Source organism: Mustela erminea, chromosome 6, assembly GCF_009829155.1.
Source record: "Mustela erminea isolate mMusErm1 chromosome 6, mMusErm1.Pri, whole genome shotgun sequence".
NCBI classification, from domain to species: Eukaryota; Metazoa; Chordata; class Mammalia; order Carnivora; family Mustelidae; genus Mustela; species Mustela erminea.
This window is the reverse complement of record NC_045619.1, coordinates 88971422-89109632: the sequence shown is the minus strand read 5'-3', so window position 1 is coordinate 89109632 and position 138211 is coordinate 88971422. Positions and strand designations below refer to the sequence as shown.

The 138211-nt window shown below is 52.1% G+C and overlaps 7 protein-coding genes and 1 long non-coding RNA gene across 15 annotated transcripts in view; 1 reads left to right on the top strand and 7 right to left on the bottom strand.

The window, feature by feature from the left end:
- The first annotated feature begins 32361 nt into the window (after positions 1–32361).
- LOC116593862 lies at positions 32362–36709 on the top strand. Its single transcript, XR_004286974.1, has 3 exons — positions 32362–33919; positions 34256–34463; positions 34728–36709. It is a non-coding gene; the product is annotated as an uncharacterized LOC116593862 (long non-coding RNA).
- A 20914-nt stretch (positions 36710–57623) lies between these two features.
- HOXC4 (homeobox C4) lies at positions 57624–118184 on the bottom strand. Of its 6 annotated transcripts, none has more exons than XM_032348432.1 (4): positions 118168–118184; positions 60683–60809; positions 59308–60513; positions 57624–58814 (listed from the first exon to the last, which is right to left on the bottom strand). In XM_032348432.1, the coding sequence occupies exons 3-4, from the start codon at positions 59744–59746 to the stop codon at positions 58459–58461; spliced, it is 795 nt and encodes a 264-aa protein (XP_032204323.1). In that variant the 5' UTR covers positions 59747–60513; positions 60683–60809; positions 118168–118184; the 3' UTR covers positions 57624–58458. The 6 variants fall into 6 exon arrangements, with proteins under 6 accessions (XP_032204323.1, XP_032204322.1, XP_032204321.1 ...); XM_032348431.1 differs by lacking the exon at positions 118168–118184 and adding an exon at positions 75239–75523; XM_032348430.1 differs by lacking the exon at positions 118168–118184 and adding an exon at positions 66095–68884.
- HOXC5 (homeobox C5) lies at positions 76136–81312 on the bottom strand. The gene is made up of 2 exons (XM_032348440.1): positions 79738–81312; positions 76136–79010 (listed from the first exon to the last, which is right to left on the bottom strand). Exons 1-2 carry the CDS (start codon positions 80189–80191, stop codon positions 78796–78798), a joined length of 669 nt encoding a protein of 222 aa, XP_032204331.1. The 5' UTR covers positions 80192–81312; the 3' UTR covers positions 76136–78795.
- On the bottom strand, positions 82514–95604 carry HOXC6 (homeobox C6). Of its 2 annotated transcripts, XM_032348439.1 has the most exons (3): positions 93664–95604; positions 84417–84762; positions 82514–83686 (listed from the first exon to the last, which is right to left on the bottom strand). In XM_032348439.1, exons 1-3 carry the CDS (start codon positions 93703–93705, stop codon positions 83379–83381), a joined length of 696 nt encoding a protein of 231 aa, XP_032204330.1. In that variant the 5' UTR covers positions 93706–95604; the 3' UTR covers positions 82514–83378. The 2 variants fall into 2 exon arrangements, with proteins under 2 accessions (XP_032204330.1, XP_032204329.1); XM_032348438.1 differs by lacking the exon at positions 93664–95604 and having other exon boundaries at positions 84417–88802.
- Positions 101589–103949, bottom strand: HOXC8 (homeobox C8). Its single transcript, XM_032348437.1, has 2 exons — positions 103364–103949; positions 101589–101986 (listed from the first exon to the last, which is right to left on the bottom strand). The coding sequence occupies exons 1-2, from the start codon at positions 103797–103799 to the stop codon at positions 101694–101696; spliced, it is 729 nt and encodes a 242-aa protein (XP_032204328.1). The 5' UTR covers positions 103800–103949; the 3' UTR covers positions 101589–101693.
- On the bottom strand, positions 110390–113231 carry HOXC9 (homeobox C9). The gene is made up of 2 exons (XM_032348435.1): positions 112464–113231; positions 110390–110727 (listed from the first exon to the last, which is right to left on the bottom strand). The coding sequence occupies exons 1-2, from the start codon at positions 112999–113001 to the stop codon at positions 110483–110485; spliced, it is 783 nt and encodes a 260-aa protein (XP_032204326.1). The 5' UTR covers positions 113002–113231; the 3' UTR covers positions 110390–110482.
- Positions 118185–122958: 4774 nt separating the features above from the next.
- HOXC10 (homeobox C10) lies at positions 122959–128207 on the bottom strand. Its single transcript, XM_032348428.1, has 2 exons — positions 127316–128207; positions 122959–124081 (listed from the first exon to the last, which is right to left on the bottom strand). Exons 1-2 carry the CDS (start codon positions 128064–128066, stop codon positions 123804–123806), a joined length of 1029 nt encoding a protein of 342 aa, XP_032204319.1. The 5' UTR covers positions 128067–128207; the 3' UTR covers positions 122959–123803.
- A 9686-nt stretch (positions 128208–137893) lies between these two features.
- HOXC11 (homeobox C11) overlaps positions 137894–138211 on the bottom strand; it is a 2364-nt gene continuing 2046 nt past the window's right edge. The window contains exon 2 of one of the 2 annotated variants that reach the window (XM_032345636.1): positions 137894–138211. This exon is cut by the window's right edge and continues 19 nt beyond it. In XM_032345636.1, the coding sequence (XP_032201527.1) occupies positions 137909–138211 (303 nt within the window). In that variant the 3' untranslated portion in view covers positions 137894–137908. The other variant, XM_032345638.1, reaches the window with a different exon arrangement.

The following is a 138211-nucleotide window of genomic DNA, read 5'->3' as shown; positions in this document are numbered from 1 at the left end:
GGTGGGCTTGGCGCGGTGACTACACTTGGGAACTCTAGTTTGTTTTTTCTGGTGAATCCCCTCCCCTTCCCCCCTGCTTCCCTCAGTCTTTATGGCCCATTGGAAAAAAGCAAGCCACAGCCGTGGCTCCCAGGGTGACGATCCTTCAGCTGTCTCCTTGGCACTGTCATTCTCGCCTCCCATCTCTTGCCAAAGGCTCCAGCCGGGAATCCCACAGACTGTTTGCCACGGATCAGGATTTCTCTGGAGAAAGAGCTCACAGGAAGGCTGCTGTATGAAATGAAGTAACTCGCCGTTTCCCTATTCCCTCATCAGGAGCAGCCAGGTGAAGTCACTGTGCATTTGGACAGGTGCTGTCAAAGCAGAGCTATCTGGGGGCTTCAGTGGCTGGTGACCGAATGGCGGCATTAAAAATCCGAGGTGCTGGGTGCTAGAAAGAAACCTTGCCGGAGTGTTGTGTGTTACTCGCTCACCAGTGTTCCCCGACGAGGGCCCAGTGTGGGCACGTGAGGGGTGAATTGGCTTGTTTGCTCATTTACTTATTATCTACTTATTTTTTCAACACATTCTCACTGCGCACCTAAGAGGGATTGAGCTAGGTATGGAGGATGGAGAAGACTAAATTCCCGCCCTACAGGGGCTCACTATCTAGAAGGGAGGGCAGGAACAAGATGACAGTGATTTATACTGAATCCTGAAACCATAGAGTCATTTCTCCTTGCCCCTTGACATCACCACCACCCCCTGCCTCACCCCCACCCCTGGCTGCCCTCCTTGTCTCTCCCTGCGCTCAGGGGCACTTCCCACCTGGCCCAGGCAGCCCACTGTCCATCTACCTTCTTTCTGCCTCCATTGTCACCTTTCTCCTGAGCTGGACCATTTCTGTCACACAAGGAGTCTTGAATTTCCTTCCCTGTCAGTTACTCTTTGGCCATAGGTGGGAACAGAGCTGGCCATAAAGTCGCTGTCATCAGGGGATCCCAGGTGAACAGGGTGGGTGATTTTGTTTGCCTCTGGTGTTAGCTTAGCTGCTCCAGGCCCCACGTAGCTGCCCTGCGCTGACAGCCTCTACTGGGCTCCCGACCTCTTGTTTTGGGCTGGGCTTGGCCCGCAGGGGTCCTGGCAGGGAAGGAGAGAGGAGCCAGCCTATTTCTTTCCCATCCCCTGCTGCCTGCCCTCTTGCCTGCCCACAGTCCTGGCCAAGGTTGTGGATCCCCTGGGATGACGGCTTTGCTGCCCACCGCCCCCCCACCCTGGGGCTTTGTCAGGCTTTGGGGGCACCACTTCTGTTTCCTGTCCCTTGGGACTTCCTGGTGCCTCTCATCAGCCATTACTGGTTCCCTCAATCCTATCTATACCTTGAAGACTCTCATGTCATTAAACTCTGTTCAGTGAAGCCCTTCCGAGCGCGTCATTTGTTTCCCGCAGAGGACAAGGCACAGGCAGTTTAGAGATCGAGGTTAGCTTTATTACCCTTCTTCTGCAGGGGCTCCCCAGAGGAAGAGACAGGGTTTGGAGCACTGAGTGAGGGACAGTGCTCTGCTAAGTGTTTTCATTGCAGGATCACTGACTGTGGATCCCAGGAAAGCAGAAGCAAGAGGCAGTGTGGGACGATTCTGCAGGAAGGCCATTGTCAGGCAAACTGGAAGGAAAAGGGCTGGTGCCGAGGGCCCACCTCTGCTGTCTGCTCTGCCCCCTGTCCCCTCTGGGCTCCTGAGCCCCGAATCCCTGCACATACCTTCCTGATGAGCAGTCTGTGGCTCAGAGAGGGAAGAGGGAGCATGCGGAAGCTTCCTTCTGTCTCCATCACTCTGGCAATCAAAGAGAAGCCCCACTGTGCGATCAAGGGGTTGGAGGGTGACAGACAAATCTTGGCTCGGTGGCAGCACAGCCCTGGGAATCCCACAGCCAGATCCCACAGATGTGAATTCTGGATCCACCTTTTACCAGCAGTGTGACATGGGACTTGACTGCTCTATGCCTCAGTTTCCCCATCTATAAAAACGGGGCTGATGATAACAGCAACTCCTACGTCATCAGGGTGTGGAGACAGTTAAGTGAGTCTGCGGCTGTGGGGTCCCTGAGAACAGCACTGGCACACAGTGAACACTCCGTGTAAGTGCTAAAAGGTAAAGCCTGTACCTCCACCTTCTTCTCTCCCCTCTGCCCTCTTCTTATTGTTTACCTCCCCCCTGCCTTCTTTCCAAGGTCCCCAAAAGAGATGAACAACCACCAGGGAGCCCCTTGACCCATCTACTGGTCACCAAAGTCTTGAGTAAGATTTGCCTCGCCCTGCCCTGAGGTACCTCCATTTTGCAGATAGCAAGGAGCACCAGAGCCATCCAGTGGGATGACTCACTCCAGGTCCCTATGCCCAATGGGCACAGCCTCCATGTGTGCAAAATGGCCTCTTTCCCCCAGCCCCCTCAACTTCCCAGAGCTGCGGGGGGCCTGGGAGCTCTTGGTAACAGCACATTAAGCCCCTGTTTGTGGGAACTTTAATTTAAACACAAATTAGAGACGGCAAATGACTCTGGCAGCCAGATAAGCCATCCCGGGAGAGCAAGAAATAAGCCAAGAGAATCAGCCAAGGTAAGGACCGAATTTAAACTACCATAGATTCCCAGAAGCCTGGAACAGGTGAGGGCCAGAGGTCTTCAAAGAAAAACCCCAGAAGCCCCACATCTCAGCCGCCCTGTCCAGGCTCCCTGCCAGTCTCCTTCTCCGACATTCTCTAGATTTCCTTTGTGCAAAATTCCATCCCTCCCTGCTCCCACCTTACTCTTTCAGAGAGCTCAATTCCTTTACTTTGTCTTAGCCTCTTCCATAATCTAGTTTTCTGAGAAAGTCCTACTTGTTGTCTAACCTCAATCTGCTCTATTACAGCTAGAGCATAATATATCCTGCTAAGTGGTGGCTCAGGGAGTCTCTGTTCAGGAAGCAAGTGTCGTATAGTAGACATAGCCTGAATGCCCAAAGACCTGGATCTCCTCCTCTGGGTCTGTTTCCTCATTGGTACAATGAGCATGTGGGAGACGATTTCTAAGCTCTTGCAAGCTCTGACTTTTCACAGGAGAATCTGAGGACAAGAACACTCCTGGAAATCTCTAGCACGTCTTACAACCCAGGAATTTTCCACTCTGCTAGATACATGTTGGTTATTTGGGAGTGGGGGAAGAAAGGAGAGCGGTCAAGCCTGTCTATTCCTTTGTGGGAAGGGTCTCCAGGCTTTGCTTCCACCCTTCCACACACAACCCAGGCCCAGGCCCAGGCCCAGAAGAGAGGCTGCCTTTCCAGTTCTGTCAAGGCCTGCTGGGCCCAGCTCTGTGGGGCTGTGGCGGCTGAGATGTTGTTACTGTCCTCTGGGGTGGAAGCGACATATGTTCCCTCTGTTACAGCACCTGTGAGGGTGGCTGAGGGATGCCAACCCCCAAGAGGGCGGAGTTCCACCCTCTGCAGCCGACCTTGAGAAATCTTCCCCTGTCTTTCTGGGAGGCTTAAAGTGAGGGCAGAGGGGACTTGTCAGCACAGTCCCAAAGCCCCCACCAAATGGGAAGCTGTGGTCCTTCAGAGAGTTAACGAGTAGGCCTTGGCTACGTCTTGGCAAGAGGGAAGAGGGTCAAACCACTGGCAGAACTTTCAGCTTGGCTGCTAGAACAGACTATGACTCCAAGAGGTCATCCAGAAGGAAAACCCCATGGCCTTTGGTCTCAGGATGTCTGTGAGGCTTGGATCACTGGAAAGGGTCAGGGCTGTGACCCCAAAGGCCAGTGACAGCCTGTGACTCAGAAGGTCTCTGTGACGGGCATAGAAGGACCTTGGCATTTTTTCTGGCCCAAGGCCCTTAGACAGAGGTGGACAGCTGCCATCGGGGCCCAGGGCCCAGCTGTGTCCCCACTTTGCCCGCCTCCCCCCTCTCGTGAGCCTGGCTGCCCCTGGAGCCACAGGCCTGCCCGCCATCTGGGCAACTCAGAGGAGCGCCCACTGCCAAGGGAGTGCCAGCATTGATTTATAGCCCACAACCTTGGCAGGCTCGGCTGCCTGCCCGGAACCTCCTTTGCTCAGGAAAGAGACGCGCCTCTTAAAGGGGCAGTGCAGAGGAATGCAGGAAAGCCCAGGATGTAAGCGGAGCCTCCCTGCTCAGGACTTGGGGTGACTGTCATGTCATAGGGAAACTTCTCCACTATCCCTCACACCCCTCATCAGGCACCTTTCCTTTGATGGCTTAGCCCAGCTCAAACAATTCAATTTGTTGAATGTCAGTCGCTCCTGATAGACTGAGCACTCCATGAGGGCAGGACCCAGAGCCATTGTGTTCATCCTTGTAAATGCAGTACCTGGCACAGTGCCCTGCATGGAAGAGGGGCTCAGTGAGAATCTGGCAGGCATGGGAAAGGAGAAATAAGCGAAGGACCTTGCCCATGATGTTCGAGGAGGACCATATGCCTTCCTGCCTCCTGCCATGGTTTCTAAGACCCTGCAGCACTGGCCCTGGCCCCATCACCTCTCCCTCCAGGCCCTTTCCCCTCCCCTGCTATGTCAGCTGGGACCTGAGGGCCAATCTGTTACCCAAAAGCACTTGTCTCCCTCTTTTCCTTTGGTCATGTCTCCAAAGTTCTTCACGCAATGTTGTTTTCCTCCCATTTTCCTTCCTCCAAGAAGCTTTCTCTTACTGCCTTTGGCCTCCCATCCTTATTCAGATGTTCTTTCCCCCATCACCTCTCAACACGAAAATGCCTCATTCATTCATTCATTCAGCAATATTTACTGAGTATATACTATATGCTAGTCACTGGGTGCTGAGAATTCATGAATGAACAGAGCCTGCCCGTAATCCCTGAACCCAGGGACCCTATATTTCAAAGGGGCGAGGCAGACCAAAACAAGTGGGCAAATAGGTAGGTGCAAATTGTGGTACTTGCTCTAAAGAGGGCTAAGGAAATCACAGACTGGGTGCAGTGGGGACCCATTAAATTGGGTGGTTGGTTGTTTCTCTGAGGAAGTGACATTTGGCTCAGATTTGAAGGACAAGAGAGAGCTGTGAGAAGAAAGGGGGAACAACATTCCAGAACTGGCTCAGTCGCCTGGGTGTGCATAGCAGAATCACCCAGAGGAGAGGGGTGTTCCAAACCACACACCCCCATCTCTTCCAAGTTCTGAAACTCCCAGCTCTTCAATACGTAGGAACACTGTTTAACATCCTTGGAGATACAGCAGGATGCCTGGGTGGCTCATTGGGTTAAGCATCTGCCTTTGGCTTAGGTCCTGATCCCGGGTCCTGGGATCAATCCCCATGTCAGGCTCCGTGCTCAGAAGGGGGTCTGCTTCTCCCTCTCCCACTCCCCCTGCTTGTGCTCTCTCTCACTCTTGTTCTCTGTCTCAAATAAATAAATAAAATATTAAAAGAAAAAATAAAATCCTTGGAGATTCAGCATGGGCTTCACTGGGGAGCTGATCAGAAAAACAACGCCAGGTTCCACTCCAGAACTACTGAGTCAGAATCCTCATTTTAATGAAATGCCTAGTCACTTGTTTGCACAGTGATGTTTGACTAGCATTGATCTAGATAACGCCTCAAAGGTGGAGCTGTGTGAGGACATCATTGAAGTGAGTGTGCTGGGAGGTAGTGGTAGTGGTGGCTGAACAGTTTGGATGTGAATCTGAGCTGGGATGTGAGAGTGTGCATGGGCTTGTGTGTGTGTGTGTGTGTGTGTGTGTGTGTGTGTGTGTGTGTGTCTCCAGCCCCGACGACTGTGAGCTCTCCGAGGCTTGACATCTCCTGGCCCTTTGCCACACCAGGGAAATACAGCCTCACCCCACTGCAACAATACCCCCACTTCTACCTGCAGCTGTAAGTCAAATAAAATCTGCCGGCCTCTGGGTGGTGGGGACACCTCAGGAGCAAGGCAAGGCGAGGAGATCCCTTGCTCCCGACCTCCGGCAATCCATTTATCTGACCTGAGTCTCATAAACGCGTCCTGATGAGCCCAATCGCTTGCTAATGGTTATGAGCTGAGACCTGGGGATTTATGGCTGAGGCCTCAGTGGCCGTGGACAGGAGCAGGGCTGTGTGCAGGAGAACAGGCTCTGCGTGGCTTCAGATCATGACAGCCCGTGCCCAGGACCGTAGCAGGGACACCCCCACTGCCTTCTTCTGGGGCAAAGAGCATTGTTCTTGGTAGGAAGAGGTGGGTTGAAGAGAGAAAAGACTTCTGACTGCAGATGTCCCAGGGATGAAAAGTGAATGTCCAGGAAGCTGGCCCAACCTGACTGTGTGTGTGTGTGTGTGTGTGTGTTGAGGGCAGGGAAATTCACAGTGAGCACTGGAATTGGAGCCAATCAAGCAGGGGTTCAAATCCTGGATCTGTTGTGCTCGCTTCGGCAGCACATATACAAATCCTGGATCTGTTGTTTACCAGTGTGGGACTTTGGACAAATCACTAATCTTCCTGAGCCTCGTTTTTCTCGTCTGTATATGGGAATTGTAAACCCACCCTAGATAATGTTTGTGAAAGGTGCTTCATATACTAATGTGTGTATTTAAGTAGGACAAGAGACTGGGAATCTAATTCTAACTCTGCCACTAACTGTCTGGGATGATCGCCTTGGCTCTGTCACCAACGGCCACATATACAAACATTTCCTGGACCTCAGTTGCCCCGTGGGTAGTAGGAGGGGGCTAGACCTCATGTTCTGTTGGCCTCTTCCAGCTCTCCTGTTTTATGATCCAAGGAGTCCTTAAGTTGGAGAGTTGGGAGGGCGTGGGCCTCATCCTGGCCCCACAGAGTGGGTCCCTGCAGCTGTGGCCAGGGGACCAACAAGAGGTGGGGGTAGAAGTTGAGCCAGACTAGCCCCTCCCTCAAGGGTGCTTTCTTGTGAGTTCCACTCCTGGCAGGCTATTGGGCGCTGTGTTTGGGAAGTCTGGGGCAAGAGGGGCGATCAGGAAGAGCCCTGCAGAGAGGTGGGGGGTCAGCTAGTTATCGATAGAAATGCCTGAACCACTCATGCTTTTTGCACAGGTAGGTCTTCAGATAACCTGTTCTGCTTCCCTCTTCTCCCCTTCTCCCCCCCAAAACAAATTATGGGCATCTATGTGGGTGTGTACATACACACCCACACACTCACACTCACACTCACAGCAAGAACTTTGAGGCTGACCTGACTGAGGGAGTAAGCCAAAGGGAATAAAGAACCACCCACCCTCGCCCCTGGAGAACCTAAGGATGCTTACACCACAGCACAGAATGGGGGGCTCAGCCATTCTCCCATCCCCTTGCTCCATTCTGGGAACATCCTGGAGCCGGTTACTGTGGGAAACAAACTTGACCCCCAACCCAGCCTCATAGTTCCTGCCCCTATTCCATCCTACCCTCCCCCCATTTGCTTGCATGGAAACCCTGGAGACCTCTAGGGACCCAGGCAGCATCCAATTCAATGACATTTACTGAGCATATGTTATGTTCCTGGCACCGAGCCAGGAGCAGGGGTTATGGAGGGAAATTAAACTTGATCCCTGTTCTCAAGATGTCATAGCCTTGTAGAGGGACAGACTTGAAACCGTAATGACAACCCAATGTGCCAAGGGAGAGTAATGCGCAGGAGGGACAACAGGTAGTTCATCTTTATGGGAGAGAGAGGCATAAAAGGAAGATATTTGAGCTGCTTTCTAATTTTTTTTTTTTTTTTTTTTTGGTGGAGAATTGAGAACATATGGGGTAAAGCCTGTGTCCTCGTCCCCAGGTGCACCAGTACTCTGGATGGTTTGGATGGAAGGACCGCAGTTCCCCTCGTGGACAAGCGCTGGAGGGACATTGCAAGCGGAGGGGAACGCAACGCCCAGAGGCACCAAGCAGCGCTGATGTTTCCAGTTTGAGCTGGACCGGTGGGGCCAGGTGCTGGTTCCATGGCGCGCACGTTGGCTCCAGAGCCATCTTTCGCCCATATGACTTGTCACTCTTTCGGGAACTGGAAGTCTTCCGCAGAGCCGAGGGAGCGAGAGCAGGTCCTTCAGAGAGCTGAGAGCAAGAAGGCCCGCGAAGGGCGCGGGGGACAGGCGCGTCCCGCACTGCTGGGCCTGGCGGGCGCAGCCGGGCCCTCCGCCCTGCGTCGGCGCGCGGCCTTAAATATTACCCCGGAGTTTTCAATTATCTCTTCTTAATGGATTTGCAGGGGCTCTTTCATCAAGCGCGGGGTGGCTGGGTGTGGGGGTGTGGGGAGCGCGCGGCGAGGGCTGGAGCTGGGAAAATGGCCCATATTTCAATATTAAAGCCCTTTACGATCGTCAGCAGCATGAAAGATGCTGCAAATAAAACGGAGCCGCCCGCGCCAGCCTCTCCATCTCGCAAGTTTTAATTAAGGCTGAGGGGGAGGCGGCTGCCGGGCGGGGTCGGAGCCGGGCCAGGGGCGGATGGCAGAGCCCGCAGGAGCCCGGCCCCGGGCGCGAGGCGCGGGGATGTCGCCGGGAGCCTGCGGACGCCGAGCGCGGAGGGCGGGTGCGGCTGCGGAACATGCTCGCCGAGGGGGCGAAGGCCAAGGGGAGGGAAGAGCTTGAAAGGTTTCTGAGCGCCGGACCGGGAAAAAAGCGTCGTGCGACTGCGGGCAAATGGCTCTGGTGACCGAGGAGGAGGGGCGTCAGACCGGAGGACTGAGCTCCTCACCCCAGCCCTCGTGGGGCGTCCTTCCTTCGGCCTTTTCTTCCAGCCAGCAGTCCCCCAACACCCCCACCCCGCCCAGCGCTGATTCCCCCCACTACCCACCCCCGGCTCCGCAGGACTCTCCACCCGCCCCCGTCTGCTGGCATCCTGTGGCCCTTGCTTCCCGTCACCCTGCGGCTGCGGGTCCCCGCCCCTCGCGGCTCCAGCTCCGGGCCGTCTGCTTTCTCCATCACTCCCGCGGCCTTCGCGGCGACTGCACTCTCCAGGCGCGGAGCAGCGCGCACAGAAGCGCCACTGTTCTGCCTTGGCAGCGGCCTGGCCCGACAGCTTGTGCTTGAGCAGCAGACCCATCCGTCAGGCGGGAAGGATGGAGCGACGTCCGGCGGCCCGCTCTGAGGACTCCCCTGGGAGCCACCTCTGGCCTTGGCCCAGACTCCTCTCTTCCCCTCTCAACTCCCCAAACTTGCCCCAACTGCCAGTTCAGTGTGTATGTCCGTCTCCACTCTCCCTTTCCCCACTTCCCCCACCTCCCTACACACACAGCCTGGAAACGGCTGCCTGAGAGAACCTGTTCTCTTCTCATGAGTCACACTTAAAGGTCCTTCCCCCACCTACATCCGCGTGGCAGGGCATGAACTCAATAGCTTGAAAGAATCTGGGGATCTCAGTCGACCACAATCCAAAGCTAAGTCGACCAATTAACACCCAGGGTTTAAGCCAAGCACTTGGGGCCAACCCCATGAAGTGGAAGAATAGAAAAAATAATACAAATAAAAGACACACATTCCTGTGTACTTACACATACTCCATGTGTCGTAAAGTGTTTTGCAGAAGTCAAATTCTTTCCTCATTGTGCTAATAAGGAGCTTGTAAGAACCAAGATGAAAATTCTACATTAAAGCAACAAAAGGAAAATCCTCCTCTGCTCTCTTTTTGGTGCTGTATTTTGTTCTTCTTGTCAATTTGTTATAATCACCTATCAATCCTGATTTTATTTTTTTATTTACCTACTTTTATTCCCTACTTTATTTTTATTTTATTTTTATTTTTTAGAGTGGGAGAGAAGGGTGAAGAGGAGAGGGGTAGAGAGAGGTGGGGAGAGAGAATCTTAAGTAGGCTCCATGCTTAGCCTGAGCTGGATCTCACAGCCCTGAGATCATGACCCTAATGGAAATCAAGAGTCAGTCACTTAGCTGACTGAGCCACCCAGGTGTCCCTCCATTCTGCTTTTAAAATAGTACATGCTTGGGGTGTTTAGAGCAGCTGACTCTCGATCTGAGGGTGATAGGTTCAAGCCCCATGTTGGAGGTAGAGTTTAGTTAAATAAAATAAATTAGTGCATACTTATACAGTATGGTTAGGAAGACAGAACTCACGTTTGAACAGTATAGGGAACAAGCATAAACTACAAATATTGTTCGGAAATAGAATAATGGGTGAAGGGGGTGAAAATTAAAACATGCTTAGCTCAGTCAAGGAAGACTTCCTGGAGGAGAACTGATTTGGAAGTAGAATGATGAAAAGAAAGTTCCAGAAGGGGAAACAGTGGTCCCAAAGTAGGACAGATCCTGTATTTTATTTGGGGTTGAGGAACAGGTACACCTGGCTAAAACACATCTTCTCTGAAAATAGGTCAGGATGAAACAAGACTTGTGTGGGAGCAGGAAGAATTTAGAGTAGACAATGGATCTTTGATAATGTTGGGACTGAAGTGAGTGGGGAAGGGCCCTGAAGCACCCTTTGCCCCCAAAGCAGTCCTCCTGTACTTGAGATAGGCTATGGGAGAGATGTCTGGACCCAGGGACTCAGCCATTACCTTCTGTTGTACCATTAGAAGGTTCCGATATATGGTCATTGGAGGGAGAAAGGGCTCCACAGCTTCATCCACCAGCCCTGACACAGTTGGGGGAGAAGGGAGAGAGAAGCAAAGATTCTCTGCCTTCACCCAGATTATAAGGGGAGAAACAGAGGTCTGGTCACACAAATTGACAAGTATTTATTGAGCACCAGATATGTGCCAAGCACTGTAGGAAGCCCTCAGGACCCAGAGGCAATCAGGACCTGGTCCTTGTCAACAAGGTGCTCACAGTCCTGTAGGGGAGACAATCCACTCATTCAGAGAAAGTGCCGAGCATTTATGAGGCCAGCAGAGCCGCAGGCACTCGAGATACAAGTGCAAAACAGCCTGACTCCATCCCTGGCCTCGGTGATCACGGTCTGGTGCAGAAGATAGAAACACAGCAGGCAGAGATCATTCAGAGTGAGGTATGCTCTGCTGGGCAGGGATGGTTGCCATATGCGGGTGGAGGGATGCATGGGAGAGCTGTCCACCCTATTCTGTGAAAGGGGAAGCAAGGAGGAGGCAGGAGAGGCAAAACCACCCCTACCTCAAAGGATGCAGAGACATCAGGGGCAGCATGGTCGGGGGAGCATGTTCGGGTTCAGAGTTTGTGTGCCTGGCCGGCATCCCAGCAGGAGCTGTGGGCACAGTAGGCCCAGGCCATGTTTCCTCTAGGCACAGGATGGCACTGGCCTGAGCTAATTCAGCTCTTCCAGCAGCTGCAGGGAGGGCCAGACGGTAATCCCCATAGAGCCAGACCAGGGAAGGAGGTTATCAGTTTTCCTAATTCTGCTGAGAATCTTCTGCCTTGGGGCCAGGCTGTTTGGGGAGCCTGGAGGGCAGGAGGGCTCTGTGGAGGGTCTTACTCTTTCCACATCCTCCTTACTGATAACAGTTTTGAAACAAACCAGATTTTAAACAGAAATAAACAGAAACAAGTGATCTGTCTCTCTGGCTGCAGCTGCATACAAACCAGGATGAGAAAGAATTGTGCTCTCCAGAACGATTCCACCTACCCAGTCCTAACCGGCTCCCTACACCAGCCCACCTCACCACCCCGCTGAGTGAGTCTGGAAGGATAGGGGCGAAGCAGCAGAGCAGGAAAGGGCATTCGGGAGAAGAGCCTAGGCAAAGACCTAGAGGCGAGAGAACCTGTGGTCTCTTTGGGGAACCCCAGGTCCTCTGGTGTAAAGAGAAGAGTTTGGTCCAAGATGGTGACGGGCCAATTTGTCAGGCTATGGGGGTTGGGGGGGGGACAGTGAGGGACCCCTGAGGTATTTTGACAAGTTTTTCTGTAATACAGAAAATAGAATAATGTCACAGTCTTGTACCCACTATCCAGACTGAAGGTTTTATTATACTATTATTAACCTTTTGTCAACTTCGCTCTAAAGTTTTAAAAATAAACAGGTCGTTACAGATAAAACTGGAGCTCCCTCTCCCCCCTTCCCAGTACCATTCTCCTTCCTCCCAGATGCACCAGCCTATGAATTTGGGGTTGTTCGTCCAGTCTATGTCTTCATATTTCACCACATACATATATCCATGAATAACATACCGCTTCAGTGCTTTTTAAAAAGCTGTTCAACTATTATAATATAACTTGCAACTTGATTTTTTTTCACTCCACATTTTTAAAAGATTTTATTTATTTGAGAGAGAGCATGTGCACGTGCATGAGAGAGAGAGAGAGGGAAAGAGAGAGAGAGGAGAGCATGGAGAGGGTGAGGGACAGAGGGAGAAGCAGGTTTCCCGCTGAGCAAGGAACCCAACTCAGAGCTTGATCCCAGGACCCTGAGACAGGATCCTGGCAGGCGCTTAATGGACTGAGCCACCCAGGTGGCCCTCATGCCACACTTTTAAAAAGTCTTCATTTAAGGTTTTTGCAAAGCACTAACAAAGGTAGATCTGCGTTTTTTAGGATCTCTCTGGCTACCGAACAGAAAATTCCAGATGACAGCGGAGGGCTGAGGATGGTCAGAGTGGAAGAGGGGACTACAGATGTTCAGGAGGTAGAATCCACACCAGAGGTCACTGATGGCAAGCCCGGGGTGGGGGTGGGGGGCAGGAGTTTGTGCTGTACACGCTGTTCTTCAGCACCATGAACAGGGCTTGACTTCTCAAACATGCTCCCTGGATACGTGTTGACTCAGCGAGGTGCATGGGGAGTGGGGGCGGAGGCATCCAGACTGACTCCCAGAGTCAGAGCCCAGTGAGACTGATGGGATGATGGTGCTAGTATCCAATATGAGGGTCCTAGTACAGAAGATGGATGGCAGGGAAAGATGAATCCAGAAGCTATCTTTCTGGGCCACAGAAAACGGGGCCGCATTACACAGGATGGGTAGATGGCAAGAAGACCAGACTTCCAGCTCTCAGGATTGAAGGCTATGAAGGATTTGGAGGGACGCAGAGATTGGAGGCAAAGGGAAAGGTTCAGTCCTGCTAGGGGCATGGCAATAGTTGAAACCCAAATTCAAACTCCAGTTTCCTCAGAACATCAGGAGGATAGCGCCCAGCTTCTGTATTACCCACAACGACTGCCTTGTTGCCCTTTGTGTGGTGGGTACCTGTAGCCCATTAGCGGAGGCAGAGGAGAAGGAAGAAGGTGTAATAAGTGATTCTAGAATCATAAAGACCTTGTCAGATGCCCACACTCCCAACTTTGCTCCCACTCCATATTCATCAATAAGATGGACGGGCAGGGTGCTCACAATTGCTTCCTAGGGACTTATTCTTGACCAAATCCAATCTCTCTATTCAGGGAAGGATGTGAAATATAGCCTGCTTTCCTGCTTTCAAAACCCAGAGTTCTGGTCACCACCTCGAAAGGCTGCCCTCTACAAAGCCACTACTTCCCCCTTCCCCCTTCACCCCATCACCCCCTGCCCAGGCCCAGTCACCACCCACCCTCCCCTGCCAATTCATCTTTAAACAGCCCCCCATTTGTCTTGTCCTTCTCTTCCTCTGACATACTTTCCTCCCCTAGACGACTTCCCAAGCCCACCCTTCCTTGTACCCCAGCACTGAATTCCTGTTCCATCTTCACCCATCTTTGTCCATCTGTCCAGCCCTCATCTGAGACTTCCATAGCTTGGCCTCAGAGTTCTTTGGGTCCCGAGTATAATTAATGGCATTTACCTACCTCATCCCTGGGTTCTGGGGCAGGAATGCTTTCCACATCCCCAATGTCACTCCTTTGGGGGTACCAGAACGTCACTTTAGTTTTGTTTGTTTAAATGCATTTCCTTCTCTCAGCAAAGGAGCTGTTGTAGATCCAAGTCACTAGACTCCCTTTCCTAGGAGTGCTTGAAACTTGGATTTGTTCTTCATTTAAGGAATTTTAAATATCATGAAGAAATGGAGTAGTTGGAGGGTAAAATCTTAGAAGAGCTGGCCAGAATCCAGTCAGCCCACTTCTCCATGAGCCTACCATTTTAAGGGGTGCTGGGATCCATTGGGAAGGCATTTCATCCTCTGGATCCAAATGCTAGAGTCATCAAAGGACCACCCTAATGATCCTCAAACCAAGCTGTGACCAGTTTCCTCCCACCTTGAACCCGGAAAGGCTTCTGACTTTTATCAGAGCAGTATGCCCTGCAGAATACCATCTCCTTCAACCCCCACACTGAGCAGAGCTCTAAACCTTCAGAGGGTCACACTGTGTGACTTAAACAAGTGGAGACTCAATATGGCTGCTCCAAGTCACGTGATTTGCCAAGCTAACCAAGTTTCTTCCTTGGCGGAGAAACTACTCGGATTTTTTCCCCTCCTTTTCACTGTCTGGATTGTTAAATTTCTCTACAATCAACATATATTAGTTGTGCCACTAAGAAAAAAGTAAAACTTTGCAGGGAGCTGGTGCCTAGGTGGCAAGGTTGGTTGAACACTTGACTCTTGGTTTCAGCTCATGTTTTGATCTCAGGGTTCTGAGATCGAGCCCCGTGTCAAGCTCTGGGCTCAGCGTGGAATCTGCTTAAGATTTTCTCTGCCTCTGCAACCCCACCCCTACCATCAAATAAATAAATCTTGAAAAAGAAAAGAAGAAGAAAGTAAAACTTTGGAAAGATCAGGAGTTAGGAAGTAGAGCCACAGAGGGCCATTGTGGTGCCTGCTGCTGAACTGGTCACATAGCCCCAGTTAGGTGTGTGTCCTGTGGATGTGCAGTGAGCGACAGGCCACTCCAGGGCCCTTCGAGAGCATGGCAGCCTTGAGCCCTGGGCAGCTCCAGTCTGGGCCAACAGAGGCACCTGCAGAAGGTGAAGGCACCTGCAGAAGACACCTCGCAGGTAAAGCAAGGAAGGGTCAGCAGGACCTAGATGGCTGAATTCCTTCCACAGCCATAAAACTTAAATGATCTAAGTGATAGGAAGCTTTGGGTCCAACCAATAATAAGTGTTATGCTTTGCAGCCTCCTATATGGTATGCAGTTCACAAGGTTGACAAGGTTCGGCTATAATTATAAAACGGGAGGGAATCAGGAATAAGTTGTAAATTTACACCGAATGCTTCATGCTCTGAATACTAAACTTGAAGGTTAAGCAGTGGGGAGGTGGGGACAGCAGTGTGGTTTGTATATTTTGCTTTTAAAGAGTGACAAAGTTAGAAATCTTGGCTCTTGTCCAGGTTCTGCCCCTAACATAAAGATTCTCCAACTTTTCTGCCGAAGTCCCTTTGATATCAGAGAGAAGGGAATGAATGGACCCCAGCAGCCTGGGAGCTCAGCTTGAAGGGGCCTGGCCAAGGGACAAATTCTCTTGAGGCCTTAAGTTTTAGCTTTAAAATTATGCAAACTTGGCATTTTATTAATAGCACATTTTGTGTGTGTTGATATAAATGATGTTTTAAACTATTTGCCACTGAAACGTTTGTGGGACTCAGAGAGGATTCTTATGTACCCCATGACACATCCACCAGGCAGCCACTGCCCTGTGGCCCTGGGGCACCTGCCCCCCAAATGAGCATCACATCAGTGTGTGACCTTCTACGTTTCTTCATTGGATTTTTTATTTCACCAAACTTCTCTGCCACTGTCAGAGTTAACATCTCTAATGACTACCAGTTAGCAAACACTTACTGTGTCCCAGGATCCCTGCCAGATGCCATATACACATTGTCCTTTCTTTTTATTTATTTACTAAAAATATTTTATTTATCTATTTGACAGACAGAGATCACAAGTAGGCAGAGAGGCAGGCAGAGAGAGAGGAGGGGAAGCAGGCTCTCTGCTGAGCAGATCCCAGCACCCTGGGATCATGACCTGAGCCAAAAGCAGAGGCTTTAACCCACTGAGCCACCCAGGTGCCCCCACATTGTCCCTTCAACTGTTACAGCCGGTTGAAACTCAGAGAGGTGAGATTGCTTGCCCAAGGTCCCATAGGGGTCAAGCGACACCGGGCTGATTGACTCCAAGCTAACTGCGGCCCCCTACTGCCTCAGGGGTCAAGGCTGGAGCCCCTGGCTAAGTGAGCAGTAGCATCCCTGCTAAGGAGGCTGTTGTGGTGCATCTAGAAAGAGCATGGGTATAATGCCGAGAGGAAGTGTCAGAAAAGCTAAGTTTAGGGCTGGCTGGGTCCCTCACTAACTCTAGGTTCTCAAGGGAGCTCCTTGGCCTCTGAGTTCTCATATATAAAAGAGGACAGAAGGTCTGTGAGAGGGACTGGAGTAAAAATGAACCTAAGAGCCAACATCTTACACATGTCTCCTGCTCTCCTGCCCTCCTCCTTACCCGCTGTGCCACCTTAAGTGGTTTGCCAAATCTCTAAGCCTCTGTTTCCTCCTTTCAATTTTTTATTTTTAAAATTTTTTTGATAGTTTCCCTGTCCAGCATGGAGCCCACTGCAGGGCTTGAACTCAGGACCCTGAGATCAAGACCTGAGCCAAGATCAAGAGTCAGATGCTTAACAGACTAAGCCACCCAGGCGTCCCTGTTTCCTCCCTTCTAGAATGTGAAAAATAATACCTCACTGGGCTGCTGTGGAGATTAAAAAGTAATATGTACAAACCATCTGGAACAGTCTGGCATGTAAGAGTTGCTCCAAAAATGCTTCCCGTTGGTAGTAACCCTTGTAATAGTAGTCTCAGCAGTGATACCCATAGTCAGAAATTGGAATTAGGAAAATGAGGGAAATGTATGAGAGCAAAACTATGAAGGATGGCCAGAGCTTAAAAATCCGAAACTGGAGAAGGGTTTACTTTAACGTACCCCAAAATAGTTCAGCTGGATGAAGACCTGGAGCTCCCTTTCACTGCGAAACCTCTAACACAAGTCAGAGCTAGAGAAGGAGCCATAGCTTAAGTTCCTTTTTATTTTTCATGTTCTTTTTCCTATCTCTCCTCCACAATCCCCTGATGAACACTCCCCCTAACCCATTCCCACCTGCACTAGTGCCCAGAATCCAGAACACGTCATCTGTGGGAAGTCCTTCCTGGAAGAGAGACACCAAGCATCTCCTGGAAAGGGATGGGGGAGGGGACGGCCAAGTGGCCTGGAAAGAACACCGGGGCAGGTGGAGACAGGGGCAGCAGTTCGGTGGACAGAGCCAGTCCCTCCTCGAAGAGAGACTCTCATGGTCCCAGCTTTAATGTTGGCTAGGTCCTACTCTGTGACAGGCCAAGCCCAAGTTCCTCAGTTCAGCCAGCATCCCGAAAGGCCACTGACCAGCATCTTGGCGAACTTGTGCGAATCTTGTGGGAATCACCTGCAGGCCCTTCCCCAAGTCTCAGTGATAGGACTTTCTCTGAAAGGACATCAGGCCATGACCAAAGACCACCTCTTCATTTTCCTGTTGGGCCTTGCAGCCCAGCCTGGAGGGAGTTTCCCAAGGCAACCAGGGCTTCCCTGGTGACCAAAACGCTGTGAGGGCATAAGCTGTCTTCCCCTGGGCCTTTCCCCCCTCAGCCGGCATCCCAGGCACCTCTCCCAGTTTGGAAAGCAGATTATTTATGGTTTATTTTTGACACCAGATCATCGCTGCCCAAGTTTCATCAATTTGTCACTGTTTTTATTGTCAGCAATTGCCCATAACTGGAGCACATTTAAAATGTCATTGATCTTGGTATTACAGTGTCATAATCTGACAGTAATAGGTGTAGCCAGCTCAGGAAGCCCAGGCCCTGAGATTGATGGTGTTCAGCACACCAATTATATTCTGTCCATCTAAGTGATAAAAGAGTACGTAGGAGGCATTCAATAGATAAATTAGATATCGCTCCCAATTATGTCCCTTTATTTTATGGAGTCATATGTTCCCCTTAGAACTTTTTTTCTTCATTTGGCTTGTAAAGGGAGCATGACTTGACCCCAAAGATGAGGGTTGATCCCCTGCCTGTCCCACCTTAGGCTTCACCCTGGTCCCTCTCTTCCTTCTAGAAGTCTCTCACAAGGGCTCTCCCTGAACTCACCCAGGAGGCACGTGGCAGGCAGCGAGCAGGCACAGGAAGGAGGTGGAGGGGCCCCAGTGTCTGGGGAAGGTTGGATTGGGCTTTTGGGAAGGACTTAAGAGGTTGGATAGCGCCCCTCGTGGATGTGACCCTGGCCAGTAAGAGATGGGGTGAGGAGCCGTTATGTGGGTTACCATCCTCCAGGCCCAGACGGGCAGAGCCTTCCACTTAGGACAACTAGTGAGTTGCTACAGCTGGGGGCGAGGACGATCAGATGGTCAGGGAGCTTTCAGTCCTCAGGAAGTGAATGCATTCATCCCTCTGTCTCCATGCTAACCCAAGTTGAGTCAATTAAAATCTTTCCTCAGCAGAAGCCCTAGAGCTGCCTACATCTCCGCTCCAGGCCAGACTCCTTCCTCAGCTTGACTCCAGGCACTATGCTGTGCAGGGGAGAGCAACCTGCCTGAGAACAAGCCCCACGAGTGGCTCCCTTCCGAGAGGAAGTTCCTGGCCAGAGAGGAGAGACAGGGAACACAGGGCCCTGACTTCTAAACCCTTTCAAGTCTGAGGACAGCTTTGACCCAATTGCCAGACCCCTGTTCCCCAAACTCCACATCCTCCCCCAAAGCCAAAATGACACACACCAGAGGCCAGGCATCAGGTGGTAAGCAGGGTTCCAGTTCCGTTTATTGAGCTTTGCAAGAGGACGCGTCCACGGGCTGGGCCGCTCTCGCAGCCTGTTGCCGTCGAAGCTGTTGTAAATAATCCTGGCACTAAGTGCCCTGTTACACTGAGGGGAAGTGGTTCTTATGGTGTGAAACCTGAGAATATGGGTCAGGGGAGGAGGGCTGATGGGGGGCAGGGAAGAGAGATGGGGAGCCATCACCCTGAGGCTCCTCAAGTACCCCCGCCCCCGAGCTGGTGATAGATGAATTTCTGGAGCAGCGGAGGGCATTTCAAGTGAAATGTTTATAGGAAACCAGTGTGATTTAAACAGCGTCTTGGCGGATAAACACCAGCCGGATGGGGAGAGAGGGCAAGGCGAGGGGTAGAGGAATCAAAGGCCTGGAGGCCCCCAGTGTTAAGTAGCTGTCTGAAGCGTTGTTCAAACACACACACCAGCTTTGGTCTTAACATGTTTTTAAGAGCTGGTTATGATTTCCTTGAGGGCAGCTCAGATGAAGACTAGAGCAGAGCCCCCCAGCTGAGCGCCTTCAATAACTGTCCATCACACCCTCTTTAAAGACAGCAGCCTCCTCCCGTTAGCTCTGGAAGCCAGTGAGGCGACCGGGGACTGCTGCTAGGCTGCCCTGCACTCAGCCTGCCCCTAGGCAGCCCTGGGCTGTCTGCCTCTCGAGGGGGGGCCCTACCCTGAGTGCTGGGGCAGGTCCTGGGACAGGACTGGAGCCCCACCCTCAGGAAGCCCTCAGTCTTTAAAAAAAAAGAAAACACACAACCTAGAAAAAAAGAGAATGTGAAGAGAGCAAAGGGACAGAAGCCAAGGAAGCTCTAGAGAAGGGTCACCGAATCCAGAATCCAGGTCCTTGTCCCCATGTCTGCGGCTACCTGGTCTGAGCCACTTGCCTCTCGGGGCACTTGTGCAATAACTTTTCCACAAGTGTCCCTGTGTTTTCCCTTGCCCCGTACAAACCATTCCCAATACAAAAGGCAGAAGGACCATTTGAAGCTTAAGTCCTGGCATGTCTTTCCTCCCTGCTTCACTCAGAGTGAATGGAGATCAGAGTCCTTAGGATATTGTATAAGGCCCTGCACCATCCAGCCCCTCATTGCCTGTGTCATCCTCTCCCACTCTCTTTGCTCACTCCACTCCAGTCATACTGGCCTCCAGGCTCCACACACTTGCCAGACATGCACCTGTCCCAAGGCTTTTGCACCAGCCATTCCTTGCACTTGGAATACTCTTCCCCAAAATATCCGTGGGGCTTGTTTACCCCTTCACCTCTAAGTCTTCCTTCAAATTCTGTACTCTCAATGGGACCTTGTGGACTGACATACTTAAAATTGCAGGCATCTCAGGGCGCCTGGGCGGCTCAATCGGTTAAGTGACTGGCTCTTGGTTTCAGCTCAGGTCATAATCTCTGGGTCTGGAAATTGACCTCACCCACCCACCGCAACAAGTTGGGCTCCACGCTCAGCGGGGGGTCTGCTTGCCTTCTCCTTCTCCCTCTGCCCCTTCCCTTAGCTCTCACACACACAATTTCTCTCTAAAATAAATAAACTTTTAATAAATAAATAAGGAAATAAATAAAATTGCAGACTTCTCCACCATTCCGAGCCCTCTTTCCCTGATCTGTTTTTTTCTATAAGCCTTATCACCTTCTAATATGCAATATAGTTTACTTATTCAATAAATATATTGTTTATTATCTGTCTCTCTCTGCTAAAATGCAAACTCCTCATAGACAGGGGTCTTTCTCTGTTTTGTTCACTGATGCATCCCAAGAACTTGGAATAGTGCTCAATAATAATTGCTTAATGAGTAAATGCAAGGAATGAGGTTAACCTTTGGAGTCTGGAGAGGAGGACAGGGGGAGGCCATCCCAGGCATGGAGTTAACTTGCGCCTGATTTCACTATAGGTCATATAGGTCACGGGTGAGGATCTGGGAGTCAAGGTGACGGGCCCAAGTGCAAGATTGGGTTAGAGCATCAGCAAAAGTTGGGAGATTCTGTTGCCCTAGGGACAGGCCTGGATTTACCCCTCTGAAGCTGGTAGAAGACTTGGCTTTCATCTCCATGGCCAAAGTGTACTTGAGGCTAATAACACCAAGGGAATGAGTCAGACAAGCATGAAGGGGTTGGAAATGAGGGCTGCACCAGGAATTCAGAGCCTTCAAGGTGGGGAGGGAGAGACTGATGGTGTTAGGTAGGGGAAGGGAGGGAACCAAGTCCACTACCTCAGAGGGCAGAACAAAAAATCCTGGGCTGTACCCAAAGTAGAAGGGATTGGAGATAGGCATCAAGAAAGACTTCCCAATGGTGCAACAGGTAGTAGAGGGAAGGTGTGGAGCCTTGGGAGCTGGAGATCCTCCAGCGGGGTGAAGGGTGGGGGCAGTGGTAGACACTGACAATATTTGGCACTCCAGAGCCCCACCGGTCCAGGTGTGTCCCTTTACCACTTCTCCCCAAAACCTCAGTGCTCAACTCAGCTTCGTGGTGCCTTCAGGGGACAAGCTGGGAGAAGGAGAAAATACATTTGAGTCAGATATGAGACTGTGGCTAGTGCGGTCCTTTTTTTTTTTTTTTTTTTAAAGATTTTATTTATTTATTTGACAGAGAGAGGGAGATCACAAGTAGGCAGAGAGGCAGGCAGAGAGAGAGGGGGAAGCAGGCTCCCTGCTGACCAGAGAGCCCATTGCGGGCCTCGATCCTAGGATCCTGGGATCATGACCTGAGCCGAAGGCAGAGGCTTTAACCCACTGAGCCACCCAGGTGCCCCGGTTAGTGCAACTCTAATGAAGAGAGGACCCAGGTGGCCTGGGAGTCCTGAGGACAGGAGGGAGACTTACTTGTCACCGTACAACTTTTGGTGCCTTTTGAGTTTTCAACCATGTACATGTATTTCCTATTCAAAAAACATAAAATAAATGAAATCAGACAAAACCGACAACAATAACAACAACAAAGAATAGGTCCAGGGAAGTGGGACCCCAAAGCCTGCATTTGCTACCCTGAGGACAATGACTCAGCCCTTCTGGCCCATGTGCAGCCTCCTTATCTGTATCTTCATTCTCTAGAGGTTCAGAGAAGGGTGTGGCTGCTCTGATGTCACACAGCATTTAGGGGCTAGCAAATATCTGGGGTGAGGTGTCCAGACTCTCGGAGTTGGCTGTCTCTCCTGGTCTTTCAGCAATCTGTTCTCCCCCTTGACCTGTCCATGTTATTTGCAGACCTGTGTATATGCTACAAATCACCCTTCAAAGAGGCATCGTAAAATGTGCACGGTCTTAAATGTCATCTTTCTCAGAGCGTCTCGTCTTTATGGAGTTCTCCTCTGTCCACCCCACCTGCCCCCATGTATATCTAATAGTTTATTCCCTCCCTTCCTGCCTTGCCACCTCCATCGACCACCAAAGAGGCTCTCCCCTGCAATTTGGTCCTGTCCCTGACAAGACATGTGACCTTGAGCAAGTCATTGAACCTTTCAGTGCCTCTGTTTCTTCATCTATAATCGAGGATCGTGACCTTCCTCCCACGGCTCTTCATTCATCCATTTGTACAACAAGCATGTATTCTGTGCCAACGCCGAACCCCGCACAAAGGATCACATGAGAAAATGTACGTGGAATTAGTACGGAGACACAGAGAGTTATTGCCAAGGCCTCCTTCCTTGGATGCTTTGCTGGGCTGGGCGCTCCACCCCCTCATCTACATGCCCTTGGAAGAATTTCTTGTCTACTCCCAACCTCTCAGCTCCCAGCCCTGCTCCTGACATCTTCCTCTGGATAAAGTGTCAGTGGCTGCGGAGAGAGCCAGGCTTTTCCATTAGACTAGATCCTGAGGGCATGGCATGGCCTGCATGAAGGAGTAATGCTGAAATTTGTCTGTGGGTCTTTGATCTGGAAATTCAGGAGTGTCTTGCCCTCTAGGGGCCCTATCCCTGAGAATCTGCTCATGTCCTGCTCTGCTCACGTCTTTCCCTTCTCCAGCCCCACACCACTCTGGGGACTGGCACAGAGGCTAAGATTCTGGGATTGGAAACTCCCATTTTCTTTCTTATAAATACAACCTGGGCTGTGTATGAAAGCTGGTCCCTTTTTTTTTTTTAATGTATTTATTTATTTGAGAGAGAGTGGGTGGGAGGGACAGAGAGAGAGGGAGAAAGAATCAAAAGCAGACTCCATGCTGAGCGTGGAGCCCAAGGTGGGACTCTCGTGACCCCGACAGCACACCCTGAGCCGAAACCAAGAGTTGGACACTTACCCAACTGCGTCTTCCAGGCACCCCTGCTCCCTTTGTCAAAACAACCACCACAACCTCAGAGTATATAGGAGTTTGTTTCAGATAGAGGAAAGAGAAGTTTCCAGAGCCCTTGGAGGAAGGTTGTCCCTACTCCCTGCCTGGCTACTGAGAACTGGGCGAGAATCACTGGGAGAGAGGGATGTTTGTGGAAAAGATGCATCGTTTCTGCTTTGGTCATGACAAAATCCCAAGTCAAGTCAAAGGGATGATGATGGACAAAGGGATGATGAATAGGTCCTTCCTTGGGGAAGGAGGGAACACGTTTGGATGTAAGGAGGCACTTTCTGTGTCAGGGAACAGGCTTAAGGAGAGAGCTTGTGGGAGATTAGAGGGAACCACTCAGTTCTCCCAGAGGTAGGAGGAAGGAGAAAGGAGATGGTCCAGGGTGGCAAAGGACGTGGGGACTCCATGATGCTGGCAGGGACTGGGGGAAGCCAGGGAGGTGTCAATTCATCTGTGTCTAGACCACAAACCCTCTGGGTGATGACAAAGTTCTCTGAAACTGCTCGCATGAGTGGCACAAAGCCTCTCATAGGGCACTAGAGAATCTGACAGAAGAGGACAAGTCCTTCCCTAGAAGATGGTGTCAGCTGCATTCTCCTGGTGTCCTCAGGAAGGACAGCTGCTTTAGAGTGGCAACAAAAGGATGACTCCAGGCTGTGGAACATGGAAGCGCTTCGTGTACAGACCTCCCTCCCGCCTACCAGCTTGCTTCGATCTCACTGTGGTGGTGCGGTGGTGCATGGGCTTGCCCATCCCCAGAAGACTAATGAGCTGGCGATAAAGGCCTGGCTTTCAGATCTAGCCTGTGGCCCATGGGAGGCAGAACAAGGTGGCCAAACTTCCAAGCACCTGTCTCAGCTCCGGGGGAGTACTGTGGAAAGTAAAGGAAGGGGTTCTTCTATGGAGCAGCCACATGGCAGGAAGGAAGCAGAACAGCAGAGAGCAAGGGGGGCTGAGTGGCCAGAAGAAGTGGGGCTCCCAGAACCCCTCCTGAACTCCTCTGGGTGCTCAGACCCTGCTCTCAGCCCAGGAAAGACTGCAGCTTCTAGAGGGCAGGAACAGGTCTCCCATCTATGTAGGCAGCCCCAATCCTAGCACAGAGCAGATATTCAATGCCCAAGCCTTGACTGAATGAGTGAGCCATTCAGCCCAGCCAGCCAGCAGCTGGAGTGGGTCTTAGATAAGGGCTTCCCCTGCCTGGGCCTCAGTTTCTTCCAGTGTTAAGTGAAGGGGCTGTAATAGCTTATCTCTAAGCTTCCCTCCAACCCGTTTGGTTGTTCTCCTTTGTTCCTTCCAAATTATCTCCTCCTGCACTGCTTCCTTTCTCCCCAGTCCTCCCCCAAGCCCCTCTCTCCCCAGCAGCCCCGTTCTCTGCACTCCCTGTTCAGCACCCCCTAACCTCACCCTGTGCCAGCCAGTTTGCTCCTGTTTCCCCCTTCGCAGGTGTTTCTCTTTCTGCTTCTGGCCGTTCCTCCCCGCACGCCCCCCCGCCCCCGCCTCACCCGGGCTCCCTCGCTGGAGCGTGTGGGTTTGGGTTTCCCACCCCGCCACTCACCGGACCTAGCGCGCGCCTCCACGTCCTTGGATGCCAGGGCGGGATCTGGGAGGAGGGGAGCGTTCCAGAGCAGCCCCAGGCCTGCCCAGGTCCCCCGCCCCACGGTGGTGCCGCAGCGCGCCCTCGCCCCTCGCTAATGCGATCTGGAGAGACCCCGGCGGGCGGCGGGCAGTCTGGGCCGAGCGTTCTGGGCGGCGCTGATGGATGGTCCCCTGACAGTAATCGCGGAATGAGGACGCGCTGGCGACGCTCTCGCCTGAGGCCCCCTGTTTGGCGAGCCCGGGAGTCCCTCCCTCCGTAGCGCTGCCCCCAGCCCAGCCGGCTCTGGGGAAGCCTGAGGCCTCGGGGTCAAGACTGAGGTGGGGGCTTTCCCTGCCCTATCTCCCTCGGAGACCTCGGCTTCTGTTCTGGAATCATCCTTGGATCCTACACTGCAACTGTGATTGCGAACAAGCTACTCGCTCATATCCTTGAACCTCAGTTTCCCCTTCTGCATAATGGTAAATAATGTTCTATCCGTGGATGTTAGCAGGGAAGGCGGAAATAACTGAGGGTTAATTACCCTCACGCTCACCTCGAGATTGATTTTATTTATAGTTCACAGTGCTCGGAATAATCCAGGCCAAGGTACCAAGCTGAATGACAGCTGGGTGGCTATCCAGATACATAATATATGTTTCCGCATGGATGCGTATCATAATGTTTTGGGGTGTCTAAGAAATATATCTGAATGTGAGAGATGGCAATGTCAGCCTTGCTTAGTCCTCTTTAAAGAGAGTCACCAGGGAGGTGACTGCCTCCAGCAGGACTCCTCCTCCATCCTACTGAGGCCCGCCCAGCCGCCTAAGCCTCATTCCCCATCTGGTCTTGGGATCCCCTTCAATCCCAGGCTAGGCTGACTCAGGGTTGTGAGGAGAGGATCCTTCTTGGGGAAATGTTCTTGAACAATTTCCCAACCCCCTCACGCTATGTGTCTCCTTCCAGGGGACACATAGTTCTAAGGCTCCTCCAGTCCTCTTCTGCCCCAAGGGAACCCCTTTGGGGGTTGGCCTTGCAAAGGGGCCAGGGGCAAGGATCCAGAACCAATTACCATTCTGAGAGCACACCCAGACGCCTCCTCACTCCCTTTTAACCTTTCTCTCTCGTCAGAGGCCAAATTGAGTTAGTCCTGAGTTTTGATTTAATTCCCCAAATGGAGTCATAATCTGTTTAGTGTCCTTTTTCCCAAGTCCTGGGTACCGAAGTGTGGGGGTGGGGGAAGGGGGAGTTAATGAGAGAGTTGCTCTGTGGCCTGTGGAGAACCCTCACACACACTTAGCCTCCCAACACCACCAAAGGCTGGGAGCCACCACCATGGCCCTGGGAGTCACTGGTGGTGTAATGGTGATGGTGATGATGATGGCAGGATGACGGGGATGCTGACTAATGTTTACTGGGCGCCTACCCTGTGCCAGTACTGAGCCGGGCCCTGTACGTGCATTTCTCACTGTAACCTTCCAGGTAAGTACCCTGAATATTCCAATTTACAGATGTAGAAACTGAGACTTCAGTTAATTGAAGTAGCTTATGCTGCATCTACAGCTAGATGGGAAATGGCAGAGCCCAACCAGAAGACTACATGGTGTGTGCTCTTCAGCACTTAGCCCGAGATCCCTGGGAAGATACTGAGAGGTTTCACAGGTCCCGGCCCCGCATGTGCATAACACAACAATAAATGGTGATAATAATACACTCCTTTCAGAGGGCTCTTCTGAATGAGATAGGCGTTTGTCATATTCACAGTAGCGTCCCATTATTTAGGTGCCCTAAACATGGGTGGAACAGGGCAAGGGAAGGGGTACAAGGCAATGGGGAGACTATTTATTACAAATTGTTCCCACTGATAATAATAGTTAGCGTGCACGGGAGAATGTGCTGGCACAGGCAACCCTACGAGGAAAAGATGGCCATGCCTATTTCACAGATGAGGAAACTGAGTTTCAGAAAATTAAATAAATTTGTCTTAAGCCAACCAGTTAATAAACGGCAGAACAGCACTTATATTCAAACAGTGGGCCCTTGGAGTCCAAAGTCTGCTGCTCCCAGTGGCCCTGGGGTCACCAGAGACTGGCCTCTCCTGGGGGAGGTCAGGACTGAGGCCAACAGGCCCACATCACACCCTCAACCACCTGGGACCCAATTTTCTCCAGGTGAGCAATGTTTCCTTAAAGGAACAGGAGGAAAGTAAATAAAGCAGCAGCTGAGACAGTTTCTCCCTCCCCAAAGCCTATGTGGGCCTCCCTTCCCTCCCTCTCCTCGCTCCCCTGTTTCTTCTGTGCTCAAGTTTGTGGCCATTAAATAGAAGAGGAGAAAGTTTGAACCAGGCATGAAATATTTATCAGTTAATTACAATATGCAGATTCTGTTTCTGGGGGTGATTTATCTTTTTGGAAATACAGGAAAAGATCCAGGAAACTTGTATCCTAATTGCTTGGCCTATTATTGTAGCAACCAGGTAGAAATTCCATTTACTATGTAACTACAAATTTCCCTACCAGCTGCCTTGGCCGCTGTCACTGGTGGTCTGGGACCATACGCTGTTCTGAAAAGAAAGGGGCCCCTGAGAGGTCTTGTCCAATTCCCTATTTCCTCTTGGGGTGGCCCCTTTCAAAATCCTAGCAATGGTAAGAAGTGGAAAAGATGAGTCTCTAAAATTCTGAGGGGTCCAGAGAAGCCCATCCTAAATGACACCCTCCCCCAGTGAAGCCAGGTAGGCAAGGGCTGAGGAAGTGCCCACAACACAAAGCAGTTCCAGGCCTTGCATCCTTCCCTTCCTGCTCTCTGCTGATGCACAAAGCAAGGGCGAAGTAGTGGCCTCTCACCTCCATATCACCTCCTCCGGCCCATACTTCAACTTCAGGCTCCCCTGAGTTTTTACAAGTCAGATGCTTGAGCACCACTCCGGACCAACCAAATTAGGACTTCTGGAGGTGGAATCCAGGCATCAGTGTGTTTTTTTCAAGCTCTTCAGAGGGTTCCAATGTGCAGCAAAAGATGAGACACCCCCCTCAAGAGCTAACAGAAGATGGCTGCCTGGGGAAGGGGCCCTGCTTATCTGCAAGGCTATGTAACTTTTATCCCTCCCTTTCAGGTGGTGGAGGCGCCAATTCTTTCACTTTTATTGGAAACTGAAGAGCATCCTTTATTCTCCTTACAAGAAGCCTCTAATATTAATAGCTACCATTTATCAAGCCCCTGCTGAATGCTCGGATCTATGCAAATAAAATTTAATCTGATCTACACAACAACTCTATAAGGTCAGTCGGTATGTCCATTTTATGGATGGCTCAGAGAGGTTAAGTAATCTGCTTAAGGTTGTACGGACTAGCAGGTGACAGATCCTGGGATTTGAATCCCAAGCCTGTGGTTTTAACCACTGGGCTACTCGGCCTCTCAGCTTCTCCAGGCTGGAAGGGAAGTGCTCGGATGGGAAGGGCCTAAGGAAGTTCTTGGGCAGGAAGGACAAGAGAAATAAGGAGAAGGATACATGTGGATGGAACAGGGAGGAAAGAGGATGGTGGGTGGGAGAGACGGCGGAGGGATGTGGGGATGCCATGAGCCACCGGGAGGAGGGTGTGGGGAGGGAATGGGCAGTGGCAGGGGCAAAAGCTGGGGAACGGGGTTCAAGAGTGGGAGCTGGCAGTCAGAAGGTTGGGGAAGGTGAGCAGTGCCCACCGAGGACTGGGTAGCTGGAGAGGGGGAGGGACCTTGCGTCGGAGGAGGGGTCTTTGTGAGGCACTCCACAGTGAGGAAAGCCCGCCATGAATACTAAGGGCAAGAAGAAGAGAAAGGGCCAGAGGGGGCTGGGTGATGTTTAGCTGCTGGGGTGATTAATGGGGGTGAACGGAGGGTGAAACTCAAACCCTTCGAACGGAGATGGTGGGGAATGGTTGTCCAAGAACAACAGCTCACTGTTTCATGGAGAAAGCCAATGTCCAGAGGAGGGGCGGGTGGGGAGGTCACCAGGCACAGTTGCTCCTTCCCTTTTTCCCAAGGTCTCTTTATTTGCCATCAAACAGTAAATTAAAATATGCTCGCCAACTCCAGGGGACTCTCTAGATGGGCTTCCTACCTGCCTTCTGGCTTGTGGGAGCACAAGGGTGCTGGAGTGACTGGAGGGGGGTGCGGAGGTTTGGGATGGCAGCTGAGAAGTCTCCATGGACTGCGCCACTGGGACAGGAAGTGGCCATGTGCTGGCGGGGCCAATGGTTCCCTCTGGACCAGACAGGCACTGAGAGAGGCATGGGAGTTGGGTCCCCAAATGTCCTATGAAAGATGGCGGTGTTCCTAGAGCAAAATTCTTAGAGTGGTCTTGGCCTCAGGGAGGGGGGAAGGGCTTTATTTCCATGAGGCAGAGTTGCGGGAAGTGGGGAGAGGGCCCTGGACTGGGGTGTTGATCTGGGTTTGAGGAATAGTAGGGGAAGTAAGAGGTTTGAACCCTGTCCCTCGGTTTTCTACTTCTGTCTCTCTAGATGCAGCTGTGGGAGCTGACCCTGGTCAGGTCCCCATCAGCATTTTCAGAGGGCAGGGAAGGAGGGAAGAGGGGATGAAGAGAGTGTCTCAGTGCAGAGGGAGGTGAGCTGCAGGCAGGGATTCAGATGGAAATTATCTCACAGGATACAATTTTCTCCCTCTCTACGCCCTTACAGATGTGAAACAACTGGCAGATCCCATTTCCCCGCCCCCAAATATCCCAGAGTGTGGTATATCTCGAAGGGGAGTGGGGTGGGGGGAAAGGGAGGTCAGCAAAAGGAGCCGGGTATGTACTGGGGTGGGGGATCTCCAGAGGGCTGAGGGAGACCAGCATCTCCTACGGCAGGGGAAGGCAGAGGGCCCACCCCTGATGCCACATCACTTGGGTTCTTGCCCCTGGGAGTCCTGCCAAGAGGCCTGAACTGCTGTCTCCTCCCAGACTTGGCCAAGCTGCTTCCCTGGCTGGAGTCTCATCAGCAGTCCTCACTCTACCTTTCTAGGAGCCAAGCCTGCAAAGCACTTTGAACTCTGGCATTAGTGGGAGGAGGTTTATTGAGTGCAGATATTCTGTGGGGGTACAGCATGACCTGACCAGTAGTGAGGCTACCCTTCCACATAGGGGCCGAGTTCAAGGGCTGCTTTCCAGGCCTCAGTTTGCTTTTTCTGAGGGCAGGGGCTAACAGAGGCTACCCTGTGCTTCACAGAGGAGAAGGAAATAAATGAGCCCACTAGAGAGCAATGGTCACAATCAACAGTCTTAATTATGAATTAATAATTCATAATTACCCCAGACTTGCAGATAAGCACAAGCCCGCTGAAATTATTTCCCAGGGAGGAATTCAGCTAGAAGGGGTGGGAAGGGGACTTCATTGCAGCTATTACTTCTAGAGGCCCTTAAGTTCATTCTTCTGCTTCCCAACCAGAACATGGAAGAGATTCATTAGTGTACTTGGCTGATTCCTTCGAACAGCTAACCCGCACACAGGGTTCTACACACAGGCCCACACTTCTCCTCTGTTCTTCCTGAGGCCAGAGGGTCATCCCTGCCAAAGAGACCTCAGGACCTGGACTCTGGGTTTCTGGGGTCTTTGTTCCCTTCTGCCCGTTCAGCAGGGGGCCCCGTGGGAAGAGCTGGCACTGGGTGTCAGGGAGAGATGGGTGTCCCATCTTTCTGGTTCTTCTCCTTCTCCTTCCTCCATTCTTACAGGGATTGTCTAGGAGCCCTCATAGTGGTGGAAGGCCTTCCAACTCTAGGGGGGAAGGGAAACAGGGAGCACCGCTTCTAGTGGGGATGCCATTGGCTCAAGAATCTGGATTTTAGGGGCTGACTCTACCTTCCTGAGAAGACCTGTACATGGCATCAGTCTTGGTGGTGGGGTCTAAAGAGGGCTGAGCAGGCATGCCCATCACCAGACCCAGCTCTTTGCTGCTCTCCTCCCCAATGCCCACAAGCCCAAATTTCCACCTCAGTGGGATTTTTAAATATCTTAAAGGAATCTCAAAGAGCCACTCAGAGCTTCACAGCTCCAGGAGATCTCCTTTCTCTCGCTCAGGGAGAGATTCTTTTTCTTCCAAATACTTAATGTTGTAGACCACAAAGGGGCCTTATCTTCTGGCCACCATCTCTGCTGTGGAACCACTTTCTTCAAAATACTAGAAGGAAGAAGGAGCAAGCGGCCAGTGGCCCAGGGGATCTAGCATTAGAAAGAGCTTCCAGTCCCAATTCTATGGCTTTCCCATCAGCCTTAGCAATTGCATCAAATCTGCATGTCAGGCGACAACTCAGGATGAAGGGCGTTGACAGTTGGGACTTAACCGCACTCTCTTCCAAACCTGTAGGTACCCGGGCGCACTTGAAAGCCTGCTACCAGGTTAGGGAGGGGGTCAGGGCAGCATTGCTGGTGGGCATCTACTCCCATGAACACATATCCACCCTTTCCTCCAAGCTCCTTCCCTGGCCCCACTTTTGCTCTCAAGAGGAGGACCAGTTAGCTGTGATCCAAATTATCCAGATAACTAACTGTGGAAGCACGGCTTGCGTTTTTCAGAATGCCACTCCTTTGACCTCCAGAGCTCATGAAATCCCTTCCCTAGCCTCTCCTATTCTCTACTTGCCTCCCCAACATACTCCCAAATCCTGGCTACGAAAAAATCCTAAATGTAGGGGGGACAAACTTTCCTGATCTACCATTTGCCTCCACCTGCAACTTCTGTCCCCTCCCCCCCCCCAAATTTTCTCTCTTCTGAGTCTCCGCTCTTAGCTTCTTAAAAAAAAAAAAAAAAAAAAATCCGAAGAAGAAGGAATTTTCAATAGTCCCACTTGTCAAGCGAAGACCATCTTTTAACCTTCAACAGCAGCGAAAGCCGTGTGAACTCTCGGTGAACCAAGATTGAAGTCATAAATCACGCGTACAAAGGCGGCTGCGGAGGCTGGCGCGGGCTGCTGCACCTTTAACGCTTTCTGGGGCTGACAGGCGGCGGCCCAGCTAAAGTTCACAGCGCCCGGGGAGGGCCCGCCCCCGCTTCCCCTCCCCCGGCCCCCTGGCCCCCGCCCCCGGCCCGCCCGGCCCTGGCCCGCGCTAGCCTCGCCCGGAGGCCCCGAGCTGCTCTCGCGCAGGCGGGGTTGGGGGGGGGGGGCGTGCTCTCTCCCGCCGCCCGCTCTCGGCTCTGCAGCTCCAGCCCCGCACCCCCTCCCCGCCCGGCTTGCTGTATTTAAATAGGCAACGGGATCCACATGGACACAATAATTTAGCTTGTCTCCGGCATTTTCTACAGGACCCCAAGAGATGGACCTTCCACTCTCCCTTTTCTCTTTAGAACTGGCATCTTTCATCTCTGTCTGTACGGGCCCAATTATACAGATCCTTAGGGTTCCAGTAGGATCTGAGTCGCTGGAACCCGGAACACCTGGCTGGAACATGCCATATAATTAGGATTTTCTTTTCCTTTTCCTTTTAACCTTTTCTTTCTTTTCCTTTTCTCCCCCTTTCTCTTAAAAAAAAAAAATCTTTTGTCTTAAATGTTATGTATTTGTGTATTTATCAGAGGGCTAGAATGAACCTCCTCGACCGGCGGGGTAGGGAGGGTGGAAAAAAGGCCCAGCTTTTAGCCCTCTGCAGAAGTCTCCAGGCTTTCCGCACCCATCGACCTCGCTTCCTTTCCTTGGCCTTCGGGATCCTCCTCCTCGGATCGTTTGTATTTTTTTTCCTCCCCCCGTCGTCTCCTCTTTGGCTTAATTAAAGTTTAGCGACTCCGCTTGCCTTTTCTCTCCTTTTTATTCGAAAGCGGAAACCAGACGGCCCAAGCGACCCCAGCACAGTCCCGTCCTGCCGCCAGCGAGGCCTTCCCCCTCGCCCGCCTCCCTCCGCCGCCAGCCTCCGGGACCCGTCTCCCGGCACCATCCCGCAGGTGTGCGGCCTCTGGCCTGGGGGGATCTGAAGGACCCCGGCGGAGGTAGAGGTGTCTCCTCTTCCCCCAAACCCATCCTCAGACTTGCTCCAGAAAGTTTGGAGGGTGGGTACACCCTGACTCAGGCAACCCGCTCCCCCAAACCCACGGCTGACTAATATGATATGACAAAAGCCGGTGATGGATTTGGTATATGTTAATTCACAATGCCCTTTCCTCCAGAATTTAACTATAAGTTAATACACACCGGAAACCACGCGCATACACGCTCGTTAATGGGCTTAGGTATTAGCGAGCCCTAACGATGCATACAAATGTGTTCTGCGCTCTGTAGGCCCTTCAAGATTTATGGGCCTTGAGCTCTCTGAAGCTGTAAACAAGGAGAAAAAAAAGAGAAAGGAGAGAGAGACTGGGGGAAAGAGACAGAGGCCTGACTCACCCCTCCAGATTGTGGGAGAGAAGGGATCTTTGCAAGTGGGTTCCTAAGTCTTTTGCTTTCCTTACAAGCTCGGTGTGTGTGGTTTGGGGCATTGGGCTGGGGCTGGGGTGGGGGTTGCGCCTGGACGCTGGTGTGCGTGGGCAGTGTGCCGTTTGCGAGCTGGGTAGGGCGAAAAGCTTCCTATGAACTGCTGTGCGGGGGCCGCATCTAGCAGGCACCCGTGGGCAAGTATCTGCGGGTGTGCACACTGTGCTAGGTGTGCGTGTGTGTGTGCGTGTGTGCGCGCGCGCGCCTGTGTGCCTGTGTGACAAGCAGGCCTCCCTCTGGGCCCGGTGGCTGTCCCCTGAACCCTGCGAACAAATCTCTAACAACAATCATAATAACAATAAATAATAAATAACAATAAAACGGTAGTTAACAGTCCCTCCCTAGCAGGATAACAATAAAATGCAAGAGGAGATATTTTGAGGAGGGGCCGGGGAAGGAGTCGGAATCACAGCATCCGAGGGGAAGACAAGGGAGGAAGGAAGGAAGTTAGCTTCTTCCTAAGCCCTTGGAGGGCTGGATTTAGGAACCCCCTCTCCAGACAAGGTCCTCCGGCCGAGGAGGAGAGGGAGAGCCCCCGGAGGCCGCTCTTTCCTGCTTCGTTTTCTCCGGCTTTTGCTTTGTGCGATCGGGGGAGGGATCCCACATATGGGGGTGAATTGTGGCTTTGGGGAGCCTCTGGAGCCCTTGTTTTAAAGAGGAGGGCAAGCAAAGAGGGTCACGGTGAGGGGGAGAATGGGGGGGGGCAGATGAGGCGATGGCCAGAGCCAGGGTCCTAAACACTCGGGCAACAGAAGTGCCCGGGGAGGACGTGCCGCCGGGTATGGACGGAAGCAGAAAAACATTTATGGCCGCCCGAGAGAGGGGAGAGCAGGGCCGGGGTTTCCGGTAGGCCCAGGGAAAGTTCCCTTTCTAGGGGCTTTTCAAACCACACAAACAACAACAACAACAACAACAAAAAGAAAAGAAGAAGGAGGAGGAGGAGGAAGGATTTGAGGCGCGCTGAATTTTCCTTCGCGGGCTTGGAGCGAGCGGATTGCCATAAAGAAGCGAAGACCACGATCCCGGATTCTTCCACGTCCACCTCATTTTCTCCAGGTACAATTTTCTGATAATCGTATTAATGTATTTATGGTGGCTGGGGGGAGGGAGAGGCAGATGCGTAGGGATAGGACACTCGCCAAAGAGAAAGCCTCCCCACAGTTTCGGGTCTAACGAAATACCCCCTTTTAAAAACAATTGTACTGAAAGAAAAAGAAAAAAGAAAGGAAAGAAAGAAAGAAATCCAAGAATAAATATAAAAACACAAATTAGCTAACTTTTTAAAAAGGAAAAGAAAAGAGGGGGGGGGAATGACCATAACCAACAAGCGTGAGAACTTTTAAAAGATTTAAGTCACGAACCTTTTCAGAGGTTTTGATTCTTTTTCAACAGCCGGTGACCCATCTGGTCTGAAAGGGACGGAGACCTACACTTTCCACTGAGTCACTTCTTTAAGACCGGAGCACACACAAAGATTCAAAAGGGAACCCGGGGCGGCCTTGCATTTGAACACCACACGAGGAGGGGGAACACTGTGATAACCAGTTGGACAAAATACTAATAAAATAAAACACACCCGGGTCGGAGCACTGAGCGCAGGGTGAGCGGACATAGCCCAGACCCTGGGTTCCAGGCGGCCGCCGGTGCGAGGCGGCTACCCTGGGCGATGAGGTGCCAGAGAGGCCGGGGCTAAATCTCGGCCTCCCCAGCCCGCCCACCCGCAGTCCCCTTCTCCCGGCCGGCCTCCGTGCCCCTCTTGCCCTTGCCACACTCAGATGCCTGGTCGGGCTTCCCCGGTGCAAGGATTGGGGGCCTAAGAAGGGGCAAAGTGACTCAAGCCAGACTCTCCATTTTTCTCCCTTAGGCCTCTCCACTTGCCGGATCTCTCAACCACCGGGAGACTGACACAATGGGGGCTCCTGGACTGCCCCCCAGCCACTCCTGGATGGTTTCCCAAAGCCTAGCTACCTCCAACCCTCCTTGTGTGTTGGGGTGGGGAATAGCTGTACCCAGACACCTCTGAACCCTGTCATATGTAAAGCGTGCTCACTTGAAGAATATCTTGAAGAAGAAGGAGAAGAAGGAGGAGGAGAAGGCAGGCCGGCTTAGAGCTGTGTTTACTTCTAGTTCTACTGATCCGTTCTCATCTGGAGACTTTATTTATAACCCCCACTATAACTCTCTCTGTTTGGAGGCACTGGTGGTTCTATTGACAGACTGATGTCTAGAAAATATTGCTCTATCTCTAACCATCCCTAAATGTGCTGTGCTTGTATTTACAGATTTATGCTGGAGGAAAATATAATTATTTCCATTGTATTTGTGCATATACAATAGTTACAGAAGCAGATTTATATATGAGGAGATATACGACTCTCTTATAGCCATCCAGTTTTATGGACATTTGATATCCTGACAGATTTATATCTCTGAGCAGCTATATAGATAAATGTATATGGTTGGAATTATGGATCAGGAGATATATACTTATTGATTGTGATATAGAGTAGTTAGAACATTCACTCAGAGCCATATATGGATATGGAGATAGTTCTATATTATTATCACTATATATAGGCATATCTATTTATAACTACATAGTTATAAAAATAGACATAAGTAATTACAGTCCTATATGTACATGCTGCTATCTCTCTGTAGAGTTATAGACACTTGGCGAATATAACTCCGAGGAGATATCTGTATGTATATAAGGGTGTAATTACCTCGTGATGTGTGTGTATTGAGGCTCAGACCAGTCTATCTCTGTACAGACATATTTATACGTAGGGGCTGAGAGAGACTTGTTCATGGAAATATTGCCGGAGAAGCAATGGAAAAGCAGGATCTGGCCATCTAGGAAATCAGCTAGCAGAGTTCTTTACTTGCAGAGGGATGGAGTTGACTGAAGGGTAAACAGAACATAGGCAGCCTCAAGGAGAAGAGGTGCAGGGAAGGTGATTGGGGCATGGCTGGAACAGACAGGCAGGAAAGGGGTAGACACACACAGACAGGGCAGCCACCTGAAGATGGGGGACTGGTTTTGTGAGGAGCAGGTGCAGATGGTCACTGGGTCTTATGGACGGGTAGGCAGTGAACAGTACTATGACCTAGAGATCCATTCCAGCTCTCCGCTGAGGGAGCAGACCCTCAGGTGGGCTTTGGGGCACTAAAGGGCAGCTACCACCTAGCCCCTCCAGCATTCTGGGCACATTGCTCTTGAATCCTAGTTTCGGGGTCTCAAAGAGTAGGTTTCAGAGGCGAGGAGGGGGGTGTACTTTCACTGCCGCTGCCTCTGGGAATAGGGCCAGGAAAGCCAGGTAGTGTAGTATGGCAAAATAAAGCTCGTTTTCACCTGGGCCTCCTGTACTCCTGGGGGGGCCTGTGTGGGGCCTGTGTGGCAGGAGTCTGGTGGATTGAGGGATAAATTTTCAAGGGTTGGGCTTCTTCTGATGGGAGCTTCAGGAAGCCTTCCTCACCCCCCTTCTCTGAGGCCCAGGCCCCTGGAACCTAGTTCTGTTCCACTGGACAGCTCCTTCTCTGTTGCTCCCCAACTTGGGGCTCCCTCTGCTCTGGGTACAGAAGGCTATACCCTCCAACTCTCTAACAGCACTGCCCTGGGCCTTTATGGGAGAATTTGACTTCAATAAGTGGGGAACGTGGATTGACACTTCTAGAGCTCATTCCCCGTCCCCCCCAGCTCACAGCTACCCGGCTTTCTCACCAGCCTCCTTCCAGGCACCACAGGCTCCAGGCTCTGCAATTCCTCCCTTGCCACCAGCCATCCCAGGAGAAAAGACATTTTTCTCCTGGTCCCAGTTCTTTTTTTTTTTTTTTTTTTTTTTTTTTTTTTTTTTTTTTAAAAACCAGGAGTCACAAACCTCTCTGCTCAATGGTTTGGTTTGCGGAGGTTTCCCTACACTCCACATCAGTGGCCGGCCACTAGATATCTAGGATGCTGGGAAGGGAATGAAGAGCCCTGGCCTGGGGTTAAATGCCAAGTGTCACCTTCCACACAGCTCTGCCCTTCGGATCAGGGCTTCTCCAGAACAGGGACTCTGCTGCCTGGCCCAGAGGGGTGGCCTGGTACCTGAGGTCAATTGAATGGCGATCAGAGCAGCTGCCTTTGGCAGAGGCCATCTCCCTTCTGTGGGCCACTGCTGCGGGCTAACCGGCACCTGGGTGCCCCGGCAGGAGCCCATGGACAGGGGTTAGTGCCCAGCGGAGAGCAGCCAGAGCTGAAATGGGGGAGTGAGAGGTGGAATGAGCACCAGAGCCAGGCTCTACCTTCCTGGAACACCTCAGACCCCCACCCAAGCCTCCTGGCTCCCCACACCCCCAAGTGTTTGGAAACTAAACCGGAGCTGGGCCCTGAGCTGGGAAAGTGTTGCCCGTCAGCCTGAGAGGCCCAAAGAGGAACCACCACTTGGTCCATTAAGAAATACATAAATAAAACAAAAATAAATCAGCATTAGACAAGAACCCTGGCAGAAGGAAAGGCCTTGTGCCTCAGCCAGGCTCCAGGGATATTACCGAAGGCATCAGAATGACTGAGGGTTTTAAGAAATTTTTTTAACTGGAAAAACTTACCAAATTTTCTGATTCAGTAATGTCTCCTAATTGGGTTATTTCGTATAGTTCTTTTTAAAATTGTCAACATTCCCTGAAGCTTTGGTCCCTGTGGAAGAGGTCCTAGAGTTTGGGGATGGGCAGGTCACGGGCAATGAGCTGGGTGGGATGGGCACTTTCTCTATCCAGTGAGGGTCTTGGCCTTCCCTCTCCCACCAGGCTTGGAGCAGGGAAGACTCTCCCAGATATGGTTCCTTTTTTCCATAAGAGTCTTTAGGGACATTCTGCCCGTGTCTGGAGCCTCATTTCTAGTCCCCCAAACTCTGACCGTTTCCTCCTGAGACACGCCCTCTTCCCTCCCCAGAATACCTAATGCCCACGGAGATGGTGGGTACTTTCCCTAAAGAAATGCTTAGAGGGAGAGGGGGGTGGGGGAGCAGGCAGCATTTACATATGTTTGCCCGAAGCAGGACTCCAGGCAGATGTCTGGGCTCTGGCCACATTGGCGTAGGTTGGGGGCAGCTGCTATAGACCTCAGAACCTACAGGTTCAGATGATGATTATCCTTGACCAAAAGACAGGAAATGGAGAAACCCTCACCGTACCTCGTTGATCCTAAAGGGTCCTGGGTCCCTTTGTCTGGGCTGTAATGGCTCTTAGCTGTTTCTGGGTCCCAAACCACCTTTGAGAAGCAGATAAAAACAACCTGCCCTCTCCCCAGCAAAATATACATACGCACAGAGTTGTTCACGGGGACTGGGATGATGCAAAGCCCAGGAAGCCTGAGACCTCTGGGTTGAGGATCCTCTAATTTGGATACTTCCCCCTTCTTTCTGTGACCCATTTCCAGTTGTCTACCTTTGCTTTGGCCCTCCCTGAGTGCCTTTTCTTAGGAGTCAGGCAGTTCTCTGCCCTTCTTCTTACCTTTACTAGAGCAGGCACCAGGACCAGGCCTTGCTTGGGCCAAACTGCTCTCCTGCAGAATCTAGGAGAGTGGCTGTTCATGGAAGCCTGGTCTACACTGCCCTGCTACTCCACCAGTCTCTGGGGGAGTGGTGGAGAATGGGGGCATATTGGCAGCGTGCAGGCCTGGCTGTAGGGGGACCAATTCCCATCTCTAGTGGAAACGTGGATGCAAGGAGCAAGTTGCAATTGTTATGATAATAGTCATAATAATAACAATAATAATTTATTTAGCATATCATTAGATGTGTATTTACTGTCTTCCCTCTGCTTTTTTACAAGTGTCTCCTAAGGAATTCTCACAACACCCGGGGGAAACAGTAATAAGCTAATTACCACCCTTCAGCTCCTCCTCCTCCCATCCACAAAGTCCCCCTCTCAGAGAGGAAACATTTACAGAGCCCCTCCCTGTGTTTACACCTGTTTAGCACAATCTCCGCTTTCCCACTTCTCCTCTCCTGTCTGCAGTTTTTTTCCATCCCTGTTAAGAAAGCTTCCCCATCATTTGGGGGAGGAAGGGTTGGGGAGGACAGTAGCTGAGCCCCAGAGGGTTCTGGGTATTAGTGCTGTTTCCCTGACATTATAGCAATGATGAGGATGATGTGGGAGGAACCAAACTCTTGCCTCTCTGACTGCTCTTTTGGGGGCAGAAATTACCAGCATAGGGTTTAGAGGCAGATGGGTTAGAGAGGGGGTCGTTGCCGCCATGATGCCAGAACATCGAAGTCACGTGTAGGATTATGTGGGTCCTGCAAAGGAAACATCCATACTGGGGGCTTTCATGTTGTTCAGGCCAGACCTTAGAGAGGCCGGGCCTCAGATATCCCACTGGCCTCTTTCAGCAATGAGAAAAGAATGGAAAAGAAGGAAGGAAGGTAGGAAGACAGGTGCTTGTGTGTATATATCTATATATATATAAATTTACAGATGCATACATATTCACAAACCTATTTTTTCCTGAGTGAATAATCATGATAATGGCTATACTTTTTAAAATATTCATTTCTTTTCACTTTTAAAGAAGAATCCATATCTTCTCAGAGATTATAATGAAAACACAAGCCAGACACGTTTTTGGATGACAGATTCTAACTGGTCTCTCAGACCACCTAAAAAGCCCCCTGGAGCCCCAGGGATCTGCAGAGCACACTCGTTGTTGCTCATTTCCTTTGCCCCAGACCAGGGCAGAGAACTACAGCCAATGACATGACAGGCTTAATCACAGACGGAGCCTCTTGGCCTGTCATTGAAATCCGGGGTGTTGCTGCTCAGACTACCCTGGCACTGAGCTCAGTTTTTCATCTCTCTGCCCAAGTACACATCACTCCTGGGAAGAAGCAAGTCAAGGCTGGAGAACACCAGAGCCAGGTAGAGTCAATATAAAGATAAGCTGACTATAAAGAGTCAATATAAAATGTTAGCATTGAATTTGCTTCTTAGCTCTCCAAACCACAGTTGGCATAGCTGACATTTTTGGTGGGTCCCATAACCCATTTGGTGTCTTTTCCTCTTTCTATAATCCTCATGCTTTTCTGTTGCTCATATTCTCCACTGTCTGCCTCTGGCCCTTTCATGTCCCCAGTCCTATCAAAACTTACTTGTCTGGAGTCCCACTCTAACCTCTACTGGGCAAAAACCAGATTGCCAGATTAAGAAGCCACCAGGGTGTCTGCATAAATATTCTCCTGGGAAACCATGCTTTTTGGTGTAGGTCTTCAGGAGCCACTGCTCAGATCGAGGGAAATAGCCATAACGGTGGAATTTCAGACCCGTGGCAGGTGGCATGACATAAATTTGTGTGAGGGTAGTTTATAATCTTTCTTAACCCTTTTCATGGAGGCAGCCATCCAATCTGTCTGTGGATAAAGCTATCCTTACCCCAAACCTAAGGTTTCCAGGCTGCTTAGAGGAGCCCAGAACATTTTGTGTACCATTTATTAGCAGATCTTGAGAGATAAAATAAAGTTGGAAAGAAACTAGACTCATCCAGGTAAAAAGAACATTATGCATGAGTTGTCAAGATGTGGGCTTCTGATTTGTTCTAAACACGGCAGTAATTCATTCCATGACTTAGTTCCAATTTATGGAGAGTGTCTTGAAGCCCCCTCAATAATTCATAACTTCAATCACTTCTGTTTCTAAAGATGACTATATGCCAGGTGCTTTATCCTAAATTTGAGGAGGAAATGTAATCTCAGAAAGGTTAAGTCACCTGCCCAAGGAAAGCCAGGTTCGAACCAGATTTCCCCATCTGCTGTGTTTTAACTCTTCCAAGTCATGCCCCTGGATTAGCTAAAAAGCAGATAATCATGGAAATGAAACTGGTGAGTGTGTGTGTGTGTTTTCCTGAAATAGTTTTACATCCTGTGGACAGGCAGAAGGGGGCTCACTTCTACACTGGGCTTCTACAGTGGCCAATCCAAGCGCATGTATGCTCTTGGCATTTTCGTCTCTCTGAATTCAGTTTTCCTGGCAGCCCCTGTGATCTCTCACATAAGGATTACCCTCACCACGTGGAGCCTACCCCTTTCCCAAGACTAGAAATATCCCCATAGTTCAGGCCTCTGGGACCTTCTAGAGGAGTCCTTGAGTTCACACTTCCCCAGGCAGAGTCTAGCTTTCTCGTGACATTCAGCTGAGAAGTATCTAGAGATTAATCTTCAGAACCCCTCACTCCTGGAGCATCCTCCACCAAGCACTGCCTTTCTGGTTCTATCCCTGCTTGATAAAGCACCCAGTGGTGCTTTTGTATGTGAAAGGATGTGATCAGCAGAGGACTACACTTAACACCATGTGCTCTAATGGTGGGACTCAAGGCATTTCAGTGGCAAGATAATTGGGGAGGGGGAAACAGAGTTTTCCCAGGGCCTTTAAACTGCTTCACTGCATAAGGCTAATCCTGCATCTCATTATCTGTTAACTTCAGATGAAAGCTATAAAATTGGATCCCTTTATTCTGATATTTGAAACTAAGCAGATAGGGGGCTCATTTCTCTGCCTTTACCTGACTGCTAGCATCAGGCATATACCCTCCCATCGTCCTGCCCCGTCTTGTCTTTGTCTTCCTCCCCTCAGGGGCAGGGTCCCTCAGGGAAACAGCTCCCCACGGTGCGCCTGCAGGGACCCTGTGGAAAAGGTTGAGTTGTCAAATGAGGAGACACCACAGCTAACACCCCCTCTCCCCCACCCCCCACCAACTCTGGAATGAAGATGGAGAGTTTTCTGTGCCTGGTTTGGTTCACGGAGACACATAGTCCATCATTTGATTTTCTACAAAGAGTATTCCTTCCCTGCCCCCCAGCATCCTCTAGTGTTTGCTCAGAGCTGGAAGGATCTTAGTGATGACCTAATCTAACCACTTCACTGTGAAGGAAGGGAAACTGAGGCTCAGACAGAGACCAGAACCCAGGTGTTTCGATCCCTAAGGCCATGCAGCATCTGCCTCTCTTTGCCCTTCAGCTAGATATTTTTTAACTTGCTCCCTCTAAATCCCAGGATCCAAGCTGGCTTTGCCTGGCATACAGCACAGGCGCCAACAGCCATCACAATGATGTAGGCTCTCCTGCCTGGTCGCAGTGCCTTTTGGGTACAGTCTACATCATACCCTTACCATGCTCCCTAATCCCACTAGAGCCCACCTGTGATTTCTGTGAAGTTAGACGACCTCTCTGTTCCCCTTATTTCTGCACCACTCCATAGAGCTGGCCGGGGCCTGGAGAGGGGCTGAAGGTCTCAGGCAGAGAGCAAAGGGGTAAGCACGACTGTTGGTGTTTTTTTTGTTTGTTTGTTTGTTTTTACCTCTGGTTTCCCCACCCTCCAGTCTCATATGAGGAAAGAGGCTATGTTGAATAGACATGTTTCCTTAATATGCTGTCAAAACTTCCTCAAGTTTCAAAGGAAAAAAAAAAATAAAGAAACCTGTCTTATTGTCTAATTCTGAGGACTAAAGGTCAAGGAAGGGATTTCAGCTTCTGAGGAATGCTGATTATCCATAAGGAAGAACTTGCCAGCCCTGAGAGTCTTCAGACATCTGTCAAGTCTGAATGAACCAGGTAAATTCTCATCCCCCTGATATGGTCAAGTTAACCTCACAGAGTTCCTTCCAAGCCAAAGATTCTTGTTACTTTTCCCAGTATTTGGTGGTGGTCGTCTGTCTTCTACCTCTAGGAAACAAGACTTAGACCTTGGTCTCTCCTATATACCAAATAGCTGATTGCTTACTTATGGATATATCTAACAGTCAGTAGTATAAACTATATATGTAGTTTATATTACTATATATATATATAGTAATATATATAGAGAGACTGTATACTTATCATATAAATATATACTATATTTATAATATAGTATAGAATCCTAGATTCGTCAGGCAGGGCTCACTCAGTTTCCCATTGGGCCTTGGCCCTGGGAAGCAATTTTAAATCTCCTGTTGGCCCTAAACTGCTCCCTCATCCCTAAGAAACAAAACAAAACGGAACCAATTCAGGAACAAAATCCACTAGCTCTCTTACTAGTCTGATATGGGCACAACAGCACTGGACTGGGAGTCTAGAGTCTTGGTGTCTGTTATGGGCTGAATTATGTTCCTCCCCAAATTCATATGTTGACATCCTAACACCCCAATACCACAAAGGTGACTGTATTTAGAGATAGGGATTTTGAAAAAGTAACTAAGCAAAGCGCAGTCATACATGTGGGCCTTGACCCAGTCTCACTGATCTGCTTATAAGAAGAGGAGGTTAGGCCACAGACATAGAGGAAAGACTACGCGAAGCCAAGACCATATGAAGCAGACCATCTATAAGATGAGGAGAGAGACCCTCAAAGAAACCAACTCTGCCTACCTGGGTGGCTCAGCCAGTTAAGTGGTTAACCGTCTGCCTTCAACTCAGGTCATGATCCCAGTATCCTGGGATTGAGTCCCACATCAGGCTGCCTGCTCAGCTGGGAGTCTGCTCCTCTCTTTCCCTCTGCCCCTCCCCTGGCTTGTGCATTCTCTCTCTGTCTCTCCCTGTCTCTCTCTCAGATAAATAAAATCTTAGAGAAAGAAAAAGAAAGAAACCAACCCTGCCAACACCTTGATTTTGGACTCATAAACCTCCTGAACTCTGAAAAAATACATTTCTATTGTTTAAGCCACCTGGTCTCTGGTACTTTGTTATTGCTTTCCTAGAGACACTTAGTACCTAAGTATATCTCAAATATCTGATAATTTGCTGGATGATCTTGGACATTTAAAACTGCCCATGCCTCAGTTTCCACATAAGCTCAGAAGTCCCTTCTATACCTAACATCCCATGATTCCACGTAAAGGGAAAGCACTGGTTATACTACACAATTTTGATTTTCTTGTCAGTGATGTTGGCTGTAAATGGGCACAATTCCAGATACCTGTCCTCATCCAATCATACACACAGCCCTGCACCACAGCTTTGTCCTTCCAAAAATGTACAGTCACTTACATAGCCCATTCCCTACCCTAAATGCCAGTGTTGATTCAGCTTTCAACACAAACATATTTGGGTTCCTTGACTCAGATACTGTGGCTGTGGCTACATCTCTCGAAAATTGGATGAAATGAGGACATTTTAGTCAGTTGACTGGTTCTGGTGAACATAGTGCCAAATAGCCCCACTGGTTATCTCTACTTAATTGATGGATTTTTTTTTTTTAATTGTCAGATTCTGGCCACCCTTTTTGATTTAGAATCACTCTGTGGCCATGCAAGGCCTAGCCAACCACAGTCTGATCCACTTAGCACCATCGCCTTTATTCTTTGAATGGATTGGTAAATTCATTAAAAGAGTCAAACCCATGGGGCGCCTGGGTGGCTCAGTGGGTTAAAGCCTCTGCCTTTAGCTCAGGTTATGATCCCAGGGTTCTGGGATTGAGCCCCGCATCGGGCTCTCTGCTCAGCAGGGAGCCTGCTTCCCTTCCTCTCTCTGCCTGCCTCTCTGCCTACTTGTGATCTCTCTCTCTGTCAAATAAATAAATAAAAATCTTATTAAAAAAAAAAGAGAGAGTCAAACCCAGATGACTGACACAGCCTCACTCAAGCCCAGAAAAAGAAGTCTCAGGCCATGTCTGTAAGATGCCAAAATACCCACTTGGGTTAACCAATTTAGTGAAGAATCAGTCCACCTCTACCTATAAGACAGTGTAGGCAAAGCAATGTTCCCCTGACAGTCTGAGCTGACTTAGAGTCTGTACATGGCCAGTATCCTTCCCCTTCTTTTTTTTTTTAATATTTTTATTTATTTATTTGACAGAGAGAGAGAGATCACAAGTAGGCAGAGCAACAGGCAGAGAGAGAGGGGCTAAGCAGGCTCCCTGCTGAGCAGAGGACCCAGGACCCTGAGATCATGACCTGAGCCGAAGGCAGAGGCTTAACCCATTGAGCCACCCAGGCGTTCCTTCTTTTTTTTTTTTTTTTAAGATTATATTTATTTATTTGACATAGATATAGAAAGAAAGGGAACACAAGCAGGGGGAATGGGAGAGGGAGAAGCAGGCTTCCCGCTGAGCAGGGAGCCCAATGCAGGGATCTACCCCAGGATCCTGGGATCATGACCTGAGCTGAAGGCAGACACTTAATGACTGAGCCACCCAGGTACCCCTTCCCTTCCCCTTCTTAATGAGCAGACTTCCTAGGACAAAGACATGAGTGTCCTTATGGTCTCACACACGCATACATACCATGCCACAGTACCCCTAGCCTTGTCTTTTGGGGAGAGAAGACTGGGTAGAGAGAGAATTTGTGCTGCCAGGGGCAGTGGAAGGACCTTGGGATGACTTGTCTCTGGTGCATATCTGAGTGAATGTGACACAGATTGTAGCTTTGGCTGATATTTGACCTGTTTGATGGGATGAGAGGGAAAGAGCCAGCTAGAATGGACTTGGTCCTGTTAAATGGTGATGAGTAAAAGTGGCCCAATAGATATCTGCATGCATCCAGACTTGTATTTGGATTTTTTTTTTTTAAGATTTTATTTATTTATCAGAGAGAAGGGAGAGAGTGAGCACAGGCAGACAGAATGGCAGGCAGAGGCAGAGAGAGAAGCAGGCTCCCCACCGAGCAAGGAGCCTGATGTGGGACTCAATCCCAGGACGCCAGGATCATGACCTGAGCCGAAGGCAGCTGCTTAACCAACTGAGCCACCCAGGCGTCCCATGTATTTGGATTTTTGTATTTTTGTTTCAGAACATCATTTGTATCCCCGCATATTCACATATGTCTGAATGTTTGGATTTGTGTCTCTGTGTTTTCCCAGGTGGCTAAGTTTGCTGATATGTACTTATATATTTGCATCTGTCTCTGAGTGTTCACATGTTTGCATTTGTACGTGGTCTGTGTACAGGCAAGTGGATTTGCCTGTGCCTCTGTGCATATCTTCTTTTGGGTTTCTGTAAGGGGATGTTATCACATGTACGTATCTGCATGTCTTTGGATATCAGTAACTCCAGTGAGACTTCAGACATTGTGAAGTTTGCCTGGCAAGCCAAGGATGAAATCTGATGCTGGAGAATGGTTGGGCAGGCTCTCTGCTCAGATTCCTTCTGGCTCAACAACTATTTTCTTCCAAAATGAGGTCTCCAGTGTCTTCCAAGGGCCTGCAGACCCTTGGCTGCTTCCACCAGCTCTAGACCTCCAGGGTCCCCTGTCAGCCCATTTCTAATGGACCTAATGAGTTGAGGGGAGTGTCTGGAGGTGAAGTGGGATTTCAAGATTGAAATAAAAAAAGGAAACTGCATCTTTTCCTCCCTATTCTACTCATTTTCCCTTATTGACATTCATCAACTCTGAGCATGAAGCACAAGGGAGTCAGCAGATCTGCATTGTTAAAGACATTTCTCCACTCTTTAAAAGCTAACAAATTTTACTAAAAAAATTTTTAGGTGGGTATGATAGTGATATTGTGGGTATGTTATACAAAAAATGTCTTTATTTTTTAGAGGTATTTATTGAACTGTTCATAGGAGAAATGACACAACATCTAAGATTTGTTTTAAAATATATGAGGTAGTGTTGGGTTCAATGTAGATAAAATTAGATAGGTCATGTGTTGATCATTGTTAAAGTGAGGTGATGGGTATATGCGTGCTTGATTATATTATTTTCTCTACTATTGTGTTTGGACTTTTTTAAAAAGATTTTTTATTTTTTTTTATTTAAAAAAAATTTTTTTAGGATTTTATTTATTTATTTGACAGAGAGAGATCACAAGTAGACAAAGAGGCAGGCAGAGAGAGAGGAGGAAGCAGGCTCCCTGCTGAGCAGAGAGCTCGATGCAGGGCTCGATCCCAGTACCTTGGGATCATGACCAGAGCTGAAGGCAGAGGCTTTAACCCACTGAACCACCCAGGCGCCCCATGATTTTTTATTTATTTATTTGACAGGGAGAAAGATCACAAGTAGGCAGAGGCAGGGGGAAGCAGGTGGAAGCAGGCTCCCCACTGAGCAGAGAGCCCGATGCGGGGCACGATCCCAGGACCCCGAGATCAGGACCTGAGCCAAAGGCAGAGGCTTAACCCTCTGCAACTCCCAGATGCCCTAAACTTTTTGGTAGTAAAAAAAAGGATCTTGGGGCGCCTGGGTGGCTCAGTGGGTTAAGCCTCTGCCTTCGGCTCAGGTCATGATCTCAGGGTCCTGGGATCAAGCCCTGCATCAGGGTCTCTGCTCAGCAGGGAGCCTGCTTCCCTTCCTCTCTCTCTCTCTCTCTCTCTCTGCCTGCCTCTCTGCCTACTTGTAATCTCTGTCAAATAAATAAATAAAATCTTTAAAAAAAAAAAAAGGATCTTGTTCACTCAGTCATCTCCTTCTATTTCCTCAGTACACTCCCCATCCAGAGTCGTAGCTGAGATGATAATTATTACCCCCCATTATGTGGCTGAGGAAGTGGAGGCTCTCACTGGATAAGGAAGTTGCTTATGGCAAGTGGGAGCAGAAAGCTCTGACTAGAATTCAGGCAGCCTGACTGACTTCCTACCGAAGGTTCTTCTCATTGGATCCTGCATAAACATGAGCCTCCACAGCCATAAAACATAGAATTTGTGCATAAATACTTATCAGATTAATGAAAGAACTGAGACTCTAGTTGCTCATACATTTGCATGGGGCTTACCCAGACAAGTATGTGGATACCCAAGGGCTCTACATTTGCATCTACACAGAGACACAGCCTGGTTCACACAGCTATGCTTCCCTTGGTTGGACACTTGTAGATTACTTATTTTGAAAAGATGTGTGAGACATGATGTTCAAGGGAAGATAAAGAAAGGTATATCAGATTGTGACACCCATTCTGTGTGCTCATGTGAAGATCTGGGCACTTAACACACCCACAGTGAGACCTTACACACCAACAGGAGATCTAGAAGGAAGAAATATTCCTGGCAATGGACAGATCAAGCCCAGGACCACAGACACATGGAGAGTTTGGTGAGGAGGGAAAAACACTGTCAGGCTAGTGCCTTGTACCTCTTAACAAAACTATATCTTTGCACGCAGGTACAAGAGAGTTTTCTCCTCTCACGCATAAATATATTCGGATAAATACAATCACCTCATATACTTCCAGGAAGAGTTTGTGCTTGACCCACATCCACCTTCCATACACATGTTACATAGCCATGTCTCTAGAGAGAATGCTTCTGAGTGGGTACGTACAGGTCTAGAAGTTAGAGGACAGGAGTGCGACTCTACTGTCCACCACTTGCTGAGCATGTCATCTTCAGCAAGTCACATCACCCTCTTTCGCTCAGTTTCCCCTCCAGAAACACAAGACTGACAATAAAAGCTAAGCTGCCATCTCAAACAATGCTAAACACAGGAAGTCCATTTTATTTATAAATTTGTATTTTACTCCACACTTTCATACTAAAAAACAATGAATATATACGGCATACATCACATTTACATATGTATATGTCTATCTTTCTGTCGGTTAATCTACGGTTATAGAAAAATTGAGTAAGTTGCCTAGTATGACACATTCCAAATACAGCATGGAATCAAGTGAAATGATGATAAGTTTTGGAGTTAGAAGCACCACTAATGAGCTAATACAGTATCCAGTATAAGTGTTAGGGAGTAGCTTCTGCTGGTTAGCTTCGACGGTTACATCAATGGGTCTTAAAATGTGGTTCAAAGATCCCTGGGGATTCTTGGAAACCCTTTCAGGAGCTCTGCGAGAGGTCCTGCCTCTCCCAGCTACTTAGTTGCATGAGTTTATGCACTTCATATACTTCAACCAAAACAATGTATTGCAACAAATTGAATGTGGAAACAGGTACGACAATCCATTCGTTCTCTATGAAGCTAGACATTAAAGAGATTTGCCTCCACGTGAAACGGTGACATTCTTCTCACTAAATTGTTTTGGGAAATATAGTTATTCTTCCTGAAAAGTTAGTTACGTTAACATGTAATGGATTCATTATTATGACTTTAAAAGATTCCTAGAAGGTTTCAGTTTTAATTTCTTTTTTTTCCTAATTTTAAAAATTTATTTATTTGACAGAGATCACAAGTAGGCAGAGAGGCAGGCAGAGAGAGAGGAGGAAGTAGGCTCCCTGCTGAGCAGAGAGCCCTATGCCGGGCTCGATCCCAGGACCCTGGGATCAGGACCCGAGCTGAAGGCAGAGGCTTCAACCCACGGAGCCACCCAGGCACGCCAGTTTTAATTTCTAATAACGTAAATATCAGTAGATATAACCCATATTTTAAAAAGTTCTTTGAGATTTTAATAATGGTTAAGAGCATAAAGGGATCCTGAGACCAGAATGTTTGAGAACCACTGGGTTACAGCTTGCTGTTGATGAGAACAAGAACCTGCTAAGCCAAGTAGCAAAACCCAGGTGACTGTAGGTCCTGCCTGCGCTCAGTCCCGCATCTCACCGGCGCTCCCTGCTAAACTCAGCCGATCCTCACAGCCAGTGCCCCGTCCGCCACAAGCAAAGAACTGAAGGAGTTCAGAGCACCCACTTTGGAGTCAGGCCAGTCTGACTGGAATCCTGGCTTTCCCAATGTGGTCTATAGCTAGCCTCCTGGGCCCCCCTCAGCTTCCCCTTGTGTAAAAAGTGGATCCACAACAACTTCCTTATAGCCATATTGTAAGGCTCAAATGAGATAGCAAATTTAGCACAGTGCCTGGTCCATAGTAACTGCTTAAGAAAATACCTATTATTATTAATAGAAATAGGAAGAAGGAGGAGGAGGAGGAGAAGGAGGGGAAGGAGAAAGAGGAGAAGGAGATGGAGAAGAGGAAGAAGAAGAGGAAGACGAGGAAGAGGAAGAAGGAGGAAGAGGAGGAGAAGGAAGTAAGAATGGCACTTACTGAAAGCTTCCTGTATGCTGAGCACTATGGACGTGCTTTTCCCAAGTTAGCGCACTGACTCCTCCAGTACCACTGTCAGGCAGTTACCAACCCCAGGAGAGAGTCATGCTGCTGTCCCTGCTGCTGGTGTGGTGGTGGCAGTGGTTTCCTTGGCCCTGCCTACTGGCAGAGTCATGCAGACTGGCGGGCTAGAGAAATGTTTGTGGTTTTGATTGAACTTTGAAGAAGTGAAAGTATTAAGTGAGGAATCTGATCTGCCAGAGGCCTCTGACTGCCCCCCCCACCTCCTTCTTTTAGAGCCACCCTGGGCCTAAGAAGCCAAGTTGCAGGATCAAGGGTGAGTCCTCAGGCCACATGATCCTCAATAAAGGGGCAAGCCTTGGGGAGCAAAGTGGGGGAAAGAGGGGGCAGCAGAAGCCTCTGTTACCAGGGACATTAGGAAGAAGTCAAAGAGCCTACTTCACAGGAGCTCTAGCTGGGATGTTCTTTTCTGTCACACATTACCTCTACTCACATGCACATGCCCGCATGCACAAGTGCGAGTGCGCAAGCACACATAAAGTCACGTACCCATGCAGATATGAACAGAAGAAACGAATGTGATGAGGTCCTAGCATAAATCTGTCATGTGAGTTTTGAGGGTGTTTTCTTGGGTAAACATATGTGCAGAGAGAAAGGACTGTGTGAAATTATAGGCCAGAGAGGGACTCTCTCTCCAGTACTTCCCTCTTCCATCCTGATTAATTAGCAAAGATGCCCTAACAAAATACAGACTCCTGTCTCCTGTATCTTTCTTCCATCAGGTTCCCCCAGAGAACGTCCTGGCTGATACAGGTCTATCCAACCAGTTGAAGGGTAGGGGGAATAGTTCAGTTGCCTCTCATTGCCATGGAAACTGAGTGGCAGAGCCACAGGGAGCATGAATCTGGGGCTCTTGGCCAACCACCAGTCTTCAAGGACAGAAGAGGGAGCAGGATGCCAGGCAGGGCGAAATCTCAGGATGGAGCTAGAGGAAAGGGAGGGAAGAGAGGACTTCATTCATTTCTACCAGTTTTCAACTGTGAGCGCTAGAGCGAGGACCTCGGATTCATTCCAGCCTGGTACTCTGGGGTAGAAAGTGGGCTCCTGCTGAAGCCAGGTCTACCAGGCAGTGTTCAAGAGTCTGAATTATCTTGGCCTGAATTATCTAGACTCAGACTGAACTGGATTGACTACGAGAAGAAAAGACATTCTATTATTTACCCAGACTGGGTTTACCACCCTCTCCTTAAGCTTTGGAGACCATATATTGCTGCTTATGTTTCTTTTTTATTTTTTGGAGGAGAGCGAAAAGAGGCCCTCTAAGATGCACAGTGCAGACACTGTCTTGGTCTCCTCAGTTAGGGTTATGGAATTCTGGGAGGGGTTGGGGGGTGTTCTAATGGCTCAGAAAACAACTTTGCCATCAAGGGAAGGGGCAGGCTGTCTTGCCAAGGCCCTCTCCCCTCTATGGTCAGGATATGTAGGTATGTTCAAACTCTGGACCCCAAAACAGCCCCCAAAGAACTGGGGTAATTACCTAAGTAATTCTTCACCAAACCCTTCAACCTCAGATTCCTCGCTTTCCCCTGAATTCAGTGGTAACTGTCCCAGTCAGAGAAAAGACTGGTTCCTGGGGACCAAGACTCAAACTGCAATTCCAGGGCCCTCTCCAGCTGGGAGAATGAAATGCAAGTGACTGGAGGCTGGGGAGGGTTCTCCAGGGTTGGCCTTACCGGTGTCTGGGCCCTGGGGTAACAAAGCAGACGCCAGAGGCCCTCCATTTGGGGGCTTCTTTGACTCCCAGAAGTGGAGGGAGGAGGAAAAGGAGGAAAGGAGGGTGTGGGGGGAGGGGCAGGCTGGAACAGATGCTTCCAGATCTAAAGAAATAATTTGAAGGGGAAAGGCAGGATCAAACGGAGGAAGAGGAGGGGGAGGTGGGAGGAAAGGAAAGAGAACAAAGGTATGGTGGGGATTGGAGGCTCTTTGGTGGGGGAGATAAAGGGGAATCCGGGTGACTTGGCTAAGCCGACATCTGCCCAGGCTGTAAAACCTTGTTCTGTATGCTGCTGGCTCTGGAGCGGTTGGTCCTATCGGCCTGAAGTAGCCTGGACTGGAGGCTCAGATGGGAACCTTTGAACCTCAGCTGTCCCTCCCAGATTCTGCCCCCACCTTTTGGTTCTTCTTCTCTGCTTTCTCAGTTGGAGGGGAGTCCCAGGAGGAACACTGGGGCTGAGGATCATCCCAGAGGATCACTGCAGGACGAGAAGGGCAGAGGAGCAAGGATGTGAGGAAACACCACCTAGCACAGAGAGCGATAGAGATGCCAGGCAGAGACCTGGAGATGGCCAAGCAAAGACAGGCAGGGGTACAGGCAGTCACAATCCAAAATGGGTCGAAATGGTCAGACAGAGTCCAAGGAGAAAGGTTCCCAAGCTGGTGTGCATGTTGGGGGCAGGGGAGCATCTCTCCATCTCACCTTTGAGCTTGGCAAAGATAGAGCTGAGGTGGGGAGCTGGGGAAAGGCAGGGAGCAAATGTCGTTGGGGAATATTCCATACCTCCCCCATTTTCTTCTCTCCCCAAACTGCCTGCCATTTTTGCCTAGAGCTAGAACCAACCATATCCTACAACCTTATTTTCCAAGATCTATTCTAGCTGAGTGGAAAGACTCCACATGCACAAAGTTACAAACACTGTGCTACCGCCCAAAGGGACAGAGTCACAAATAAGGGTGGGGCAATCACTGGGATGGGGAGAGATCGAGGAACAAGAACAAACTGGTTGGGGTACACCTCCCAAGTTACTTGCCCCCCACCAGCGGATAACGGAGTCCTGTCTCTGCCCATCAGATTTGAGAGCAAGGTCTCCCCTTTTGTTAAGAGCCCTGATCCTAATCTGCTGCCCAGAGACAAAGGCCAGGGGCAGGGGGAAGAAATGCTTCCTATGATTTGGGGGTGGAGGTGCAGGGAGGCCCCATTCTGGGCCTGGAATTCCTGTGATGGAGAGGACCATTTGTTGGTTTGATAGCCTGGGATTCTTCTCTCTCTGCGTGCCCACAAAAACCTTGAGAGGGTCCCATTTCCCGCTCTTGTAACTCCGGAGCAAACTATGCTTTCATTTCTAAAGAAAATGGAATCCGATTTGGTGGTGGTAACGGTGGGGTATTTCTCGGTCGAGGAGCGATGGAGAGTGTGCTCAATATTCTACGGGGGGAAAAAAATTGAAGGCGGAATAGGGCAAAGAAAAGGGAGCTTGGGCTCTTAAAGGGCGAGACCTGGAGGTGGAGCAGAGTTCACCGCTCAGTGAACCCGCTGGGCCGGTCGCGCAGCCCGCGGCCCCCTCCCAGAGCCCTATTGTCCGCGGGCGGAGCCCGGGGTCGTGACCCAGCTGAAGGCGACACGGCGCCCGGAGCGGCCGTGGCGTGGAACCCGGAGGGGGCGCCGGGCCGCCGCCGGCCTCTCGCACCTCACCTTTGCCCGGGCTGGCCCTATTTCGCCATCCTCAAGACCCTGGTCGCTCTAGAAGGGAGCCGGGACCCCCGGAGGCGGCGGCCGCTCTGTGCCCAATTCTCTGGCAACGGCTGCTTGGGAAGCCAGGGGCCGGCGGCGGGAACCTAGGGTCGCACAGTCTGGCAGTGCCTCCTCCACACTCCGTCTTAAGGCTGGTCCCCCGGAAGTTCAAATATATCTCCCTTTCCCAATCTCGGAGACTGGGCAGAGAGGGTCAGAAAGAAGGAGTGGGTAAAGGTGACACCTCTTTGGGCTTGACCCTTACCCCATCCCCACTGGTAGAAGAGACCCTAGAGGACCCTACATCTTAGGAAATCTGGCAATTGCTGACGGGAACTGGAAATTTAAAATAGTCCTTTCCATGTATTAGACTGCATCACCCTGTTCACCCTCAAATGTGGGACATCCTCCCTATCCTTCTGCCTGTCTTCCCTGCCTCCTAATCTATCAGCTAGGCGGATCTGCAGAGACTGGGAAGCATGGAGGTGATGCTGCAGAGGCCTTCGCCCCTGTGTGCATGGATGTATGCTCCGCTTCAGGATGGACCCAGCCACGGGGCTGGCCCCAGAGAGAAGAGAAGATAAACCCTGAGGACTGGAGACAAGAGCCAGGTCTTCCAAGGGGCTCCTGGCTGCTACCAAATCCAAAAAAGAAGCCCACATCTGGAGCTACAGGGATTTTAGGGTGGCTGCGGGGAGCCTTTCGGGTCTCTGGCTCGAACAGTGTGCTCAGCCATTTTTCATTCTCAAGAGGCAACTAAAACTCTGATACCCCAAACAGCCACAGGCTGCAGAGAAAAAATTTAAATGGAGTTATCTATATGGCGGGGGTGGGTAGAAAAAGCAGGCCAAGTTGGTGGCGTGAGGGGGGCGATCAGTTCAGTCAGAAAGGTTGGTCAGAGGCAAAGATTTTTTTCCTACCAAATCCCCCAAATATTTGTTTTGGGCTCCTGCCCACCCAGATAAATCAAGCTAACAGATTAGGAAGTGCATAAAATTGTATTCTTAGATAATGATATCCAGAGAGGTAATAAATATTCCCTCTGCTCTGGTGGCCACTGGAGTTGGGGGAATCCTCCGTCTCTTTTTCCAAGCCTGTGAAGGGTCTCTTAGAATTAGCTCTCCGAAAGTGGGGAACCAGATAGAAACTGTGGAAAACTATGAGAAGTAGCTTTGTGAGGGCAATGGCACGCTCCCCCAGCACTGGGCAAAAATTGGAGGAAAAGATGGTGGAATTGCCCCTGCACGCTGCTCCTCCCCGTCATGGCACCCTCAATCTCGAGGGCCCCCTTCAGAGTCTGTCTTCTCTTATCTTGGACAAGCAGAGAAATGGTGCTTAGCAGAGGGTACCCTCGTCCCAAGCTCTGGAGAACCCCTTGTTTTATCTTCCGTTCCACTCCCCCAAACACACACATACACATCCATCTAACAGCGGGAAGGCAGCTCTGAACTGCAATCCGCTAAGTCCACGCATATGAAAAAAAAAAAAAAAAGCTAATGCACAGATTGCAGAGCAAACTTTGTAGGAAACTTCATACAAGCAGCAGCAAGATGCCCTCAGAGAAATAAAGTTCCCCAGTCCTTCCCCCGCTCCCCAGGCTCACTTTCGCTCCCCACCTTCTTTCTGAGCCAAATTTCTTCACTCCCCAGGTACATAACTCAGCACAGAAACTCCATTTTCCCCAAGCAGAAGCCCTCTGTTGGTGATTGGATTTCCCGCCTTCCCTCCCCAAGATTGGGAGTTGAGCTAAAAATGGAATGGCAAACAGAGACAGAGTTGTAACTGCTATGCTCCCCGGCCTGAGCAGATAGAGTGCTAACTACTTACATGGCAAGGGGATTTGTGACCTGTGGGGATCTCCTGGTGCTTGGAGAGAAGGACCTTGGAAGATTGCCGCTTTCACCCGGTCTTCTTTTAACTTAGCCATTGGAGAGAGAGATACAATGCGCTAGCAGGCATTCATGCGCCTTGCCTCTCCCATTACTCTGGGCAAGAAATCCCCAGCCCTTCAAAAGCAGTGGCATCGTATCTGGAGACCAGGGGCTGAGCAAAGCCTGGCTTGGGAGGGTCGGAGATGGGGGTGGGGGAGAGGTCAGAGGCGCTGCCGAATATAAAGGCGATGGGAGAGAAAATGCTGTGTCCTCCCCGTGAACCTGGGCTGCGTCCTCCCCCACCCCCCAGCCTTTCCCCTCTGCTCAACCCAACTCAACTTCGATAAAAGCTCTAACCCTCCGCTTCCCAATGAGGCTGTGGCAGCTTCGCATGGAGCAGCAGCCCCAGCGGGATACCCAGACTGCTGGAACAAGGAGCCTGGCTCAGGTCGGCCCTCCACGCCCGCACTCCACCCCACCCCGTCCCTCTCCCGCACCCTGATCCCATTCTGGGGTGGTCAGGCCCAAGGAAAGGAGCGCCCCCGGGAAAGAGGAGAGAATGGAGCCCACTGGAGGGAAGGCCAGAGGCCAAAATCTTCAAAAACTCAAACGAATGAGGGTTTAGTTTTGTTTCATTTGTCAAGAATTAGGGATTTCTGATGTTTCCCCTTGTCACACCAAGAGGCACTGAGAACAGCTAAGTGTGTATGCGTTAGACGGGAGGGAGTAACTGAACTCCCTAAAGAAGGCAAATAAAAGAACCATCCCAATCCTCGCCTGCTGCTTTTCTGGGCGAGAGTGTCCTTTCGGCAAGTTCAGGGAGAAGCTTGAGAAAGAAAAGATAGTCATTTTCCTCCTCGCTTTCATCTCTTCCACTTTAGGGAAGAGAAGAGAATAAATTCCTCTAAAACCAAAGGAGAAAAGTTAGAAAAGACTATAGATCCTAAGTTCCTTTTCTTTTTTTTTTTTTTTCCCTCTTCCTCCATATAAACTTCCTTACTGGGTTGCAAAAGACACCTAAGTCCAACCCTCAGTCCTTCCTTCCCTTCTCCCAACCACTGTTAGACCCCCTTTTCCTGCCCCAAAGTCAATTGCCTCAAGATGCTAGGAGCTACAGTCAGATTTGGCCCCTAATTCACTTGATTACATGAAATAACTCCAGATAATTGTTGGCCCTGCTCGCTTACACTGCAGGCAGCATGTTTTGCTATCTCCAGGGCACCACTGAGGGAGAAGAAAGTAGACCTACAGGACCAAATGATATCACACACACACGCACCCCACTCCAGCCAGCACCTTTCCTGTTGAGAGGAAATAAATCCAAAGCACACCGAACAACAGATTTTTACAACTGGTCCCATTGTTACCTTTCCCTCCAGAATTTGGGGAGAGGGGATAGGGGTATCCCCAGCTACAAATCCTGGATCTCTTTGCCCTCCCTCTTCAACTTCTGGTGCCTTCTATTCTGAAATTTAGATAAATTGTCTGAGAAGCCCACCGAGCCCCCACTCCCACTTCTTCCAACAAGCAAGCAAAAATTTGAGCAGGCCCCGCTTAGGGCCTGGTCTTGAGGATCAGGATGATTTGGGAGCCTTTGGCTTAAATTAATTATTCAGGTAATCCGGGCCAGTTTTTGTTGCTACTGTTTCTCTCTCTCTCTCTCTTTTTTTAATCCCCAAGGAAACAAATTAAATTTTTTTTTCTTTAAACAGTCAGACAGCCTGATTCCAGCTATTTCCAAGCCCTGCCAAGACCTGGGAGCTTATAGGAAGAGGGGTAGTCCCTGTGTCTTTTCTCAACACCTGGCAGATCCATGATAAAAGTTAGGGGAAAAAATAAAAGTTCTTCATTATCTCCAGGCATCAGGCTTTGAGGCCTACCCAAGCAAGGGGGCCTCCCACGCCTCTGGCCTCCACTTCACCCTTCTTTCCAAGTCTAAACAAACAGAGAAGCCACCCTGACGGGTCACTTTGCTGCTCCAGAGTCACCAACTCAAAATCTTCCTTCTTTCAAGAAGCACAGGCAGGTTGAGGGGGCATCTTCCTTAATCCTTCATTCCAAAAGAGTCCTAAAAGATGAAAAAAACTCTTCTCTTCCTCCCACTCCCTAAACTTGCCTTCTTGTCTGCAAATAAGGCAGGCCTACTCAGCAGAGAGAAAAGAGAAGAAGGGAGAGGGAAATCAACAAAAAGAAGACACTGTGCCTAACTATAGAAAAGTGAGACCCTCCCAGCTCCACTCTAAAGACCCCCAGGAGAGTCTGGCCTCTTGGCAGACTCAGGGAAGGGACGGGGGAAATCACCACTAATCTTCCCCATCCCCTTTTTTGAGGATCCCCTGTCCCAATCCCCTTGCTGGTGCACCTAAGGAGGTTGGAGAAGGAGTTGAGAGTTAAGATTTGTGTGTTTGCTTAGAGTAAACTTAGGCAACTATAGAGAAGGTGGGATGTTACCAGGCCAGAAGGAGGAGGGGGATAAAAAGAAACCATCAGACATTGACGTAAAACTAATTCACATCCACTGGTTTATTATTGATCACGGGGCATTTCACATCGACACTAAAATTCTTTATTGCAAGTTTTACAATAATCAAGTAAATTCAGTCCAAAAACACAATGACCACGATGGTGGGGTGGGGTGGGGGTTCTACCTATAGACTGCCTCTCTGAACTGAAAGTTCATTTTTATTTTCTTTTGGCTCCTCAAACTGCACAGCTCTGAGAGGCTCTTCAATGCATTTAGCTTTGTCTGCTGTCGTCCCCCTCTCCTCCCAGGCCCCCCCCCCAACAATAATACAAAAGAACTTCATAGCTTTGTTCTCCTTAAAATGACTTCCCCCTCACTAACCTCCCCTGGTGCATTTTCAATGCAAAAGGCCTAAGGAAAGAGGGGGGAAGGAGGAGGAGGAGAAGGATGAGAATTGGCTTAAAAATCTCTCTTTCCTTTTTTTTTCCTCATTTCCCCTGAAATTCACCCAAACCAGACCATCGCACCTTGCAATATATAATTTTTGCAGCTTTTTCCTTAAAAAATAAATAACCCCCCCAAAATGGCCTTAAAAAAACAAACAAACAAACAAACAAACCCCAGCAGGTACCATGCTAAGACAACATCACATGCTTAAAAGGGTCCTTAACAGTGGAAGGGAGAGAAGGGCAGAGGGCTTGTTTATCTGTTTTGTCAGTTTGGAATTGACAAGGTATAAGGTGGAAAGAAGAGAGAAAAGAACCAAAATATATATATATATTAAATTCTATAAATAAGAGTCAATTTGTGTGTGAGGGGAGGATGGGGGCATGGGGTGGGGGCAGGGTGTGAGTTATGTTTTATAACCTGGTAATGTCCTCTGCCCGTTGCTGCTCCGGCGGCGTGGCGCTCTGGGAGTGGTCTTCAGAAGTGCCCGGGGTGGCTGCCGAGAGGGTGCTGGGCGCAGCGCCGGCCGGGGGCGCTGACCTGACTTTGGTGTTGGGGAGTCGGTGGTCCTTCTTCCATTTCATGCGACGGTTTTGGAACCAGATTTTGATCTGCCTCTCAGAGAGGCACAGCGAGTGGGCGATCTCGATCCTTCTCCTTCGGGTCAGGTAGCGATTGTAATGAAACTCTTTCTCTAATTCCAGGACTTGCTGCCGGGTGTAGGCTGTCCTCGAGCGCTTGGGTTCCCCTCCGTTATAATTGGGGTTCACTGGGGGGGACGAGGAGGGGAAAAGCAAATAGTGGGGTTCAGAGGCAGCAGGCTCCCGCCCCCCCACCCTCACCCCATCCTCAGCTCTGTGGAACAGGAGGAGGGGGTGGTGGAAATAAAGTCATCAAGCTAAATGGGTTATAAAGAAGTTGAAGGAAGCTGGAGACTTTGTAGTGTAATAAGAGGGGAATCCTCATTGTAACGACACTGAATTATTTATGCGCCCTTAGAAAGCGAGCATAGTTTTCACACATACATAACAGATCGTAGCACATGGCTCGGACTGCCCAGAGTAGCTAAGCCATAAAATTTATGGGGGATGTAATTACCCATTCTCGCTCGTAAATCCAGTTCAATTGTGCTAACCCAGAGTCGCTCCTGGAGAGAGAGGGGGAAGGAGAGAAAGGAGGACGGGGCCGGAGGGGGCCGGGGAGGGTGGGGAGCGCTGGGGAAGTGGGGAGGGAGGGGGAGAGCAAAAAGCAAAGTTGCCTACCCGTGCTAACGTGGATTTTTTTCATCCATGGGTAGACTATGGGTTGCTTGCTGGCGGCGCTGGAGGGATGGTCAGGGGCTGGCTGGCTGCAGGCTGGCGGGGCTGGGGACGGGGAGGCGGAGGCGCCTGAGAGAGGCGCCGGCTCGCAGAGCGGCTGTGATTTCTCGGGGTGGTGGTGGCCCGCCTGGGCCGGCCCGTGGCCTCGCGAATTGCCCGGCCCCTGGAGACTGGTGCAGCTATACTGGCGCTCGGGGTAGCTAGGGCGCGGAGGCGGTGGTGGGTACAGCTCCTGGTGGTGATGCTGGAATCCCGATTCCCTGGTCCGGCCGTAATATTCCGGACTGTGTTCAGGGATGTAGCTATTTTGCGAATATTCTTCGCATGGAGGAAATTTCGGATCGATGTAGTTAGAGTCCATCAAATACGAGCTCATGATCATTAATTTCTGGAGTGGAAAATAATTTTTCTCGCTTTGTCGTTTTTCTGCTCCATAAAGCCCTCCTACTAGCTAGCGACCCTGTAAAGTTACTTTCACCATGTGACTCCGCCGGCCAATCACACGGAGCAACCCAGTCCCCGGATAAGGAACCGAATCGCTTTATTCAAAATGTATCCAATTTTTTTTGTGTGTGGTGGTGGTGGTGGTGGTGCTGGGGGTGGTGGGGGTGGTGATGGGGGGCTAGCAGGCGGGGACCAAGGTACCCCCACTGCGCACCCCGCCGACTGACAGCCCTCCCCTGCAAAAGGAGATGGGAAGCCCCCAGCTCCCTTCCAAAGCCTGGGCTTTGGGGGGCTTTCGGGAGGCTGTGGTTCAGCCCCCTCCCAGAGTCTCCCCGTGGGCCTCCGGTGGGCCCGATGGGCCTCGTCTCCTGAGTTTTTCCAGAGGTCTCCATTCATGGCGATCCTGTGTCGGTCTGTGTAGGTCACTGGGCAGCGCCCCTCTTTTGCAGGAAGAGGAAGTTGAATGAGGAGGACTGGAGTGGAGGTTGGATGGGGAGGGGCCCAGGCTGAGCCCAGGAGGCTGAAGAGCCTGGGATGCCCCCCATCCAAGGATACCAGAGTCCATCCCCCTTCCCCATACACACTCACCCAACCCTATGGCCACGGGGTCGGCGAGGCAGGGTCCCAGCTGGACCGGGCAGGTAGAGGCAGCGGGATGCAAATGATTCTGACGTCATTTCTGGAGGTCTGGGGGTTGAGCCCCCGCTGAAGAGAGACAGGAAGTGGTTGGCAAAAGCAGAGTTCAGAAGCCTTGTCCTCCTCCCCTGGTACCCACTGACCCTCCCTGCCCCAGCCGCAGAGCAGAGGAACTCTTCTACTGCTGGCTGCTGTTTCTACTCTCAATCCAACGGGCCTGTGGCTTTCTGACAACTACCTCTAAGGCTGGCTCCTTAAGGACGTGGGGCAAGGAGGAGAGAGATCTTCCAGAAGTCAGTGCCCGGAGATGGTGCCCAGCCAAGGCCCTGGAAGCTCTTCTTTCTTCATCTCCACAGAAGGCCGACCTAGTTAAGAGGGAGGCCTGTGCGGGTAGAGCCTGCTTCCGGCCAGGGATCGTATCCATGTAACACATATGTTTACATGTAAACACACATTCCCAGGGGCCAGCTCCAGGCTGCTTTCCAAAACCTGAGGGGTGAGCTCACCAAGGTGGGGGAGGCTGGGCAGGCCGTGGGGGTCTCCGGTCCATTCCTACCAGCTCCCCCTCTCTGCCACCCACCCACAGGGAATACCCTGATGGTGGGTGTCGGGGTCACGGAGAAGGGAGGGGGCAAGAAAGGGCTGCTTTTTCTGACACCCCCCCCCCAGCCAGGGGTGGCCACGTCATGCCACCAATTCCAATTAGCTGATCCCATAACTCAGAGTTGGGGGGAGGTAGCAGAAGGGAGAACCCAGGGAGGGAGCTGGGTCCCCTTGTTGTACTTGATAACAATTATAGTTTAAAATCATAGCTTGCCGGGGCTCGGCTATATTTTACTTGATAACAATAAAAGTGACACATAAAGTTAACTGTTTATGTTTTATTTATTAGACTAAATCTGCCAGCGGTGGTAGGAGCGCTTGCCTCGTCGCTACAGCTTTTATAGGGCTGTAAAACGTCATAAATCAGTCTCGCGGAATCGCCCGCACTCTTTGTGTCGGCGGCGGCGGCGCAGGGCTGGCGGCCGCTGGCTGCCTGCTCCCTCCTTTCCACGAAAAGTCGTAATGTGATTTTTTTCCCTCTGATTTTATTATTATGATCGCCGCCGTGATTAGTCAATCTACCTTTAATTCGCCGCCCTACGCTGCCTCCTCCCAGCCCAGCCTGGTTGACACTTGAATAAGTACCTTTTAAAACGGCATAACAACTATTTGAGGGTTTAATTAGAACATCTGCAATTAAGGGAATGAGGAGGGGAAAAGGAAAAAAAAAAAAAAAGCCCTCGTGAGAGGGAGACTGAAGGCGGGAGATTCCCCACCTGTCTTTCACCACCTTAGGGATGCGGGAGAGGGGGTCCCCACGTCAAAATTTAGGGCTCACCCTGAGGGCAGGAATGAGAACCGCCTGGGCCCCCTGGCCACTCTCTGTCCTCCAATGCTGAGTCTCTGCTCACCCCCGGCTCACCAGGAGCCAGTGCTTGGGGGCCCCTGGATACTCTGTCCCCAGGAGGACAATGCCCTGTGCCCCTACCACCAGGCGGTGGAGGGAACAGGAATTCTCTGGGGGTGCACCGTCTCTCAGAGAAGTGTCCCAAATTTCCCAGTGGGTCCCTGCCCATTCCCGTCTGGGACCGTCAGCCTGTGAGGACTGGCCAGTTTGGTTGAAAGAGGAATGTGAAACTGTGGGGAGGAGAGGCTGGGGTTCAGTTGATAGTGGTTTGGAGCCTAGGAGGGTGGCTTATTTGTTGTAATTGTTGGGGGTAGGGGTGGGTTAATTATAAGTTAGTGGGAAGAGGGCAAAGGGAAACCAATGCTGAATGCTGCTCTACACAGAGTCTGAACTGCAGCCCCAGACTGGCCCCAGGGAAAGCCAAAGCTCCCGAAGGCAGGTAGGGTTGGGGGGAGGGTTCTGAAGAAGATAGCCTTCCAGCCCCACCCCCAACCTCCCTTGAGGCCCGCACCTGGATCAGGCTGCCCCACCCAATCCTCACCCAGAATACTCTTTCTTTCCCAGGAAAGGTGAGGTCTCGGCCTGGCTTCTCTGCTCCCAGCCCTCACACTCATCTTCTACCTGCCCTGCCCCCCGCCCTTCCCCCAACCCTCTTTTCTTCCATCTCTTCACCTTCTTGGGCTTTTTAGGGAATTCCTCCCAAGGCGTCGCCCCTCCTCTGCCACCACTCCCCAGGATTCTAAGTTCCTGCAGGTGGGTCAAGGGAGCCAGAGCAGGAAACCCACTTTGGGCCAATACATATTAAGTAGATACAGAGAGTTCAGTGGCCTCTAGCTGAATGTCAAGTCTGTCTTTGGTTATTACACATAACAAATACATATGCATACATACTGTTAATACTTATTAATACATTAAATGCCTCCTTGTGCAGCCATAAATATGTGGGGTTCTCATCCCAGGTTTGCACATCTAACTTAACATGCACCTCCAGGAAGTGAAATCTGAGAGATTCCTCCAAATGGGCCCACATTCATCTACATCATTTGTCCAAAAGCCCTTTTGGGGTGCCTATACCTTAATAGCAAGGAAGTCGCCTATCACAAGGGAAAAATAGCAAGCCAGCTGGGCTCTACCACACACATACATGCAAACAATTTCACCTGGATATTATTACAAGCACAGAAATAAAATCCCTCTGGAGAGCTCGTGCACTTAGCATTGGCTTAATGGGGGGGGGGGCACTCAAGCAGCTCTTGCCTGTGATGAGTCCTAGTTTCTGGTCCTCTCTCCTTTTGTGCTTTGCCCTGCTGCTCTTGTCTTGCCAGCCCAAGGATCTCCATCCCCGCTTGCCCTCCACCTCTCTCTACCCCAATTTTATTTTATTTTTTATTTTTTCTGACCACCCTTTGCCAGCTTCCAAACGCTCTCTGAATGCCACCCTCCCCATCTCCTTTCTAAATCTCGATCTGGTTTCTCTTTCGGAAACACGTTTCAGTACAAAGCGCTTCCCTTCTGACACCGCTGAAGAAAAATATGTGTCCATTGTGTGCGAGGCCTTATTGTGCCCAGATTACCATACTGACCGTTGGATAACCCATATTCCTCCCCTCCCCAGTAACAAGCTGCCGGCTGGGGGACCTCGGCGGCTCCACACATTCTGTGCTGTATTAAAATCTCACCCCTCAGACTCCCTGGATTTTCCTAGGGAGAAAAATAAATGGGAGAACCAACTCAGGATTTGGAGGGCAAAGAGAAGGAAAATGAGGGTCATTCCTTTTCCCACTCTCGGAAGTGCAGGATTTTGTGTGGGTGTATGATGTGGTTTTGTTATTGTGCTAGAGATTAAAAAATCGCAACACCTCGCTTTCCTCTTCCTCAAATAAATGGACTATTAGATGGTACGCAATCAAGTAATTCCCTCCATTTTTATTTTTTCTCCAAGCATCCTGAAAACCCCAAAGTAAAGCAAGACTCTTATCTCATTTTTTTGCGGCGTATGTATGTCTATATGTGTGTTTTTGTCCCTTTCTAACGCCAGCAGGCAGAGGTAATGTATGCAAAAGGATATGCAAATGCTTAATTGATTTTTTCTTAAATCTCTTGTCAGTAAAAGTAATGAATTGGTCTAAAATGATTTTAATAACCTGGACGTGTCACCAGAAAATACTAAACCTTTTTTTTCCTCCTGGAATCGCTTATAGTCTCAAAAAAAAAAAAAAAAGCAATCATGGAATGTTAATTTGCCCCCCTTTAAAATATTAAAGATGAATTTCTCTTGTTTGTTCGGAGACCATAGGCAAGGTCCTCTCGTGGATTTCCCCCTCCTTGCCTTGCCTTCCTTGGAATTCAATTTTCCTCAAATCTCGTTTAAAGTGGCTTTTTAAAAAGTGGCCGCATTTTAATATTGGTTAGACAGAGTGACCTGCATTTCACCTCGGGTGTTTGACTTGTTCCAATAGGTCACTGCCATGGGGTTATTGATGGGGAAACTCCATTGAAATTTGTCTCTTCGCAAATGGCCTTTAGATCTTCCAGCGAGTTCAATAACTAGTTATAATGTGGAAGGGGAAAAATGAAGGCCCTGGGCTAACGAATTTGATGTTTCATTTTTATGCTGGAAAATTGTTAGTTAGGGATTGGGTTCCTCACCCCCTTTCTTGGTCATCCTGGCCTCACTCACCCCCACTCTCATCCAAGGCTGCTGGATTATATCCCCTTTAAAACTTGAGCTAGGGTGTCCCTTTCTGCTCTTGATGCAAGCTTTAATTCTTTTTATTATTAATCTTGTTGTTGTTACTGCTAAAAATTCTGACTTAAGGCTGGAGGAAGCTTGCACTGCTGGAGATTTGTAACCTTAACTTTCCTGTTAAGGGGGGAAAGGACTTTTACTTTTAAAGGAGGTGAAATGTAGTTTTGAAAGTTCTAGGAATTAGGCTGGCTCTGGAGTAGCTTATGGTGGGCTCCCTGGCCTGTGCTTCCAGAATTAATGAAATGATAGGAGGCTGGGAACCCTCTGGGGGCTTGACGAGGGCATCTCAAAATGGCCCAATCTCTTCTTGGCCTCTGAGCTGCCACGGAACCATGGGATCAGGCATCAAGAACCAAGAAAGGCAGAAACTGGGAAAGACTAAGGAAAGAGGGAGAATTCTATGGAGTAGGCAAGAAAATCTTGGGTGTCTCTCCTCCAGGGTCAGAGAACAGAATTCCTGGGGACTTGGAACTGCTTTCTTCATGAGAAGGGCACTCCAGGAAAGCCCACCACCCAGAGACAGTGCATTTTAGTGAGCTGGAAAGAACAGAGGAAAATAATGGGGGTGGGGGAGTGATGGAGATTTTTTATAAGATTCCCTTGTTTTCTGGAGTCCTCAAGGAGTCAGAGAGGAAAGGGCAGGGGAAGGGAAGGAAGGTCTTTATTTTATTCTCCCCAACCACAACCAAGTTGGGGCCCCCTTGACTATCCAGAAAAACCTCTGTGAGAAAGGACTGTGGAGAGCTTGGTCTCTCTGGACTGACCCAGCCATACAAGATCATTACCATTATTAACCTCTATAATAACAAGAGCATCATTCCCTCACTAAACAGAGCTCCCAATGTGCTTCATTTTCCTCTCCCAGGAACTGTCCCTTCTCCTTCCCTGCCCAAAGGGGCCCAGTTTGTTTAGCCCCGAGTTTCTCCTTTAATAAAGCCCACTTGCCCCCTACTTTCCCAGCCTTGGCCCACAGATGGGAGTCATTCCAAAGGTTGCCTTGACTTCTGAGTTGGGGCAATCAAGGCCCAGGTCACTTATGCAAGCGCCTGAAACTGGGGTCCAACCCCTTCCATCCCCTCAAACCCAGAGGCAGCATCTTGGTTCCCCCTGGGCTCCCAGACAAACTTCCCTAGACACATCCCTGACACCACTGGACAATGGGGAGCAACCTTTAACCCCGCACCACAGCTCCATAAAAATGGGGGGCCCCGGAAAGGGGCCATCGGTAGCTTCTGGATCTGGCTTGGGAGAAGACACGCAGCCTGTTCTTCCCAGCCACGCGGGAATCCATTGCGATCCGCTCTAAACTTGCCCGCAGCCCCTCCGCGCTCCGGCCCGGCGGGCGGGCCCCCATCCCCGGGCCGCTCGCCCGCCTCGGCGCGCACCTTGGCCGCCTCCTCCGAACCCTGGACCCCCAGCCTCGGGCCTCGCCCTCGCCCCGGTTTAATTACGTGATTGATTTTCGCTTTGGTCGCGTCGGGACGCCTCTGCCTCCGACTGTTTAAATCTTTCGGCTCTCTTTTTGTGTTTCCGAGTCCTCCTGACGGGCCGTGATTTAGAGACTGCCCCTCGGGTGGCCTGGGTCCGGTCCGGGCTGCTGCCTCGCCCTACACTCCAACGAAATGGTCCTCCCACGGTTCTCGGCGCGCAGCCCGGGCTGCAGCCGCCCCACGCCGCCGGGCTCTGCCACTCGGGCCCTGCCCATTCGCCTTCCTGAATTATTTTGTGCTCCATTATCCTCTGATAGAAAAATGTTCCGTGTTTGAGTTATCACTCCACGCCTGGGCCCGGAGCTGCGCTGCTCCGCGTTTTTGTGTTTTCTCTTCACCCGAATATGGCGTGTATTAGAAGGTCTGGATGGGGACCCGAGGCAGAACCACGCCGGGCTCCAGGTTCGGCGAGGAGCTCCAGCCGCTTTCCCCAAAGAGCCGCCCCACGCCGGAGGGCCACAAGCGCCAGGACCAACAAAATCGTCCACAACTTTCAGCCCCTGAGCGCCAGCGGGACCGCAGGGCGGGCGGCCCCCCAGCCCGCAGCCGGCCGCGGACTCTGCCTTTGCCTCCCGGCCCCAGACAGAGGCCCTTCGGCCTGGCAGCCCCAGCGCTCTGGGCTGCGGGCACCTGCGTCCGACAACACGCGGGTCAGCGGCCCCTGCGCCGGAGGTACTGAAGGTGAGGTGAAGGACGGGGAAGAGGGAAGGAACTTTCATTTAGAAGAAGTGTGGATTTGGGGAGGGGAGGGGATGGGTGAGCCATGGAATAAAGAAAAGGAGCCCCTGAGCCCGCCGTGGCTGACCTCTTTCCCGTCTCTCTCCCTCCGGAAGAAAACACTCTCTTTCCTCCCCAAGCCGCTGGTTTTCCGCTCTCTCATCTATTTACAACTAATAAACATTCCTCTGATTATTCTCCCACGTCCTGTTTATTCTTTGATCCCTTCCAACGAGGCAAGCAAAAGTTACTATTAGCAGTATTTTCTGATATTTTCCCCCTCGGGGAGAGGAGGGACTTGGGATGTCTTCCTCATTGGGGAAGAAGTTCAGTGAAACTTGAGTTGGTCACAACCTTCTCCCTGTCCTCGGACCTACAGCACCCTAACCCCTGCTCCCCCAACCCCCTTCCCCCCCCACCCCCACGCAGCAATGTTGCCGGGTAAATAAGAGTCCGCCTGCCTGGCTATTAGGATTCTGGAGACGTTGGCATCTGTAGCAATCATTAGTCAAAGCCGCGGAAGCCAAAGGAGCCGAGGAGTTGGACAGAAAAAATCTTGGAAATGATATACAGGAGCGGCGGAGGCATCAATCCCGGCCGATAAGAGCGTGGCTGCAGGGAGCGCTGCGGCCGCTTAATTGGGCCCTGGGTACCAAGAACAACCGGGGAGGGGACACCTAGGGGTCGGGCGGTGACCCTGGCACCATTTGGGCACCCTCCAAAAAAAACGGTCGAGGACTTAATCACCCCTTTCCCCCAAATCCAAAGGTCCAGTTGGGGTTGGGGAGGACTCTCACGCCCCGGTCAGTCTCTTTACCCTGAGAGCCAAGAGGAGCCAAGAGGAGCCGGGTTGAAGGGTTCTCCCCTTCTTCTCTTCCCTTCTCCTTAGTGGCTGTCTTGAGAGGTAGTGCAGGATGGGGAGACTGGCGGGGAATTTAGGGCACAGGGACAGCCTGGAGAGAGAGGCTATGGTCCCTACAGTGGCTTTTCCAGGGGGCAGAGGACTCAGTTGCACTAGATTTGGAGATAGCATTAGAGATAGCAACAGAATCACTCACTTTAATAAGCAAAACATCCAAAAGGTATTTGTTCTCCATGCCCATTTGCCTGATGTCTCTATTGATCACAGAGATAGACAGAGAGATGCAGTGGTTTAAATCCTTTCAGAGGGAGATCTATGCCCCTACATATAGATATACGTATCATGGAACCATCTCTAAACATATGCTTAAATGTTTAAGTTTGCAGCAAAACTGCAAAGACCATAAAGATCTCCAAATATGTAGCTTCAATATGTAGCTATTTTACGCATTGAGGCCCTTGCATAAATCTAGATAAAATTTTCAAAATAGAGATTGAGCAACACACACATAGTTCTTTCCAATAGGGGGGAAAAAACCCAAATATTCATCTAGATGTTTAGCAAGAGCTGTACCAATACATCCCAGCGTATACATCCAACCACTACTGAAAGATTGGTAATGCACACACAGGAATTCGGCAGAGGACTGGTATGTTCACTGTGGATCTATAAATCTAAAGATCTATACACCTGCATTTAAATGTGGAGTAGAGAGTGAAATAAAACATACATCCTGTTATATAGACATAGATAGACCTATAAATACATTTTCACAAGGGTAGCTATTGGACTGCTCATGGACTGCTCAGCTCTCTATAACGATAGGTATATATGCATTGAGTCCTAGGAATGAAGGAGATTTTCTAATGCTTGTGGGCTTGGGGTGTTCCAGTCCAGACTTTTCTGGGGAACAAATGAGGGTAAACTAGAGCCTGCATAAGGTCTAAGAGGCCCACGAACACATATAATCTGTGGCCTCATTTCCAGCATATGGGGGCATTTCTCCAGCGATAGATAAGAGCCCTGATCCCTAGGCCTGAAAGCGTCCCTAATAGAGATGAAGGTAGAGAGCTCTTTACTTCCATTCCCTTCATCTCCTTAGCCCACGGCTGGGGATGGAGGGACCGGTGAGAGGTTGGGGTGTCTTTGGGGAAAGGCTCATTAACATTACAAAATGGAGCTATTCAGGTAAAATAGGCTGTGGGCTTTCGGGCACACACACACACACACACACACACACACACACACACACACCCCTGCACCCATCTTTAATTACATAAAACCCGGTCACTGTAGAGAGCTTCCTCCATTCATTCAGTTCTAGATAGGTTCTTCTATATGCCTCACTCCCAATATCTCTTCTCAAGAGTTTTCTATATACCTGAAGTCCCACCTTCCAAAGAAAGGGTTTGGGGCTCAGGAAAGGGGTCACAGGAGAATAGCAGACCCAGAAGTTATGGTAGAGTCCCCAGGAGTCACAGTACTATCATCAGGCTCAGAAGCTGATTGCCTCTATGTTAGTTCTTTTTAAATTGAGGGGTTGGGGGGAACCAAGGTCTGTGTGGACAAAAAGAAAAACGAAAGGTTGCATGGTTTTTAAACTTTGAGGGGGAAGAAATCACCAAGGAGCCCTTTTCTTATTGGAGGCATCGGATTTAGAAAGCTCTGGACTTCTTTATTTTTCTCCTTTGGTTTACTGGGGAAAGGGAGGTAAGGAGGGGCCCCAGGTGGGCTTGGGGAAGTGCAATCCAATTTAGCTGGCCAGCTTGGGGGAGAGTGATTTTCAAAGCAAAACCTCAGATGCTACTTCCTGAGAAGTCACCAGATCAAAACAGCCTCCTCTAGGCTTTTATGACCCCATCTCTACTCCCAACAGGAAAAGCACCCTCAATAAAACCTCAGCCCACGCCCCCATCCTCCACCCAGAGGACAGGGAGAGACACAATCTAAAATGAGGGACCTGACCCTTACTCCCTTCATTCACACCACACACCACACACACCACACACACACACACACACACACACACACACACACACACACACACTGGATTTTCCAAAAAGTTGACTTTTTAAAGAAATATTTACTAGATGAAAATTTTCCCCACTGAACAAAGAAGCAGCCCTGAGTTTGAGTTTGAGTCTACAATAGCAAGTAAAGGGAGGATTTGATCAGATAAGGGGTCTGGTCTTGTAGTCCCACATTGTCTCCCAACCCCCCCCCCCCACCCAACAGACCAACAGGACACTAAAGGTCATCAAGAGCCTGGGTGCCACCATCTGTGGGGCTGCTCCAGGGTCTTGGTTTTCCAGGGAGGCAGAAGAGAGGAAATTTAACAGTTCCCCCGGGGATTGAGGGGGCAGGGGTGGGCTGGGGAAGAGAAATGGTCTCCAGTTTGAACCCATGGGAAAAATGGGGCAGGACAATGAATGGGAAGTTAGCTCAAGTCAGCTGGTTTACCGTATCCTGCCAGGGATTCTCTTTCATACCATACTTGAACACATATATATACTTCTGTGTGTTCCGGTGTGGTGTTCTAGTTCAGGGGGCTGGGAGATATAGGGAACTTTCAAGGGCAGAACCCGGCCTGCCCTACCTCTCTGAGAACTGTATGACACCTGCAGTCCTGAAGGAATACCAAGTAGCTGAGCCCACATAGTCCACCCAGGCCATGTGGGGCTGCAGATCATGGTGGAACTTTCTCTGTATGTGTGTCAGGTGTAGAGAAAAAGCTGCCTTCCTGCATAAGTCTCCTATTCAACTTCTCATTGTAGATCTTAAGGCCTGGTCATCAGAGGCTGAACAAGTCCTGGATTGCCTTGCTCAACTATCTCAAGTCCCGAATTGCATCCCACCCACCCACCCCCATTACACACACACATACACACACACACAGAGTGAATCCTCCTGGGTATTCCTGTTTTCCTTTTGCCCCTCCGTGACCCTTAGGAATGGCAGAAGAAGATGGATCCCAGGGTTCTGTAGAACTCAAGGACAAAGAGATCTCAATCACCCCAATGCCTCAGTCTAGACAACTTGAGCTTCTAGAGCCCCATCAAAGCAGCCAAGGGATTATGCAGACACACTCTTCTGGGTTACAAGGGTCCAATAAAAGGGAATGTGATTTTCTTGGCCCTCCAGCAGTTTAGGAAGTTCCTTCCTTAAATTGAACTAATCCAGAAAGCCTTAGCTTGGGGATCTTAAATCTGGATTGTCTCTTTTCTCCATCTCAAAGAGCTCCAGGGTCTCCATTCCCATGAGCAGGAGGTTCAGAGTAATTCATGCACCCCCAGCAAAAGAAAACAGAGAACTGAAGTCTAGGATCCTGATGTTTCAGTTCAAGAACTCAGCCCAAAGACTTGGTACACAGAAAGGGAGAGTCAAAGAGACAGATAAAATCCACATGGATATTAGAGGGAATTGAGGCAATACCATCTCTCTTCCCAGTGCCTGTTTGGACAGCAACAAGCCTCCATCTTTCTTTTTCTACCCTTCATGAGATCTAGAAACTCCAATGTGAGAAACTCACACTGGAGGTGAAGGTTGATCTCAAAGACTACCTCACCACCTACCAGAGAAAAATAAATGCGTGTGCTTTAATTCTAACAGATGAAAGAGGTGAGTGGTGCAGTATGGTTGAAGTTGACTTAGAAAGTGGGGGCTCTCTGGTTTCTGAGAGGAGCTGCCCTTCCTCTGACTTCTCATTCCAAACCTTCCATCTGTCCTATGCATTGTCCCAAAATCAGGCCCACCCAGAAGACCAATGAGCATGCTGTCAAAGCCCAGTTCATATTGGCTTATTCTTTCCACCCCTGCACCCTTGATGCCCCTAAAGAGACTTTAGAGGTCTGGGTGGTACAGTCCATCAGAGCTCTTGCCCTTCAGTCAGCTCAAGAAGGTAGAAGAGCAAGAGGAGAAGGGGAGGGAAGGGGAACTCAACCTTAAAATCAACCATGGAACAAAGCCCTGGAGACCAGAGGGTACTGGAGGGAGCAATGTCTGGGTCTGGACCCATGCACAAGTGGATTGGCTCAGGGCCCAGCCCAGGTGTTCAGGAAACACAGCACTTCTGTCCTACGTGCACAGCTTCTGTGCCATCAGGTGCTCTTGCTCAGAAATAGTTTCCCACCCGCTGCTTGTTCTGACTTGACCCATGTAAACACAAACACAGGAAGCCACACCTTTGGTGGTTGTGTCCTTTAATAGCTACTGGCCAGAACACAGGATCATCACTTAGTTGTTTATTATTATTATTTAGAATGCAAAGGAAAGGGACTTAAATTCATCAACTCTTTATAATATATCAGGGGAGGGTCCTGATTTTCTGTGCTCACTCTTTTTTCCAAATCCCTTTTTAAGAAAAGATTTTATTTATTTATGTGTCAGAGAGAGAGAGAGAGAGAGCACAAACAGGTGGAGTGGCAGGCAGAAGGAGAAGCAGGATCCCTGCTGAGAAAGGGGCCCAATGCAGGACTCGATCCCAGGACCCTGGGATCATGACCTGATCCTGGGATCACTACCTGAGCCAAGGCAGACTCTTAACTGACAGAGCCACCCAGGCATCCCTCCAAAACACTTTTTCAACTGTCTCAAAGTTATTCAACAAGCTAGAGGTACCAAACACAACTTTCAATCCACTTCTGCTCCCTTCCCCCACATCAGAGGTCATTTGACAAAGCAAATGGTTCTGGGGCACTTCCAGAGAGATAAATTTTAAAAAAAGTTCTACTCGCCCCCACCTGTCCCCAGGAGGGTCAGAAGAGAATGGAAACTGGTACAAGGTAAGTGTTTAGGGGATAATCGCCATCAGAATTTGAATTCAGAACTGGATTTCATATCCACACCTACTGTACACCCTGATCGAGAGTCCACGTCTATAAAGCCCAGTGAATTGGATAGGATCTCACCGGAGAAAATGGGAATGATCCAGAGGACACTCCCACAACTTCAGATCCCTGTACAACTGAGACTGACCTCGAGGCCAAGGCACATGGTTAGAACTACAGGATGCAAGCCAAAGAGTCCCTAGAACTAGTTCAGGGACAAAGGGAGGGGCTAGAATATTCTCACCATCGCTGTTTCCATTCCTACCTGAGATAGGGCAGATCCAGGAGCTAAAGAGGACGATTAGGGAGGGATGGAGGAAGAGGAATGGAGGGGAAGGGCGAGACAGAGACCCAAGTACTTTTTGGCTGATTGGTTGGTGGGGGCCATGTGACCCTGCTTAGCGCATTTCTGATTGGTTGTTTGACCTTTTCCAGGGTTAAAGACCTAGGAACAAAATTAAAAGCTTCCCGGGTTGACTGGGGCACCTTGGCACTTGATGGATCACCCACCTCCCGCTCCAGGAAGACCCCAAAATCAAGTACGGGGTGGGGGCAGGGTGGAAAAAGCAAGAATCTCAGGCCCAATTTATATTTGTCTTTCTTCTATCTATATTTGTCTTTATGTATTTGTTCTACAAAATAGCAAAAAACTGGCCCAGACAGATTGAGAGGAAGGAAGATCTAGTATTGCTGGGGCAGGAAGAGGGAGTGATATTTAAATGGAACTTTTGAGCCTAAGGAACAGAAAAAGAGATGAGGAACCCCCAAGAGACGCTGTGTAAATCTATAAAACAGAAACACACACCCTTCTCCACGGAGAGGAACGGAATGGGACTGCGCTTCACCCAGGGGTATGGGAAGGCTGAGTTTGCCTGGGTGTGGAACTTTGGCCCTGGCTAAATTCTTGGATGAAGACCATTAGATTCGCTCCCTAAAGCCCTGGGGAGCCGGCTGGAGGGGAAGAGTCAAGTTAGAAAGCAAGGAAAACTCCCATCTCCCTGAGGCTTGAATGGAAATTTTCCAGAACCACTCCCCGCAAATCACAGACTAGTGAGGAGGGGAGAGTGGAGAGGGCTAATTATGAGAAAGGAAGAATATGGGAGTTAATTTTTTGAATGGGCTCCTGGGGAAATCCTCTGGGATCCTCATGCTTCCCTGGGAAATAAAGGAGTAGGGAGGACTATGGTACCGAGGGAGGCCCAATCATGGTTTGGGACAGGGGTCCCCAGAGGGATGGCTTCAGGGAGTCCCCCAAGTCCCGCCTCAGTGCTGCTTATGCAAGCGAGAGCCCGAGAGCCCGCTAGAGCTGGGCTTGGAGATCGCCTGGCTCAGGGGTGTCTTTGGGTCTCTTTTCCCCTTCACTCTCTCAGAGCGGGCCTGGTCTCTCTGTCTCTGCTTGAGTCCTGCTTCTTCCTTAGTCCCCTTGGGTGGCAGGGGCACACTAACTACATCCTCTTCCCGTCCTCAACCGCGCTTCTCCACAAAAGCGTGTGCCCTGGATCCCCACAGCAATCCTCCCTTTTGGGAAGGCGCAGACCTGCCTCTCCCCGCCACTCTTCTCCTTTTTCTTTGGCCTGAACCAGTTGCCCTCCATGGGCCCACCTTCCGCCCTGATTCCTGATTCCGAATCCGCCAGATTCAGTAGGATTCTGTCGGCCCCTTCAAGAAGACTGAGTTTCTATGTCATTGCTGTCCTGGCTTAGCTCCGGGTGCCGCATGGGGAGGGGGCTGCGCTCCCAGGTGTGGAGGACACGTGCCTCCCGTGCTGGAAGCCTCCTTCCTAGACACCGTTAGGGAGCCTGAGCCTGAGACTGGCAGAAGAACTCCATGTCCATATCGGGCCCTGATGGCTCCTCCACCACCCGGAGGTCACTCTCTCCCCAGAGCTGGGGGGCTTTTCCTGGTCAGTCTAGGAAAAACATTGCCTCCACTCTCCAACCCATTTATACTCCTAAAAGTAGTCCCTCCTGGGCCTACTTTTGCCTCAGGCAAGGGCTTGGGAATGCCAGGAAAGATCCCAACAGCTAGAGGGAGGCATGAAACTACCCTGGCTCCAGGCCGACCAAGACCCCAGACTACAGATGCTGGGACAGCTGTCCACCAGGCCTGGTGGTGAGGAAAGAGAAAATGCTCTGGGGCTCTCTGGGCTCAGCCAGCTTCCTTTAAGATGCTTCTGCAATTTCAGGTCGCACCCTGGAGACTCAGAAGTCCCAAAGCCTGCCTTCCTGGCCTCCCTCTCCAGCTGCCTGACCTGCCTGGACTGTGAGCCACTGGCCCAAGGGCTGAACTGGCACCCTCCCTGGTCTGGGGGGGAGCCCAGAGGCCCTTTGCGCTTGCGCCTAGAGTTGGCACACTCCTACAAACACCAAATACCCATGTGTCTGCCGCAGTCTTTATTCCCAACTGAGGAGGGAGAGAGGGTCAGGGAGAACTGGCAGAGCTCTAAAGAACCCAGGCCTCTCTTTACCACAGTTGACTCGCAGCTGGAGTAAATAAAGGGCAGGGAGGGGAGACTGGTCAGAGGAGACAAGCTCCCCCATCCTCCTACCTCCCAGCGGCTTCTACTCTTCCACCCTAGCCTGGGAATGCCTGGGGAGGCCTTCGTCCCCTCCCCTTAATGAGTGGGAACTGCCTTCTATCGTGGGGAGGGGGGATTAGGTAAACGGGAGAAAGGGTCAGAGAGAGAGAAAATTAACTTACAGCGTTCGCCTGGGATTCATTTGCGAAGATGTAACCTCTCACCATCATCCCCAGCGCCGTAATCCCCTCTAACTGCCAGGCCCTCTGTCCTAGCATTAAACCTCACCAGCAGCTGCGTGGCTGGACAGTTAAGATTATATATGATGTAAATATATTGTGGGTTTGTCAGCTCTCCCTACACCATAAAACTTGGTTTAATGACATCACGTGGTCCCCCAAGAGCCACTCACGGGCTTGCCTTCGGGCCATTCACATAAATAACCTCCAAAAGTTTCAAACTCCTAAATTCACATAGAAGCCTTGCGTATTTCTCTAATGCTCAGTTACACTAAAAAGCCCTTGGGCTGCTCCTTTGCCCCACCCCCACACCCCCCTTGCAGGGTGGGGAGGGGGGAGAGGGTGGATCCTTATTTATTTATTTACTTACTTACTTATTTCCATAAGGACCTGTCACCTTCGAGGTTGTGTTGATATTTTTTTCCTCCTTTTTTTTTTTCCTCCTCTCTCCTCTAATTGCTCAGAGTGGGTCATGTCCCCCTCTTCCCACTCCCCCGGGAAGGTAAGTCACGGCTTCTTTACCCCCCTTTTTTTTCCTGGCTGCCAGAGGGGGTGGGCTTCTGGGCAAAGTGGGGAGTCAGGCTCCATGGTCTCTGCTTGGGACTTGGAAGCTCCTCCACTAACTTTCTCAGGGCAAGGCTAAATCCTGATGCTTGCAGATTATTCCAGGAGGCTGGCTGGTGGGAGAACCACCCCAGGCTTCAAAGCAGACGACTCCGCTCAGGGAGAAAGCGAGGGTCTGGGCCGTACCTAGTCCCAGCGTAGGGGAGTACGTCGGAGCCCTCTGCTAAAGTTGTGGCCGGGGCCTGGGGCAGGCCTGCACCCTGACAGAAGGGGCGGGGGCAGGCCGGCTTGGCTGCCTCCACCCAAGTCTGGCAAACTTGAGTCAACCCTCCAGCTCCTCCAGGGAAAGAGGCCTTAACACTGCAGGAAGGAGGCATTCTGGGCCAAGAGGGGCTGGTGGGCCCTGCAGGGCGGGTCTGACAACTTGGGCCCTGGCTCTGGCCCAGCCCTTGGTTCTACCCCTGGGGCGGTGCATCCCCTGGGGAGGGAGCTCAGGGCCTCTGCAGCCCGGGATGCTGGAGGGTGTGATGGCGGGCGCCGCGGCCTCTATTTTAGTTAACCGTTACCCATTGGAGACGTCAGTGCTTCTCCACGCTTCACCGCTCACCCAATAGTTTTACTCAGCATGGAGAAAAAATTAAAATAACTCCCTGAAGAAAATTACACATTTTATTTGAGAGAGAGAGAGAGAGAGAGAGGGAGATTGAGAGCGGAGCCGAGGTGGTGCTAGGCTGGGCAGACTCTTGTGTGCTAGTCAGGGAGAGACCGAACGGGTGCCCTATCTTGGCCTGAGTGCAAATGGAAGGGCACAGCAATGGGCACAGATCAATAAACATTTGTTGAGACCTCCTACGTGCTAGGCACGGGGTGAGGAAAGAAAGACTCCTGGGTTAAAAAAAAAAAAAATGACAGATGGATAGCTTAGGCAGTGGGATGCAGAGAAGTCAGTCCTTATAATAAATTCAAGGAGCATCAGCATTAATAATCATAAATATTCCCCTTGCCCCTCCCCAGAGTCTCTCTGCTCCCTTTCCCTCTTGGCTGTAAGAGCAGCCTTCTAGCCCAGCTCCTGAACCGCACCCTCCCCCAGTGTGGGGGGCCTAGGCTTGGCTCCAGGAAATCACCCCCATTGTGGGAGGCAGGAGAGGAAATGCAGTAAAGTTTTATGGACCCTTCCCACATTTGTTTCTCCTATAAAGTACTCCCTCCCCCATCCCATTCCAGGGGCCCGGAGCAGAGCAGAGTATGGGCCACAGCCGGCCTCAGCACCACCTGAATTATCTGCCTTTTCCCCTTCCCTTTAGTCCACTCCCCCTCCACACAAAATCCCAGAGACTGAGACAAATGATGGCAAACAGACGGGACTCAGGCACCAGTCTACACAGCTCCTTTCCCAGCTAATTGTCCTGCATAGCCTTAGGCCCTAGAAGTGGGAGAAACTGGTTTGCACGTTGCCAGCCAGGCAGGTTCACTGTAGGCTGCCCTCCTCGTTCCCATCTCCCCCGGTACCTTAAAAAGCTAACACACAGTTCTTTTAACTCGCCTCAGACCCCTTCGCCAAGCAGTACCAACTCTTTCTGAGAATCCTTCTTGGGACCAAATGGGTCACCTAGGCCTGGGAGAGATCTTCAGAGGCCCAAAAGGACCCCAGAGTCTGAGCACCATGGAGCCTCCGGGCCCTGCAGATTATTTCTGGGAGGCAGTGGTCTACTTGCTTGTCTAAAGGCCTCAGATTCACCCAGCCAAAGTGGGAGTGGGGTACAGAGGCCTGAAAGCCTTGGACAAGCCACAGCGTGGGAAACGCCAGTACACACCACCTAAGTGCCCCCCCCTTTCCCCAAAGGCCCTTCTGGGAACCAGGGATCTAGGAAGGAGCTCAGTTTCACCACCCTCTTCTCAATCCCTCTCGAAGCTCCTAAAAATTCTTTTTTCAAAAGAGGCAGAGAAGCTGTGGGCCTCCTCTGTACCCTATAGCCCATTTAGATACTTTTACCCAATACATGCCCCAAACAGAGAGGCATTGCTGCATCTTTAGTCCTGTTCTCTCTTTGTCTTTATTTGATATGACAAAATATAGTTTCAGGAAAGACCTGGAGTCAATAAATAGTTGGACAACAGCGATGGGGCAGGAGGGCACAGAGAGTTGTGGCAGGGACTCGTGGGCAGCCAAGAAACCTAGGACTGCTTGCTGGGGTCCAGTGGCAGGGAACCCCCATAGTTGAGCTAGCTAGTGGTCTGAGGCGGAGGGACCTGAGAGGGCATGCGGGTGGGGGCGGGGGCGCAGGCTGGAGAGGTTACCGGGCTTAGGGATGGGTGAGAAGGTTTGGAGAGCGTAGGGCCACTGAGGGGGCCCTAGGCGGACCTCCAGTCATCTCCCCCTTTCATATGCAAATCATTTAAAAGCCAAACATGGAGCTTAGTCGCTACAACGAAGCACCCCGAGTCTGGGGCCAGACTCCGCCAAGCACAACCACTCTCGCCAGCCCTCAGCCGCCTGGCCAGCCTAATACGGGAACAAAGGACAGGGGAGGCCGGAGGGTCGGGCCGCGGGTCCTGGAACACTTGCTGGGTCCACCTTAAACCGGAGGGCCGCGTTGGGGCTGAAAGCCCAAGAGGAGGCCCAGGCCCGGGTTCGTTCAGCACCAGCTCGGCTCCCGCAGCCCTGTGGGGAACCCCCGCGGAGCTTGCCCTGCCCGCCACCCTCCCCCGGTGCTGAGCAGGACTGGAGGGAGTCTGGGCAGCGCGGATAGCCCCTCGGGAAACTGGGGTCGGTGGGGATGCGGAATGCCAAGGAAAAGAGCTTTTGTCTGTGAGGCCCCGGAGCCGGTGCTGCCGCCCCCGTCCTTGCTCCCAAAATATAGAGAGGAAAACCGAAAAGGAAAGGCGCGGGGACCAAAGCGGGCTCGGGGTCCTATCTGCGGGCCTCCCCGCTGCCTCTAAAGAGCCTCTTTGCTTTTCATTTTGGAATCCTTCTTCCACTTCATCCTGCGGTTCTGGAACCAGATCTTGATCTGTCTCTCGTTGAGACACAAGTTGTTGGCGATCTCTATGCGCCTGCGGCGAGTGAGGTAGCGGTTAAAGTGGAATTCTTTTTCCAGTTCCAGAGTCTGGTAGCGCGTGTAACTGGTTCGGGACCGCTTGCCGTCCGTCTCTGGAAATATAAGCGCCCCCCCCCAAGCCAGGAAGGGGTGAATAGCGTGCAGCGCCCCAGCGCCCCGACCGCGGCCCAGGCCCCCACCCGCCGCCGGAGGGAGAGGAGGCGAGCAGGGCAGGGCAGGGCAGGGCAGGCCCAGCGGGCCGCAGGCGGGCCCGGCCCAGCCCAGCCAAGCCCAGTCTAGCCCCCGGAGAGGCGCCTCTGCCCAGGCAGAAAACTTTCCGCCGCAGCTTTCACTCAGCAGCCGGAGGGACTGAGGGGGTTGGGGGGAGAGGGAGACCCAGGCTCGGACCGAACAATAAGCACCCTCGAGATCCGAGCACCGGGGACCCCCCTCCCGCCCCTCCCGAGTCGCTGGAATCCTCCGGAGCGGCCAGCGCCGGCTGAGCCGGCTCCACAGGGGAGGGCGGGAGGGAGCCGCGGGGGGATCCCCGCTCTGGAGCCCCGCGCTCCTCACCCTTCAGATCCCTCTATTTTTTTAACTCCCTCCCTCTCCCCCAAAAATTGAATATTGCCTTTTATACACGTTTTGTTCCTATGATCCAATTATGTCGTCGTAAATTTGGGCGCACACAGCCTCTAAGCCTTTTAGTGGACAGTTTTACGAGCCATTGATGCCTGGATCGTAAAATTTATGGCCGCAGGTTTTTTTTCTTTATTTGCCCCGCATGGCCTATAAAACCCAGGCGGACCCGAGCGCGCAAAATGAAGTCCTAAAGTTTACCGTGGCTCATGTGCAGTTTGGTCATCCACGGGTAAATCTGTGGCGGGGCCGGTGGCTGGCTCAGTCCGGCGGGCTGCCCTGTCTGCGCCTGCTCCTCTTTGATCTCCCCACTGCTCTTAGCTCGCTCCTCCAGCGCTGGGCGAGCCGCCTTCTGACTGTACATCCCGGGGTTCAGAGGAGCCGCTTCATCTCTGCCCAGAGCGTGTCCCGGAGCGGCCGCGGCGCTGCAGGCGGGGCGGTCGGGGTGAGCCCGGGGGTTGGCAGCCATGTCTACCCCGTGGAGAGAGTTGGAAGGCGCAGGCGGTGGGAAAGTGATGCTTAAGTCCAATCCACCGTAGCAGTACCTGGATGCCTGCACCTCTGAGGCCGATCCATAGTTCCCACAAGTTTGCATGTTATAGGCAGGGATATTGGGGCTCTGCTTATAGAATGAATTGGCTACGTAGGAGCTCATGGCGGGGAGGGCCCAAAAAAAATTTCTGCACCCTTTTTGATTAAGGGTGATTTGTGACTCTTTGAAGTTGAGGGGTTTTTTGTTCTCCAAAGTGCACAATTTATAGGTGGAGATATCTCTTTCTTTATCCTATGCGCTCTTCCCAAATAAGGGAGCCTTAAATAGAGTCACGTGACTGGAGCGGCCACTCATAAATTTGGCTTGATGACCTCCGGGAGGTTAGTGATGGAAGCCGGCGAAACGCATCTTGATATGTTGGCAAAGCCCAACCAAGGGGAAGAGGGAGTGAGAGAGAAAGAGAGAGAGAGGGGGAGAAAAAAAAATGGTTCTTGGAATTGGGGGGTAGCCGGGACAACGAGCCCACAGCGACACCTGGTGCCTACTTTGAGGAATTGCAGTCTGGCTTGTCGCCTTCAGACCGCTGGATTTTCTACCCTGTAGAGACGCTGGTTGCGGCTGCAACAAACCCTTGAAACGGCCTTTTAAACTGTATTTAATTTTAAGGAAAGATGAGGTCTTGCTTAGGATACAAAAACTAACGGATAGCCCTGTCTCTCCACCCCCAGAACCTTTCAATCTTCAAAAATGGCTGAGGAAAGGAGATTTGGGTAGGGAGGCCCCTGGCCAAGTTGGAGATCCCAAAGGATTTACCTCAGGTTCTCTACACCAAGCATCGAGGTCGCTCTCCTTAGAGGCCCCAAGGCCCTGCTACTGCTGAGGAGGTGACTGTTAGCATGGGGAAGTGAACCCAGACCCTGGAGAGGTGGACAGGATGCTATGAGGAAGGGGGTCCTGGGTGGACAGAACTAGATAGGGGGGAGGGTCAGGAAGCTGAAAGTGCTGGGAACTCTGGGATGAGCCTGGAGGTGAGGATCCTGGGGGAGTTGAGTAAACCTCACCATACTGGGACCCCAGAGTGGCAACTAGGCAATTTTCTGTGTGTGTGTGTGTGTGTGTGTGTAGAACCAGACACAATGGGCTTGGAGGACTGCTCTGCATCCCTGTGTATGACCCTGATGGCGTATTCTATGCCAGATATTTGGGATAGAAAATAGATGTTAATTGAGGGCATGGAGAAGCAAGATTGAAGCCTCCACAAATATTATATGAGCAAGACAGAGGAAAAGGCCTAATTTGTGCCCTTTTTGGAAAAGGCCTCTGGAACAGGTTTTCAGGGACCTAGATACAGAAGGTCCATAGGAGAGCAATTCCTCAGCTATCTGGAGGCGTGGAAAGGATTGGCTGGGGGTGGGGGATGGAGGAGGTGGGCAGGGCAGACGCCTGGGCAACCTTCACAGCCTGTGGCCAGGGGCTCCGCAGCCATTCGGCCCCTTTCCGAACCCCCTCCCCTAGCCCCAGGTCTTATTCTTCCCTGCCTGCCTCTCCCCAGGAAATCCCCGCCCCTGCCAGGAGAAACCCCCCTCCTGTGCCCCCCCCCCCCCGCCGGCGGAGGCGCTGGAGGGGGCGCTGGCGGGGATCTGGAAGGTCTGGAAAACTCTGGCGGATTTTTTTCCCTCCGGGAGACCCCCTCACTACCTCACTCCCTAGGTCCACTCAGGTTTCTCTGGCTGGGCTTCAGGAGAGAAGGCCTGAGCAGGGGCAGGGTTAGGGTCTGGCTGCGCTCCTCACCCGCCGAGTTTTAGAGGCCAAGGAGTAAGGAACCAGACTGCGACTGGGGCTGTGAGGAAGAAGGAATTTTGTCCCAGCCCCGTCAGGAGTCCCAGAGCAGGCTCAGTTTCCAGGCTTTCTTTTTCGAGATGTCCTTGAATCGCTCAGTCCCTGCGGAAAGGCTCAAATCCCGCGGTCTTCTCTTTCCCTTCGGCTCTCCGCCTCCGCCACGTTTCGCAACATTCGGCCTGGGCCTGGCGCTGGCTGGGGGCTGCTCCCGCGGCGCCCCCCTCCTTACTCCGGGTAGTGGACGGGGGAGACCCTGGTGCCTGGCCAAGGCTTCTTTTCTGGCCCTCGGGGGCTCGGGGTTCAGAAGCCGAGGACCCCAGGCTACCACAGGCAAGAAGAAAGGCCTCTGTGGGTTTGGAGACCAATTCGAGCGACCTCAGGCTTCCCCTCCCACACCCCCAACGAGATCCTATGCGGCCTTTTTTTGCGGGGTGAGTGTGTTGCTCCGCTGGGAAGCCCAGAGAGCCCTCCCAGGCCCCTTAGCGCGTTCACTAGGAGGACAGGGAGGCCCCGGCTCTGCGCCCGGCTCCCGGGAAAGGCGAGCGCAGGGGTCTTGCAGGCGGCGGGAAGACGCGAGAGCGCTCGGAGCCGGCTCCAACTTTTATCCCAGGCCGGCGCACGAGCGAATTAACAGAAATCCCGATATAAACTTTTAAAAATAATATCAGTTTTATTAAATATTCGAGAACGGATCCAGAGGTCGGATTTATACAGGAGGGTAACACAAGGGGGGGATTTTTTAATTTATTTTTTTTCTCCTACCGGCTAAACAAACGTCATTCACTTTTTTTTCTCTCTTTTTGTAATTTTCCCTCTTTTTTTTCCCCTTTTAAGATGGGAGTGGAACACGGACGGTGCTAAACATAAATATAAATACAGAGACCACAAATACAGCTAAAAATATTCACACAGAAACGGTCACAGTTTGTAATATGCCATAATGACCCCCAGGATTCTTTAAATACAATTTGCCTGGGCTGGGCATTTGCTGGGGCAGAGGGGCCGGGTGTGGGGCTGCGGGGAGGCCCTGGGGGTTGCTGTGGGGCCACAACGCGCCCTCCTTGGGCCTCCCGCCCTCCGCGGCTGCCAGGCCGGGCCCTGAGGCCCCGGAGCGGAGGCCCCGGCCCGGGAGCCGGGTCTCTGCGCAGGGGCGGGGGTGGAGGCGCCGAGGGGGTGGGAGGCCAAGTCCTCATTTGGAGGGAAATCTGTGGAGTCTGAAGCGAGGTTCAGGGACGGAGCCCCCAAGGCCTGGGCAGGGGAAAGGGCCTGCAGACGAGCCGAGAACGAGCTAGCGAGGGAGAAAGGAGGAGGCGCGTGGTGAAAGAGAGTTTGTGCGGTGAGGGAGGGGGTCCAGAGTTGACTTTCAGGTCCATATTTGACTCCCTAATTTAGTTTTAGGGAGTCAAAACATATCAATTGTGCCAGTGATAAATATAGAGTGTGTGATTAGGAGGGAATTGGGGGAGTAGCAAGGGAGAAAGAGAGAGAGGGGTGGCAGGGACAGTCCTGGTCACTCTTTCTGCTTCTCCTCTTCTGTCTCTTCCCGCTTTTCCTCTTTTCCGGCCAGGCTGTCGGCCGCGGCCCCTCCGCCGCCCCCTGAGAGCGTGGACGTGAGATTAGATTCTTTTTTCCACTTCATCCGGCGGTTCTGGAACCAGATTTTGATCTGTCGCTCGGTCAGGCAGAGCGCGTTGGCGATCTCGATGCGCCGGCGCCGCGTTAGGTAGCGGTTGAAGTGGAATTCCTTCTCCAGTTCCAGGGTCTGGTACCGCGAGTAGATCTGGCGACCGCGCCTCCGGTCCGCTCCATAGCCGACCCCTAGAGATCCGGGCACAAAACACACTAAAAACAATCAGCGAGGCATCCTCCACAGACGATTTAGCCTAGCAAAGTCCTGACCCTCCCAACTTGGCCAGCAGCTCACGGGCCCCCTCGGACTCCAGCCTTCTCCCTTTTGCCCTGCCCCACCCCCACTGGGGGTACAGCCAGGATCCCAACTTCATTCAGTCCCCCACCATGTGCTGGTAGGTGAGTGTCCCAAAGAATGGTGGGGGGGGGGGACCAAGAACCAAGCAGAAAGCTGTAAGTGTAAAAACTGGTTTTTGAAAAATCCCAAACACTGGGGATGAGGGCCCTATTTCTCAACAACTGGGCTCCCCCACCTCCCCCAAGCACCCTAGCTCCTTGAAAACTTCTCCCCACTTCTCTGCCCGCTACTCTCCCCCCTCCCTTCTCCTCAGCCTGACTCGACTTTGGGGGGTTCCCCCACCTCCTACCCCCTCCCCTCATACCCTGCCCTGTTCCTGCCCCCTCAGCTTGCCTTGGAGCCCTCCAACCCGTCAGGGGCCGAGGGGGCCAGGCCCCTGCGAGCAAGCGGGAGGCAAGCAGAGGGGGCAGAAGAGGGGGCCCTGTCTCGGCGTCGGCGAGGAGACGAGCGTGATTGTTTTTATGGGGCCATAAAAAACTCTCTCCGCCCGTTCTTCTAGGGAAGCCGGTCATAAAGCCAGTTCAGTTTATTTAATTTATATCTCGGAGCTGTAAAACTCACCACTGTGCGAATTCATTCGCTGCATCCAGGGGTAAATCTGGATACTGGCTTTCTGGTCCTGGGGCGCAGTCCTGCCCTGCTCAGAACTAAAATCCTGAGCGATTGAGGTCTGTGTGTTATGTCCTAAGGTGTTTTGTCTGCAGTTTGAGAGCATGTCTTTCTCCTGGTAAAAGGAATTAGATCCATAGTCATACGGCCCCCGGCTGGAACTGAACACGACATTCTCCTGTGGCGAATAAAAGGGAGTCGAGTAGATCCGGTTCTGGGCAACGGCTGCTCCATAGGTCGAGAAATGCCTCACTGGATCATAGGCGGTGGAATTGAGGGCGACGTTGGGGAGGACGTCCTGGCCCCCGGCGAGGTGGCAGGATAAGGAAGGGTTAGTGAAGTAGGAATTCATCCCTTTGCCTTTACCTGGTCGGGCTATGATTTCTTTAATATTTATTTCTGTCTCCAGTTTGTACTCGGAACTAGATGGTTATAGGGACGGCTCCAATCCAGGACAGACAAAATGACAAAGTCAGCTGACCCTCTTCCAGCCAATCGCAAGCCAGATGTCAAGAAGGGGGAAAAAAATCGCTTCTGCTTCTGTTGATTCCCTAGTTGAGACTAAGTGTGTGCTTTGAAAGTAAGACTTGGATTTCTTTTAAAAATATATATGTTAGGGAACTGATTTGGAGGTGAAGAAGGGTGAATTGGCATTAGCAGGGCCTTGAGGCCCAGGGAAGAAGAGCTGCCCTGCTAGGAAATCTCTCAGCCCCAGCTAACTTTGTTGTGCTGTGCAGAGCCAGGTCTGGAGAAATCCCTCTATTTTCAATCTGATTTCATCTTTTATATCTCCCCCCTTCTAAAATTACATCCTGATTTCTTTATGGGATGAGCTTCCCCACCCCCACCGCCCAGCTCAGGGGGGAATCCCCAGAAAACCTACAGGAAATCCTAGTTTGACCCTCCATGGACTGAGTCCTCATCACTAAACCAATATTTTTTTCCCCGATAATTAAAAAAAAAATCAAAAGTAGTTAGAAACTGCATAAAACATAATGCTCAGAGGAAGGAAAGTGTGGCTGAGAGTCTTAGGTGGAAGGGGATATAGGGAGCAAGGAGGTCTAAAGGGGTAAGGATGAGACTTCAGGACACGGTGGCAGAGCTGAAGTGAGCAACGGGGCCATGCATGGGCTTCCTCTTCCTCTCAGCCCCCTTCTGCCTCTCAGAACACCCTTTTTGGGGGAAAATCCTGCAGCATTTTTCCCTAAAAGGGAAAATATAAAAATACAACAGAAAAAAGAGAGAAGGAAGTAAAAGGTGGGAGAGAGAGAGAAAAAAGAAGAAAGAAAGGAAGAAGAAAGAACTCTGAGAGTCTTTCTAGACACATCAACTCCTGTTTATGTTGGTGAGAATTTATGATTTGGAGCCAGCGAGGGCCAGTGGGGTAATTCACATAGGTTCCAGGCAGAAAGAGAAGGCTGGTGGAGCTCTGAAGGACAGTTAGCGTCTGGCAGGCTCAAGCCCCTGCACAAGTCAGAAGCCCTGCCCTGCCAAAGGAGGCATCCCTGGACCTGAGCTCTGAGGCTTGGGAGATTCCAGCAAAGGTCTTCTGGGGAGCTCTCACTCAAGGACAAGCCACACCTGGCTGAGCGGGGCCTCCCAGCAACCCCTACCCCCATTTTCTCTCCACCTTGAGGCTGAGAAAAAGGAAGAGAAGATTAGGAAAAGGCAGCTGAGTTCCAGGCTTCTGAGGGAGCTGCAGTGGGTGAAGTGAAACAGCGGAAGGTGTGCAGATGGGGTTTTTCTCCTGATTAATCCAAACTTAATTTGATATCGTGATATAGGCTGAAAATGCTTTGAGCTGACAAAGAGGGGGCAGTGGGGCTAGCGAAGGGAGCAGTGGAAGCTCATATTTTTTCTTCACCAATTTTGGGGGGGGCTAGCTATAACAAGAACCCGGATGTCGCCGGATTTTATGATCTTTTCCTTCTGTGTAACAAAGCGGAGTAATCAATGGGTAGCAATAAAGCCATAAACGGGACTACGCTGGGAAAAAACTCGTTTATTCATCTTCTGTAACGTTAAGGTTTCCCTGGAGTGTCGCTAGGGGGGAAAAATAAAGTTTCGAACCCAAAAGCAGACAGTGTGTAGGAGCTGGTGGAGACAACATGTTAGCTAATACATGAGCTTCTTTGGGGGATTGAAGAGTCTTCCTGCCGGGCAATTTGTGTTGGTTTTTTAAAATACAGCCCCACTCCTTCAGAAAGGAGGGAAATTTGTTGGTATTTAAAAGGGTGGGAGAAAGACCCCTATCACTATAAAGGTTCCCCCTCTTGGACCATACTTTCTTCTGCTCAAGGAGATAAAAGTGAAAGGGTAGAGGAGGGTTCCAAATTAAGAAAGAAATCTGGGGATGAGCTGTCTGGTTTGGGGTAACATGGCAGGTACCTAAACACAGACACCAGCGTGACTTGCTTTTTGCTCTAGAATCCAGCTGTCCTCCAATTCATGGCATGCCTGGACAGAGGTTTTCAACAGCTGGCTGGGGCTCCAGGCCCCCTGGAGGGCAAGAGGTAGATCGAGAAAGAACTGGGGGTTGGGGGGAGACCCAGGGGGCTGAGCTAAGAAACAAGTCAGCGCACCCCTGGACACAAGCAGCCGCTCTCAGAGTTCCCAGCCTCATTTCTGCCCTAAGGGTAGCAGTGTAACACATAGAACAGGCCGGAAGAGAGAGTAAATTCCCTCCACACCCCCCCCATTTCAGAGAGATTGCTAGAGGGATAAATCATGTCAGTGATATTTCCTTCAAGATATTAAATTGTTGCAATGTACAACAAATTGAATGATGGAAGATAGGATGTCTTAATGAGGTTTCACTTTCAATGAGTGTTGATTTTCTATGTATTTTTAAATCTCTTTTATGGGAGGTGGGGGAAGGAAGGACCTTGGGAGAAAGAAGGGGCTTCTGGGGAAGCGTGTGCTGCAGCCCCCCAGCAAGGATGCCTGGGTTTCCTTGAGCCCCTCCTAAACAAAGTCTGGAGGGGAAAGGGGCCCCAAAGTTGGGGATAGTCTCCTTTGGGGCCTGAAAGTAGTGGGCGCGGGGGTGGGCGACCTGAGGAGCAGAATGTAAGTCTCAGCCCCGGAAAGTTAAGTGTTTTATTACGTCCCTAAACAGAGGGCAGAGACTGAAAGGTCTCGCCGATTTATAATGAACAGAAACCAGCTGCTGGGGGAAAAAGGCAGAAATGCTGGAAGGGGGAGAAAAGGGGAAGCAGAAATACAAATAAATTCCCCCACTGCTTAAAGATTTTTGGCAAAATTAATTTCCAACATACTCTCCCCCATCACCTTCTATTCCTGAAAAAAGAAGCCACCTTCTTTCAGTCAGATCTTTAATTATGCAGCTGAAATTGCTGGAAGGATTCGCTCCAAGGGGGGAGAGCAGGTCAGATGAGCCCGATCTTCCCTCCACTGGATTATATTTTCCTCTTCTCATTTTATGTTAATTTTATTTTTTGGGTGAAACAACGAATGTCAATGGGGGGATAGCTGGGACTTGGGTTTTTCTAAATATATTTATATTTTCCTGTTAAATTTGTCTGAAAACAATTATGGAAACTCATCAGCAGAAGCAAGAACAGATGTTTTATTAAAACTGCAGTTGAGCTCTGTAAATATGCACAAGTCCTGGGAAGGGGGGGACTTGTTCTTTGTTTCTATAAAACAAGCCTAGAGCAGTCAGAGAACACCCCCATCAGGCCCGCAGGTCTCCGAGTCGCTCTGCCCCTTGGGCCTCCGGAATCAGGCATTCCGAGGGGGTTTGGCGGCAAGAGCAGATTTTCGCTTTCGGAGCTGTAATTAGGGGATTCGAAAAGAGAATTCAAAAAAACACAGAAAAGGAATAAAGGGGGAAAGTTGTTTCTTGCTGCTCCAGTCCCCCTATGTCCCCAGTCCAAAACACATGCTTCTCATGAGCGCTAATTATAGGAGAGGAACTTAACTGCATACGCCATGGGCCTGCATGGGGGGCAGTCCCTGGCCAGGAGTCCCCAAGGCTAAGGGGTGCTTTGGAGGCTGGGCACTTGAAGGTTTCTCAGAATGAGTCAAGCGCGCTTGCCCCAGCCTTAACCTGCTCCAGGCCAGGGGCTGGGAGCCTGTGCAGCTCTCATTTGGGGAGAGGGTGGGTGTGACTGGACTCTGGCTGGGAAGGGGTTCCTGGGCAGGCCTCCTCTTGCCTTTGCTTTCCACTTTGCTCTAGGAAATATATTAATTGCTTGGGAAAGGGTATCTGAAGTGAGAGGGCTGAGATCTGGAATATTTATTGGGGGACAATCTTTTCTAGGAGTCCTAGCTAGTTTGTGTTCTGCCAATCTTCTTTCTTTTCCTAGATTCCCCCAACTCTGTGCAGACATCTGTGACCCACCCAGCCTTGCACACAGATACACACTCCATTTCTGGCTGCCGGCGCCACCAACCACAGCTCGGCGCCTCCGGAGGCTGCTCAAGGACCTGGACACGGGAGCCGCAGGACTCAGCGCTCGGCCTGGGCGCTTGGCTGCCCGGCAGCCACTGCAGCTGCCCCACTCACCCCTGCCAATTCTTGATTTCAAGAGCAGGGGGAGAGCTGTGGCCCCACCAGCCCCTTTTGTGCCACTGGGCAAAGGCTGAAATCCCTCTTGCAGTTTCAATAATTGTTCAGCTCACCTTACAATCCCACTGTTTGGTTAAGGTTTTGCTGTTCTAGGGCGACTGCTCAGTTGGCCCAACTGGCTTCTGATTAGAATTTTTTAACTTAAAAATTAAAAAATAAATCCTACTCCAAATGCCCAGTGTTTTGTGTAGGAGTTCCTTTGATCTCCACAGAATCCAGAGTCAAAGGATTGCAAAGAGAGTCTCCAAGTCCGCCAGAGAACCTGAATGCGGGGAACTGGGTCTGCCTGGGAACACCAAAGCATGGCTCACCCAAGGAGCCTCCAGTTTCTTATAGATACGGTGGGGGAAGTTGTCTGAGCACATACCTCCCCATACACATTGCATTCCAAAACAGAATGTTCCTCCTCCTTTCAAAGTTCAGGCATGGAGACACTTGGAGAAAGGTGAAATTTGACACATCCAACCCGGAAATGGATCCCATTTGGGGGTGCTTATATTCTGGGGATAGGGCCCAGGCTGGCCAGCTGAATGGGGTTGGGGCTCAGCAGGGAGGGGGGGAAGGAGGACGAGGCCAGATGAGGCATGTCAAGCGCCTGAGAACTGCCCCCAAATACCCAAACACCTCCGAGGCCTGGGCTGTCGAATTCTCTCTTTAGCTAAGAGGTTGAGAGGCTACCCAAACTGTTTTTGCTTTATTTGCAATTAAACAGAGAAGAAAGGTGCATGGTGAGGCTCTGCTCACTCCCCTCATATCTTCTCTCCTCCCTCTCTCTTTCCAGACTTCTGCCTGACCTTTCTACAGTTGATGCTATTACCACCAGCAGACACAAACTCCCACAATGGCATTTGATTAGCTTCTCAATTCACTTCACTAACTGAAGGTTAAAAAGTAAAATAGATCCCAAGCATTTCTGTTCCACCATCCCACTCAGCCCTGAGATCCTTTGGGCTCATCTCTGGAAGAAATCATTTCTGGCTTTTGGAGACCTGGCCCCTAAGCATTCCACCTCTGTCCCAAACAGCTGAATATCAGCTGAGGAGAGGCCATGCAAGAGAGCCTTTGGACAGAGTATCTCATCCCCACTGGAAATGGGGAGGGAAACTCAGATGCCGAGTGACATTTCAGGGAGGAAAAGCAAGTGGCCCTGGTTGGCCCAGGAGGAAAAAACTGAAAATCTAAAATATTTAGAATATTTTTGGCCCCCCAAAATGGGGCCAAAGGAACCCCAGCTTCCTGGCTTTTCATTTACCCCTCCACACTAAGCACTGCTTGGCCCTACTTTGGAGGTTTAAGAGAATTTTAAAATTCAAGAGCAGGGCATTTATGACGTCACAGCGAGTTGTCATGAGGGAATTGTAAATGTCATATTAAGTCATATACAGTAGGAGTTTGGGGTGGGGGTGCCCTGCCTCTCCTCACACTTTTTCCTTTCCCCATTTCTTCCCCTAGCCTAAGTTCTCCCCCTTGAAAATAAAATGTTATTATGTTCTGGAATAATAAGCCAACAATGAAACACCATCTTCATTTCCCTATAAATAATTTCATCCTTTATTGTTTGCGGATCTGAGAGAACCATTTAATCTGCACTGGCGAAAAGAGAGAGAGACGGGGAGGGGGGAATTAATTTCAGAAACAAGAATATTACTTACTTAGATGATACTCTTTTAGATTTGATAGCCAGGAGCAAAATTAGAGGCGAACAGCGGCCTCTTCGATTCTACACCTGGCGGGATTGGAGATTTATAGGATCTTTAGCGAAGGGGCAATTTAATTTTGTAGGATTTGCTTAAATTCACTGCTATTTTGGGGGGCTGAGGAGAAGGGAGGGCGAGGGGAGAACGACATGCTTTATCTAGTTTTATGAATCTGCCAACATTACTCTGATTTAAAACCCAACAACCTGTGTCTCAGGGAAAACTCCTGCAGAAAGGAATGGAGGAGTAGGGTGAGGGGGACTCAGCTTTCTCAATGACTGTGGCCCCCTTAAGCAAGCAGTTGCCAGGGGGGAAGGAAGAAAAGACCAAGGCAAGGGGAGGGCAGCTCTAAGTCTCTCTACCACCCGGACACCCGGAGGTTTATGGTGTCCCCATAATTCCCCCAACCCCATAAACAGCTGCCCTATTTTAGGACAATTTCTGCTTCCTCCCCTGGGAAAAGGAGAGTGAAGGAGGAGGTAATGGCGGGAGCAGGGTGCCGGAAAGGGGAGGGAGCACAGGAGAGCGCCGCACTTTGTTCTCCTGGGTGAGTTTGCTGGTTTGGCGGGTTTCTGACGCAGGGTGGCAGCAGACAAAACAAGTAAACAACTCACAGACACAATAAACAGGGGCGGCCGCAGCCGCCGTGGCAGAGGCCGTGGGCTGGGTGAGGAGCACAATTTGGGGGTAATGTCACCCCAGCACCCGGGCGTGGCCCAGGTCCAAAAGCCCGAGGCTGCCCCCAGTGCCCGAGGGAAAAGCTGGAAGAAAGCTGCACGTCCCGGCACCCGCAGCGTGTCTGGACAGGAAAGTCTTGGGAGGAACCTGATTGCCTAAGGAGTTGAGGAAAACCCCAGTAGCCCCTTTCCTGTCCTTACTTTCTTTCAGGAGCGGTTCAAGGACATGTACACTCTCCCCTGCTCTGGCTTTCCGTGGCCCCGGCTGGGAGAAAGACTAGGAAGGGAGGCTGGGAATTCCCAGCCCCGGCTCACATTCAGGGTTCTAGGCCCACACGCAGCTAGACCCAGACTCTTCTCCGGTCCTGCCTGTCAGCTTTCTCCCCAGCTTCTTCGGTAGCAGAGAGAATTAAAACAAAGTCATACCAGTAACCAGATCTGGGTGGTTGGCGAGCCTAGAGAGGCCCTAATCGGCCCCACAGAGGACGACGCAGGCAAAGCTGGGCTTCGTGGTGAGCAGGGCCCGGAGTCGGGGATAGATATTCACTGCACCCCTACCCATTTTGTCTCGCCTTCTCCACCAGCCTCTTCAAACAGCTGCCTCAGACCACGGCCCAGAGGCCACCTTATTAACCACTCAGATCTCCTTCACTGTCCCAGCAAGGCGGCAAGCACCAGGCCTCGCCAACTGCTCAGAACTGCCCAAAGGTCCACCTTACCCACAAAAAGAGTCTCCCACAAAACTCACTTTCAACACCACAGTGTTCCCCTGGTAAACAGCCTCGGAGCTGGGGAAGTCTAGGGGGGAGGTGTGGAGAGAAAGCAGAAGGGATTCAATATTTCCCCAGCCCAGCTGGCTGAACAGCAAAGGCAATAAGATCTTGAGAAAGACTGTGGCATCAGTCGGTTCCTGGAACCCGCGTAGTCCGATTTCAGCGCGCACACGTTTGCAGGAGAGCATGCACAGAGGGCCTTCTTGGTGCACCGAGTGCCTCCTTGAGCCCAATTCCATCTAACAAAATTTTGCATGCACATAAAACGGTGTTTGAGCGAGTACAAGCATGGTAATATACACTTAACCACCGAGGAAATCCGAGTCTGTATATATTCATGCATAGGTCGGAGTCTGTACATTTGAGCCCGTATATAATAAGTGTATAAAGCTACCAAGCCTGGTTTTGGAACACAACAGCCAACCCAACAAGGCCGCCTTCTCCAAACAAGGGCGCATTCTTCGTAGGGATCACAACTGTCAGACCAGGGAGAGAAAGGGCTTGCTCTGCCCATTTTCTCCTTAGCTAGGAACTGGCGCGCGGAATACAGTCCGTGGCAGGACTGACAAAGCCTGTAAGGGGCAGGGCCGAGGTGCCCAAAGAGTGGACTCAGAGGGGAACCCTGGGGGCCCTGCGCTCCAGGGAGAGTTGCCAGAACCCCACGGACACATTTGGTGCATCTGCCCAGATTTAGCCCTGGGCGTGCAGAGTCCCAAGGCCAGATTCTATTCTCAGCTGCCCTGGCTATTATTAGATACACACGCCAGGGCTATCCTGCACTGAGGACCACGTTTACAGAGACACTGGCCTACAAGGAGGCTGAGGGTTGCCCCTGGTGGCCCCTCTTGTGCTTCTAATTGAGCACCAGAGTGGGAGAGGAAGAAGGGAGTGAAAATCGAAAGTAAGGAAGGAAGGAAAGGGCTGGCGTTTGGGGCTGGGTGTATCCCCTGGCCAGGCTAGAAAACTGGAAAACCAGGATCAGTCACTCCTGCTGTACTTTCTCTGCATCCCTCTGTCTCATGAGGAGGATCTAAGGGGTGAAGGACGTGGGGGCCTGCAGGACCCTCGCCAGGAAGGGACAGAAAATCAATTGATAAAAATATTATATAAGAACACCTCAGGATGGTGCCGTTATCCGGTCACTCATGAAGAGAGCACCCTGAAATCTCGCCGGCAGCGTATCTGTTTAGATCCCTGGAGGCCGAGATAAATACTGGAGCTTTCCCCAGGCCCACCCCTCCGAAGGGAGGGGGCCCCCTCTAATATTCCAGGTGAATACCCACTGTCCTGAGTGGCCTTCTCTGGAAACTCTTCCGGGGGAGGACGAACAAAGGAGACTTGTCCCCCCACCCCCAACCAAGTCAGTGCGGCCATCTGCAGGGCTGGCGGCAGAGGGGGGGCGGTGGCAGACAAAGGGGGGGCGCAGACAAAATACAGGCGAAAGAGAAATACAGACCTCACCGGTCGGCGGTTCCCACAAAACGCCAGGAGAAAGGCTCCCATTTTCAGGCCTCCGGGGGCCCCTCCACTGGCCCACTGCACTCCCCTTGCCTTGCTCAGGTCGTACAGACTCGAGGTCTTGGCGGCAGCCGCGTGGCTACCCACCCGGGGCGTCAGACCCTGGGCCGCGCTGGAGCTGCGGGAGAGCGCGCGGCAGCCTGAGCAGGCGGCGGGCTGGGCCCATTTGGGGAGAGCCAAGCGCTTTTCTCGATCGTAAACAAGGAACGCGAAATTAGCCCCTCGGCAGACGCCTCTGCCGACACACAAGTCCTATGGGGGGGGGGAGTGGAAGAGGGAGAGAAAATGCCATTTCTTCCCCCGGGAGAATACCTCAGAGGCCTTTATGTCGGATATGAAACGGGAATTTTGGGGGGGCAGGAGAGGAAGGGAAGGGGATTGTGGGGGAGGGGAGAGAAGATTCACCATCAACTCGGACCCAATGGGGTTTGATTTGAACGCAGTCGAATTACGTTTTTGAGAATTTGATAAAAACAGGTTCTCCCTCCCAACCCTCCAACCCCGACCCCCAGGCGACGGGTCAGGGTTTAAACAGGAAATCGAGGAGCGTTCCCCTCCCCCACTCGGGCTTGGCGGAGAAGCCTAGTCGCGCCTCCAGAGAAGTCTGGAGGTGGGGGGCAGCTCTTTGCTCGGATTGAAGGTGAGTCTGGTCCCCAGACTCTCAGACCTCTCCAGGAATATGCTCTCCCCTCCCCCAGCTCTGGGGTGTGTCTGCCTGGGTGTGTAAGCGCTTGTGTGTGCATCGCCCTTTACAAACAGAAGCTCACACATATAGGGGCCGCCTCGGACCCAGGCCAGGGAGCAGGGCGGGGTCATATATCAAACTGCAACACATTCAGGGCCACGTACATTTGGAAGAAATTAAGCCACTGTGTTATGAAACCATATGTGTCGGGTTAAGACCATACAACACGCCATTAGCACCAATTATTAGGAAGATCCCGAGCGCCCAGGACCCTCCGGGCCGCCTGATTCTGACGTCCCTACCCTAGGAGCCAGCCGCGCCTTGAGTCCTCACTGCCTCCACTCACCCAAGAGGCCCCGCCAGCGAGGCCTGGGCCTCTCCCCAGCCAGCCTGGGGCCTCCCCAATTCCCACCTCCGCCTCAGACAAGGCAGATCCTAGCTCAGAGCGGCCAGGCGAGGCGGGTGAAGCAGCCCAATGGGTATCCCGGGTACAGTGGCCGCGGCTGGGGGTGAGGGACTCTGGGCCGGTGAGAGAAGGCAGATTTGCCCCTTTTCTCCAAGCACAAGATGGCTTTTGAGTACCTCGTCCCCCACCCCCACTCATCCACCCGCAGTGCTGGGCACCTCCCATCTTTCCGTCCGCTCGAGTGGGGGCGGGAGCTGGGGGTGGGCAAACGCACTCTCCTCTGCTGACGCGCACCAGCCAACAGCCTCCCCCCTAATTGCCAATTAACAGGCCCCACCGCCCTCGTAGCTGCGCTCTCTTCCTGCTCCGCCGCCCGGCTCTGGGCCCGCACTGCGCATGTGTGAGCTCTCGCGGTGGCGCTCTCTGGGAGGGAGGGGGCTGCGGGCAAGGAGGGGGCTCTGGAAAGTTTGTTTGGGGGTTGGGGGGCTGACTTTGCTCAGGGGGCAATAGTTACAGTCTACAGTTTTGTCTCCTGCCCTGGAGTTTGAGCTTCCCGGCCCCCTCCGTCCCAGTCCCATTAGCCAAGAGGCCACAGATCTCTTAATAGGTAAGGACAGGATGGGCATCAGGCAGCGCGTCAGCGCACTAGACCCCGGCCTTGAGCCCCACAGGCGCAGTCCTTTTGCCCCCCGACCCCCAACTTCGGCGCACAGTGACATCAGGACAACACTCTTCCCACACTACCGTATTACAGCTTGACCCAATCCTCCCCCCCGCCCACTTTTTCTCCCCCTAATTGCCCGCACGCCCACCCTCTCGCCAGCCCCCCTCTCCTCTCTAACCAAGACAAGCCGCTGCTGTCCTTATCTTGAAACCGCCACCCAGCTACGGACCATTAGTTACATATTTGAACCAATAAGGAAACACTTACCGGGCGCTGCTGTCACTCTCCCTCTCCCTCTCTCTCTCTGCCTCTCTCTCTCTCCCACTCTCTCTTTCTCGTCTTCCCTTATTCTGTGCCGCTGCCGAGCCTGTCTCAGCTTCACACACACATATACACTTTATATAAATTTAAAAATAAAAAAGAATAATCCCAATGATCAAAAAGCCAAATAAAATTAAGGAGAGTTGCAAGAAAGGGGCAGGAGGGAGAGGCTGGGAGAGGGGAGGGGCGGAGGCATCTGCAGCTCCCTATCTCAACTCCTGCTCCCGCATTCCTCCTGCCCCTTGGGGGGCTAGAGGATCGGGAAGGGAGAGAGGGGTGCCCTCAACTCCTGCCCCTTCCCCCACAACCCCCCTCCCCAGGTGCCCCCAGCTTCCGGCAACTCCACCTGGGAGGAAAAAAATTAAATGGGGGGAGAAAATAATTATTAATCAGATTAATAAAAAAAAATACTGGTAATGAAGGGAGCGCCCAGCGCAGGTTTCCCTGGCAATGGTTAGGCTCTTACAGGGAGGACTGTTCTGCGGAGCGCTCCGAACGGACAAACCACAATAAAAAGTTCACGTTCATGGATGGAATCCACATGACTTCTTGTGGCCAATCCAACTTGTGAGTCGATCGTAAACTTTTATTACTCAGCTGTAAATTTTCTGCAAACAACCGGGAATGCGATGCATTTGTGTAGCGTGTGCAAATGGGCGCCGCGGTCGCCATGTTTACCCAATTCTCTCGGAGAGGGAGCATCCCCCGACCCCCACCCCACCCTCACCCACCGCCCACTCCCAACGGGCCAGGCTTCTCCAAGCTAGCTCAGAAAGGGCAAAGGGGGGACGCAAGAGGAGGAAAGGAAGGATTTTGGCCCCGAGTCGGCCCCCTCCCTCTGCCATACCGAATTTTAAATATTTTTCTTAATAAATGGGGTATTAAGATTGAACCTGGGGGAAGCGAGGCTTTGCAAGGTTTGTGGCACTGGTTGGTGCAGTGACGGCTGGAGGGGTGAAGGGACTGAAAAAGGATGCTCTCCCTACTCCCACCTTTTTTTCTAGGAAAAGAACTACATCTTTCCCAGTGGGGAGCCCTGGCAGCCCCCCACTCAGCCCTAGACAGGAACAGGAGGGACACGCTGCTGGAAGCCTCATAACCAAGCCAGACCTGGCCGCGGTCTGAAGAACTGAAAACGCTTAGACCCCTACTGAGTAACCCTGCGGAGGCAGCAGGAGCGGAGTTGGGGGCAGCCTCCAGAACCCCCAAAGTACCCATTATCCTCAGGCTCCTTTCTCAGAGAAAATTACATTTATCCTTCTCCAAGACCATCCCTAGTGTCAAGTCTCCTCAGTTCCTAGGTTTAGATGGCAGATAACTCCCAATTTTTTTTCGAATTAAAAATAAAATGAAGGCCCAAGATCTTGGTTCCTACTCCCCCCACCCCTTTGGATGCGAGGCAGTTTGAAGCCTTTTCTATCTTGTCAGGTGACCCACACCCACCTGTCTTTTTCAGAAAAATTCTGGCCTCCCGGGCAGCTGGGATACACCTTGGAGACCCTCCCCACAAAAAGAAATTTACCATACCTTCCCCAAATTCCACCTTCTATAGCAAACTCTGAGCACCTGAGGTGTCCCCCACCTTTCTCTAGACCCCTAACTTTGGCGATGAATGCAATGTGGGGGAGCCCAGAATAACTTCCCCCATAGAGACTATTTGCCAACCAGTCACAGCCCAGCCGAGTCACAGCCCAACACTCCCCATTAGCTGAAGATTTGAAAGCCCAAAGCACTCCCCTTGATCCCGCACGGAGCTGGCCTGCGTGGGGACATCCTGGCTGGGTGCCCCACCCCAAGCCATAGGGGGTCCCTCATTCCCTCCCCAAACTTCCTCCTTCAGTAAGCGAAGCAGTTCCCTCAGCCGGATGCAGAGACCTAGTTTCTTTTACAAACCCACCCATAAATTTTATAACAGGTAGTTAAAAATTACGACAAGGAAGCTCTGGCCCAGCTTTTCACAATGGGCTGCTGGGAGAATGGGACGGCACTGCGGGCTGCTCACCGGAAATTTTACTTCTCGTCTGTGGCACAACCTGTCCCGAGTTCGGTGTAATTGGGATGAGGTAACTTTCTGGAGCCGGCAGGCAGCCGGTGGGAGATCTCACTTGAGGAAGATGAGGCTGGGGGGAAGCCAATCTACTCTCCCATCTTAGGGTCCCCCCCAAAGCCCTTTAGACGACTCACTACCTCCCTCACCCACAGGTCCCCTGCAGGCCCGCACCTCCCTTGGCCTCTGTGGGGAGGGAGATAGAAATGCCGAAATTAAAAAAAAAAAAAAACACAAAGAAACGAATTTGCCCCCCAACTTAATAGCTACATTATCCCATCTCTACGGTTGAGATTAGAATAATAAATTCAAGGCGAAATGAGCGAGATGCTTCAACTCAGCATTTTGAAAGATACTATTTTTCACAAATCACAAATAGCTTTCGGAAGCCACTTTGATTGGCTAATAAAAAAGTAAAGAATGGGAGAAAGTCCTATCTGCTGCCGCCGAATGGTCCCCATTCCGGTAATGGGACGACGGGAGCATTTGGGAGGACGCGTTTCTAAAGAGAGCGCATCCCGTTCGCAATTAAGTTCCCCCATAAAACGGGTTTTACCTCCTTTTCTCTCCAAACGAGAAAAAAGAGTCGGTGGGCAGAGGGGTGGGGGAGCGGGTGCTGCAAGAAGGGGCGGCTGGAGCTGTCTTGGTCTGGCCCACCCGAGGCTTCGCATCTCAAGCGATGCCGGGCGCCAGACGCACCCCGCCCTCCGACGCCCGGCTTGGGGCCACGGGCATTGCTGAGCAGGACCAGGGATGAATGGGGCATTGGGTGTGAGGGAAATTCAGCGAGGTCCTTCGGAGCCACGTAGTGTAGGGTTCAAGCAACTTGGCTAGAGGTCGGCGATGTTTATTAATAGCAATCATAATTCCACGTTAAAAAATGAAACGACCCGCGGCCGGCCCTCGGAGTCTGGAAGGGATGCCCGTGGGAAGGCCTGAGGTCGGAGCGAAATGCTCTCTTTTCGGGCCTCCCCAGCGGCGGGTAGCAAGTGCCTCCCGCAGCAAACAGAGTTACCTGGCTGGCTCAGCGGCTCACAACAGGGACCCCAGTTATCTAAAGATTTCCCCCAGAGCTGTTCAAAGCTGTTCCCGGTTGCCTGCAGCCTGTGCTTCCAATAGCCAGCCTCTCTCTCAGGCCGCAGGAGTCCCTTATCAAGGATGCCTGACCCAATCTTGTATTCACCACCACTTTGCGTGGGAGCCAGGGACCCAGATGCGGGTAAAATTACACAAAATAAGAGTCAGCCTGGGCCTAAGATTGTGAAAATCATTGACCAGGGGGAGAGAGAGAGAGAGAGAGAGAGAGAGAGAACTGGCCTCAAAAATATTTCAGTCTTTGGGGGATCTGGTTTTAAGGACCTTCAGAAGATCCCATCTCCTTCCCTTTCCCCTTCTCCTGACTGAGTCAGATGACTTGTATCTCTGGAATTTGGTATTATTTGACCAGAATTTTACAGGCATGAACAGATTGCTCTGCCTAGGATGTCCAGGGAGGAGTAAGACACCCCTTTGCCCCCTGAGTCCCTGAGCCTTCAATCCCTTATTTTGGGGAATGAGGAGTCCAGTGAAGATTCTCTTTACCCTGCTGTGGCTGGGATGGAGGACTGTCCACTCAGCAGGCCCATGTCCTCACCCCCAGGCCAATGGCCCACACCATGAGGGCAGGCGGGCTGCCCAATTGCCAAGGTGAAGCCAGGCCCGCTTGTAACCACCAGAACAGAGGCTAGGTTTGATGCTAGCGGCCTGGGTGACAGGGATGGCCCTGTGCTGATGGCATCTGAATTTCAGAACATGGACCCAGGCTGCTTGGTGTGCAACTCACTCACCTTCCCCTTCTCCTTTCCTTTCCCCCAGGCTGAAGCTTCCTTAACCCCCACTCCTAGCCATCTTCCCCCCAGCCAAGTCCTCCAGGCTGCACGGGGGGCCTCACATTCTCCCCACTCTGTGCTGGGTGCTGGGTGCCCAGGGTTGACCATGAGGGGCATGTGGAGACCAGAAAGCCCCCCATGGTCTCATCCTCAGTCCCTGGAGGAAAAAGGCCTGGTTGTGGGAGAGGTACGGGGGCAGATTCTTTTCTGGGCCCAGCCCGAGGCTGAAGAGGAGGAAGGTAAATAAGTGGGGAGACTCTTCCTTCCCATTGGGATCCTGGTATTTAGAAACCCATTTAGTTTGGAGCCAAGGTTCTTCCGAGAGCATGCTTAGAGCACACTGCTCTTCTTGCCCCACCTCTGCACCTCCCCCACCTTTCACCTGCCTTCCCTGCCCAGACTGCCCTCTCAATTCCTGGTGAGTTCCCCCACCTCAAACTCAGATCAGTGACGGAGACCTTTTCCACGGGGCTGGGAAAGAAGGATAAGGAGGGAAGGAAGAGTAGAGAATGGAGAGGGGGAGGGGGGCGTTGGAGAAAAAGCAAGTCATTCCAGCTTCAAATATTTTTTCTCCTTTTTTTTTTTTTATTATGACTCACGTATACAATACAAAGTACTTGGACCAGGAACAGGGCTGCTGGGACACAAAATCTACATTCATAGCTGGACATAAAGACAAATGACCCAAAATTATTATTATAGATATATTTTAACGTTTTTTTTTTCTTTCGAGCACATTGCATAAACAGAGAATTCAAGACAGAGTTAACTATACATTCAGTGCAATTTAGTTCTACTCTACTGGGGTTAGAAGCACAATAAAAGCGCACAGGACCGGCGGGCTAGGCAGTCTCAGTTGTTGGGTTTTTCTTAGTGAAATAAGCAGCAACAAACGACAACAAAACCGCATTACGAATACTCTCAAAGCAGGATTTCTTTCTATAGGTAGTGATAAAATACGTTGGAGGTTTCTTTCTTTTTTTTTTTTTTTAATTTTCATCTTTTTCTCTTTTTTTTCTTGCATATTAGGATTTTTTAAAATTTCTTTTTATTTTTTCAAGATTATTGCAGGTTCCCTTTAGGTAGTATGTTAAAGATTTATTATCAGTATTATTATTATTATTATTATTATCATTCTTATTATTTTCATGATTATGGTGATCTCTGAGCGCTAATACTAGTGCAGCTCAGAGGAAGCTGGGCCCAACAACAGAAATCAGACAGCGAAGGGGAGGAAGGCATGGGCCCGAGTGACCATGGGATGGCTAGGTAGGATTTTAGCCCGGGATTGCAGGCTCCTATCTACCCCATGGGGTGGGGGAGGGGAGAGACCCGCATCTCCTTCAGGTTTCCATCAGGTTTCTACAGAAAGTCAAGGGGGTCTTTCTAAGTAGGGGAGCCCCAGAGAGGGAGAAGGGATAGTCCTTGCTATCATTTTAAAAATTTCTTTAAACATCTTCCTTCCCTTCCTTCCTTCCTTCCTTCACTTTTCTTTCCTTTCTTTTGAAAGGAAGTAAATCTAATACACTAATCCTCGCATAAAAGCAAAGCCAGAAATCTTCTTCCGCATTTTGAGAGGGCTCCCCTCTAAAATAAATACCGGAGAAGCAGGGAGGTGGGAGTGTGACAAGAAGGGGTGAGAGAGGGGCGAAGAGGCCAGGTCTCAGACCTTAAAATCCAGGCAGGACTCCAAAGGGTGGGGGTAGGGACAAGTGTGTGTGTTGGGGCAAGGACTGAGACAGAGTCCGAACTTTTCGCTGTGTCTCGGTCTCCCCCCCTCCAGCCCCCAAACAAATAAAGATCGGGGGAAGTCCAAAGGTAATAAAACCAGAGCTGCAAGTATCTGACAGGTAGTTAGAGTTGTGAGTGTCATTCTATTCTCTATAAAAGCAAATGACAGTCGTAAACTTCTCAATTTATCCGCTACCATAAAACGAAACTTCAAGGGAGTTGCTAAGGGAGGGGGGGGCTTTCTTTTTTGCTTAGTCCTTGTTTTCTTCCTTTTCCTCCTCTTCTTTCTCCTCTTCCTCGTTTCCTTCTTCCTCCACCTTCTCTTCATCTCGGGCTCCGGGCAGTTTATCCTTGTTGTTCTCCTTTTTCCACTTCATCCTTCGGTTCTGGAACCAGATCTTCACTTGTCTCTCAGTCAGTCCCAGGGCGTGAGAGACTTCAATCCGGCGCTTTCGTGTCAAATAAGGATTAAAGAGAAACTCCTTTTCTAGTTCCAAGGTCTGATACCGGCTGTAAGTTTGCCTTCCGCTGCGCCGCCCCGGAGCTGGACAGAATAGAACCCCAGTCTGGTTATGTTTGGGTGGGGGCTCGGCTTTCCCCTCGCCATTCTTCCTCCCCTAAAGTTCCCCCTGTGATCTCCCCAGTTCCCCTCCCTCCTGAAGACCAGGCAGGAGCAGGGAGCTGACAAGGGCAGGAAAGTTTGGGGGCTTGCTTTGGTTTGGCTTCACCTTGGGAGGTGGGATGGGGGTGGGGGCAGGGACTGGGGTCTATCGAGAAACTGGGGGATGGCAGGGGCCAGGGGGAGCACTGCAGAGTCCCCCCCCCCCCCAGGCCTTCAGTCTCAGGAAACTGGCCCTTGCAGCTTTGTTTACAAGTGCAGAGTGGCATTTGGTGAGCAGAGCTGGGGATAGAGCCTGTTTCCCAAAAGAAAGGAGAAAGATCTGGGGGTAAAGAAGGGGGCTCTGCTCAGTGGCCCCTCCTTGAATCTCTCTGCCTAATGCCTTGCCAGGAAGAAAAATAATTGATCTCCTGGAATGTATCACTGCTTGGCCTGATTGCTAACTGGAGACCAGCAAATAAATCACGGGCCATCCCCGCTGGAACTTGTCGCTTTCTCGCTTCCCCTTTTACTTCGAAATTGGGCCATGAGGGGCCACCCTTGGAGGGGCTCATGGCCTGAGCCACTCTGAAGGTCTCAGGGAAAGCCCACAAACCTTTGACTGGGGGTAGCTCGGGCTTGGGTCCTCTGGACCCCAGAGCCCTCTAATCTGCATGGCCCCTCTCCTTTCGTGCACTCTTTTCTCTTCTCTCTGACTCCCTCTCTTTTCTCCAGTTGAGGGAACTAAAGCAAAGTTGGGGTAGTAGCCTTAAGGCTAGTTCTCTGAGAGGAGGCAGTGGGTACCCCAGAGAGTCAGGACACTTGTCCTTGGGGTCTTGTCACCCTTCTGGTCCAGGTAGGGGAGGGAAACAGGGGTCTCACTTCACCCCAAGACAGCCTGGCTACTGTTCTGGACTGAGGCTTTCTGCCTTTTGGAAAGACTGGTTTGCTCTAAAGGCTGATAACCTCAGGGTCCTTGGGGCCCCTGCCCAGCCACCTCCCCAACTTTGACTTTAGGGATGGCAAGAAGAGAGAGACAGAGAGAGAGAGAGAGGCAGACAGACAGTGGTAGAGAAAACGATTTTTAACCCTTTGCTCCCAGACACCACCTTCACCCCAGTTCCCCAAATATCCCAGGCGATCCCCGTGCCCCACCCCCAGCTGAACCTCCCAACCTCCAGAAACCCACTCAGGCACGGGGGGTGGGGCCGCAGAGACCCCAAAGCCAGGAGGGAAAGCGAGGGCAGACAAAAAGGAGGCAAGGGAGGGGGGGAAGACCCCGGAGCGCGGGAGACCAAGGGGGAAAGAGAAAAGGCTTCTCACCGTGGGGTCTCATCCATGGAAACATGAGGCTGGGAGACGAGTTTTGATTTAAGTGGCCTTGTCCTTCGCTACTGTTAGTGTTGGCGGAGGATTTACAGTCGGGATATTGCACCACGCTCGCCTCTTGCTGAGCCCCATAAAGGGACTGTCTGGGGAGCGCCTCGTAGCCATAGAATTTGGAGGCGTCTCCGTGGCAGCTCAGCGAGCACGGGTTCTGCTGGTAGCCCGAGTTGGAGATGCCCGAGGTGCCGTGGTGGAAGAAGTCTTGGACGTGGTGCGAGGCGTGCTGGAAGCCGGGCGCCGAGCCGCCGGGCCCGTACACCAGCGCATGGCTCCGGCCCACGCTCTGGGGGAACCGGCAGTCATAATAGGCCGGTTCCAGGGACTCGCCGCCTTTGTATTTGGAGAACAGGGGGTTGACGAAGTAGGAGCTCATGCTGGGCACATGAAAACCCGCCGCCCCCTCCCCTCTGGCTCGCGACTCCCCCGCCCGGTACCCCCGAAAGTCCCCTCCCCCGGGAGCGAACCCCGGGCCGGCCGGCTCCCCGGGGCTGGGCTGGGCAGGTGGGGGGGCGCCTGGGTGCCGGGCCCGGCCGGCTCGGCGCGGCTCCCGGGGCTGGGCGCGGGCGGGCGGCGGCGGCGGGCGCGGGCGGCGGCGGCGGCGGCGGCGGCTCTCTTCACTGTCGGTAGGTAGAGCTCGCGCTCTCGCACTTAGCTCTTTCCTTTAACAGCCCAGGCGAATTCCTCAGACTCCCGGCGGTGGCGGCGCTTACACGCGATTCGCGTTCATCAATCCACGACATGAAGACAGGCGAGAGAGAGAGAGAGAGAGAGAGAGAGAGGGAGAGAGAGAGAGAGAGAGAGAGAGAGAAGGAGGGATGGCGGGGGGTTGAGGGGTTCAGGGCTGGGGGGACCTGGAGGAAGGGGAGGAGAGGAAGGGGGAGGGAGGGGGGTGTGGTATATGTGTGTGTGGTGGGGGGTGAGCCAGCCCCAGCTAATGGCTGGGGCCAGCTTCTCCAAGGTGCGCATTCCGATTTGAAGGTGCCTCTCCCCCCCTTCCCCTTTCCTTCCTCTCAGACAGAGATACCTGAGCCAGCAGGTCAACCCAGGTTACCTCAACAGGTATAAGACCCTCCCCCTCAGGGGTGTTGAATGCCAGCGTGAGAGAGCAGGTCTTCTAACCCAAAAGATGGGTTCCCCAGGGGGTCTGTAAGCCTGGGACTCAGAAGGGGCAAGCACATCAGTACAGCATATCCCCCAGTACTTCAGGAACCCCAACCCTCCATGTGCCCCTCCTCAGGGTGGGAAGCCGCCCCATCTTCCCCTATCCCTAAGATCCTTTTGCCTGGCTGCTGTGGGTAGAGGAGAGGGATGGAGGTAGGGCACACTGCATAGACCCAGGCAGGGCTGCACTGGCCCCTTCAGACACCAGCTCCTGCCTGAAGCTTGGCTGGGGGCTCTGAGAGCAAAGCAGTTTATGGGGACAGAGGACAGGGCAGCTGGCGGGTCTCTGACTTCTGGATGGGCTGATCCAAGATGTTTCTTCTCAGGAGACTATTTGTATCTGGGTCGGATGGGACCGGAGCAGGCCTCTTACTTGTACCCACACACTCTAGCCCTATAGGACATGCCAGCTCGACCTGGAGGGGCCTCCTGGCCTCACTACACCCCTTACTTCCCCAGGCAGGCTGCCCAGGCCAGGATGTGGATGGGAACTGTCAACAGACACTCTTTAAATATTTACCCATAGTTTCTCTAGAGGGTTCCTCCCCCATCCCCAAGACTAGGTAAATTCAAGGTAATTCAATGGATAAAAGAACCTTAGTCCATCAGCACCCTTCTCACACCATAAGCGTGTACAGCTATGTGGGGCTTAACACAGACAGAGAGAAAAGAGAGAAAGTGAGAGAGCTGTGAATACGTGTGCTGTGTGCATACGAATTAGGAAGAGGAATTAGAAGGATTTTTCCAGCCCTCCCCTTCCACAGTGTGTGAGGTTGGTGCACACAGGGCAACAGTGGAGCACACTCAGGATACACACACACACTGGATATGTCATCTCCCACCCCAAAATGCATCGAACGCACGCTCCCTCAACTATCATGCCTGGAAGCACCCCTGTCACCTCACAGACACTGTTCGCCCAGGCACACAGGGAACCAAAGCCTGACAAATACACGTGCATCTCTAGCTGTTTGCATCAGGAAAAAATTTGCTCCCTATTTTCTTTCCACATCCTGGGGTCTCAGGATTGGATGAGGAAGGAGGCTGTTGGAAAACCAGATCTTTTTCTTCCCCAGCCAGAGCCCAGCTCTGGAGATGGATGAAGGAACGGCAGTGCAGGAAAGGATGGAGTAGAATAACACCAGCCCCCAAGTCCCTCTAATATCTAAATAATTGCTGGGAAAAAATGGCCACTTTCAGCCAAATTCCCAAAGAAGAGTCACTGGTGCCCCAGCCAAAGACACTTTCAGGATCCCTTGAATATGGAGGGACCCACCTCCACCTGAATTAATTACTGCCCAGACTCTGCAGCTTTCAGAACTCTGGCCCTGGAGCAGCAGGAGGGGAGGATCAGAGGAGGGCTGTGCCAGCACCGCAGGTCTCCCTAGGGTCCAGGACAGTTGGGGACATGACAGGGGTCTCCTCCACTGCTAGAGCAAGCTCTAGCCTTGGTTTCAGCCCTGCCTTCTCTGAGCCTCCTCTGCTCAGAGTGCCAAGCTGAAGGAGATGGGCTCTGGGTTCCCAGCATCTGGGTCACGGGGGACTGTCATAAATATTTTCCCTTTCCTGCCTGGAAAGAGGAGGCTCGGCAGGCCAGATCCGCTCTGGGGCCTGCGCCTTATCTTTTAGAGGGTGGGGGGATATCTCGACATTTTATGGTCCAGCGAAAACCCTGCCACAGAGCTATTCTTCCAGGCCTTTGTGTCTTGGAATGCGACTGTCCCGAGTGTGCCGCCACCACCGTCTGCTCTGAGAGCCCACCAGTCCCAAAAACCCTGGCTGGACTCGATTTCCCCTTTTGGGGGTCCCTCACCTTTTCTTTCTTTCTTTTTTTTTCTTTTCTCCCCCTCCCCCCCACTGGATTGTCTTTTTTTCTTTTACACGTATCTGGTTGATTTCGCCCCCGGAGCTTGGAAATAAAGGAACCACAAGCAGCCATCCTCGCTGGGGCGTCTCTGCCCCTCGCCCCGAGGCCTACACCGCCCTCCTAGGTACCACGGATTTATGTTCGTTTGTCCGGGTCATTCTGCCTTTTTGTGTTAATTACGCGCTGCCTGCTTGGTGCTTATCTCCTTCGCAAAGCGATTATTTTCGACGCCCGCCCTCCTGAGCCTCCCGAGCCTGCCACCAGAGCGAGGGCCCATCTCTCGCCGCCACTCGCGATTTATTTACACCTCGCAGGTGAGAGGATTGATTTGCTCAGAGCCAGCGGGGCCGGTCTGGGCCGGGGCGCGGGGCCTTCTCCCCGCCGCTCCTCCGGGCCGTGCCTCAAATGTCAGTGCGGCCAGGCCAGCCAGGGGCACCGCCGCCGCCTCTAACATTGAGCAACAGCGCCACCTCGCGTCCACTTGCTCCAATGCAGTCCTGCCGGGAAAATGCCAACAGAGCCAGCAGGTCCCAGCCTTGGCCCAAAGGTGGGAAGTGAGAGGAAGGAGTTTACAAATGGGTGCGAGAGCGAGGGGTCCCTGGAAGGGAGTTCCCCCGGGACCGCTGTTCTTTTGTTTTCCAAACTCTCCAAATAACCTTCTCAAAGGTTTCGCACTATTTTCTTCTTTCACCCTCCCTTGCCGCATTAAGAGACCCTGCGCAAAGGACCTGCCGCGATCTCCCCCCTATTCAGGCGCATTTCTGGGCTCGGAACACCTCAGCTCACGCAGATGCACGCTCCGAGGCTCCAGAGACCTCCTGCCCGCGGCGCGCGCCCCAAACTGCTCGATCCTCTTACCCTGCCGCTGGTTCCGCACCGCCTACTCCGCTGCCGCCCGCAGGACTTTGGGGTGGGACGCTGACTTCTCCCTTCTCCCGACTGTTTGCCCCCTGGTTTGTAGCCCAACCCGCCCCCCCCCCTTACGCGCGCTCTCTCCCCACCTCTCCCTCCCAGCCAGTGAGGTCCTGTTCTCCGTGGGCCATAGACAAAACATTCCTATAATCCGATTTCAAAGGAAAGAGTGTCCACCTTATTTAAACCATAAAACAATTAAGCCCAGACGTCTAGCCAGCTCCGCGCTGCTGTTTTGTTCAGCCCCATTCAGAATCCAGCGCAGGGAGACAAACAGCGCCATAAAAGTGGCATTTCGGGGCTGCGGAAATGTACCTATCCGCTGCCTTCCCAAGTGGAACAACCTTTAGGGTTTTGTGATTCTGACAAAGGAGCAGAGGAGAGGTGGGAGGGGAAGATTAGGGCAGGAGGGCGTTTGCTAGCCCCTCTTCCCGCCCCCCCCCAAGCTTTCGTTTCTTTCCCTAGATGTATCTTGTGTTGTGGTTTTAATTCACAAATTGTAATAAATTAAAAAAAAATTGAATCCAATCCTAACCTGCAGGCTGAAGATTGAGCTGGAACTCAACAGTGGGCTGGGCCGGGTGGGCCTGCTCTGGATCCCACGCTCTCGCCAGGGCCCTCGGAGCCCTGAGCCCTGCGGCCCTCCTTCCTGTCCGGAGTAAGGCCGGATCCAGCGGGCTGCAGGAAGCAGGCCGCGCTGACGGACGAGGGGAGGCGACAGGGCCTTGGAGCAGGGGCGGGGTGGAGGCCCGGAAAGGCCGCGGAGCCTGGGCTGAGAAAAGCCCGAGTCTCCGCAGTCAGGACCGGCAGTCAGGACCCAGGGACACGGGTGCCCTGGCCTCCGCCCAGTGCAAAACTGAGGCCAGGGTCCCAGAACAGTGAAATATTTGGCCAAAGAGGGAAGTTTGGATTGAGAAAAGAGGATAAACGACAGGCAAAGCACCCTTCAAAAGGACCAAGAAAACAACTGCTTCTGGAATTAGGGTGGAGGTTTCTTCAGTGGGAAAGAGAGGGTGCTTCAGCCACTGGGAAAACCAGTGTTTGCGACTTTTGATTGCCCCCCTCAAAATATCATCCAAACAAAATGTTTGTGCCAGGATCCTACCTTCCTCCAGCCCCCGAAATTGGAGTGTTGAATGGAAGGAGGGGGTAGGAGATTCAAATGATGGGGAAGGGGCTGGTCCCTCCAAGGGCCTCACCAATCCTGTAAGGCCAAGCGATGGAGGAAGCTGCAGAAGGACTGGGATCCCCAATGATTTTCTTTTATGGTGGTATTCCCCAAGTACTCAGAACAACACCCTGCACCCTCGCCAGAATGGGCAGCCTGAGATATTAAAGCGCTATATTTCAAGACGTCTGAGTTTAATAGTTTCCAGATTGGGGGATTTCCGAGAAAGGGGGCGCCGGGCCGAGGCATACCCAGCAGCTCGTGTCTGCTTCTGATTAGCACATGAAAACGACCGGTGCTGGGGAAGGCGCTCTGGGGTGCAGTGCAACTGACCAGCCCCAATAGGCTGTTGTACAGGCGGGCCTCTACCCTTGTGCCTGGGGTACCCCCATCATCAGGGAACACCCCGCTCCTGGCTACTCCCTGACCAGCTTCCTCAGGCCTTGGCCACGTCATTCCCCAGAAACACTGCAGCCACTCAGCATAACCCTGTCGCCCCCAAACCAACATTCAAACTAAACCACCAGAGACAGAGAGAGAGACTGAGAAGAAAAGAGGACTGGGAGAGGGAGAGAGAGACAGAAGCTGAGAACGCATTGGGAATTTGAAACTAAATCTAATTCTGATTGCATTTGTTTTGCTATCTTTCTTTCCTCCTTCTCTCCCTTCCTTCCCATTCTTTCTTCCCTCTCTACTTCCTCTCTTTCTCCTTCCTTCTCTCCCTCTCTCCCTTCCTCTTCTTGCCCCCTTCTTTTACTCTCAACGCAATCCCCAGTGCCTATTCTGCTCCCTGAGGCCTGCTCAGCCTTCTCCCTCACTGCTCCCCGCACACCCTCCCTCCCTCCCAGCCATCCCTCGAAGCACCAAGACAGACAGGCAAGAATCCAGCCCGGGCCCTCACCCAGCACCCAACTTTCATCTTCACCTATCTCTTCCCTCCGATCTCATGTACTCATAAATTATTACAATTAATTACAGCCAGGGAAAACCATTCATGCCATGCCACCCCCCCCCCACCCCAGGACTCCAAGGAGCTACCAGGAAACTCACAGGCCGCCGGCAGGGCAGGCACAAGCTGGGCCAGGGCCTCAGCAGCCTCCACGCCACTCCTGGAGCTCTCACGCCCACCCCACCCTGCCCTGAGAGCAGCGGCAGGCACTTGCCCTTCCGAAGTAGAGGGAGCCCCTTCCCTGGCTCCGGCTGGCCCCAAAGGCACCGAGCACTTGCCTCCTCCACGACAGCAGCCTGGGAGCCACAGGGAGGAGAAATAACGAGAACTGGATGCGGTTGGGTTTCTGGTTTTTTAAGTGACTTCGATATATTAACACAGAGCTGTTCTACCATAACAAACAGAAGCACGTTACAGGACGGACGCTGGGGATGAGGAGAAACACTGCTATGTACACACGCCCGAGGCGTCGGCCTGCGCCGCTGGACCCAGCCTACAGCACGGTCTGGGCCCTCGCCCCTCAGCTCCTGGGCTGGGAATTGTTACTGTGTATGTGTGTGTGTGTCTTATTTTGTACAAAATCTGCACGCAGAGCACCCCAGGCCGGGGAGGAATGGCCCGGACCAAATACGATACAGAAAAAAAATAGAAATATAGCGATTCAAGTACTGGCTTCTCTGGAGGAAGGAGGGGAAAAATCACATTTGTGTGTGTCATTTATTTCAGTTGCGCTAGAAGAGAACGCGGCTTCTCTCCCCGCCTCCTCCTCCTCGCTGGGTAGAACTAACTCTAAAACACCAATTTCTCAACACTGAACCCTCCCAAATCGCAAGAGTTTTCCTTTTCCCCTTCCTTTTTTTTCTTTTTAAGCTGATTGGCTTTTCTCTATCTTGCTCTTTCCTTTTCTTTTCGTGCTCTCTCCCGCCTGGGTTGGGGTATTTTTGCGGGGTTTTTTTGTTTTTCCCTTGGCTGTGCCGAGGCAGCAGGCTGGGGCAAGGTTTAGGATTGCTCCTTGTCGGTTTTCTCTTTATTCATCTTTTTCATCTTCATCCTGCGGTTCTGAAACCAGATTTTGACCTGCCGCTCGGTGAGGTTGAGAACCCGGGCCACCTCGTACCGACGGTCCCTGGTTAAATACATATTGAAGAGAAACTCCTTCTCCAGTTCCAGCGTCTGGTACTTGGTGTAGGGGCACCGCTTTTTCCTCGTGGAGCGGGCGTGGATCCAGTTAGCCACGGGGTTGCCTGGAGGGCCAAACACAGGCAGGGGTCAGTGGAGCCCCTTTCTAGCCCAGGACCCCTGCCACCCTACCCCCAGGCTTAGCCAGGCTCCCCCAATGCAATAATTGAACCTGAATTTGGACACGTTTTGCTTTGGGAATTTTCGCCCTGTCTCCTTTTGCATGTTACCCTCTCCCCATCGTCCCCCTCTTCAATTTCTAGCACCTGAAACTAGAGGAAATCAAGGCTATCAAAGCCCCTACAGTCTGGTCCTCAGCTTCAAGAGTAGTAATTCGAGAATATGCTCATAAAAAGTCCAAATTCCCAACCGTTTCATAGGCCCATAAACGCTTCTCTCTCTTGTTTTTTATTTTTATAGTGAGGTCTCTCTCCTCCCCACTTCCCTCCTCCTCTGCCCCCTCCCATCCTCCCAGCCCACGACCAAGTCCTGAAATTTCAGCAGTTCTGTTTCCTGACCCTGAGAGTCCCTAAGCCCCTCACTACCCTCTTCAGTGCCCGGCTCGGCTCTCTCTCGGAGTTCAACCCTGCTGAGGCGAATTCTCAGAGTGATGCTAGAATGGGGAAAGACTTTCTCCTCTCCCCAGAGAGCTGCTAGCCTTGGGACAGGCTCCCCATATCTTAGCCTCCCTGTTAGGCTTCCAGTGCCCCCCTCCCGCCAGCCCCAGGACAGGCTCTGCAGGAGCCAAGCCTCCAATTTCAGGTTTATGGGAGTAGCTGAGGGCAAGGAGGGAAGCCTTCAGAGGGGTATAATTAGCCCCTGGCCCCTTATGGAGCTGGAGGAAAGGATTTCCTGCAGCCCCCTCCTGGGACTCCCCAGACACTTCCTCACACCCAGGGGCTGCACCCCCTCCCCTGCTGTTTCCCCTTCTTTCCCCTTTCTCTGGCCCAGAAGCTCCCACCTGCCCCCCCCCCCCCACCTACCCCTGCCCTTCTTTGCAATACTCTAAGGCTCCAGTCTCCTTGATGGGAGTGTGTGTGTGTGTGTGTGTGTGTGTGTGTTGGGGGGGTATAATTCTCAGTCTGGGGAGATGCCTCCCCCTCCATTCCTCATTCCTGAGCCCTGTTCTCAACCCTCTTTCCTGCAGACCTTCAGAAGAGAGCTCTCAAGTTTAAGGAGACTGGGACCCCACTTCTCTTCCCCAACTCTGGAAGTCCTGATTTCTCCAAGTTCCCAGGTTGTGAAATCCCCCAGACCCCTCACCTAGTGCTCCTGGAGGGGAGACGTCCAGCCACCTTCTGTTCAATGAATCCCTGATGGGGTGAGGACCCCCATGCTGGCTGGGAGGTAGGGGTGATATTTCTCCCTGGGGTATTTCCTCTCTGTCCGCAGTGTCCTCCTTGTCTCTTCCCCTATCCCACCTCAAACCATAAAATGAACCTCACCCCCACCCCATCCCTTGGCCCTGTGTGCATTTCTTGGAAAGTAGCGACTGAGCCAAAAAAGCCTGGGCTGGGGGTGGGGTGGGGGTGGGGGGGTGTCTCATCAAAGCCAGCTCCAGGGAGAGTGGAGTCCCCCTCAGCCCTCTCCCAACCTGGCTCCCTGGGCTCCCTTCTCAGACCTTCCTGCCCCTGAAAGCTCCCCAAGGTAATTCGCTTTTATTGAGTCCTCGCCCCCTCACCCTCGCCCCTCTCCCGCGCTCCCTGCGCTGCTCCGAGGGGCTGTAATCCGGCTCCCCCCCCCCGCCCTGCCTCCCCTCCCCTCCCGCGCCGGTTGTAAAGGAAAATTGCTCCCAACTTACTGGGGTCCAAGTCGGCCTTCTCCTCTTTGTGCTTGCTGCCGGCGAGGGCGTCCGCCTCGGGCGAGGGCAGTGTCTGCGGGGCGCGGTCGCGCAGCTCCCCGGGCGAGCCATACATGTAGTCCGGGTAGCTGCGGCCGTCACCCGGGCCGCAGTCGGCGCGGCGCCCGGGGTAGGCATCCGGCTTGAGGGCGTAGTGACGGCCCCCGGCCGGGAAGCTGGGGAAGGAGACGGCGCCGGACAGCGGCTCGAGCCAAGTCCGCATGTAGCGCGTGTCGGCGCCGAGGTGGGGCTGGGGGCCGTACGGGTGGTATACCACGGACGACTGCGAGGGCACGGGCGCCCACGACGTGCTGAACACTGCCGGCTTGGGCGCGAAGCTACAGGACGGAAAATCGCTACAGTCCGGCACCAAACCGCTGGGTCTGGCGGCGGCGGGGTGAGCCCCCGTGGCCGGAAACCTGGACGCTAGGAGGTCTTCATTGTCGTGAGAGATGAGCGAGTCCACGTAATAGTTACTGATGGGCCCCGTCGCCGACATCGTAACAGGGTTTTACATACATAAGATTATTGTATGAACTGTATATGTACTTTTTATCTGCTCACAGAACAATCAAGGCAGGTAATTATTTTTCCAGCCTTTTCCCCGCAGCTCATTGGTTCCCCGGCCCCCACGTGATCGTATTTACCCAAAAATACGGCGCGGATCAATGCGCTGGTGTTTTTTTTTTTTTTTCTTGCCTTTTTTTTTTTTTTTTTTTTTCCCCTTCTCCCACCCCCTTCTCTCGGCTGATCCCCGCGACCTGCGTTTTCCTGGGGATCCGGAACTCTGGATCCAAGGCACCGGCCACCCCCTCAGGACAACTCGTATCTCATCAGCACACCCCCTTGCCCATGTCCACCCATAAGCTGATGGCCTCCCGCACCCCCCCCACACACCCTGGAGGATTTCTTAATGGGGTGAAAATGCCAGTCCCCGAAGCCAGGGTTCCCGGACCCCTAGGGCCGAGCTGGGCGCAGGAGCCCCGCAGGGGCGGAGAGGCCGGCCGAGGTAGGTGGAGGAACTATTTCTTGACGTAATCCGTCTCTGTCGGCCCCGACGCTCCCGCAGTCTCTGCGCGAGCCGAGATCAGCGATTGTCAGTTCGGAACGTGGCTTTTAAAAATGCGTTTTTAAATAGTGTGTATGTATGTATTTCTTTCAGGAGGAGCAGCAGCAGCGAGGGAGGGAGGGTGGGAGGGGACTGGGGAAGCTGGGGTGGAGGGAGGGAAAGAGGGAAAGGGGGAGCGTCCTTCTGCCACTGGCCAACTCAGCCCCCCAAATCTGGGGTAGGGCAGCTAGGGGAAAGTGGTCTGCTTGTGGGAGGGGTAGGACCTCCGGACCTCATACACCTTTATCATCAGAAGTCCTCTCTTTGCTTTGGCACAGATATGCAAGCTCCTTTATTTTAAATTTATTGTCTATATCTATTTATCTTTCTTTGCCAGCTTGAAGAAGTGGAGGAGAGATCAGCACAAGTGGGGGCATAGCCGTCCCGTCTTCCTGCTCACCCTCCTTTGCCCCCAACTCCATCTCTGCGACACCCTGCCCCCCCAAAAGAAGTCACTCCAGGGCTCTGTCTGCAGAGAGCCAGGGTGAGAGCGGGCAAGGCGAGAGAGAGCGACCTCGGTCGTGGGCAAGTAGCTTGTTTTTACGTCCTTCAATAAAATTTTTATGAGGATCATTTGATTGTTCATAAATGTGTCTTTCATTAAATAAAATTGTAGGCTGTTTTTGGAACGAGAAAAAAGCAACGGAGGGATGGGAGAAAGCAATTTCTTCAGGGTCGGACGCAGGAATTCTGGAGGGGGCAGTGAGATTGTAAGGAAGATCAGACAACTTGGATTCCTCCCCCCAATAAGTTGGTTGCTACCCTCCTCCTTGAATTTGGGGTTTGTCGCCCAGCCCTGGGCTTTCCATCAGACTGTCCCATGGTGGTTTGGTAAAGGTGGGTTTTTAGCAAACAGGAAATTCTCAGTGGGTGCAAGAGAGGGGGCAGGGAGTTTGGCTGGGGGGGTGTAGAGAGAAGGGCAGGTGATGTCCCCCAGAGACGCGATGCACCCTAGGCAAAGCAGAGTGAGTTTGAAGGAGGAGTGCAATTTCAGGGTCAGAAGAGAGGAGTCCCAGTTTGTGCTATGGGAAATAGGCAGGAGCTGAGGCTGAGACACAGGTTCTGAGGCAGCAGGGAAGGACAAGGATTCCCAGACAGGAGACGCCTGCCCTTCTTTCCCACTCTTGTCCCCAGGAGGGGACCAAACGCTGGGGGTGGGGGTGGAGGATGGTTTTCTCCTGTATCTCTGTCGACCTGTCTCCTCTGGGGTGGAGAAGGGCTGGAGAGAGGTGTCCCAGAGAGTGTAGCATGTGTGTTGTGGAAGGGGGGGAGGAAAGTTGAGGGGGGGAGGGTAGATCTGCAGCCCACAGCACTGACCCCAGCTTTCCAAGTCCCCTCCCCGTCCCTGCTCCTCCCCCTCTCCGGTTCTTTCCTTTTCGGTCTATCGGGGCTGGGATTTCGACGCACGGGGGTGTGTGAGAAGTGCCTGGCTAGGGAGAGACAACCCGGGGCCTCAGCCTCCTCGCCTTCAGCTCTGATTGTCTTCCCCTCCCCCGGACTGGACTGGCGTGGGAAATCCAAATTACATCAAGAAACAGAATATCTCTTTGGCCTTGATGGAGTCCGGTTAGCTGTCAATCAAAAATTCTCCCTCACTAGTTCAAGGAAAAGACAGGAGGTTCCCTCCCGTCCCCTTGCCGAGGCTTTCTCCAAATCCCCAGCACCGTCAGCACCTCCCCCAGCCCTGGAGGCTGGGGACCCTGCCCGGCTCTGGGGCGGCTGCTGGCAGCACTGAGCAGAGACGTGTAGCTAGCCTTCAGCGGGCCCGGGGCCAGACAGAGACCTAGAGGACATCAGGGGACAGAGCCTGAGAGAGACTGAGCCCGAGACATAACAACTGCAACACGGCGCCAGGCCCATGGAGAGGAAGGAAGGAAGGAAAGAGAGAGAAGAAAACGGAGGACTGAGATAAAAAGAAAAGGAGAGGGGAGAATTAAAGGAAAGGGGGGGGCAAGATGAAAAGAGATGGGAGAGCAGGGAGAGGAAGGCGTGCAGAGAGCTGGAGGGAGGAAGGGCGGCGATAGGCAGGCGGGACAGGCAGGGCGCGAGCTGGGAGCAGCCGTGGCATTGTGCTGTCCGCTTGCTCACAGGGCCTTTGCCGCGGGACCGGCTCCGGGCGCCGCGGCCACTTCTGTCCGGACACAAAGGAGGAAGAGGCCTCCTCTCCTGCCCCTCCCGGGTGACCTGCTGGGGTGGGTACTCTAGGCCTCTGGAGGATGTAGAACCCCATCTCAGCCCAGGCAGCCCCCCAGGCATCTGGGGGCTGAGCCACGCTCCAGTCAAGGAGCAAAGAAGACATGAGGAAGGAGGTCTCATGCACCACTCCTCCCTGTGCGTCTTCGCCAGCCGACAGGGCCCATGTGCCCCCACCTCAGTTTTCCTAGAAGAAAGGCATCCCTAAAGACCTCTTCCTATGGGCCTCTACTATTTGGGAGAGCCCGTCAGACAAAGTGGCTGTAAACAGATGCCCCTTTCTGTCCTACCCCCTTTGGCCACTACCTTCTTTTCAACTCTGGAGCTGCCTGCCCACCCTGCTTGCCCACCCAGCAGAGGCAGCGACAGCAGGGCAGACCTGATCACCCAGCCGGGGCTCCCTGCTGCCATCAAATTCCCCGTGAAACTGATGGGAGATGTTGCCTTCGTTTGAGAGCGTGAACTCAGACCCTCCCCACTCAGGCACAGACACAGCTGTGGATCAGGAAGCAGGCCTCGCCCACAGCCCCCTCCCCACCAATGCCCCGGTTTGCCTAGGCCTTGCAGACAGCAACAGCCACGAGGAGGGGGGCTGGAAGAGGCTGGGAGTCCCTGAGTTCACCAGGCCGAGGTCCCTGGGGTTCCACAATTATCTGTGGGCTGTACCCATAGTCTCTGCATTTGGAGGTGGGATGGCAGGTCAGGGCTCTGAAGCAGAAATTGAGGCCCCCCCAATCCCAGCCAGTGGATGTGGGGGCACAAAGGCTGTGGGGGCACCGATAGAGGGGCTTATCTTTCCAGGTTCACCTACTCCTGCTGAATCTCCTGCCAGATTCCCACACTCCCTCTCAACCCCCACCACTCCCTTCAATTTTCCTCAGCAGGGATGGGGCAAACCCGAGGGACTTGAGGACACTGGGAGTCCCTGTTGGTGGGGGAACCCCAGCTTTAGCCAGCAGCTCTGCATTCACTCTGGTTCTTAGAGCTTGCCTCGGACCCCAAAAGAATTCACTGGGCAGAGAAGACCCCCCTAAGGGGGAGGGGCACCCTGACTCCATCACCTCAGACCTGCACAGCTGCAGCCACAACCACGATAGCACCACCATGGGAAGGACAGACAGACAGAAAGACAGACAGGTTAGAGTCATCCCCTCCCCTCGCCCTGCGCCTCCCTCTTAGTGATTTAAATTCCCTCCGGTTCAATCCACACCGTCAAGTTCGGATTAAATTTAAAACAGGCTTTTCCCGGTCCCCAGCCGCCGCAGGCAGGGAGCCCGCTCCCCGGCTCGTCAGCACCCGCCCGCGCGGAGGAGGCCGTGCTCCATTTGCTTTCATTTTCCTTCTCCCCCTGAAATGGGCTCATTTCATCTCTCGGCTGCCCTCTCCCCCTCCCCGCCCCCTCCTCGGTTCCCCTCTACTTTCCCCCCTTCTCGCTCCTGATCCCTCTTTGTTGGGAAAAACACACCCACACACAACTCCTCCTAGCTAAGGCCTGCGCTGGAAGCAGAAACTGAATTCTCCTGGCCCGCCGCGAGGAGAGACCGCGTCCTGCCCCCACCCCAGGTGGGTATTCGGGATCCCTACACGCCAGGAGTCAGGCCCCTAAGCCCAGCAGGAGTGAAACCCCCAAGGCCTGTGAACGTGGCCCTCTCAACGCCACGGCCTGCATTCCCGCCGGCCCCCCGCCCTGCCGCCCCGCAGCAAACGGGGCTATTTCCGGCTCCCCCAACCCGGTCTAGTTTCCCAGCCCGGGGAGTGGCTGAGGGAGGAGCGGCCCCAGAACTGGGGGTGCTCTTTGCCTGAAACCCCCGTGGCTCGGGGAGCCTTGTTACCTGATCTTTGTGTGATGTGTGTCGCAAGGAAATTTGCAGTGACTTTGGAGCCCAGACTGAGGAAGCCGAGGTGGCGAAAGGAGAGACAATACGGGTCCGAAGTACAATTAAGGGGCCAGAGCCGCTAATCTCTCCCCCGCCCTCCCTGCCAGACTAGGAGCTGTCTGGCCTCAGACCTCAGGGCAACCCGCGAACCTGGAGCCGGAAACTCAGCCCATGGCGGAGGGAACCAGAGGATCCGGCATCCAGAAAGCTGGACGAAAGCTCCCTTCCAACTTGGGGGCGCAGCAGCCAGCCCCGCTGAGTTGCAGAGAATCCAATGAATGAAAGTGTACATTCCGACGAAATTTCCCGATTTTTTTCAGCCTTTGGAAGGAGAGCCTAGGGTTTGGAACGTCTCAGACATACAGACAGACAAACCGCATCTCCGGAAGCAGACAGACTCACAACATGAGTGTGAGCCTAAAATCAAATACAGGTTCAACATTCCCGAGGCCTCTCCGCCAGGCCGGGCGGGCGCCGATCTCCCTACCTTCTCTCCCCTCCAGGGCGTTGGGCAGAGACCCGGAAGACTCGGTCCCTCTGGCTTGGTCCAATCCCGCCTCGGGAAGCGCCTTCGTTACCTGCTCCTCGGCTCCCCACGGCCACAGATGCAGGGCAGCCGCCTCCCGCCGGGGGAGGGAAGCCCCGGCCACCGCAGCCGCCGCTGCCCGCCCTCCTTCCCTCCCTCCCTCTTTCTTGCCCTCCCTCCCTCTCTCCCTCCCTCGCGCGCTGCCGCTCGCGGGGCCCTCCCGCGGGCAACCTGTTCTGGACCAAATCCAGGTATCTCCGAAAGAGAGAGAGAGAGAGAGAAAAGGACCTCTTATGTGAAAAAGAAAGAAAGACCTTTAACCGCGTTTATTTTCCATGCTCTGACCACTGGCCGGCCTCTCTGAAGACGCCCTGGACACGGCCGGGCAGCTGCAGAGGTGTGCGGGGCCTGCTGCCTCGCCCACGCTGACCGCCGCGCCCCGCGCACTGCGCGCTCCACACTCTGGGCCGCCGCCCCCCGGCAGCCCAAACACCAAACAGACCTCAAGGTCCTTCCTACAGACTCAACATCCGGTTGCCCGCCTCGCGGCTGGCCTCCGCCCCGGAGCCCGCTCTGCTCCGTCTGCGGCCAAAGTCCACACACAATCCACCTTGTCCGAGCTCTCGCGCCGGGCCGGACACCCCTCCTAGCCAAGGCGTCCGCCGGGCCACCCTCGGGCCGCGACCCTCCCCCGGACTGCAAACCTTCTTCCCCGCACGGGACCCACACAAAGCCCAGTGCCCACCCGCAGCCCCCCCGCCCCCCGTCCCCAGCCGCCGCTGCCCTTCACCTGTTCCCGAGAAAGACTGCATATCCGAGCGGAGGCAAGGCCGTGGGCCTGGGCGGAGGGTGCCGGGGAGCCGGGGAGCCGAGGTCCCAGGGAGGCCACAGAGGATCGGCCGGGCTAAGCCGGAGCCCCCGCAGCCAGCAAGATATCTCAGAGACCAAGGCTCTCCTTGACGAGCTCTTGCCTTTTCCTCCGTCTCCCGCAAGTCTTAAACACTCACACGCCGGGAGTTCAGCTCTATAAATCCTGCTCCTCTTTCCCATATCATAATTAAAAAAAACCAGTAGGGGAGGTTTTAACTTTTATTGCGATTTCTGGAGTTGGGCTGCGGAGCATATATTAAGTTTACGCTTATGCGCTCTCGGCGGGGAGGGTCCTTTAAGAAATAAAAATCCATCTTAATATCCGCAGACGAGAGAGATAATTTTTTCCCTCCTCTTCACGCTGTTTCTTCTGAAGACTCCCTTCCAGCGAAGCGAATAAATAATCACCATCGCCTTAGCCATAATCTACGTCCCAGGGCCGTGGGGGTGGACTCTGGCCACCAGGCTGGCCCTCACCTTGGCCGGGTGAGGACTCGCCCCATTCCCCAGGATCTGGGAAGGGGGACACCCCAGACTCATGGCTCTGTGGCCACCCCCCCATAAGCCCGCGGACTCTGAAATGGAAATGGGGGCAGAGAGAGACCCAAAGCGCAAAAGTCGTTCATTGGTGAATTTCGGCCCATCAGGGACACTCTCTCCAAGCCAGGCACTCCTGAGCACCCCGCCCCTGCCTGGGACTCCCTTCACTCCAACTGGTCCTGTGCTTCTGACAGCTTGAAAACTCAGAGACTGCTAGGGGCTCCCAAACCAGGGGAGCCCCTGCCTGCCTCGCACCAGCTGGCCTTGCTCTCTGAAAACCTCCTATTTCCCCGGGAGCCATAGAGAGATTTGAGCACTTTCCTTCAAGGAAAGAGATTATTTTCCCCCACAAAGGGCTGGGGGATAGACAGAAAGACTAACAAACTCAGGGAGAAGAAAGGCTCTATTCCCATTTTCTCCTCTAGCCTCCCTGGGGTCAAAAGAAATCTCTTTGTAGAGACAGAGAGAAATACACGAAGTATGCATGTAAAAATATACTAGGGCTTTGAGAGAGTCTGGAGAAGACAGACATATAGAAAAAGGGACCCACACTCATATACAAGGTTAGATATATCCCTCCAGCAGCCCGCTGTGAGAAAATAGAACTCCATGTATATACTCTGTTACAGGGATGTAATTTTATTCCCCTGTCTCAAAGTTCATAATACTTTAATAATCATAATAATTCCAAAGTGAGAGAACCAGGAGCCTATCCTTCTCCTCTTGGCTATCTCTTTCCCAGTCTCTCTGAGAACAGGGGTGTATCTCCCCATTCTCCCTGACCCCCCTCCCATTTTTCTCCACAGGCAGAGAAGCCTCTTTTGAGAGCCTTCTCTCTAGCAACCAGGGCCAGAATTGAGGAGCCAGGTAGGGAAAGGAAGGGAAGAAGCTTTGCAAAGTTTCACTTTGCTCAGGTTCTCCTCTACTCCATTATCCTCCCCTCCTCCCCCTGGCATCAGCCAACAACCTTCCCAACAATATGGTAATGGTGGGCGCTGGCAGCCTCCGTTCACCCAGACATTTCCACAAAGCGCAAAGACAAGCAGCTGCCTGACAGCCACAGACACAACAGACCAAGGCCTATGGGCCACAGACAGCTAGACCGAAACTAGAGCCAGGTTCCTGCCCTGATGTTTCCCAGTAGGGTGTGTGTGTGGGGGGGAGTGTTTCTACTTGGACTTGATGGCTTTTCTCTAACCTACTAACACCCTAAATATCCCCTTCTCATGGGTATGGAGCTATAGAAAAGGAAGGGGAGGTGGCTGAGCTGGAGCTCAGAGTTCCCCAACTCTTGGGCCCCCCCCAGACACCCCACTTGTCTAGGGAGAAGCTCCAGCCCCAGCCGACTGGAGGTAGATTTTTGTCTTTGGAGGTTGGCAGGTGAGAGAAGCTAGCCCTTCCAGAGACTCCCTTCTCTTTCTGTGCTCTTTTCTCTCCTTCTGATCCTGCCCCACCCTGCTGCCCAACTGAGAGGGCCCACCAGGCCACCTCTTACTCAAATTCCTCAATTTCCTTGGAATTGGCTAGACTTTCTTTGTCTGTCTCCATCAGCTGGGCCCAGGAAACAATAGCTGCTGGGAAAACTCCTCTCCCTCAGTCACAGGGATTGGGACAGGCTGAGGAGTGGACAGTATGAAGTGGGGCTCCCCAGACTTGTCCTGCAGTCCCAGTCACAGCTTGTCCTCCTCAGTCTGTACCCATTTTGCCCTACCTGGGAGGGGGCTGTAGGGCAGTCCCACTGGGGAGGGAAGGAGCAGGGTAGGTGGATTGGGGCCCTCGACGAAAACCGACTGATGTAACTCAGGCAGTTTCTTGTTGCCGAGTTCAAAACTCAATCCCAACAACATGAAACTACCTAAGCCACAGATCAGCTGAGCGAGCAGGGCGGGATCGGCTTTGCATCTATCGGGAGGAGAAGGGAAGGGGGTTGGGGAAGGAAGAAATTCAGCCCCGTCCCCCTTTCCGCCCCCACAACCTCCCTAAGGACTAGAGAGTAGACTTTGGGTGGCTGGGTGGGTAGGGGGTCTGACTGCCTCAACAGCCTCTGGTCTAAGCAAATTGCTCAGGGAAACTCTGGTGAAATGGGACCTCCAGCCGCCAAACCCCCGCCCCGCCCCCAGCACCGCCGTGGAGCTATTCCCCTGCCTCTGGCCCTGGCCCTGAGGGAAGCTGGAGTGTCCTTCCACTCTTGAGCTGGGTCCCCTGTCTTGTCCATCTGGCTCTCCTCCTAGGTTCCCTCTGGTCTTCTCCCTGTCTCAGCTCTGCTTTGCTTCCCTGCCTCTATGGGTGGCCAAACCAAGGCGCTTGTGCTCCAGAGCCTCTTCCAATCAGGCCACTTGCCTGGCAAAACCCCACGGCCAGAGAGCGTGGGGACCGAGAGCTTGAATAAGGCTCGGATCCAAACCAGCAGAAAGCAGGAAACCTAAGCTTCAAGCTCCAGCCCTCTCTCGCCCACCCTCCCTCTTCTTCCCCCAGCAGACGACCAGACGGAGCGACATCTACATCCATGTGTCGACCTCGAGGCGACCCTAAGTGCCCGCGCAGAGAAAGAAGCCAAAAACCACCAATTTACCCCTTTACCCACCGAACCCCACGGCAACGGGTCTGGGAGGGGTGGAGAGGGAGCTCCCGGCCACTGCCCTCCGCTGTGAGTACGGCCACAAGACAAGCCTGGGCTCTCAGCAAGCTCGGATGCCCGAAATACCTTCCTCCCTGTTGTGCCCGCTGCACGCCAGGCACCTGGGGACACCGCTGGTCCCCACTCCGCCGCCAAGAGAAGAACAAGAAACCGCTTCTCTTACCTTGTCGCCGCCTCCTCCTCCTGCCTCTGCCCGCGCTTCTGCTGCTGCTGTCGAGGGGGGGGGGTTGGCTGATCTCCTCGTCCCCCTCCGGCGGTTAAGTTTATTCCTCTCTTTGGATAGGTGGGGGGCTCTTGGGGTTCCCCCAGCAGCGGTGGGGTGCGCCTGGCCCAGCACCCCAGGCAATCAGATCCGTCTGCTCCTCAAGATTGCAGTTTGCTCTCTGCCTCTTTCCCTCCTCCAGTCACCTTTAAATGCATCTTTTACTGCAGCACCACATTATATTTGCAGATCATAAAATCCACCTCTCGCGCGCACCAAGACCGTCCTGACATTACTGTTTTATGACCTTGACTTATTGTGGTCACCTGGATAATATTTAAATCAACGTTATGGTCTCTCACTTACATTAAACCCGCCAAGAGACATTCTAGAAAGGCTCTAGGAGATGAGTCAAACACAAAACACACACATCCACACACTCAGCCTCTTTTGGGGGTGGGGGGTGTTGCTAAAAAAACACTTAAAAACAAAAAACCACCCATTTGAGGATTACGATTCTGGAAATTTATTAGGATTTTCTTCTCCATTAAGGAAGCGACATGCAAAAGATACAACATACAGAATATCTTTAAATAACACAACTCCCAGACAGGGACAGGGCAATATTTAAGGGGGGGGGCAGTCTGTCTTTGCTTCACTATGTTCTATTTTTAATTTTTAAAATTTTCTGTATTCCTCTGGATGGAATTTCTGAGGTGTCAGTGGCGGGGGCTATGTGGGGGGTGCTGGGAGAATGGAAGAAAAGCAGAAAGCAGTACAAATACGAGACTTCAAGCAGATTCTCAGAGCGACTGGGAGGTAAAGACATGGAGAGGGTTTCGTGGAGGCGCTGGGCGCTACGACAAACACACAAACACTAGCCGAACTTTCCAAAACGTCTATTATCCTAAGGAGGAAATGCAGCAAGGAAGGAGCGATTCTGACTGTGCTCTGCGAGATTACAGACCTTCTCTGGTTGATTTTTTCCCCCTGTGATCGGGTGGGTTCGACCTTAACTTTGCATGGAGGACAGGATGGTGTGTGTGAGTGCGTGGGTGAGTGAGGGGTTGACACACACACCAGCCACACTCCCACCCTCATCTATGCGGGCACACCACACCCCACACCCCGGCACCCCGTTTCTCTCATGCTTTAGGTGGAGGCATCTTCGCAGCACGAACCACAGGTCCCTTAGAAGGAGAGTCTGAGGTCTTTGCCTTTTTGGCAGGCGCGTTGCATTTATACTCAGGGAGGAAAAAAAAATATATAGCACCAGGCACAAAGGGAGGAGGGGGCGGGGAAAGGAAGGAGCAGGGAGAAAGGGGAGGGGGAGGGGAGGCCACGCGCTCAGGTGAAATTAAAATTGGAGGTCAGTTCCCGGATCCGATTCTCTCGGTTCATTTTCTTGAGTTTCATTCTGCGATTTTGAAACCAGATTTTGACTTGTCTGTCTGTAAGGTTAATGGTCTTGCTAATCTCCAGGCGGCGCTCTCGCGTCAAATACATATTGAACAGAAATTCTTTCTCCAATTCCAGCGTCTGGTGTTTAGTATAGGGGCACCGCTTCTTCCTTCCGCTCTTTGCTGTCAGCCAATTTCCTGTGGTGTTTTCTGCCTTTATCTCCTCTGTTAAAAATAACATTATTTACATAAGTATCCCTCGAAGAGGCAGACCCTCGCAGCCCACTGCAGCCTTTGCCAGTCTGCTGTGGGGGGCGGCTGAGGGAGCAGAGGGGAGCTGTTCTCACCCCACAGGCCTGGCTGGCGGGTGTTCTTGGGCTCAGGGCTCTTAGAATTTCGTTGGGGTCTAGACTTCCGTGGGGAAAGACAAAAAGCTCTTGCCTCTGGAGCATTTATTAATTACGTGACCCCAATCCACCTTGACCTGGCAGATTCTGAGTACTCCCACTCTCCCTCAGCTTTCTGACTGACCCAGGCGGGCGTGTGCTCAACCTCACCCGGCCCTCCCTCCTCCAGGTTCCATTCCAGTTCTGGAAAAATCTAAGTGGAAGGAAAAGTGCTTCCCAGGCCCCAGACGGGGTTGCAGAGTCCACCCTGCTGCCCAGAGCAATTCCCAGAGAGCTTTGACCCCCTTCAACTCAGTGGAGGGACAGAGGGACATTCGCCTTAGAGTCCCTGTGGCCAGAGGCCCTTGCAGTTGTCCCTGTACCAGACCCCCAGCCCTTGTTCCCACCTGAAGTGCCACAGAGCAACTCTGCCCCTTTCAATCTCCCGTTGCCAGCTCTTCCTCTCCTGGCCATTTCCCCCTGGTGTGAATAGCTGAAGCAGGGTTGCTTGTGAAGGCAGCAGAGGTCAGGGGCAACCACTCTGGGGCATGCTGAGGGGTCCTCAGACAACTGCCCTAGCCATAGGACCTAAGGTCAAGGGAGAGAGATATCCTGAGGAAATGCAGCCTCCTGGAAGTCTCCATCTAGTCTATATAGATGTGAATGCCTGTGTGTGCACGTGTATTCCTGTAGAGGTGCGCACTCCTACACAATGTCCACACACAGATAAGTACACATGTGTCTACTGATAGAAGGAGATGATATAGATAGAGTGTGTAATTCCCATTATCTTACTGACAGCTTCTTTCCTTGGTACACATTCTTGCTGAAATGGACCAGCCTTGCTCCTCAAGCAGCATGAGAGCCCTTGGTCATCCTTTCTAGGGAAAAAGCCCAGAGTCCAGAGACCCAACAAGGGCACCCAGCAAAGGTGGCTGCTGATGGCTCTGTACTCTCACCCCCCCGCCCCCTGCTTTGCCAAATGGAACTGCCAGATTCCTAGATCCTCTTTTGATGGGGAGTGAGGCAGAGGCCCTTGGGGGAACTGAGAGGCACCAGGAAAAAAAAAAAAAAAAGGCAAACTTAAGGCTATAGTTTAAGACATCTGAATGTCCTTACTTCTGCTCCCACCTCTGCACCTGCAGTCTCTTGCCAAATTGTTTAAATGTTCTCCACATCTAACTCTGCCCTATTTATTTTCTCATTGGGATTGTTGGGTTTTGGGGGAAGGGAGGAATTAAAAATGGGGAAGTCTGGCTAAAAGCCCTCTTGCCTCTGGGCTGGTGGAGACACCATATGGGGGGAGTGGAGGCAAGAAGGGCACAGGCCAAGTGCAGACTGAGAGGAATTGGGTGGGATGGAAGGGCTTAAGTTGTAGGGAGGGCAAGAGAGAAAGGGAGCCTACCGGAATGGGGGCAGTTTGAGTTAGGAGGTGGACTTGTTAACCTTGACTTTGCTTTTGGTGGGGCTAGGACGCAGCTTTTCCTACCCTAAAATTCTTTCCCAACAAAGCTCAGGATCTGGGGAGAGGGCACAAAATTAAGCTTTCCTGCAGCACATGTGTCACAGGGAAGACTTCCTGGGTGTGGGTACCTCACTCTCTCCCTCAGCCTCATGAACACACCGGTGCACATCTTCTGCTGGGGTCTCTATGGGCTGATTTGCCAAGGCTACCTTTGCAGAGGAGACCCAAGAGGGCAAGGCTTTTGCCCTTGCCCGCCAAAACAGTGCGAGTACGCGCGCACACGCTCGCATGTGTGTGTGTGTGTGTGCGCGCGCGCACGCACAGGGGCATGCGTGAGTGTGTGCGAAGCATGAGAGAGGCGCGTGTGTGTGTGTGAGTGTGAGTGTGACACAGGTCGCCGCCAGGCATGCGTGTGCACCATATCCATATACAAAGCACCACAAGATCCAGGCCGCCCCCAGGCTGCTCAGCTCTCAGGATCTCATCTGCCTCTGCGCCCAACGAGCCCCACTTATACACAGCCTCCAGTAGTTAGTGGCAGGAGACACAGGTTTATTCCTCTCCTCCCAGTTGGGCCTTTCTGGATGATTTTTGCTCCAACTTTTCAAGGAAAGTAGGTCCCCTCAGGTTCCCTCCACTGCTCCCATTTCCTCCTCATTCTTTCTCCAGGTGTCAGAGAAAGGTCCTGGAGGACCCCAGTTCCAGCAGCAGAAGTGAATCTTGAACCCTGAGCTTGAACTCTGGCTAGGCTTTCTCTCTCCAGCCGAAATCACAATGAAATCCAACTAAAGCAACACTCCCTTTCAGGAGAAAACCACTTGCCACGCGAACAGAAAATTCCCAACCACTCATTTGTAAACTGTTTTTGGAAAAGAACGAAAAAAAATGTTTTTAAATTTAACTAGAAAAAGAAAAAGAAATTTTACAGGGAAGACAAGAAACTAACAACATTCCAAATGCCCTGTTCCAACGCCATCCCCTAGCCAGGCGTCTGGGGGAGGGAGGAACGTGGAGGTCAGCCCTACACCTCCACCTCTTTCCGCCCCAACCCCCGCTGCCCGAGGCCCCCCGGCCGAGCTCAAACCGCAGGAGCCCATACCACACACACAAATCAGATCCACAAACAATAACAAATCGCGCTTCGAAGGAAACAATTTTCAACTGGGAAAGCGCAGTAAAGCGAAATCCCCCTTCACCTAAGCCTTCCCCAGTCCCTGGCCCAAGATCGCCATTTTAAGCTTTTTGCAAGCTTCTGACCTGAACGAGGGACCTCAGCCCCGCAAGCAACCGCCGTAAAGCAAGCAAACCAAAGCCAGCAAGCACCCGGGAGCCGTCATCAGCCCTGGGCAGCACAAGTCGCCCGCAGGCTGCCCGCGGTGCGCACCACTCCCGGGTCTCGGCGCCCACGGCCGCTGGCGGCCCGGCCCTTCCACTCTGCCGCTTACCTTCCTTAGCCAAATGAAGCGCCACCAGCCTGGCGCTCAGCGGACACGAGTCGCAAGCCGGGATCGCATTCCTCGGCCCAACCCTCCCCCTACCCCCGCCCGGGCCACGAAGACCAAGTACCCGAGCGTCCCAGCCCGGCCGCCGCTGCCCAGACAGCCTTACCTTTCGCTTCGTTATCCGAGGTGTCTGGGCTGGAGTCCGCGGTTTTGGCCCGCTCCTTTTCGCTCTCCAAGGGGCTACCTTTTGGGCCCGCCAGGCTCTGCTCGGTCTTGATTTCATTGGGGCTAGGGGTCTGGCTGTCGGACTTGGGGGTCTCAGGGAAACTCACTTTGCCCCCGAGCTGGGGCGACTCCAGATGTTCGGCGCGCGGGTTGAGATTGGCCCGCTGCTCAAAGGGGGCTTCGAAGTCGTTGGCCCCGGCACAGTGGGGCGGCTTGTCCAGCGCTGAGTAGCTCGGGCTGGCGCGGTAGTAGCTGGGCACGGGCACCTCGTGCTCCCCGAGACAGGACTCCTGCAGGGGGTGGGAGTAGAGAGCTGCCTCGGGACCACTTTTCGCCCGCTTCTCTGCGCTGTACATACAGCAGACATTCTCCTCCTTGACACTAGGTGGGTAGGAGCAGGAGGACAGCGGCCTGCCAACAGGTTGTTCCAGGCGGTAGGTGGCTTTGGGGTCGCCCCAGGAGTCCAGCTGCGAGAGGTAGGACGGGTAGGTGTTGAGGGCGAGGTTGGGACTGCTGCCCTCGTCCCTCTTGGAGAGCGAGGGCGCGAGCCCGCAGCCCCTCATCACCCCGCAGTTGAAGTCACTCCCAGATTGCATATACATGCCTGCGCTCCGGCTATAGCGCTCTCCTCCGCCCGGCGCAGCCAAGGGCTCAGCGTACGAGTTCGGAGTTACATTGCGAGGGCATGTCATTTTCAGAGAGAGGGGTTTTTAAGGAGCAATACTACAGCGGAGGAGCTGACATCTTTTTTTTTCCCCATCCGGGAGGGGGGGCGGTTGGAGGGGCGGGAGGAAAAAGAAGGGGAGGGGGGGAAATATCAGCTCCATAATTATCCGCGCATTCGGTCCTCACCATGTGACGGCTAGACCAATGGGATTTGAAAATGGCCTTGATGATTCAGACGGCCGTGACGTCAGCGGGGTCAAGTTGTCGGCAGGCGGAGCGCGCAGCGTGGAGTAACAGCGCCACCTAGCAGCCGCCTCGGGGTAGGGGCGCCGGAGCCCTTCCCCGCGAACAAAGGAAGCGCCCCCGGGGCGGCAGGGGCAGGAGAGGGGTGGAGGAGGGTGGGTGGGGGGTTCTAGAGAGAACGGGGTTTGTTTACCCGGGAACCAGCCTGTAACTCTTGGGGAGAGTGGGGCGGAGAGGGGGGACATGCAGGAGAGAGGGAGAGAGCAAGGCAACTCGGGGCTCAAAACAGTCAAATTCAAATTAAAAGGTCAAGACACGATCCAGGTACTTTTCCCCTTGTCTTTCACCTCTTCTTTTCCTCTCTTTGTGCCCTTTCCCCGTTTCTTCCCTTGGGAGGGGTGTGGGGTGATGTTTGGAGGGAGGGCTCCAGTGGGCAGAGAAAGGGAGAAAAAGTTAAGGAATCCCAAACAGAACTAAACTTTCTGCTCTCCTGCGTCCGGGTTCTCGGGGCTTGGCCTGGGAGCTCAGTTTGGGGACCTCGCTCAATGGAAGCTGGTTGAGTTATAAGTTCCCTGTGCGGGTTGACGGGGGAATCCCCAGAGTATGGAGTGGACCAGGGAGGGGGTCATCATCACTTCAGGGCTGCTCCAGGAGAGGGTAAAGGTGGTTTCCAGTGGATCTAGGGGTCCGGAGAGGAGGAAGCCAGAGACCAGAGGCGCCAGCTCCCTGACCGCGGAATGCAGTCCCGGCCTGGCAGAGTGGGCGGCCCCTGGGTCACCATCTCAGGGGTTGGAAGGCTTTGGCCTTGGAGTCCGTTCGGGTGCTTTGCTCCAGGCCTTGGCGTTCCTCGCTTTCCAATTGACCTTGCCCCCACTAAAACAAGGAATATTCCCAGAGAGGAAGAGGGAACCTGCAGGGCCTCGGATGGTTTGTGGGAGTCACGTATCACACGGGAAACTAGGACACCAGATGCGACAAAATTCAACCCAGGGAAGTGTCCTTTATAGAACGAATGAGCTGGGGGGCATTTTTTAACAGAAAAGAGGAACCAGCGTCTTTGTGTGGTTTTTATTTTTTTAATAAAGGAAAACGAGAAATAAGGGACAAGGTATGTTTTAAATAGTTCTTTCCGTTTCTCCATCGCCTTTCTCCCAAAGCGAACTAAACTCTCCACCCCTTCCTCAGGAAACGGAATCTGGAAAATAACTTGTCTTTCCGGTCGCCCCACATTTTCCCCTGGATGAAGCCTCAGGTTTCGATTTTCCAAAGGGCTGAAGCCTGGCCGGGAAAGGACCGGTGCTCCGGGCGCCCTGGCGTGGAAGAGTGCGGAGGCTGGATCGCTTCTAGAGAGGCCCAAGCCCGCGGCTGCTAGAAAAGGACTTCGGAAAGAAATCCACGGAACTTCCTCAGCCAGGGGGCGAGAGAGGAGACCACAGGGGTCCATGGACCCCGGGAACACTGGTAGAAAATGTGTAATGTGTGACTCGCTTGCAGGACCAGCCAGGGGAGATTAGAAATGGTTTTGTGTTTTCATTTGCAGGGGTCGCAGTGGGCTCGGCTCAGGGGTTGGCTGGGGCAAGGTTAGGCTGTTTAGGCCCCAGACGAGACTTGGGACAGCCTGGGCAGCCGTCAATCCAGGGAACCATTTGTCCCACCTCCCACCCCGCGGGAAACGGCGGAGACTTTATGGCCACTCTGTTTGTATTATCTGCATAAGTCTTTCCCCACCAGTTTGATCGAAACTGTTCGCTTTTACGAGGACCCAACGAAAATTCCCCGTCATATTTATCAGCCGGGGATAAAAATTTAGTATGGGAACTGATATTTCCTCATTTATGGGGCGATGAAATTAAAGACCAAAGCAATTGAGAATTATATGGCCTTGGGGGGGTTCCCTCCCCCGCTCTTTCACATCTCCTTTATTTTCCCGCCTGGTGTGCCTGTCCATGGAGTTTGGCGTCACAGTCCCCTGCCCTTGCCCCCCGTTTGGGGGTCTACTGGGCCCTCTCCTCCACACCCAGGTACCGCTTGGTCAACCCTAACTTTTCCTGGCTTTTCTGTCGGTGTTAGCAGCTAGGGGCTGGGATAGGGCTCCTTGAGCCTCTGCCCAGCCAGGCTGGGATCTGGCTGGGGTGGTGGAAGGTTGCCAAGAGGCTCACAGGGGAAGGATCTGAGTCCAGGCTGGGAGGGGGCGAGGGAGGTAGCGGAGGGTGAAGAAGACAAACTCCAGATTACCTCTCAAAACACAGCAAGCCCTAAGACTTAAGCTGGGGAACCAACGGGAGCGGAAGAGTCACTCCGCCTCAGAACCTGTCTCTCCCTACCAGCCCGACCTCCATCCCAAACTCACTCCTTACCTCAGCCCCAGGAGGGGTTGGAGCTGCTTCAGAATTCTTGCCATTATTAATGGAAATAATCCCCCCGGGGAGAAGGAGCCTCCCGCCTCAGCTCTCACCTCCTCACTAGAACGAATAGTGTTTAAAGTTGAAATAATTAGAAGTATGATAAACACGGCCCATTAATGAAAAAAGAAATCAAATTCATCAGCCTAAGTGGGACCCCCGGTGGGACAAATGTTTGCCTCTAATTACGCAGGATAAACGCAAACCCGGAGCTGTTAAACCAGACCCCAAGCGCGGACGCAGACTCGAATAACTTGTTGGTTTTTTGCAGACTTTGGGATTCTGCCCCAGTGGAGGCGAAAGAGAGGAAGACGTGAGGGTGAGGACGAGGCAAGGGGAGCATTTGAGCGGGTCCAGGAAAGTACGGTTGGATGTGTGTTCCAGCCCTGCCCCCTTGGGCTCGGTCTTTCCCGAGGCCAGGAGCAAAGGCCGTTTCCGTCCTATTGTCCGGGCCTGGCGTTCAAAGGCACTCGGGCTGCCACGGCCATCCCGCCTGCTGCCGCTGCCAGGCACCCACAGGTCCTGCCCAACAGAGCCAAGACCCTCAGGCCTGCACCCCTGGGGAATTGGATTGGGGTCAAGAGAAATCAGTGTGGCTTCGCTCAGCCAGTTAAACCATTTCCCCAACTTTCTGGGAGTGATGAGAGACTTCAGGGCTCCCCCTTCTTGCCTCAACTTGGGGCTGTGAAAATCCAGGGGTGGCAGGCCAGAACAGGGCTCAGGCTGCACGTACATCTTGACCAATCCCACCCACCCCGAGAGCCCTCTCACTCTGGTCGCTTATTCCTGGTACCCTGAACCTGGAAGGGCAGCAGGGACAGGGGACTGAACCTCCTGCTGCCTGTGGGATTGTGAGCCAGGGAGCGGAGGAGGGTGCCCCTTGCTCAATCCTAGCATATTCCAGGAAGATCTGTGGTTCCAGAGGGTAGGCCGAGGGCTGGGGCACTAGGGGTCCCCATGTGAAAACAGAAGAAAGAAAATGTAGTGCTCAAGGAACAGAAAGGAACCGGGCTGTTTCCCTGGCGCCAGCCCTCAACGTGCCCCAGAAACACCCCGATTTTTCCAAGGAAAATGAGGAGAGTTTCCCCAACAGTTTAAGGAAATCATCTGGAAAATTCCAAAGGTGGAGTGAAAAAAGGAAGAGCGTCTCTCCCTTTGGGGTAAAATAATAAAATAAAATAGTAAAGTTGGTGTATTGAAATCTCTCCAAGTGAAATGGAAAACAAAATCACACCAGGGAGTAAAGTTGCAGGCATTTTTCCTCTTATTTTGGAGACCCAGATAAATCATTCTCATCCCAAAACTTGAAGAAAAATTTTTCTTTTCTCCTTCACAAAATGGGGCTCTGCCCAGGCTGAGTTGGGAACATTGAACTACTAGGCAAACTGCAGAATGCTCAGAAGCCCAAGACAGAGATTTTCAAAAAGGTACAAGAGAGACATGGGAGACCCAGGACCCTTGGAGGTGCCTCTGGTCTACTCGGGATCTCGAAGCCACCCTGGCAGCCCGGCCATCAGAGTCCCTCTCACATCTGGACACTGCACACTACACAATTGCACCCAGATGCTACGGAATTTACCGTTTACGAACTTGTCTAACTCGTGCTCCATTGTGCACACACGGCAACAAATATTCACCTCTACCTAACAGACGTGCTCCCCAGGATCCCCGCATCCTGAAGTCGATAAACCTGAGCCAACACAACGGACCTTTTGCCCTGCCGAAGGCGGCCAGTTATTTAACTTTGCCTCCTGAATCGAAACCAGACAGCAAACACTTCGGAAAGAAGCTTTGAGAGAAGGACACAGATGGGAGGATGTCTTGGTTGGGGGAAGCCTGGCCCCCCACTTCAGGGATTTGCTCCCAAGTTGCCCCAGTAGATTGGGTTTCCAGTGGGGAGTCAGGGTTGTAGTTGGGCCGACTGGCTCCAGAGAAGAAACCACCCCCACTCCCTTACCGGCTAAATTCCTTTCCGAAGATCCATTTTGCATCTTTTTTTCCTCTTTCTCTGTTTCTTCCTTTCTTCCTGCTTTCCTTTTTTCCTTTTTCTTCTTCCTCCTTTCTCTTTATTTGTTTCTTTCTCTTTCTCTTTTTCTTTCCTTCTCTTTTTTCCTGCAGTTCATTTTTCCCTTCATTTTTTCCTGACCTTTTCTCTTTCTTAATTCATTGTTTTCTTTATTTCCTTCTTCCTTTTTTCTTTAGGACACAATTTATTCTTTGCTCTTTTCTTTCCTCCTCAGTGCTTTCGTTCCCCCTTGACTTTCGGTCTCCCCAGCCTTTCTTGTTTTTCTCTCTGATGCATAGCTCAGGGAGGAGAAAGCCCCAGGCTCGGGTGCGTCTCTTCCCAGCCTTACTACTCAGGCTTGGAGTTGACCTTCTCCGGCCTTCAGCCTTAATAACTCGGCTCCTCACAAGGCGAAGTGTACAGCTGCCAGCGGCCAGCGGCCAGGCCTCAGCAGTCGCCATTAGAGGGAAGGAAAAGCTGGCGCGGGGGCACGTTCTTACTGGCTCTGATGGTTCCCTGACATGCCTGGTCCCAGGGCTCAGGTACCTTTGGTCCCACTGCCTCCAAGACGCCTCTTTGGAGAAGTCGCTCAATCTTTGTCCTGACCTCCAGAGCTGAACATTAAAATAGCCTCAGTTTGAGCTGAACTGGAGTCCCCAAGGCTGGAGTCCGGGGAAATGAAGGAGTGGGGCTCTGTCAGTCCCAGATGGGGGTCAAGATCCGAGGGGCCACCCGCGGGCTTAGCAACCCAAAGCCATGTCCGCACATGGGCACCTTTGTTCTCCGAGCTTCCGGACTGCAGCCCGCCAGCCCTCCTCTGTCAGTCTTGCAATCTCTGGAACCTCTGGACAGGAATTCCTCGGTGTTTTGAATTCTGTCTTTCTTCTGACCCACTGGAGAATTTGCAAGAAACAGAGATGCAAGGCCGTGTGTGTAACTCTCCCAAATCCGCAGTCTGAGTCAAGGTTATGGGTTTCCACTTTGTGTAGTGGGTTGAAAGAGTGTTTGGTTTGTGCGTGTGTGTGTGTGTGTGTGTGTGTGTGTGTGTGTGTGTGTTGTGTATAGAGACAGAGAGACAGAGAGAATGATTCCTGCAGGAGAACAGAGGGAATGAAGAGAAAGGTCTGGCCCAGCTTTGGGAGTCTGCAAGAGCGTGCTTACAGAGCGGAGCGGCCAGCACTGTCTTGCAGGCCTGTAGTGGCTGTGAGCCGCTAGCCCCCAAAGCTCGGTCTAAGTTGGGCCTCAGGCAAAGACTGGCGACAGTCTTATTCTGTCATAGGCAGACGGAGTCCGCTTCAGAAGCCCCCACTTCCCCCACCCGGGCCCCAGAACCTCTCTCCCCACAACCTCCTAAAGATCCTGAGTTTTCATTCCGTGGAAAGACCAAAACTTAAAAGTTTTTAAAAAGGGGAGGAGGAATCTTGTAAAACTTTTATGCCAAACAAAGTTATAAAAACTTCCCGGGCGTTGCCTTTTCCAAAGGTTTATACGAATAATAAAGAGTGTAGTCGCGTGCACACGGTTCTGGCGGGCTCCAAGCAGAGAAGTTTCAGCAAACAGTGTTATCCAGCCCTGGGGCACCAGGAAACCCCAGGGACTGCCCCCTTGAAGGAATAGTGGCCCAGAAACGAATTGCCCTACAGATTCCTGAGAGGGGGCGGGGAAAGGGAAGGGGTGGCGCCCTTGACTTCTTGAAGTTCAAAGTTCTTCTTTGCTCTGGTGAGAAAATCCCCCTCTGCCTTCAGCCCACTCAAGAAATTAGCCCCAGCTAGTTTTTCTCCCTCTGGTTGAGAAGGGGCTCTAGGTATCCCCATGTCTGTGCACCTTTCAGACACCTGGTCTGTCACTTTTTTGCTTTCTCAAAGCAGAGCTGCCCATCCTCTCCATCTGGGACATCTGAAACCTGTGGGCTTGCTTTCAGAGGTGCCTGTGTGAGCTGTCTTCTAAGGGGCCCTTGCATCCCCATTCCTCAGCAACCCAGGGGTCTGAGGGACAAAGAAACCCCAAACACAAGGCTGGCCCCAAGCCATTTCTCCTTTCAAGTCCCCAAGGTTCTCTCTGTACCCCTAAAGCCCATAGCGAGAGGGGGAGGGGCCCAGAGTGCTCTCTCTCAGCCCACACCACTTAATACCCTTGTAAACTCCCACGTGCGCTATAAACTTGGATTTTTACAACCAACATTCCTCCTTAGCTCCAAGAAACTTTGAACTCGGCCTCGGGTTTATTTACTGGGGGGGTGGGGTGGGAGGGGGTTGGGGAGCTGGGAGCTGAGAAAAGCTGGAGGAGAAGAGGGGGAAGATGTGGAGCAAGAGGGTAAGGGCATGGGGGTCTGGGGTGTGTTGGGGGAGCCAAGACCATCCGCTGTGGGTTTGTTTACTATTTAGAGCGGAAGCATTTTCTAACACAGGCCAGACTGGGTCGTTAAGGGCGAAATGAAACTGGGTTTAGAGGCACGGGGGGTGCTTTATGGCGGCGTCTAGACGAAGATCTTTTGTTCCCTGGCAGCGCCTCGGCTGGAGGGGATTACCCAGAAAGGCTGAGCCCAGAGTGCTCCTGACCCACAAGGGGGGTTGGACATCCCAGGGGCCAGAAGATGGGTTCGTTTGGGGGACAGAGACCCCTTTTTTCTCTTTTTAGAGGGTTGCCAAGGACAGGCAGTTTTCTGGGCCTGGGTCACAAAAGCCTTTGTTTTTCTTTCACTATGATCCCCCCGGCCTTCTGAAATCCCTTCTGGGGCCGGGGATCTTTTCTGGGCTGCATATTGCAGGCAAGGGATAGCTATAGGTTTCAAATATTTTTCTCCAAAATCGGAATCCATTTGGAGATCAACATTTTGCTCTATAAACAGGTTTGCTCAATAGAGTTAGCCCCACCTTATTTTATAGGAAACATGGCCAGCATGTCAATATTCCTTGATATGACTAGGGCATAAATGAGGTCTTGCGCGTCCACACACACATACACACCCACAGAGCACCCTAGCTTCATTCTTGCTGACACTCATAAACACTGCCAAGGCTTATACACCACAGAGAACACAAGCATTGGATGTGCGTGAGGTGAGGCTTACTCCACAGCACGGGCAGAAATGTACATATAAGATTCCTTCTTCTGTACACACAGGCACACCAACTTAAAATAGCTGGGTGGGGACACACAAGGGAATTGTGGGGCTGTATGCACACTTTGGCTTTCGGATTTTATCTCAAGACTCACATTGACAAATTACAGATAGCTAAGCCGCACAGGTCCCTGTCATCGAAAACAACGGCGGAGCCTGGTTGTGACTGTCCATTATCAGGGCGTTTTGCCTGTCATTCCACAGAATCATATTGGCAACACCATTTTCTTTGATTTCTGTAAGAACAGTTCCAAAGAGGGGGAAAAGAGAAGAGAGACTGTTTCCAAATCTTTGCCCCTAAATAACGAATTTGGAACCAAGACTGCTGAGCGCCCTTGCTTTTTGCTTGAAAGGACTATGGTTATCTTTTTACAGAGGGTAAAAAAAAAAAAAAAGCATGCAGGAAATATAGATGGGTATGGCGAATGTCCCCATGGACCACCCCATTACTCAGTGCCCCACCGCCTCCCCACCCCTTACAAAACAAATCTCTGGGGCTTTCTACTCTGGGAGACCCAATGTACAAACATCAGGGTGGCCCCAATATAGGGTCTTGTTGTGTCTGGAGGAGCCTTGCCATTTGTGCTTGAGGGGAAGGGGCCCAGCCTCGGTGAGGAAAGGGAGGGGGGCTGGCTTCCCCTCCTCTCCCCTCCCTCCTTCAAAACTGTATATAAAAATTCCAATACAGTCTTCTCATAGAGGTGGGGGGGAACCCGAAAGCCCTACCCTCAACCCTGCACATTTAACTGCGACAGACGGAGACATCTGGCGGGAGGGCGGTGGAGCCAAGAAAATTCCTATAAATTTAAATTCGATGATGGTTACAATTAACTCCACAACAAACGTGTACTTAAACGGAAAGCGGTGCTGGGCGTTTGGACGCAGCTCGAACTGCACGTGAGAAAGGAGAGCTTTAAGAGTCGCCGTGGAATGTCCTCAGCTCGAGAGCAGGAGGAAGCTACCGCCACGCTCTTTCCCCTGCCAGCGGGGAGAGCCGGCAGGCCCACCAGCCCCGGCCTACCTCACCTTCCCTTGCCTGTCCTCACCAGCTGGGCCCTACCCTCCAGCCTCCTCCTCCGCCTTGGGAGCACTGAGGATTTTAAGAGGAGAGGGGCTAATAAAAGGGTCAAATAAAATCATAATATTGAACAGAATGAAATATCTTTATTTGCCACAAAAAAAAAAAAATTCACAGCAATCCCTCTGGGATGGGAGCCGGGTGGGGATTGCACACGTACACGCGCACTCATGCTCATGGAGAGAGATGGGTGATTTGAATCTCATTCCAGGAGAGTCCTCCCCCCCCACACCCCATCCCCTCTGGGTAAAAAGAAACGCTTGTGAAATTTATTTACAAAAATTCAGGCCCCAGCATGGGGGAGGCGTCCAATCCCACCTCCCTCCTGCCTCCTCCACCCTAATCTTTTTTTTTTTCTTTTTTTTTTAAAGGGAGATAACAACTGCATAGACTATAGCTATAAATCCATGGAGTGGGGCACGGCTGGGAAATAGGTTAGGAAACCTCAATGCACCAGTTAAGAAATTTCAAAAGAAGGGCTCTACACGGTCACAGGGAGAACAACTAGGCTCAGGCGGGGCCTGGGCGCAGACGGAGGTAGGACACGGACTTTGCACACCTAACACCAGGTCGAAGGTACAGAAATTTCACAGCAAGGCAGGATCACATTTAGCTGCCCCCTAGCAGTGGGGCGAGGTGGGGTAGGGGTGGGGAGCGCAAGAAGTCTCCCCTCGCAGACACGGTGTCTTAGCAGATCTTATCACTGGGGCAAGGGAAGGCTTTTAGTTCAAGGATTGTTCACTTAGGCGCCCACTACTCTCGCCCCTCCCCCACCCAATCGGAGCAGCAAGACAGTGTCGCGAGGTGTGTTTTCTTTTAAATAGAGTCTTGGCCTTGGCGCCAACGAAGTCCACTCGCTGTGGGTTAGACACTTCCCTTCACCCTCTTTCCAGGCCCGGTCCCTGTCCCACAGCGAGTCAGACGGAAGGTGAAGGAGGTTCCAGAAAGAAGTGCGGGCATCGGCAGTGGGGGCCAGCCCTGGCCACAGTCCAGTTTTCCACCCGCGGAAAGAAGGCGAGTTAGAAAATAAAAAATAAAAATAAAAATAAAATAATTTTCCCCTTTCCCCGCCACCCCCCCCCTTCCCCGTGAAGGGCCCGGTCTGCAGTTACAGCAGAGGATTTCCGGAGAAATACTGCAGCCGGTCTCTGCTTAGTTTTTTTTCTTTCATCCTTCTGTTCTGAAACCAAATTTTCACTTGTCGGTCCGTCAGGTTCAGCATGCGGGACAGCTGCAGCCGCTTCTCTTTGTTGATATACACGTTGAAGAAAAACTCTCTCTCCAGTTCCCGGATCTGGAATTTCGAATAAGGGCAGCGCTTC

What these genes read in the sequence shown, in the direction of transcription:
- HOXC4 (XM_032348432.1), bottom strand. Translation starts at nt 59,746, where the DNA reads ATGATCATGAGCTCGTATTTGATGGACTCTAACTACATCGATCCGAAA. An exon ending in AAAAATCCACGTTAGCACGG is followed by an intron (nt 58,815 to 59,307) that starts GTAGGCAACTTT and finishes CGTCCCCCCCAG; the next exon opens with TGAACCCCAATTATAACGGA.
- HOXC5 (XM_032348440.1), bottom strand. Translation starts at nt 80,191, where the DNA reads ATGAGCTCCTACGTAGCCAATTCATTCTATAAGCAGAGCCCCAATATC. An exon ending in CAAACTGCACATGAGCCACG is followed by an intron (nt 79,011 to 79,737) that starts GTAAACTTTAGG and finishes TTATATTTCCAG; the next exon opens with AGACGGACGGCAAGCGGTCC.
- HOXC6 (XM_032348438.1), bottom strand. Translation starts at nt 84,816, where the DNA reads ATGAATTCCTACTTCACTAACCCTTCCTTATCCTGCCACCTCGCCGGG. An exon ending in GCGAATGAATTCGCACAGTG is followed by an intron (nt 83,687 to 84,416) that starts GTGAGTTTTACA and finishes CCGGATCTCTAG; the next exon opens with GGGTCGGCTATGGAGCGGAC.
- HOXC8 (XM_032348437.1), bottom strand. Translation starts at nt 103,799, where the DNA reads ATGAGCTCCTACTTCGTCAACCCCCTGTTCTCCAAATACAAAGGCGGC. An exon ending in TCCATGGATGAGACCCCACG is followed by an intron (nt 101,987 to 103,363) that starts GTGAGAAGCCTT and finishes TATTCTGTCCAG; the next exon opens with CTCCGGGGCGGCGCAGCGGA.
- HOXC9 (XM_032348435.1), bottom strand. Translation starts at nt 113,001, where the DNA reads ATGTCGGCGACGGGGCCCATCAGTAACTATTACGTGGACTCGCTCATC. An exon ending in GAAGGCCGACTTGGACCCCA is followed by an intron (nt 110,728 to 112,463) that starts GTAAGTTGGGAG and finishes TTGGCCCTCCAG; the next exon opens with GCAACCCCGTGGCTAACTGG.
- HOXC10 (XM_032348428.1), bottom strand. Translation starts at nt 128,066, where the DNA reads ATGACATGCCCTCGCAATGTAACTCCGAACTCGTACGCTGAGCCCTTG. An exon ending in CTCGGATAACGAAGCGAAAG is followed by an intron (nt 124,082 to 127,315) that starts GTAAGGCTGTCT and finishes TATTTTTAACAG; the next exon opens with AGGAGATAAAGGCAGAAAAC.